This window comes from Centruroides vittatus, unplaced genomic scaffold, assembly GCF_030686945.1.
Source record: "Centruroides vittatus isolate TY-2023 unplaced genomic scaffold, ASM3068694v2 contig_1057, whole genome shotgun sequence".
Lineage (NCBI taxonomy): Eukaryota > Metazoa > Arthropoda > Arachnida > Scorpiones > Buthidae > Centruroides > Centruroides vittatus.
Genome location: NW_027120684.1, coordinates 304,400 through 442,034, shown reverse-complemented (window position 1 = coordinate 442,034; position 137,635 = coordinate 304,400). Strand labels below are relative to the sequence as shown.

Genomic DNA, 137,635 nt, shown 5'->3' with positions numbered 1-137,635 from the left:
TAATGTTTTACAGGCCTATTTTTCTTTGCTTTTTCTACTAATTTTTATGTCCCAGTACAGTAAACTTATGCCACAAGATTAGGACTTTGTCATACTGAACTATGTTTATGCCTAACTTGCATCAGCATTACTAATATAGAACAGTATGCTACATGCATTATTTTGCCATTTTTACCCAAGCTCAGAAAATTTACAGTCCCGACGATGGTCTGATCCCAAACTTGCCAGATTAGTGAGATTCAATACACACAAAATAATGGATACTTTCAATAATCAAATAATTTCTGTTTATTTTCAAATTACAAATGCTGCATAAATTAAATTTATTTGTAAAGATATTTTAAACAATATAATTACTTTAAAAAATTATATAATATAATATATTGCTTCAGTTCAGAATAAAATAAATTTGAGTAATTTATAAATATTCATAAATCTACAATATTCTTGTATTAATTGCAAATTTAGTATATATGTATTGCATTATAAATAAAATCAACTAATTTAAAAAAAAAAACCATTTTTAACTTAAATCATTTAGGCTTATTTACTTATTAAGAAAATTGAATGTTTTACAAAATTTTTTCAATTTTCAAATTTAATTAATAAAATTACATCTTAACTTTTATTATAAATTTATATTATTCCAAATAAAAAGTGCATTTCAAAATTTTTATAGTGTGTTGCATATGTATATTTTACTACAAGAAATTTATATAATAAGAAAGAAAAATTATATAAAGAAAAGTTACAAGATTAACTAGAATTTTATTTATTTTTTGAAAGCATTTAAAATTATTTTATAGGATGATTAAAATGTTTAAAAAAAAAAAGACTGATATAAGCAAAGAAAGGAAACATTTTAAAGCTATGTTTATTTTGCTGGATTATTCAGATGTCTTTTAAAATAGAAAATACTTTGTATTATTGAGAATATTTTTGCTTTGATTACAGAATTACAAAAAATACTTTAAAAATATTTCATAATAAAAATTTTGATAACTTTGAATCTGCAGATAAAATAAACCTGTTTTCTTCTATTCACAAAGAGAAGGCGCTCTGAGCAGCACTCTGGCTCAGAAAGATGACCATGTTTTTGTAATCATATTAAAGTTGTCCAAACAAAAGTTCATATTATTATCACTAAGCTACATTTATAATTAAAAAATATTAATTTTAAGCCATTCTTTAACTTCTTAAAAATATATCCATAGAATGATAATGGACCTTAAAATCAAGATCTGAATCATGACAATTTTCTTTTGAATTACAAAATAATAGCCATAATGATTCAAATTTTCTTTTGAAGTCTGATTTTTAATTTTGTTTTTCTGAGTTTTAATTAAAATTGCACTTGTGCCATTGTTTGCATTAAGTTTGATTAAAACTATGCTTTATTAACAAATATTTATTTAGAATTCAATTAAAAATAATTTTTATATACTAGATTATCATAATTAAAGTACTCTTATTTAACACTGTCTAGAAATCTATCTAGCAGTCTAAATACAACAAAATTTGGTATGACATTTCAGGACATGTAGAAGGCAATTCCTTAAAATGAAAAAATTAGTAAAAATATTCAACAGTTTCATTTGCGTAAGCAAAGGAAACTGTATAAAAATGGTCACAACTGTCATTCTTATCAGCTTTGATGTACTGTACATCACCTTACCAGAATGTCCATTTCTTGTGAAACTATTCTATACAAACGATGGCAATGCTGCAGTTGCACTTTGGGGATTTTTGCACTCACAATTACTCTCAACTGCAACAGTAACACTGTCTTGAGCCATCCATTTTCATTCAAGAGGGAGCACCACTATATATAAAATGCTGTTTACAGTTCTACAATACCATCTCATCAAAACATGATTAGTCATGCATTTCCTACTGCCTAGCCATCTCATTCTCTGGATGTTAATCCATGTGATTTTGGCTGTAGGCACGCTTAAAAAGTGTGTTTTATCAAGGACTAGCTGACCCGGCCACGCGTTGTTGTGGCTCAAAATGTATCTATTATAAATGTGTAACACTTCCCCTGGGGGGAATTTCAAAAAATCCCTTTTTAGTGTATATTCTGTTGACGTCACCTATTAAAACGCAATTAAAAACACAAAAAACCGCATGTAAAATAGTATAAATAGAAGCCGAGTTCTTCACTGTAAGCCTTAATCCTGTCCCTTTCTCCGCTGGGGAATATTGAAAAATCCCTTTTTAGTGTATATTCTGTTGACGTCACCTATTAAAACGCAATTAAAAACGCAAAAAACCGCATGTAAAATAGTATAAATAGAAGCCGAGTTCTTCACGGTAAGCCTTAATCCCATCCATCTCCCCCCCCGTAGGGAGAATTTCGACATGTATATTATATAAAAACACGTGCATATTCGAATGCAACGTTGTGTCAAAATTTCAAAGGAATCGGTAGGAACAAACAAACGTTGTATTTTATTTATATAGATAGGTAGAAAATGATCTGCTTAGGTCCATTCTCACAGAAAAGCATAATGCCTCACAGAAAAGCAAACTTAGGTCGTCTGAAGTTAGCGCCATCTGTTGGACATAAAAGCCTTAATCCATATATAAATATATTTTTGAAAGGGGAGAAATGGTGATCTTCACATATGCCACAAACCTTCGCGGGAATGTATTAAACAACTTCCCAAAGTTTCATGGCAATCGGATAAATGGTGTGGTAATGCATGAAGGACAAACACACACACACACACACACACACACACACACATTCGTTTTTATATATATAGATATGTTGCAAATTTGACAACCTTAAAAGACAATATCAACTGCATGTTAGATGCATCTCGAAGGATCAGTTACAGTCAGCTGTTGAAAAGCATGTTCATCACCATCAGATTGAGAACCATATTGAACTTTAAAGTTAATTTGACCAAAAATAGTCATTGACCTCCTTTTTGGATGAGAGGATGGTCCTTGAAAAGTTTCATTGCTTCTACTCAAACAGCGTCAAAGTGTATAAAGAACAAATTAACAAACTAATTAACTTTTTCTTCACATATTAGATTGAATATGTAATACGTAAAGTAATACAGACATAGATATTTTAAATAGAAGCTATCTATTAACAACATTTTACTGTAAATGAAAATTTAAAAATAATATTCTGATAGAAGAGAAATGTATTTAATCTTGCAATATCTTAATACACAGATAATTCCTTAAATTTATGAATACATGTTACTATATCTATGAAAAAATTTAACTAACTAATTACAAATTTAAGAAATGATAATTTATTAAAAATAAGATTTGTTACGCAATAAGCTTCTTGAATTAAAATTTTATGATTAGGCCTTGCTAAAAGATAAGAACAAATGTCTTATATATTATTATTTAATAAATATTTATTTTATATACTATAAAATTTATTATTTAATTAAGGATAAAGTTTAGTATTCATTTCCTTCCTGTGATAAATTCATCTGTTCTAATTTCATCACCTTTATTAGGAAGACTCAAGGTTACAAAAGTATTTATAGTTTCATGTTTTTGAATCATTATTCTAATAGATGTAGATTATTTTAATTAAATAAAAAAAAATTTAATTATTTGGTAATGGCATCAAAATGGCTAATAGCAAGTGGTTTAGATGTGGTTTTACTACAAATTATAATTGAAATGTTTGATATTTAAGTGATCATGGGCAAATGGGACTTGTTCGTGTAGCATGGGAATTATATGGACTAGTACTGGCACCTATGAATATAAAGATAGGGAGTGCACCAGTCCTACCAGTGCTTCTGAAAATTTTTTGATTTTCTGATGTCCCCTTTTACTCCTGCACATGATTAATGAGTTTATAAGTTAGAAATAATTATTTGATAAGAAGACACAGTTGTCATAGAAATTATTCTGTAATCTTAAAAATAATTATTTCTATGAATGAAATTAATGTAATATAAAAAATTAATTGTAGTTCAAATGTTTGGTTATAAGTTGCTACAATAAACTATCATACCTATCTGAAAATCTATAACTCGTTAAATAGGATTTTTAAACCTAAATATAAATGTTTAAGTTTTTAGTGAGTGATCTAAAATTTATGTTTCTTCTTATAAACAAGAAGTTTAATGGAATTATTATAAAGATAAGCATTTTCATTTAGATAAATTCTACTTTATTAAAATAACTTGACTAAATATAAATACAGGTACTCCTCACTTTATGACCGAGTTCCATTCCGATGACTACGTCGTTAAGCGAATTGGTCAATAAGCGAGGAGCTTGCACCGAGAATATAGGATCGTTGTAAAATTATACAAATTATGCAACAAACTTCAAATTTATTCATAAAAAGACTATTATAGTACGCTATTAGCCTATTATAGTACTATAAGACTGATTATAGTACGCTTAGTGTGCATGTCACCATTCGCCACTGACCGACACTCAAGCTGAGAAAGGGGATTCCCCGAATTGCAGATTGAAATTCGATTGGTCGTAAGTGCGAGTGGTCGTTAAGCAGATAGGTCGTAAAGTGAGGAGTACCTGTAAAATATTTATTCACAAAAAGGGAGGGTTTTCCTGTTAAAGGAGTGTTGCATTTAATAGGGAAAATTACAAAAAAGGTTGAAGAGTTTACATATATAAATAATAATCATTATAACATTAATTACAAGTATATTTTTGTTGGATAATAACAATCAAAGCCTAGCCATCCTACTGTTATTAATACAGATAAAACCACAGTTATTTAGTAATAATGAACAATGAACTATTAAGTTAGGTTTTTCTGTAATTTTGATAAAGTGATTATATAGTTTATATAAAACTTTTTTATTATCTTTGTTGATACTCATTCTAAGTTCAAGGAGTGGTTTACATTGAATTGTTCATTTGATATCAAGTGAGTCGCACACATTTGTTAAGCCTTGACAATCCTGTATCAGATGGTAGAGTGAGAGTTTTTCAGAATTGCACCAAATACCATGATTATTTGCAAAATTAATGTAACTGTTGTTGATGTAAATAGACTATTTATTAAGGTGTATTTGTGCTATTAATCTTTTCATATTTAAATTAATTGATTTAGATATATATGGTTGTGAAGATGGAATATGGAGCAGATTGGTGTACCAGGGATGATATTTACTCTGATTTAAATTTGTTTGATCCTTGTTAATAGACAGATATTGCAGATTCAATTAATAGAGTATAGCCATATTTCCAGTCTTGCAAATTATCTTTGGCAGGCCAGATACACCGAATGAGTTTAAAATTTTTTGAAACTTAGTTTGCCATAGTTGGTTTGAACTTATGTTTTTGCTTTTTTTGATAATTTCCTGATGTAGAACAATTAAATTATTATCACTTTTAAATTTTATACAGTAGTGGAATTTCATTATACATTTGAGAAAAAAAGGGAATGAGCATATACGATTGGTTTCATTATGAATAGCATAACCAGGAATAGATCTTTCTAGATGGAGAAGTTTACAAAGAAAGTAAATTTGAAAAGATTCCAGTTTATATAAGTAATCAAGACCCCAAATTGGACTGGCATAGTATATAATGGGATTAATTATTGAATTATATAACTTCATATGGATATTCAAGTTTGACGTTTTCAGAATAGAACATAGATACAAGAGATTTGCCAGCTTTCCTTTGTTATTAATAGTAGTTAGATGTGCTTTAAAGGTAATATTCCAATCAAATATGACTCCCAAAAAATGAACTTCTTTAACTATTTGTAGGGGAGTATTATTTAGATACAACTTTGATTCTGTTTGTGAAATTTTACAATTATTAGGAATATTATAATCTTTGTTTTAGTGGGATTTATTGTTAGATGCAGCAAATTGATATATGAGTTTAATTGATTAATTTTCCTCTGCAAAAAAATTTTAGTAGGTGCAAGTAAAACCAAATCGTCAGCAAAGTGAATATAGTGGAAAACTCTGTCAGCGATCTCAATCCCATCACTGGATTGGAGAAAAAGATGATCTAGATCAGATAAGTAAAAATTGAATAGATACTGTGAGAGGGGGTCGCCCTGAAGTATTCCACGTGATAAATTTAAAGATGGAGAAATGGAGTTTCCCTGTTTAATTTTTATACAATAGTTTGAAAATAATTTAAGTACTGTTGTTGAAAATTGGTCACCTGCACCCTTAATTCTTAATTTATGAACCAGTAGAGAAACATAGACAGAGTCAAAAGCCTTTTTGATATCTATAAATGCTGCATATACTTTCCTATGTTTTATTATTAATTGAAGTTGTATTATAGACAGTAGTACAAAAATTGCAAATTCGGTTCCTTTATTCTTGGTGTAAGCATATTGAAAATTTTGCATCTAGATCCATATCTTTGGTCCACTGACAAAATTTAGAGGTTAGCATTGATGTAAAGCATTTCCTTAATACTGAGAGCAAAGCAATGGATCTATAATTATCTGGAGAAAGATGATCGCCTTTTTTATATATCATTGTAATCGTAGCTGAATTCCAAGAGTCAGGGTATGTAATTTCTTTGTACATAGAATTAAATATTTTTAGTAGTTTTCTCTGAGCCTGATGAGGAAGCATCTTTAGAAAGCTAGTTGGGATGTTGTCGCTACCTGGCGTAAATTTGATTTTGGTTTTATTAATAGCATCGACTTGACTAAGTATTCTATCCAGACAATATATTTCCTTTTATTATTTAAAAAACATTCCCCAATATGCTGGCAATATGCTTATGAGATACATTATTTAAATAAGCAACATTATACATATTAATGTCATTTACAGACATTTTAAAGAAGATAATTCAAACTAATGAAAATCAATAGTTAATGAGGCAGTTATAAGGTTAAAATACTGCCAATCTCCATGGACCCCATACTGTGAAGAAAATAACTGTAATATAAATAGAAATAATATTAAAGTTTTATTTAAAGAAAAAGGACACGTATATAAAGAAAGTTTAAAGAACACACAACTTTTATCCATTGTCAAAATTGTATCACCTAAATAATGGGATGGAAATTGATGATATATGATATGATGTCATTAAGAACCATAAAAGGTGTCTCAAATGTGAAATCAGATAGTGAAACACAACAACTGAGACAATGAAGTCATGAGGTTCATTTTGTATACTTGTAAGTTTTAAATTTGTTTTAAATATATATATTTTCTTAAAATTGTTTTATAAATTTAAAATTTGCAGCCTGAAGAGGGATTGGAAAATACCAATCCAAAATGCATTGTTAAATGGGCAAATAAAGTGAATTGTTTTATTAATCTTGGTCTCTGTTTATTGCAGATAATTAAAAAAGACTTGACAAATATCACTAGTCTCACTATTGGAAGAAACTTTTACTCACAAATATTTTATATTTGAAAATTTTCTCTTATTTACTTTACAATTAACAGCTTAGTTATCAAATAACATTGTTTTGTTATTAGTCTATTATTAATTAAAGTATGTTAGAATGTGCATTAATATCCTTGAACATTTTTTAACAGAAAAGAATGAAAATAAATTATTAAAACATTAAGTTATATAATTAACACAAAAAATTTTATATCATTCATAAAAAAGTTTTGAAATTATTAAACAGTATCATGGACCATATCACTAGCATGTAACAAAATAATAAAGAAAATTAAACTGTAGATAAGCTAATTATTATAAACAAACATTTTTCTCCTAATGTATTTGATTTCTATATTATGAATAACAACACAAAAGATGATAATAGTTTTATATTGCCAATAGTAATTTTAGAATTCAATTAAAAATGTTCAACTTTATTATAATATGAATATTTGAATTAAAGAAGTATTAACAAACATCAGAAAACTGTAAAATGACTGTTTAATGTAGCATTTTAATTTGGTTTTAAAAGTTGTAATATAATTATATTTTTTAATTTTTTGTTAACTTTCACAACTATCAAATAGTATTAAAAATTAATAAATAAACAAAAAATTATATACTTACTATAATCATTCTGTTTAATAATGACTAAATAAAAAAGGCCATTTTCACTCAATAAGTCTGATATGTATGGTATAAATCTGTCAATAACTTCTCTTCCTTTTATTCCACCTGCCCAAGATGATGATAAACTTTCACCACCTACCTATGAAAAGTTAAACATTTTTATCTAGATCAATATTTCCAGATGATAAAATAAATTTTATAATAAACAAAAATATTCTAATAATAATAATAATTTTGCTAAGAGAAAAATCAAAAAGTTTAAAAATGTTATTTTTATTTAAAGATATAATTATGTACCAGTACATATACTTTTAAAAATTTATATCATCATCATATTGCAATATAATGAAAAAATAACTACAATTTAACATAATGCACTTTCACAGAATATAAAAATGATAAATACAAAGTAAATCAGTAAATAAATTAGTTCCTACAATTATTAAATAGGACAAAAGTATTATCTAAGATCAAAACATAAATGAATGACTATTGTAGGTAATCAGATATATTTTATTATAGTAATTAGAATATAATGATTAGTCTAAATTTCTCTCATAATGCTACAGCTTGTAAAATATTATTGAATTTTTTATCCAAGTTCAGTTATCCTAAGTAGAAATGGTCCACATTACCTCAGGTATTCATGGTTCTATATATATATATAGTGGAACTCTGATTATCCAAATTAATGAATAAATTAAAAACTAAAGTTAATTTTTAAAATTAACTCATATATATATATTATGATTTATATAAATAAAAATATTTTAAAAATACTTTTTTATATATCTAATTGACTTTGATGAAATATACCTAACTTTGGAGATGAACACTTCAACAAATTAACATGCAAATTATATTTGTGAAAATAATATAGAAAACAATTTTATGATATCAATGTTCTTAAAATTATTATTACCTCATGAGATGGAGTTACAACATAAGGAGGATTAAATAAAATTAAATCAATTTTTCTTTGAAGGCGATCATGCAAACCAACAACCTATAACATATTAAAAAAAAAACAACTTAAATGTAAACCTTATTGATATTAATTTTGGTTTTATTATTAAAAAGCACCTTAAGCTATGTTTATCACTAATTATTCTTACACATCAGATCCAATTACTTGTCATTTGTATGAAATTCTAAACTATTTCTGAATAAATAATTAAATACAAAATTCATTAATATATATAGCTATATTTAATAACTGATAATAAATTTAATGCTTTAATATTAAATAATAAATATTTCATAATTTCTAAATATTGATCAAACTTATGCTATTAATTACATAAAGCCAAAAGATATAAAATGAGTCTGAATAGTTCAAATATACTAAAGATACTCAATGATAACTAATTCTTCATATTTATTTGTAGTAAAATATCCAAAATGGATAGAAGCAAATTTTTAGATGTGTTTAAATTTCGTTAAACTAAACTAATCAAATTTAAAAATATACATTTAATAATGTTGAATTAGTGATATTAGTGACAGTGTAGATAGTGATACCTATTTATAATCTAAAGAATTTATTCTAGGTTTTGAAAATAATATAAATATTTAATGAATACATAGAATAAACATATAAATATTAATCCAAAAAAAAAAAAAATTTAAAGACAAAGAAAAGCAATATTAACAGAAAATTAAAATAATTTAATATATTATGAAAAATGTCTGTATAACTTATATATTAAATAACAAAAAGTCTTTGCAATAATTAAATAGTATTACAAAACAGAAACTGAACTCTTTAAAGTTCTTCAAATTAAAGTTTAAGTGAAAAACAACAAATATGAAGCAAATGTTATAAATGCTTAACAACATATTTCAAATAAAATTTTTATTCAATTTACAAGACAGAATCAAATAAAAATGTTAAGTAATCAATATTACTTAACAAAGGTTGGTTTGTTTGTACTTTTATTTGAATTATTCTTTCTCTCCACATGCCTAAGGGTTGATTTACACACAACAGTGACGTGACGGCACAGTGACCATTTGGTGCATAAACATTGATAAATATCATACATAGCCAATCAGAGTTTCATCTACAACACGTGATCTGTATTCTGTCAATCATACAAATGTCGTACATGAAACTCTGATTGGCTATGTGTGATATTTATCGATGCTTACTGCACTGTGCCGGCACGTCACTGTTGTGTGTAAATCGACCCTAAGGCTTTTATTTTGCTTAACTCTATTACACTTTAATATTCCAAATACTTTAGCAATTCATTAGAAGTAATAGCTTTCAAGAAGTACATAATACAAAGAATTTAAAGCTGTATATCATATCTTCAGATTTTAAAAAAATGTAATTTCTTTGATAATTAAACTGCAATCTTTTACATAACTGTTATTAATACAAAAATATATACCATACTTTCTGAAGTCTAAGATACCATCAATGCCAAGAAATACAAGTTTAAAATTCAATTTTAAGATTTTTTTTATAAGGGAAAACTTTTAATAATTTTAATAAGTTTTAAGTAATAAGTTAGAAAAGCAATACGAATGCCATAAAAGAGACTGAGTTTGGAAGTTTTATTTCATTACTTGTCTGCAAATACAACAGCTATTTATTTTAATGCATCAAATCATAATGTCATTTTAAACATTAAAAAAAATTTAAATTAAACACTTATTACCAGCAAAGATTATTTGAACTGATGTAGTGTTGAGTAATATAGCTGAAAACATCTATTATTATTGCATAATGCATCACATGGTCTACTTGTTATGACTGTTAATAGTTTTAGAATGTGAATGTAGAATGTCATTGATTCTAAGATGCACCTCTATATTGGGCAAGTAAAAAAGTGCATCTTAGAATTGCAAAAACACATTATAATAATATAATTATTTCTATAAATAGATGCTTTTTTAAATTAATTATTAAATAACTTACCAAATCAGTTCTAACAATTTGAATTTCAGTATTGTTTTGTTTTGAAGTTATTTTTGTAACTTCAGTGGCATATTTATTTTTGTCTGTAGCACTAAAGAAATAGATTAATTAATTAAAAGCTTGAAAAAATGAATTTAAAATAAAAAAAATTTTTTTAGCTCACATAAATAATGCTGAATTGTTTAAAGCTTTGGCAACAGCTGTAATTACAACTCCACTTCCACATCCCACCTCCAAACAAATTACTGGGCTTAAAAATGCAAAAGTTATTATTTTAAAGCAAGTGATAAAACAAGAAAAATATTTTTATCATCTTGTAGGATTGGTATTTTTTACTTAGGAATAATTTGTAAATTATCATATGTAATCCTATGGTAAAAAAAATCTTGAAAGGGTATATAATTTAAATCTGTGTAAGAAACTAATGCAACAAATTTACACAATTATTATATTAAAAATTTTGTTATTTTATATAGTATTTTTATCTCTCAACAAATTTTGAATATAAAGTATATTTTCAAATGATGTGGTTTTCTATCAGACTAATAAAAGTCAATTTATTTAGAAGTGATAAAAAAAATCATAAAATATTGTATAAAGAATACAAAAACAATAACAAGAGAATACAATACAGTTTTATTTAATTTTGGTTGATTCTATAGTTCTATCAATTCATGATCTAAACCTGAATGTACCGTTTTTAAAAACAACAATATTAAATCATTTAAATTACTTTTTTGAGTCATGCCATAAGTAATTTATGCACGCATAAATTACTTATGGTGTGATTCATATGCAAAGGTAATACTGGTCCATGCACAAAGATGTATATTTATCTTTGTAAACAAGAAAACATTATTTTCAACAAAATTAAAAAAAAAAAAAAAAACTATTTTTGAATTCTAATGCAGTATGTACAGTACAATGATACAAAGAGCAATAGTACTTAATTATTTATTGTTTTACACATTTCTAATTTACTTGACATATCATATATTTACAGCTAAAAAACTAGAATTTTTATGATTTAAGAATTATAATGTTTAAAGTAAATTAATATTCACATGGACACTATTACACAAGAAGAGTTTCAATATAGGCTAATTTTTTTAAGATTTCTATTTTCCCATGTTTAGAACAAATTCTATGTATACATATATATACATATATTTATAATCATTACCATAATAATCAATTTTAATTATCACGTAACGCTATAAATAATCGTAATGAATTAAATTACTTAGGAAAATTAATAGCATTTGTTCTTACTTTAATTTTTTAATTTTATCTAAATCGTGTTCGATGGCATCCAATAAAAGAAATGTATCTTCTGCCGGTTCGTAGACGTGATTAAACATCCATTTAGGAACGTTACTCCAATCGGGAGTTTCTAATTTTCCCATGTTTTTAAGCGGCAATTACACGTGTTTATAAATTTTACTTTATGCTAAACGGAAACACGTGGTTTAAAAATTAAAGCATTTCCAAAACTTGACACTAGATGGCACTAGTTCTCATATAAGAATAAATGGATATTTTCATATTTAAAACGTTATTTTCATAATTATTACTTTAATAATTTGACTTGATGTAATTTTATTAGTTAAAAATTTAGGCCATTTTGCAACATCAAATTACTTTTAATGCATTCTGTTCAATTTTAATATTAGATTGGGGGGGAAATCCATTCCTTTGTTGCTAGATGGTTGTAGTGATATATATCTCGTAAAGTATTGATCAAACAAGTTCAGGAAGTCCCGCCGGTGACCACGGTCACCCAACATATAATCCAAACGACGGACACTCTACTCAGTCCTATACAGCAGGCGGAAGCCTTCCCGTCCTTCTTCGGGCGTGCTCGTCCAAGGGGCCCTTTCGCCCCTCTTAGTGAATTACTGCCGGGGTCCCCTATGAGTAACGATTCCCCGTTCCACCTTCTCGAACTCCGCGGGCTTTGCGCCGGCTTCAAAACACTACACCGGGCCCAGATGGTGTGAACGCACAAGCCTTATGGACCCTCCCAAACGTGTGCCTCTCGGTCCTTCTTGATCTCCTGAACGACCTCTGAGCCTCAGAGTTCTGCCCTCCTGACTGGTCAACCTCCACTGTCGTCCCGATCATTAAACTAGGTCGCCCAGCGACAATACGCGCCTCGTACAGGTCTATCTCTCTTACATCCCACATCGCTAAACTATTCGAACGTCTGATTCTGTACCGCATCTTTCATCATCACCATTTTGATTTTCTCCCTTATGTGAGGCTCTGGATAGGTCCGAACCTCACTGAAATTCGCATTAAAATCATTTATTTTTAGAAAAAAAATTATCTTTTTTAAGAGAAAAAAATAGAAGTTAGAAATAGTTTTTTCTAATAAAAACGACGCGAACTTTTAAACAATAGAACAATGGCGAAACGCAGATCGTCTATCTCCGAATGGGAATCGAATTAAATTTCGATTTTGACCTCTCCCCCCCCCGAAAGGTTTCGAATTGTCACCAGGTGCAGGGCCGGATTTACATAAGGGCATTTGGGGCCTGTGCCCATGGCCCCCACAAAACTAAGAAAAAATTATGTTTAAACATTTTTTTTTTTTTTCTATTACCGCGACAGCCTAGTGTGGTCTAATCATGAGGGCAACAGGCAGAAAAAACCAAACCCGGGAAAAAACCTATGAAACATCGGAAAATTTCGGGAAAAAATTTCACATAGGTATTTTTCAGTTAAATTAAAATAATTAGTTTTACACGGCCGGATGGCCGAGCGGTCAAGGTGGCAGCCTACCGCTCTGGGGGACCCGGGATCGAATCCGAACGACGGGTCGAATAATCCCCAGGAATTTTTCGGGGGGTGGTCCGTTCGGATATGTCGGGCCCCGTCCCTCACCACCCAGTCGCCCCATTGTGGGCCTGGCCGAACCATAATGGGCCTTCTAAAAGAGGCCCTCTTAGTGCCCACAGGGCGGAAAGAGTTAAAAAAAAAAATTAGTTTTACACAATAAAATATGTGTATGTTTACAATAACCTTATTTTTAAATGAAATTTACAACTTCCTAGTTCAAATCTAATTGAAAGTACAGTATTTTGTGTAAATTTTCTAAATCATCAAATTTGCCTACTCTTAAAGGGGGACCCCCACCGAATTTGTGCCCAGGCCCCTGGATTGGTAAATCTGGCCCTGACCAGGTGACGAGGAGAGACCAATCGGAAAGTGGAATCGGAGGAAAACAGATAAAACCTGAGAATTCAAGGACGCGACGGCTTCTTCTCCCGAAAGTTCCAAGTGACGGATCTATTGTTGTGTGTGTGTCTGGCCCATCTCCGTCTCCCGATCTCGGATCGACATCTTTCCATCAACGGAAGTCGACCGCATCGTCCCGTAGTCGTCGAGACGTCGAGGGAACTGGCCATTCGCGACCCAGGGACACTCCTTCAAAATGGGACTATCTTGGAAAGGAGAGGAAGACCCAGTGGCCGCTGCCGACGTAGAACTTCCAAGATTGCGGAAATCTTGTAAGCTTCTTTCGTGTCAAATAAACGGTTTCTTATAACCGTAGAATTTGTCTGAGTGCCGATCGTCCACATACGACCCTTCGAGACGGCTCGACCCTCTTGACATAGTCTGCACCCTGTCGGCAACCTTACACTTACCGTGGAGTAGAAAAGACCCTAATTACGTTACATCACGATATATCCGTAGCCCGGGCAAGAAGGACCTGGGTGTATCTAGTCGCACTCGACTTAGAAGGGGCATATGACTCCGTGTGTCAAGAGGGGCTCCTGGCGAAGTTGGAGCATTTTGGTATGAGAAGGAGTCTCTTGTCCTGGCTTAATTCGTTTCTTTTACATCGTTCTTTTCGAGTCCGCTGACGTGGCGCGTTATATTCTCCCCACGCCTTTATTCAAGGTGTCCCGCAGGGAAGAGTTCTCGCTCTTGTCTTGTTTACATTCTACATGGCGGACCTCTGGACAGTACTCTCCCCAACATCGCCGTTCTCTACGCGGACGACTTATTCATTCTAACTTCTAGCACCAGGCCCTCTCAAACAGCTCGTAACGCTCAAATAGCCCTGAACTACCTAAAACAGCGATTCTCAACCTTCTTAGCTCCGCGACCCCCAAATAGTAAATATAAATAAAATTAATATTTCGTGACCCCCACCTAAAGGAATAATAACAGTAAGTCTTACTATTACTAATTGAATTTTGACAGTAATTATAAATGTAAACAAATGCAACCATCACATTAATTTCTTTTCTTTACATGTGTACTTATTGTAAGTAAAATGTTTATAAGTTTATAATAAATGATTTTTTCTCATAAAATGATTTCATTGTTGTTTCGCGACCTCAAGGTTGAGAAACGCTGCACTAGATGGTCAGCAAGAACGGATGCTATTAGTCATTATCAATGGATTCAATGAAATTAAATCAGCATTTCAAAAATTAGAAGAAGACGTGCCTCAAAAAAGATTAACCCAAATAGAAGCGAGAGGTTTATATGATAACATGAAAAGTTTTGAATTTTGCTTAATGACTGTGTTTTGGAACAAAATATTAGAAGAAAAACAGCACATGCATCTATTAACATTTTTAATTTTTTATTTACTGAAACAGACTCACATAGTGCAGATTCTTTTGAGATAATAAGCATGTACAAAACAGATACCTGTATTTACATTCATGAGATTTGTGACGAATGGCTTCAGTTTAATGCTATTTTAAAAGATAACCACATAGAAAATAATTTCCAAGAAACGTTATATTTTATTATAAATAATAATATAATATCAACCTTTTCCAATATGCAAATTCTTCTAAGAATATATCTTAGGATGCCGATAAGTAATGCTAGTGGTGAAAGGTCTTTCTCTACATTGAAGAGTTAAAAATTCTTTGAGAAATTCGATAAAAGAAGATAAATTATCTGCACTATCGAATCCGAGTTAGCACAAAAATTAGATTACGATTCTTTGATTAAAATTCTTTGATTGATATTTTGACAGAATAGAAAATCAGAAAGAATTGTATGATTTATTTTTTCTATTTTTTTATGCGTGAATTGTTATTTTTTGTATTAATATATTGATTATTTTATGCTTGCAATTGTTTTGAAATAAAAATACTTTAATTTTAAATATTACAATTTTATTTATATTTGTAGTAATACAAAATTTGTAAAGGGGCCCGTAAATATTATTTTGCCTAGGGCCCGCTAAGGTCTAAATTAGACCCTGCAACCCAGAACTCACCACGTGGAGGTGACTGCTTCAGAGTTTCACCAAGAGTTGAAAAGAATCCTACTCCACAAGTGACCAACATCACTTGTCGAGTTCTTCCTAACTCCCACGATAAAAATATTTATAATTACCTCTGAACTCGCCGTATTATTACTATTTAAACTAAGGGATGCAATACTACAACAACTAGTAATAAAGAAAGACGGAAATCTATAAATACGCCTGGTCGTAATAAAATGCATTTAGTTCAATCTCATACCGAACTTCATTAACCAAGAACAACAAAAAATAATAATAACCGCCCTGCATGGGATTTAATAAAGCGGGACACAGAAAGCCTTCTCCATCTCCGATGGGCCTCTTCACTCGAGCGGGCCTTGAAACACAGAGAGCCCTCTAAGTCTCACCGTCTTTTGTCTTCATCCCGGCGAGCCTTAAAGATGTGTGACACAGGAAACCTTCTCCGCCTTTCGTCGGCGTCTCTTGTTCTCGTCCGAGCGGGCCTTAAAGATGCAGGACACAAGGAATTAGTTTAGGTAAAAACTAACTCGAGTAAAAAGGCCGACGGGAGATTCCATCTCTTTACTGGAGCGGGCCTAAGAGAAAGGAGACACAGAGCCTTTTCTGCCTCCCCGAACATTACCGAAGTTCACGCGAAATCTCAAAGAAATGCGGAATTTTTAAACAATTTTAAGCTCAACAATAACCACCTATAATAGAAAAAGCCAACAATACATTCTAACAATTCTTTAGGTATTGTTAGAATATATTGTTTAGAACGCGTGACGTATTACGATCCCGTCATATTTTTACGTCACGTGTCACGTAAAAACGTTAATCGGTTTGAAATACAGTAGAGAGTCTTTAATCCGAATCAATTGGGGACTGGGGTTGTTCGGATTAGGGATTTGTTCGGATAACCGATTATGTACGAAAAAATATATTAACCTGTCCGATGTTCAAATTTTTCTCCGTTGCGTGTCGCTTCGTGTTGAATTTTCGTCGATTTTAAGCCTAACGAAAATTTTTATTATAATAATCGAGGCTATTGTATCGTTAAAAATTATTTCTTTATTTTGTACAAACAAAATAAATATATTGAAGAATATAAAAACATGAAAATTATACTTTAGAAGTAAATCTAGTATCCAAAACGTTCGATTCAGCACGACACAGTCCGACTGAAAATCGTTCGGATAACCGGGGTTCGGATTAACGATTCTCTACTGTATTTCAGAAAAGATCTTTTTATTAAAATAATATCCATTAGAAACAGGATTACTTTCAGTTTTCTAAGTTAAAATAAAGCGCATCGGAAGAAAAGCCGACAACGGCCATACCTTCCAACATAAACCCACGAACAAGAACAAGAACAAGAACAAGTTAAAATAATGTTTTTTTTTTCTAATGCTGTAAATAAAATTATAGAAATGCCGAACCATTCATTTATTCTAAAGTACAGTAATGTTATCTGTATTTTTGAAAATCCAAAGAGGAATTTGTAATGATCGTCGCCCTTTGCACTCCAGATAATTCTACCAGAATGTCTTAATTCACAAATTTTCGACAAAAGGTGCTTAAATCATTTAATTTGCTCTGTCCCAAAGAAGAGCGTAAATAATTTTTTATTCTTTTAAGTGCCGAAAAAGATCTTTCACAGCTGAAATTTGTAGCGGCGTTTTGCAATTTGTTCTGTAGTTTGTTTTGACTGTAAACATTTTTCTAAAGAAGCGTTTAATCCAACAATGCTTTCAATTGTAGTATCAACTTTTTGAATTGATATATTAGTTTTATCTATGATTTCTAATACTTAGCTCCAAAATTCTACCATAAGAGCAATTTCCAGTGAGTTCAACTCATTTAATAGCCCGAGCATCAACTTTTGTTGCAGGGTTTTGAATATCTTCGCAAATTTTATTCAAAGCATTTTTAAAATTTGCATAACGTGCAAAACTCAGCTTTCACTGAATAAGCTCTTGCTGATCAACGAGTGTCGCTTAACTTTTTTGGGAACTTTGTTTTTTAGTGTTAGCGTATTTTGGCATAAATTTGAGCTTCGTAATTCTGAGTAACATTTTGAATAAAATTAATTTGTTTCCATGCAATTTTATCCTTATAAGCATAAAATTAAGCTGTAAAACTGAACTTGCTCTATGAGAAACCCCTGTGAACTTTGGCCTCTCGACCCGGAAGTTTCGCCAGCACCTCATAATAACGAGAAAGGCTGATGTTTAAAATTTTAGCTTTCTAGACCCAGTTTTTTTTTTCCTTTCTTTCTTTACTAGCGTCTGAAGTTCCGGATGAAAAAAAGAAAACAGCTTTTTTGGTGATTTTTGCACTTTTCAATTGCTTATATTTTGGCAACCGCTTTATAGAAAATCTTGAAATTTTGCACATTATCTAAGAGAACAATTTTCCTTGGAGCAAAATATTCGTAATTCCTTCAGGTGCCTCGTCCAAGTGTCCGACTTGTCATAACCCCCTCACTCCGTTGCAGCGTGGATATCATTTATGGACAGTCCTTAATGCCTATAATCTCCATCAAATCCTCTTATAATTTAAAAACCTGTAACTAGTTAAATCGCCAAAAGGATTTGCCTGAACATTTTCTATTTCAACTATATATTTTAAAATATTTTATACAATAACTTATTTCATATGAAAATAAGTACTGTGTAGCTTAGTTCTATTTTTTTTAGCCTTTAAATGCAACTCCCTTAATCAAAATTTAAAGGATAATGCATATTTCAATAATATGTTTTTCTAAATGTTTTAAATGAAAAATATGATAACAGTATTAATCAATAATTACATGAAAAGAATTGTTCTTTGCAGGATTTTTCTTGTTTCACTGTGAAAGGTCAGTAGATTCATAGAAGAAATTGTAATCAAATGGATGTATGAACAGTTAAGAGTATATACTGGTGTAACCTTTAATTATTAAGTTACATATTGCAGTTTTGTTTTTCCGTTTGTAAATTATTATATATTAAGTTAAAGCTAAATGTTAAATATAAGATTTTTGCAATTGTTGTAGGTATCTGTATTTATGTAATAGTGGCTGAAGAGGGTCTAGTGAAGCTTGAAATGCATCCCACAAAAAAAAAAAAAATTAGTCTCCTTTTTTGATCTGATCTTAACTTCTTTGGCTCCATTACAGTTTGATAAGCCTTGTATAACACCACCAATTGGCATTTCAGATAATTATTTAATTTAATTTAATTTATTAGAGGCAAGAAGCTTAGAACTATATTCTAGTAAAATAATTTATTTATTTCTTTTTAAGATTTCTGCTTTTTTCCATCTTTTTAACTTGTTTACAAAATTCTCATGTACTTTCTTAGTACAGCATATAACACAGAGTGAACTTGGATAATATTCTAATTCTTCCAGTTCTTTTAACCTCTGTTGAATAGTTTCAAGACGGTACTGAAAAATCCTTGTAGAATTACATACCTGTTGAGCATTAAACCCCTTCTCAAATAAGAAATCCAAGATCTAAAAACAAATTAATAATTTTACAGTTAAATCATTTGAAACTTAAAATTTATACATAGAAGGGAGTGCAAAAGTAGATATAAAACTGAGAATGAGAAATACAAATATTTGGTGTTAATTATTGTTATTTTTATTATCTTTCATTAGTTTGTATTCCTTATTTGTGATTTAATTTGTACATAAAAATAAACATTGTTTCTTCCTACTTTCTCCCTGTGTGTTTTTTTCCTATAACAACTGTATATCTACTTTTGCACCCCCTGTATACAAAACAATATTTAACTTATTATAATACAGTAGTACCTCATACTTCAAATACTAAATTTGACAATTTGCTTTGGCATTTGAACGATGGATATTTCAAAGTTCAAACTACACTGAAGTGAAAAAATGCATTCAAAGTGTAAATGCGATCTGTTGCCTGACGTAGTCTCTAGCTCTCATGTTATGCTAATTTTTTTTACAATACTTTTTTGCTTTATTTTTGTTGTGTTCGGTTATATATTTGTTAGGCTCAAAGACTGAAAATGCTTATGGAGCAAAAAAATCAACCACAATCATTCTGGCTTTTCAGATCCAGCCACAACACAGATTTCAAGTTGTGGCATTTTCAAAAATGCTATTTGAAAGTTTAAATAGAACTGAAATAAAGAACTGACAAATAAATTCTTAATTCTAGCAGAAGATAGAAGCTGGAATAGGAGGATAAAGAAGAATTAATTGATACAGAAGCAAAATTTTTCAAAATCAAAAAATAAAATAAAATTCAAATTCTTAAATCAATCAACTTTATGTTGATTTTTCATTTTTGATATGTGAGGACTCAGATTTGATGTTTCATAACCCTGTTCCCCCTATCTTAGAAAAGGTTTATTCTCTCTCTGGATGGTGCATATTTAGTGTAGGTAGTAGGTGGTAGAGGAGAGGATAAAGATTATAATTATGTGAGGTGGAGGAAGACACTGAGGCAAGACTCCATTTATACAGAAGAACCATTTATTTTGGAAGATGGCTTACAAGTTCATTTTGCAGGATCTTCTGGACAAAGTTTAAATTGCCAGTTCAGTCTTTGCATGCATATACTTTTCATTTCAGATGGATTGATCTGTACGATCGGATCAGTCTTTGCATGAGACAGATTGCTTTTATCATGTATGTTAGTTGGAAAGTATACAAGTAGGATCAAATTGCATTTAATTTGTGAGTAAAATTGCTTGCAAAATGGCAAAATGGGAGAGAGTATGCCATTGAAAAAATTTTCTCTTAATACTTATTTTTTCATCTGTTTATCAGGTATTTTAATAATGATGTTTTTACTTGGGGAAAGAACAAATGTTGCTTTTGTAAGTTAAATATTTTCATTGTCGATGGTTACATATATTTCTTTGCTGTCAACTATAAGCTTGACTTTAACCATGGTTGCAATATTTAATATTTTTTTTTATTGAATCCAAATGATCCTACCCTCCACTTGGAATACTTTCATCACAATCCAATTGATTGTAGATGGCATTTGTATATACAAATAGAGATTAATCCGATCACTATAATTTGTGTACACGATTGGAATGATCAGAGTAATCTTGGATCAGTTATCACACAGGAATATCCTTCCAAATAGTCACACAAAGATCACGGCTGTGTCTGGGGCTACTTTGTCCAGCAATGTCCTTTAGATGGGAATGATGGTTGGATTGACAGAAACATGTTTGGTAGTATGGAGTTTCCTTTCAAACAGACAAGATTGGGGCAATCATTTTGAACAACAAAGAACTCTTGTTGAGAAGACACGGGTCTTGGGGAAAGAACAAATGTTGCTTTTGTAGAAAGAATTATACAAAAGAAACCTTTGGTAGAAAGAAATAGAATCTTTGGAGAAGAGCACAGAGCCTAGAGAAAACTTGAAAACTTCATACAGCAAGGTTGGATCTTAGTGTAGGAAAGCACCTTTTTGGGAATAAATCACAATGGATCTTTTGGAAAGAACCTCATGTCCTTGAGGCGCAAGTTTTTATCCATTCTGTCCTGCAATCCCCCATTCCAACCGATGTTGGTTCCTCATTCTTGCCCTCAGACTTGTGTGTTACTGTTGTTCCAGGCATAATTTGGCCAATTTAGGTCACAAGAGAAGTTGATTATTGATGCTAAACCTAACACTGATTCCGATCATAACTGGAGATGATTGGTCTTAGGACTTACATTTTTTATTTATTCTCATCACATTTACAGTAGAGCATCGATTATCCGACTTACTTGGGGACTGGAGTTGGTCGGATAACTGAAAAGTATAAAAAAATACATTATTAGTATAGTGTATTAGGCTTGGTTTAAATACTACCCTCCCTTTCATGGTCAAGCCAGTGCTGCCAGCTAAAACATGCAAGAATTTAACAAAAATAATATTAAAGTAGCCAAGACATAACCAAATATTGTAGTGCCACATCACTACTGGACATTTGAATTTGCCGACTAAAACGCGGTCGATTAATTGGGGGTCGGATAATCGATGCTCTACTGTATTTTATAAAGTATTCTTTTGTTCTATCCCACACTTAAGTCTTTTCTTTTTCTATAAAAAAAAATTTTTAAACACATTTAGCAAGGTATTCAGACCATGTCTGGAGCTTCAGCGAAAGAAGAGGAATACAAAGTAGAAAGGAGTGAAAATAGAAAATAAAATTTAAAAATAAATGGTGTTCCTATATGATAAGTTCTCTACAACAATTTTGTGCTTACTACTAATGATCTGACAGTAACAACCAAGGGGAGTGATCCAAAAAGTTTGAGAAGCACTGTCTTAGATTCAAGTAAATATGATATTTTTCTGAAAGGCTTAAGGCCAACATATACTTTCATACCTAATAAGATAAAATAGCAAACAACAAAAGATAAAAAAAAACAAAAAAAAAATAGCATATTTCATTTTAACTACAGACAAAATATTTAATTTATAAGGGATCCCTTCTTTATGCATTCCGAAATAAAAACCTGTGCAAGATTCTATCATAGTTAAATATGCCTATTCTTAACTGTCACTATAAATACTGTCAGATCAGATAAGCACCATTTACAATTATTATTTCCTCAGCTTTTCGAATGGAGTAATTGTAAATGCCAAATTTTGCAATTTCTATGGTACACAGTCAAAATAGGAAGATAAAAATTTTACCTTAGGGTATGCTTTTTATTAATTAATATAAAAATATGACACAAAATCTCACTAATTGACAGCATAGATGAACACCTAATCTTGAAATCAAAAATATTGACATCTTGTTTTTAGTAAACAAAATAAAATGTTAAATACAAGTACAGGATCATAAAGACCTTCATAAACAAGGCACTGCCTGGACTTTTTAGAGTCTGCATCAGATTTTTAAACTGTTCTGTATGAAAGGGGGAATTTACAATTACTCCAATCAACCTTATAAACAAAAGACATTAATCCAAGACAATCATTTTAGACCCATGGATGTGAGGTTCTGAAGTTTTGAGGATAAATTTCATATTTAATTTTGAGGTCATTTTTAAAAAGAAAAAAGATTATGTAGGGTAGATGTACCAGTTTTGGCCAGTGTAGTACCAGTTCTGGCCAGAAAACAAATTTAACTGAAAAATATAATTACAAATGAAACAAACTTATTGTTAACTGTGTGAACAGTTAACAAAGTTTGTTTCATTGGACTGATTTGAATATGTGGTGATTATATTTTTAAGTTAAATTTGTTTTCTGGCCAGAACTGGTAACACTGGCCAAAACTGGTACATCTACCCTAGCAGTTTTCTCTGAAATATGCATTCTGTTGACAAACTGACAAAAATTAAAATATAGTAACAAAACCTATAATCTGATTGAAAAGAAAGCTACAAAAACATTTATCAACAATCAATAAATAATCTCTTCGTAGTAAGCTTTTATGATTTTTTATTTTATGGGGATAAGAAGTTGCTAAACATAAATGCTTGAGTATATAAGTTACTGATGACATTTTAAATTAAAAATTGAAAGAATTCACTGAAATAATGAGTGCATTTAAATATTAAATTCAAAAATTGAAACCATTTTATTGAAGTTAAAAAACCAAAAGACCAAAAAACCAAAAGAAGTTAAAAAATCAAAGATTTATTCACTTAACGTACCTCTTTTACTTTTGACGGATGAACAGTTAGTAAACGTGGATTTTTCTCACTTAAAACACATATATATTCTTTACTGCAGTTCAATCTTTCTGCCAAATAGTCAATTATATTATCGTGTTTTCCTAACGCTTTAACTTTCTTCTTCCACCTCGCTAACGAATTATTAAAATTTTTTTCCGTCGAACGTAGTAACCAAGTCTTTATGGGAGCACCGATTAATTGAATCGTTTTCATTCTTTGAGCCATTATTTCCTCGTTATGTCTAAAAATCCACAGATCTTTACAAATAAGTTCAGAACTAACAGTAGCATTTTTTAACATGGTCATGATATTTTTAACTTTTGAAAAATCAACGTAGATAAGAAATGGATATTGTCCTATTAATTCATATAATTTTCCTACATTCACGTCCAGATTTTTGCACAGATATTGAACTCTTTCTGGTATATTTTCATTTAATGGTTTTCTACTAAAAACTTTTATCACAGTTTTCAGTTTTTCATAACTAATAGGCAGTAAATGTATAGAATTTTCATCAACACCTATTTGTTCAATAAGTCTTAATTTTAATTTGACAGTATTTAAAGAATTTAACAACAACCAAGGCGAGTTGCTTATACATTGCTTGCTTATACCTATGTTTTCTAAATGGAGCGATATATCTTTTACATTATTTATTCTGTTTTTAATAAGCCTCGGATTTTCTTTAAGTATTTCTAACGTTTCTTTTTCACTCCATCCAAACATATTTTGGAATTCCACCATACGAGACTTTGTGCTTTCATAACCTGTACACACGCTCCTCCAGCACGTGACACTAGAAATGGCACAACAGGATAATTTAACTGATGTATAATACAATTGATTAAATACTGCGTAGTTAACATTGTTTTTCACTAATATTTTCCCAGTAAAGACAAACTTCTAAATAAATATTTCATCTTAAAACATTTTAACATAAAAGTGTGATTTCAACCACAACTTCCTCCCGCGTGTATAAAGCTTTAGTTCCAGAAGTACCACTAGGGGCGCAAGTTGAAATGCAATTTTAAGATAAAAAGGTTAATCGAATTTATTTATATATTCATTTAATTTTATTTTATAATTATTTAATATTTAAAATTTAATTTAATTTAATTATTTGTAATTTAAAAAAAAATTGCTGAAATTTCAATTAAATAAATATACAGTACTTTTTGTGAGGAACGATTATTTTATTGGGTTTTTATAATTATCGTAGTGTTATTATTATATTGTTCACAATTAATTCATTTGTCATTTTAATAAACGTTATTTTAATTTATAATATTTATTTTTGAAACAATTCGGATGCAAATATTTAACTTTAATTGATAAAATTCAACAGAAATCTAAAGTGAAATGGATACTTTTATTTTATAGTCATTATGGGTTCGGCTATGATTTAAATGTGGTGGGTAATGTATTCAGAATAGATTACCTATGAAAAATTCTTGAAGATCCGACCTAAATATGAATTCGGGCATCCGACACGCAAATGAATCCCTTTGCACTTCGACTTCCGACAGGCTAAACTCCGACGCACCATTTCACTACGCTTTTGTTCTATTTCAACAGTGAAAAATGATATCAATTAATATTATGTTTTAGACTTCTTATTTGCTTTTTCCCCATTTTTCTCTTTTCGTTCTGTAAGCTTTTTTCAGACCCTTTTCGTTCTGTGGGAACTAAGAAGGCTTTTCAAAATCATACCCATTATGGGTAAGGTAGGCTCACAATGGGAGCAACTGGGTAGTGAGGGATGAGATTCGTCATATCCGGAATAGGATAGGATTGATAGAACAAGACAATGCAACACTTGGGCGATGTATAAACGGGGAAGTGCTTTCCGGAAGGACTTCTGTAGGAAACCATTGTGGGCCTGGCCGAACCCACAATAAAATTGCTAAAAGAAGCCCTCTTAGTGTCTACAGGACGAAAAGAGTTAATAAGTTTTTTATTTTATCTATTGAATATTCTTAGAAAAACATTTTCGATCAAAATATATAAAATGTCTCGTTTTTAGTTAAAACGCATTTTAACTAGTTGAAACTAGTTTTTACTGGATGTTTTTGTTAAAACCCGTTTTATCTAGTTAAAACTAGAATTTACTGCTGTACATGTTTTGATTTTAGATAAAACTAAAATCAAACATTAACTTTTTAACTTTTAACATTAGTTAAAACTAATTTTAACTACATAAATATGTTTGGGAGACATAAATAAAGTGATGATTGGGATTAAAACATTTGTATTATTTAATACGATATTTATTAAAAATATTGGTCACACACCTGTGTTATTAACATTAATTAACCCAGTGGTTTCCAACCTTTTTGTACCTGCGCCCCCCTTTAAACAAAAAAAATTGTTGTGCCCCCCTAATTTTTCTAACAATCTAATTTGATAAATACTCAACTGATATTATAATTTATTTAATGGGCTACAAAATAATATACAATATTATGTAAAAATATATATAAAAAAATAATTATTTATTATAAGAAATAATAATTTTAAATGTAATAAAAACAAATCTTACAAAAATACAAAAAAAAGAATATATAATTAATACAACATTATAAAAATTTAATGCGATGGTTGAGCAGCATGCCCCCCTTGCAACAGCTTGGCGCCCCCCCTAGGGGGCGCGCCCCACAGGTTGGAAACCACTGAATTAACCCTTTGTCCCCGAAGGCACCGATCGATCGGTACCCTGGCTTTTTAAGCCAAACTTCGAGGGTACCGATTCATCGTTACTTTGGTAAATATCGATTTTTGTAAAATTTATTAACAACAGATATAATCTCGTTCGATACGAAGTGAATAAAGTACAGTATAATAATTCATTATATTAGTTGATAGCAGTATAAAATTTTGATTTCAAACAAATGTTTGATATAATGTGCGATAATTTCACAACGAATAAACATATATGCATAAGTGTTATATCGAATTGTACAAAACAATATTCTACATCTTTCTGGCTCAGTGTCAGCAAACAACTATGTAACTAGACAATGTTAATTTTCACAAAATGTTACAAATTATCAAGTTTGTGTGTCAGTTCTGATATATATTATTTTTTCCTTATAATTTTTTTCTAATAAAATGCATTGAAAAATATCGTATTTAAAACTAAAGATATTAATAAATGTAACTGATTTTTTTCATATAGATATAATGATAATTTGATTTTTGGTGAACTTTTAAAATAATATCGCCTGACTGACCTATATTGCCTTAGAAGGGATCGCAAAATAAACGTAAACAAGATGTCGGGGGAAAAGGGTTAAGCGGAGTTCGGTTTATACTAAAGCGTAAGCTTTCTGTCAGGACCATGGAACTATAATAGATAATGGAGTGGCAACACTTTGTTGCTACTAACGGAGTACTCGAAGCCGGAAGTAGCTTCACTGTAGAATAAACCGCCATATTGTGAGGGGAAGAAAGTTTGTTTTGATTTTAAACTCGACGTTGGAAAAGAAAAGGTAAAGATAAAGAATAACATAAAAACAATGAAAAAAGAAACCATTTGATTAGGTTTATTTATCATTGGCAGTGCAGCCGCATTTCCTATAAAATGTTTCATCCGTATATCTCTTGCTTCTAGGTAAATCTTCGATCTCAATGTCTACAATGTCTCAAATCTCAATGAAGTTTTTTTTTCTATTCGACGCGGAACACGATTATAATAATATTTATCCGACATCCTAGTCAGGCCTCTACTAGGATTTTATGCTCTATTTTGTTTTCCATCCCTCAAGATCTTTTGATCTGATGTGGTTCAGCCAAAGTATATCATATTGAAAAATATCCTTGAAATTTTCCCTTTCGAGAATATTTTTCTAATGCGCTTTTTATTTTCCCTGCTTTTATGTATACATAACAATGAAAATATTGGAATTGTATCAAATTTTACTCTCCGAGTTCTTTTGCAAGTCTTGCGTGTGTGTTGGCGTTTATTTCGTTTAATATTTCAGGATGAGGTAACGATTAAGAAACAAAATGTAGCACGGTAGTAGTTTATATATAAGGGGATTGATGCTATTAAATTTTAGTTGTTAAAAGTCAAGAAAGTGGGAAGATGGAGGAGGGTCACTGTCATATCTCGAGAGGAATCGGACTTACGATTTTACTTGTTATTAGCATTTACAATTTTTTTTTAACTTATCTCTATCAAAAATATAAAAGTTGTTTTTAAACAAAATTTCTTAACAGTCAAGGGACTTTTGCAACTAGTTGCTGAATATTTTTATTTTTGCAATATCTTATTTTTTAGAGAGATAAGTTAATTTTTGTGGAATCGTAAAACTTCCAAGATTGAAAAATTTCAGGTATATGACGAGATTTAACATCAAAAAATCTCTTGTGATATATAAATGCTTTTGTCCGAAATTGCAGTGAAGCCAGGTAGTGAAACCTGGTTACAGGTAGTGTGTCGTGTCAGTTATATAAAAGAGGTAATAATAATAAATAATTTTATGCAGAAACAATTCATAAAGGAATTGTTGCAAACTGCTGGGCTACAGACTATAGAAAATTGGGCACAAGCTATTAAAAAGAGTATCACACATTATGCAAAAAGCTTCAAATTATGATTTAACGTCGAATCAGCGCTCCCACAAGATAGCATTGGTTGCAATAGTTTCTTTTATATTTGCAGCATAGGCTAGAAGTTATGAATTTTTCGTTGTCTGTTAATAATGGAATTTAAGGTCTCTTTGGTAATTAGGAAAAGGGAACCTAGACGGAAAGTGAGCACGCTTTAAGTGCCCCAATATTCGGGCAAATTAAAAGTTTAATTAAGGATAAAATATCAATTGAATAGTGTTAAATTAACCCATTTTATATTGTTTGTCATGGGAAAATTTATTTCAGTCTTAGAACAAATCGGTTTTCGAACAACTTTTAGGAACGAATTACGGTAAGTTCGAAAACCGAGGTTTGACTGTATTTATATATTATTAGCAGATATTACTTTTTTTTTTTTTTTTAATAATATCATTTCTTATATGTTTCTCTCTCTTTTTATTTGGTTGTTGCAATATTAATTTACTACAAATTTTTATATCATTTCTTGAACAGGAATACTATTATAAAAAGCAATATTACATCATTTTAATATATACCTTTAAAAAACAAAACTTTCCGGCTTGTGGCGTTAAGAGGACTTTTTAGCAAGCTCATCATAACTTCACCCAGGCCTATAATGAGACGTCTGGGTGGTGAAGAATGGGCTCGACATATACAAACTACCCCTGAAAAATTCCTTTGGTTTTTTGACCCGTCAGAATTCAATCCCTGGTCCGTAGAGCAGTAAGCTGCCATCTTAACCAATCGGCTATCGGCCATCGAGTGGAGTGTACTACATTTCGTATCTAAGTACCAAACTGAATAACTTTTAGCTCCGCTCTCCCCTATATCTGATATACATTGTAATCTAATTGTAACTAGTGCTATGTATAACACAATAGAGGCTTTCTTATTGTTCCATTTTAATTTGCATTTCCTTGATATTCAGATATTTATGAAGGGAATTTAAGGATATTTTTGCTTGTCGGATACCAGTTAATACGAGTCAGCGTTAAATAACAGTATTAACAAAACAGCACCGTTTTCAATCTCCCTCGTCATTATGATATTAGTGGCATTATTTACCTCCACAAATCATAAATGTTACGTTACATTAGTGTATTGTTTCAGGTTTATTTCCTCAATTACTACCGTTCTAGTTCCTTATTATTTAGTGGTTATGTATAATTATTCATAAATCATCATGATGTAAGATTCCTATTTCATTTTTGTTTATCGTTTTACATCATTTAAGTAAAAATGTATTATCTATAAATAAGAATTAAAACTGACTCTTTTCCTATACTGAACATTTTAAATTTATTTGTCTATATATTTTTTTAATTATAAAAATAATAAACTCGTCTATCAGTTGAGGTTTTCTGGTTCTATATTTCCGTTAGGCACATTAAATTAAAGATGCAATCCGATTCGGTGCTGATTGTAGATGGTTGACGATTCGGATGATTGAATTCGTTGTATCGACTGGAGATAAATATCGAATACATTTAGGTTAATTGAGATAGTCACGATTATAGACCTATTTCCTGTTAGGTCCGTTCATTTAGATAATGTCAAATTATATAACCCAAAGATAATAATCTATTCGCATTTCTAGTGCACACCACCTTATTAAATAACTATAATTTAAATTCAGAGTATTATTTTACGATTATTATTATTATTATTTTTTGTAAATTAAACAACAATTTCAGATAACCAGAAAATAATATTTTCAAGTTTCAGCATAAATTGTTTATCCAGAAAGTTAGTTAGCATAAAAGTAAGTCCTGTTTATAATTAAGAATTATTATATTATGATGTTTATATAAGAAAATTATATATTGCTTGTAATTATTTTACTAATTAGATAGTTAAAATATATGAACACACTTTAATCCAGATGCATTTCCGAAGGGTGGAAGTAAATTAGTGCAGACACAGTAAATTATGACGCTAATTCAATCTGAAGAAATCTTTTTATCTTATTAATAATTTTAACATGAATGTTATTATCCATTTTAATAGGCGATAGACAGCCGAAAACGTTAGAAAATTAAATATTTTTACCGGAATAGGCTGGAACTTTTTAATTTCATATTTAAATACTTAGTTCATTAGCGTTTTGTATTTAAATTCCAAACTTAATCATGTTATCTATAAATAGTTATTATTTCTCTTGATGATAAGTGAGTTATTATATAAGCTATGATGATTCACCAGAATAGGATTTGAAATTGTAAACAGTTTGTTCTTAAAACAAGCATAATTGACTAGAATTCATATTAGTACAGCTCTATTATTTATAATTTATATCTACATTAAGTATTATTATGTAAAATTTAATCAAATTTACATAATCTTTAATTATTCACAATGTACTTTAAAAGTATAAAGAAAATACGAAGTTTTCATAAGCCATAACTTACATAAATACAGTATTTGTATGAACAATTTAAATACCAAATATAATTATATGTTTATTAAATACACTGTGTACATTTCAAAAGTTTACTATTAAATTAAAGTGAAAGAATTTGTAATACAGTAATAGAAAATAGAGTAAAAAATTGTATGTAAATAAAAATTTATTATTATTATGTTTTATTTGTTGTTTACAGAAGTAAATTGAATTGTATATATATATATATGTTCTCTTCTGGCAAATAAATATTGAATTCTGAAGAAAAATAATGTACTTTTGAAAATGTCAACATTTTTTATTAAAATTAATAAAGTAATGATTTCCATTAAGTTATTCAAAAATTGAATCTAAATTATAATTTCTCTTAAAGCATTTAGTTATAATTGCAGTTAACAGATGGCTGTAGCGATTTATTGTACGAAATAATTGAATAAAGCACGGGTAACGAAGTTACTGTGCAATTTTCATTCGTTTATTATATTTTATTTTGAATACAGGACGATGGGAAAAAAATGAAAAGGAAAATATCATTTTAGAATGCCACAATTATTTTATTTTTGGAACCTTATTAGGATTTAATAATAATGCAATTGTTTGAAAATTACAATGACTTAAAGACAATAGAAAATGTAGAACAGTTTAGAAATATTATCATAAAATTAATACAGGCTGTGCTTACTTTCAAGCTATCGTACGAAAAATATGCGATGAATTATAACATGAAAATTTGTATCATGGATTCTATTTCTAGATTATATTATGTAATTTATTTTATTAAATTTTATAAACTACACTACATAAAATCTAATTAAATAAATTATTTTTATACATATAAAAATCTATACACAATTCTTCTACATTAATTTTCTTCGTTAAAAGTTTACTTTTTTAGGATCTAAGAAAACAATTATAATAGATTCTGTAAGTTATTATTCTATGGAATTTGAGTGTAGTTGTAATGGAGTAGCCTATAGAGAAATTTCTAAATGTATGGACTATTCTAATATTAATTTTAAAAATTTCCTACATTTAAGTCTTTTAAATATTGCCTGTTGAAAGTACTACATACATAAATTATCTAAATGGCTCTATATAAAATATATTATAGAATGATTTTTATGGAATATATAATTCGCGCAAAGAATGTAATTTTAAAAAGGAAAAAACTAAATAAGTAAAAAAATGACCTACAATTGAATAGGAAATTAAAAAAAATCAGCATTGCAGCAAATATTAAAATGTTATTTCATCGATTTTCTATTTTCTGACACAAATTCTACATATTATATATGATAATAATTTCTCTAGAAAATATGCAATACTAAAATATTCGTACAGATATAATAAATAATGGTACATAGCGAACACGCCTAAAGCATCTTCTTCATTCATAAAACCAGATGAGTAAATGGAAAACGTACCTAAAATTTTCATTGGTAAAAAATAATGCATATAATAATAATAATAATAATAATAATAAAAGTAAAGTTTTAAGCCGTATTTCTCCGAAAGTTAAAAAAGGAGAATACAGATCAGTAATTGTGCATCACTGGTTATTGTTTTTTTTAAAAAAAAAAAACATATCATCGCAAACATGATCACACGCTACAAGAACCGAACACGTAAGCAAACAATGACGGTTTGTGTTGCAGGGCTTCAACCTCGCACACAAGTATAGTTAACACAGTCGACGTCTGTCGCCTTGTTATAAAATTCGAACAGGATTTGTCTGTCACGCAGATCTCCATACTGAATCCGTTTTTGTATTTATTTCCGCCGAATCGAGTAAGAGCCAGGAAGTCAGTTGTTCTCGATACAACACATTTCCATTCTTCTGTTACGTCTGTGTGTCAATGGCCTGGCTTCCAGTATCGCTCGCCAGGTGGCATTTTCCGTGGAGAAAACACTTGGGGTATAAGACGTTTGGCACTCGAAAGGCGAAAGTGCAAAAAAAAAAAAGAGGATCCACCGGCCAGTGCAAATATTCAAAAGTAGTAAGGCCGTAAAGTAACGTTTGCGGCGGTAAAATAAAATGTTCCCGTGATGACATCATTTTGTTTTGTTCCTCAATTTGGAATTTAGGACGCGCCCGATTTGGGAGGAGGACGGAAAACGTGAGGGAATTATTAAAGAAATTCTTTGTCTTGCCTACTTTCCTTGGAAATTATGATGATACTTTCATTGTTACAACTCAAAATCTTAGAAACACATCCTGGAATAGGGCCAATTATTTACGAATTTTAAAAAAGGCGTAAAATAAATAAAAATAAAACTCGAGTCAAACCTTCCTATCATTTCTAATCCGCTATGCTTAGTTAGTGAGCTGAATACTAGCTATTATGTTTCAATTGTCGCTAAGATTTTTATTTAGAAAGGTCTCCTGATAAATGAATAGGACCATTCATTTACATTTACAGTTCCGGCAATTCAGAATTTTATGAATTCACACCTTATAATCTACATAAGAGTACTTTCAGGTCGTTTGCTACGAACTAAAATTGAGCTACAAAAATTTTACATTAACGATTATTAGAAAATACTGTAACTTTAGCATAATCTTTAAGTCATTATGTATAAAATATTATAACAATTTAGAGAAATTAATAATAATAATAATAAAAAGAACATAAATATAAAGTATTAGATGATCTACATTATAATTTAATTGTTGACACGAATCTGCCTATTTTTCTTGGTTGATATTTTAAAGAATATAAATTAATATATATAAAAAAGAAAACGTTGTTTAATTTTAATTATTCTTTTAATTCGATTTATTAATATTTTATATTTTTTTTCTGTCTAGTGAACTTGATGCCCAAATATGCTTCTATATGCTTGATAAGTCTAGTGAGATAAAAGGTTATATCTTAGATAAAATTCTTCCTCTATTATTCAGAATTTCCTTTCTGTTATATAGTGTATAAATAATTTCAGTTCAAAGAAAACATACAGAAAAAAATAATAATAATAAATATAAATTAAATCAACAGGTTTTTAGACGAGTAACCAAACCTAAGTCCACAAAGATCTGAGAATTGATGGATCTAGGCCAGTAATAATTTACTTCATCTTTATTTATTCGTATGTATATATTGCTTATTCCCAACTCCTAAATATATAATTGACCCTCAGCTGTTATCTTCGTGAAAGTTTTAGAAATAAACATAAAGAAACTAGTAATTTTGTTGGAAACAAGGAACGAAACAGCTTATTACGGAATTTTTCTGATGGAAATGTTACTCTAAACACTCGATTTTTATTGTGTATTATAACCAGTAAACTGCGAATATGCTTTATCGCAAGATAAAAATATAATAAACCAACTCCTAAATTAATAAATAACTCGTATTTTTGATTAATTATAAGTGAAACCTTCTATTGGTTAATGATACGTCACGAAAAAGTAGAAGGAACTACGAGCCAACGTGGATGTAATTAATCGGCAGGTGGAGATTTGATGTCTTGTCCCGGCCTTGCCTACTAGGCCATCTGAGAACGACAGATGGTTTCCGAACCTCCAAAACTGGTTATCCTCACTAACTAACATCTGTCATGTAAGACTGTTAAAAACCTATAGAAAGAATGTTACAGTAACGTCACCGAAACTTTGTCGTGGTAAATAGAAAAGAAAAAAACTCATCGGAAAATAAAAAAAGGGGAAGAGAAATTGTATTATTTGAACGAATCGGTACATTTAACCGACGTACAGAGTCCATTTTTGCCGGTGTTATTAACTAACCGTATCATTCTCTTATTGGATAATGCACAGAGGTAAGAAACTCTCCCATTGGTTGAAATGTAGGGATTGATAGACGTCCAGACCGCTTCTCAGTAGGTGTGCTGCACGCTGCTGGTTTAACCGTGTGTCGAGTTGTGTGGAATACGATTTTGTTAGTTATGTCTGTGACAAGAACCGATCATGTCCCATGAGTGCAGGTAAAGTTTCAGGTATTGCTTTAGCTATGACAAGAGTGGGGAACTGTAATGATCAGCCAGTGGGTAATCAAATTTGGACCATACCGACTCTATTCACCTATCCCGGAGAAACTCGCACCAGCGAAGTATATAAGATAGGAGTAAGTATATATATATATATATTTACGTTTACAACTTTCAAAAATTCTTCGACTTCTTTACTTTGTTTTTTTTTTTTTTTTTTTTTGAAGTCGTGTACGGTTGAAAGACCTCTCAAACAAGACTGAAAACACATTGTTTTAAAGTTTTTTCCCCTCTATTATTTCTTCTTTTTTACTTATCACGCTACTATTTAACGTCCTGTTAGAGAGTAAACTGGACAGGAACAGATACTGATGGAAAATAGCAGGAAGTGTCCCAAGTAAGGACAAATAAAATAAGAAAAAAATACCGAGAACCTAATCTAGTAAAATAAACACAGCTTCCTTTTAACTATTTGCTTATTTTCGCCGAGTATAGAATTTTACAAAAACGTGACCTAAGATGTTTTTCTTCTCGGAGAGGTTCTTTCCATCATTTCTTCTAAAAAACAGATTAAGAACTCCGTGAAAATTATACATCTTTCGTTAGACAAAATATCCCTCTGGTACAGCAAACACGCGAGGTTCGGGGAAACTTTTAACTCTCGACCTTGCTGTTTAACAAAGCGTTTAAGTTCCCCGAGTTTAATTCTTTCCCCTCTTAAAAGGGATTATTTTCATAGAACGATAACAACACACCAACTGTACAAAACAACGTTACGTGACTCAAAATAACAAAAATAATAACAGTAAAGGTTTTCCTTTAAGAAAAGACTTAATCAAAAAAAAAAAAAAATGAGAGGAAAATATGTGTAGAAATTTGATTATATTTTATACTTTTTTTTTTATCTCCGAAAGTCACTTCACGCATTATACGCAAGAGGGAATTTTTCTATAAACGACGCCCCTCACAAAATTCCTAGTGTTCTACGGGAGAAGCGGAGAACAATAGCTGTGTTGGTATCTTCTCGGCGTAGGTGGGTCTCTTCGACCTCGACCATTATGATGACTCACGTTTTAGTCGCGGTATTTACGACGAAATATGAATTTTTTTCCACATTTTTTGTTTTTTTTACCGTTCGATATAGTACCGAACGTGATACGACTACTCGATGACTGACAATCAAGGTTAAGTGCTAATTCGAGCGAAACTTTTTCCCGAAAAATCGATCGGAAATGTTCCGAAAACATTAATGTCGAGTGTTTGCCGTATAACTAATATACCTTAAATGGATTTATAATGTACTACAAGCTCGCGGTTGCATGTCTTTTAATTTCCTCGAATTGAGAATTTAAATATATAAAACTACTTAAAATATTATTACAGAATAACTCGAACTTTTTCTTTAATTATTAAAATGTTTAACCACAGCGAAACGAGGAGACGTGAATATTTATGAAAACGCCCTTTCTACTTAAAATCACTTGGTCTACCGTACTGTTAAATTGCCAATTTTCTACTTAACGAGGGACGTGTCAGGTGACTCGACGTCACTAGGCGTCACATCCGGTCTAACATAACATTAGAATGGGTGGCACAAGGGTAGAATATGCAATTTGCACCGTCAGTAGGTCGATGGCTAACATCTGTCATATTTACGAGACGGCTGTATATATATCGAAGCATACGTGGGTGTCTGTATATACAAAGAATATCGAGTTGCCGCTGCATACTTCCGAATTCTTTACGAATTCGATTAAATATAAACAAATTACTACATTTTTCTACCTATTCGGCCGGTCGAAATGGCAAAAAATTCGACACAATTGTGTGTAATTCGATAGGAATAAAGTAAGAACGAGATCAATTTTGGTTGGAAAATTAGAAAAAAAGTGAGAGGCGGAGAAGTTAAAAATTTAAAAATAAAAGGGAATGAGCGATCGAATGTGAAGAATCGAGGGGAGGGGGAAACAATAGAAATCGAATTACAGAGCAACGAAATAAAACAAAATGAAAAGAAGCAATTTAAAAAGAAGGATGCGAAATTTGAACTATTATTACGGCGACGTTTCGTAAATCGAAGAAAATTGAAAATAAAATAATACAAATAATCTTTTTTTCATTTAATTGAAAGTTTAAGAACAATTAATAATAAAGCGTCCAGGTGTAAAAACTTCATTCGTCATTAGTCACAGTTGGCAAAACGTCGAAGCGAAGGCGTGAGACGTGCATTCTTTCACACGATAACCCTCGGAAAACGGGTAAATTCCTCGGACTTTGTAGAAGCTGGATACGGACTTTGATTTATACGTATAATTTATTTTTTAATATAACATTTCCGACTGGAAAAAAAAAGAGTAGTTAACACCGATTCAGTCGGCGGAGTCGCCATTTGGGAGCTTGTACAAACCATCTGGGCATTAAGAGGAAAACACTTTATTTGTTATTGTAATAGCGAATTTAAAACCAATGGAATAAATCTGACCGATTTTAATAACGAATCTCAACTGGTTGGTATTATTTAATTGCATGTTATTATAGCTCATTATCCGATCGAAGCAGACCGGACGTCCTTTGACTTTATTGACCTTCAACTCTAGAAAGAATCTCTCCCTAATTAAGTCAGAAAAAATCTTTTTATGCATTTCTGTAAACCATCGGTTGCACGCATTAATACCATTAATTAACAATATCAAAATATAACGCTTTCTTAATCATTTAGCCGGAGAGAGGAGCTTTTGAAATCGGCCGGGATGAAAAATAAGAACATTAATGAGGGAGAGAGATATTTCCAATTTGTTGGCGATATTAATTGATGCGTGTTTTAATTAAAACGTTGTTTATACGAAGATTTTTTTGTTCTCCGGCTTTTGAATTAAGTGCGAATTAATTATCATTAACTCGATTAGATTTCGCAGGAAATTTAATTTGTGTATCCAAGGTCGTGAACCGCGCTTTTAGTCTCCATATCCATAAGTTAATGGTTTGAGTGAAATATAATGTCTGCGTGCAGCTACGGCATGCAAACCGTTCTTTGCATCAATTAATATTGCAAAACAAATTTCTTTTTCCCCTTCACGAGCTTCGTGCATTCCGGTATACACTCTATATATCACTGGTTTTAAAACTTTGCCCGTTTATTGGTGGTAAATGACTCGGATTTCGAGGAATTTTTCACCCAGACTCACCAGCAGCACTCCTGGAAATTAACATATGGAAATGTACTAAGAGATTATTATTGTTTTGAATTTTCTAGTGTCGCGTTTTTATCGATTCCGCGACATTAATTAGTAAAATTTGAATACGGAATTAATTTAAATTGGCAAAATAATTAATTCCTAATTAAAAATTTCTCGATAAACATATATACAAAGTTTATTTTAATTAAAGTAAGGATTTAACGAGGGGAGGGGGGAGGTAGGTTGGTAACTTTCGTCTCCCGTATCGAAATAATTAATTAAATATTATTTAATATTTTGAAGTAGACCTAATCATTAATTTTCGCCATCTTCTCCATCCATCAAAACAATACTTTTTGTATCGAGGTGAATTTAAACGATAAGAAACGAGGGAAAAAGTACCGAAGATCATCAATCACTACCGACGTCCCGGCACATCTTGTCAAAAATTGACAATTCGCATCATTCAAGAATGATCGAAAATGAATTCTTGGACCTTTTCCAAATTGATTATTCCCGGAATAATATAATAAATCAACCAAAATAATATCAATTAAGAAACATTCGACCGATCGCTGCGATAGTAAAAACAATTAAGAGCCATACCGGGCGACGAAACCTTTATTTTTCGTTCGACGGTATTAACAGTAGGCCTACTTTTGTTTCGATCCGGATATAATCAGCCGTTTAAACAAAATGGCGTCGCTGCGGGCTGAATTATGAATTTCGTTTGGCCTTTCTCGGCTCACTTCATCTTTATCCGTTTGCATTCAACCCTGTAGAACGTCTGTATAATTTAATGGAACATCAGACATGTTTGTCGATAAGATCAACCGTCGCCATCTTAACCGTGTAGGAAGAAAAGGAAGGCGAAAAAAAACTCTCAAATCGTCCTCCTCATCTCGATAATCTTGTTTTACGTCATGGAAACCGGAAAAGAAATGTTTGAAAAAAATTTTAATAGACGTTTTCTTTCGTATTCACTTTACTTTCTTTGTGTAAGCATTCTACCACGTCGCTGCCGAATATTTGTTAAAGTTTTACGATGGAATAATAAAAAGGAAGAAGGGGGAAAAATTAGATTTAGCAAAAGACGACGATCCTCTGTATTTTTGGCAACGGTGCCGTAACATCGACGACAAAATTGACTAGCAAATAAATTTACAAAATGCGAAATGCTTTTAAGAGAAAAATCAATAATAAGCAAACAAGATGCATATTTTGCATGTGAACCAGTCGTTAAGTCCAACAAATTGCTAAAGTCTGATATCACCTGTTTGTTTTCCCATAATTTTTCCAAGCAAATCGTTACTCTATTGCATTATTATTGTCCTTTTTATAGTCTCGATCTTAATGAAAGACTTTCTGCAATTTTTTTTTTTTTAATTTCTCTTTTGTTGTTTTTATTACTCATCGCGTATCCAACTTTTATTGGGTTTTTCTCTATGATTATTATTAACAATAACGAAATTTCTCTTTCACGGAAACGTCGACGAGTTCTTTAATATTTCCAACGCATCGTCGTAGTAATTATTGACAAATAATTCGAAACTTCAGAGATCAATCGCTGACGGGCCAAAGGTAAAGTACTAAAAATATGAACACCTGCCCTGTTGGCATCCTCGTAAAACTTTACCTTTATAACTAAGCCTCTTACGTTGTTAATGTGGTTTTAAAGCTAGACGTATCCGTGTGTAATAATTGTGTTGGAATTTTAGTTGACCTTTCGACTAGGTTTTTTTTTTTTTCTTTTCTTTTCTCTAAGAAGTACTATTTGTGATCCATACAGGTCTTCTCACCGTAAGGGGCAGATTGGCCGGCAGGTGTTCTATCCTGCTCCAAATGAATTCGGGGCCTCAAAATGGGTGGATCTAAGTCCCATTCGAAATTTGCCACTTAGATCTTTAATTATATTAATATGTGTTTTGATAGTTTTATGAATGACAGTAAGTTCGCCGGCCTGATTGATTACTTTCATTTTTCTAGCCATAAAAAAATATTTTAGTAAATTCTTTCATCAGTTAATTACACGAGTAAGTCCTCTTCTTTGGTTATTAAGCTGCAATCTAGCTAATAAGAAGGGAAGGAAAAGAAAAAAAGTTTATGCGGATTTATTTGTGTGGTTCTTAAGATATTACAAGCATTTTAAATTAAAAAATTGTCGTATTGTTGCCGAAAAGAATTACATTCGGTAGGAAATACACCGATTTACAAATACCTATTCAAAGGAAAACGGAGGGATGTTCGTAGAAAAACGTTGTTATCCGCATCCAGTTCAACAACCCAGAAATTCTCCTTTGCCAGTTTCAATTATTTCTTTTATTATTAGCATTTTTTTTTTTCTGCCGTAAAATTTATCCAAATCCGAAATTCATTTTAATGAAATCTGCGAATTCCCTTTATATTTAGATTATTCGAGTAAAGGTCTCGAAGCCGGATCCCGCTCACAATACGTCCATGAATATAATAATCTATTAACACAATAGCGAATTTGTATAAAAGATATATGAAGGATGTCGATAATTATCGTTAAATAAAAATACGTAAATACGATATTCTTATTCGTTTATTAAGTGCAACGTACGTAATTTAACTTTTACCTGTTTTTTATTTAAAAAATGTAGGCCTAGCCCATTATAACTCACGTTAAAACGATTGCCGGCGGACATACTAAGTTGCGTAACCTTAGACCATTCATTATTAATGAATGGAAAAAAAATAGATAAATAAAAATAAATTCAGATATAAAATTGTTAAAGAATTTAAGCCCGTTTTTTAAAATTTACATTGGCATTCTCATTCATTAAGAATTTACAAAGTTATTTAATGTGTTAATGAAAACGACCAGCGCAGATTTATCCGAAAATAAATAAAAGCGGCAAATTGACCGAAAATATTGATTAAAAAAATGTAATAAAGTAAGCCAAAGTTATCTTTAGGGCAGAAAGAAAGAAAGAAATACAATGGATTTATCTTTAGAGGATAGAAAAGTCTACAGATTTACACGGAACGAGTAAAAATAAAGCTGTAGATTTATCCATCGAACTATCAAAAGATTTATTTAAGGCCTTTTACGGGTGCAAAAATGAAAGTAGAATTAGGCGTTGATTTGAGTTTTTTACCTTTTAACGAAGGCTTCGATAATAATAAAGTATAAGGAACGGCCGAATGTTAATATAGAGAGAAGTTTTAACTATAAAAGACGTTTAGCAAAGGAGAGAAGAAGGGGGAATTTTCTCTCTCTAAACTACTTTACGACGAAATTACCCCCGGACAATGCAGAAAAAGAATTTTAAAGCCAACTTAATAGTCCTAGATTCCCGTCAAATAACTTAATAGTATGCAATTTTGTTTTCATTGGATAAGCGAAGAAGGATCGTAATTATTATTTATGAATAGTATTTTTATTTTAAAGTTAACGGAGACAATGATAGGAATTTTATTTGATTTCAGGTCGACAATCCCGCCTACTTCGACAGCGAATGTCAGAGTGCGGATCGAGATTCGGCCGTGGCCACGGTGGTGACCACACCGGCCAAACTAAAAAAACAACCGTGGCTGAGATTATGGAAATTGAGTTTCATAAAAAGCGAAAAAGTTCGTCAACGTCGGACGTTGGCTCTCATGGTCATCTTCGTCGTCATCCTCATCGTCTTGGTGGTGGCCGTCGGTCTGGCTATTTATTTATCCAGTGAGTATTCCCTACGTTTGCCCGCCGTTAAAAAAGAAAATGGCGTAACGAATTTTATCCCCGCAGTGAGAGACATGGGATGGAGTTGGCCCACGCAAGAAGAGAGATCGACAGAAATCGAAGGTAAGGGGTTCCGCTCGCTTGAACTCGAATTGCTCTTGTAAATAAGCTAAATCGCTTAATCAAACCGACGTCGAGTAGTCAAACTCGAACTTTTACCCGCTCGGTTAACGCAGATGTTCTATAATTATCGCCCTACAAAGTTATATTTCTATTACATTTACCATTTAATTATTGTCCTTAAGAATACCAAACGTTTCTTTATCAGATAATTTAGCTTACGTTGTTCGAAAGACTTTTTATTGCTTCCATCTAATGATAAATCAATTAAGAAGTCTTTACCAGAGTTTTAAAAAAATCATATTCCAGTTCTGTTTGTGTCACTCGTTATTATTTGACGATAATAATGGTAGAAAGTAATAAAATTTGAAAAAAGAACGTTAACAAAAATTGTATAATCAAATTAGCGTGTGCGTTATATAAAAAAAAACGTGTGCCAACCAGTAAGAGTAGCTCTACTACTGGATTTTTAATTAGAAGTTTTAACGATTTTCTATGAAGTAACGATACATTCGGCTACAATTAACAATAATAAAGTAGGTTGCCCGAGTCTGGAAGCCGGACAGGTTATAGATATTAATTATATCATGCAATTCTTTCATTAATCAATCATATTAATTGGTCATCACTTACGATTCGATGCGTAGTGAATTTAGTTCTTGCTCGTAAAGTTTGTACGCTTTTTTATCAGCTACGCGATTGATATTAATGATAAATGGTAGACTTATGGTTTATTATAGTCGCTTATTAATCATCTGCCCGTGCCAGAAATAGCTTTAAAAAAATAATAAATAAGGAATTGATGAATACGTACACAACACGAAACCCTCGTCTCCTCCGAGAGATACGATTTCTCATTAATTACAAACTCCTGTTTGGGTTTTATATTTCTAATTAAATTGAATTTGTTTACAATGGCTTCCGCTGATACAATCCGTTATTTCTAGGTGCTACGTTTACAAAGATTCTTTTCGATCAATGTCTCTTAATCCGTGCAGCAAACCGGGAATTATCTAAACTCTAAATGGGATTTAGCAATATCCTTTTTACTCGAAATCCTCTATTAAACCTGCTAAATTAAATCAGAAAATGTCTAATTTTCTATTCTTCACCCGGACGATTTCTAAATTTAAAAAAATCTGCAGTCTTTTACGCGGTGATATTGAACATTATTACGCTTAATTTAATTGTGTTGGGAAAATCCTTTTGTTGTAAATACGAACATTTTTCTGTTATTTGTGCTTATATATATAACGAGATAATATATACCTTCGAGGAAAATATAGCATTCCATTTAGAGGGTGTTTAATTTTTAAAGCTCTCGCAAACAATAAAAGAATGCCGACCGATTGTCCGAAACTGGTAAAAATGACGCTTAGAGGAGCTCTTAACAACACAATCACCGAAAATTAGCCACGCACATCCTCTAAAACGCCGCCCCTCTGCCATTGGCGTCATTACAGTTAGAACAATAGTCGAAAAGTAGAGATAAAAAGAAGAATGTTGCCTCCGCAAATTCGAAAGGCAGATAAAAGTTTTCTACCCGCATTCGTATCAGACGACAACACTTTATCTACCAACTATTAGTCTGCCAAAACGGAACAATGTCGTGACACGTGAGAAGCCAGTTCAAAGGTAGTTGACCCATCGAGCCAGAGTGAGAACCCGGGTCCGTGTCCTTACATACATTAGTTGGGTGGATTCGTGACCAGCCTTGCCGAGAGATAAGACACCGTCAGCTCGTTTGTTTAGTTTTGCGATAGGCGATTCTGGTTTTATTTGTGTCTGAAGACGGTAGACAATAAGCATAAAAACACCTTGCACACTGTAAAATATGAATTGTCATCTGTTTTCTAATCACTTTCTTTACATCCATATATACGTATCTTCGCAATTGTACCGAGAAGGTTACAAAGGCAGGCTTTCAATAAGAACAATATCACATACACCAGTTATTATAATGAATATAAGTTCGTGTGTTCTACTTTGTATTAATAATTGAGTAACTGTTGTATCACATCGCGCCAACCATCTGTAACGTCTCTAAACCGTATAATCGCCCCCATTATATAAATATAGGTCGTATCGGCGGGTTTATTTAAATAAATGATTTATATATTTAATTATTTTAATAAGTAAAAGTTTATAATTCTTTATTTTCAGAAAACTGGGCCGTTGCGGGAAAGTTCCGAATAACGAACAGGGTGTACACGCCGGATTTAGCCAATCCCACGAGTCCACAATACATACGTTTAGTGGCAGAAATTTTACAGTCGGTGAGTTGTACTGTGTGTCTGACCAAAAAAAAAAGTTTTTTTCTTTTTTTAGATCGGTAAGGATTTTTAACCAATCGACTGCCAATGTGTTTATAGAAAACTTTCTCGAAACCTTTCCGGTAAATTATCGATAACATCCGCTTGCCAGGTGGCATCGCGTTGCCATCTGTCCTAAATATCCCCCTCTCGATTTCCTGTGACGTTGCCAGGTGGTGAAAGAAAATGGAAATCAATGAGTATTTCCATGACGAATTCAATATGTAAAATCGTTGTTTCATGCTCTGTTACACGAAAAAATAAATAAAAGCCTTGGCAGACCTAAATAAAATATATTAAATTCGCATTATTACACGACAGGTTTCGAGACTCGTTAAACAACACCCTTGGGTATTTTTTTATAGCCGTCGTTAAGTACAAAAAGGCGATACTTTCCGGTGTTACAAGAAATTAAATCACCTGTTGAATTTCACGTGGAAGGGGTGGAAAAAAAAGAAAGTAACGTGCTTATTGAAGTTTTGTTATCTCGATATGGCTTAATATTGGATCATGTGAACAAACGCCTAAAGTATATGATTTCGTGACAGAATTACGTAGCTTCACGCGAAGATGTCTGTCACGCGAATCAATCGCCAGCAAGTTGACATTCACTCGTTCGTAGATAAATGGATATTTTATTCTTCGATTGTATTTATGTGTACGATCGCGCCTCTTTTGAAATGAAATGATGGGCAGTTTGGCTTAACGCGAAATCTTAGGAATGCAAGAACAGAACGGGAGATAAATTAAGTTTTAATAGATAATATAATGCAGTAAGATTGTAATATAGATAATTTTTCAGAGGGTTATCACGCTGCTTTTTTTTTATAATGGCTTCTTGGACGTCATATTAAACTCGACTTAAAAGTCGCTAAAATTAATCTCGGTAAAGTTTAACATTGAAAATACATTGTACCGATGCTTATCATTTATTAAATATTCGTCTAGATAAATAAAAGAGCTCAAACCAGTCTCCGTTTTTAACGTATGGTAGAGCAGATAGCAATTCGATCGTCCGTATCAATACAGAACCTGTTTGGTGACATTTACTTTACTGATCTGTCAATCGAAACTTGGGTCCCTTACCACAGTTCACTAACCGGGATACAAATAACACCCCTGTGACTGGAATGGGCTAGAGATCTCGGCGAAAAAAAAAAAAAAAATCTAGTTATAGATCCCATCAAATTCTATTCATTAATGGCATCTCTCCTTCGATTATACACTCGCCCTGTTCGTAAAACTGTTATTATAATTATAATACAAATGTAAATACATCTGTCCATAAAACTGTATATATTTGCATTATTATAATCAGATATTATAATCAACTTTGATGTATTGTTATGCATGAAGATACATTTATAAAGAATTAATTTGCTGCCATAAACTCTAAAAAAAATCGATTCCGTTCTTAAAAATACAATTTAAATGATATTAATGAATTGCTTCAACCGTAAACTTTTAAAAACCCCATTACAGAAATGCTTTTTAATCAATCATAACTTATACTTTGTTTTAAAGAAAACAATACGTTAGTGTTTTTCTTTTCTAGAATAAATAAGGGAGAGAAGGAAAAGTAATTCGCGCATTTTTACGAATTCTATTTTTATTGCCGACATAAAATTTTATAACCAGTAATGGAGGTTCGAGTCTTATTTGCACAGATAATTTGCCGTAAATATTTATTTATGAAAACTATGTAGGAGAGGTTATTGTAGGAAAACCGGTATCGGGATTGTCCGAAACTTCTTCCTCTCAGTTCCTTCCTTTCTGTTCTGAAAATTCAAAAGATAAGACGAAATCATCAGAAGTAAATCCTCTGTAACGTGCGGGAATGTGGTATACAATCTTAAAATATCACGATTTAGTCACGATAATTAACAAAGTGGTGTCGGTCGTTACACGTCACAGTTTCGACCCGACTCGACGGAAATTTCTTTTGTAACTTGTTAAAACGTACGGACAAACGAAGAGTAATAGAGATGTGTAAATTCCAAAAGTAGAGATATTTAAAAAATACTAAAACAAAAACAAAGTCAAACACGAAAGAAAACAATCGATATAAAATAAAGATCGACACGAAGACGAAAGCAACACAAACGTCGAGATAAAAAAGAAGACAATCAACACCAAAGATAGAAGAGAACACAATACAAAAGTAGATACAATAGGGTGGGGACAGAATTGATGAAGAAAAAAAAAAAATGTAGACCAAAATGAAGACGAAATCAACAAGAAGTAGAATCGATACGTAATAAAAACCATATCTTTATTTCTGCGTAGACAAGGCAAAAAGATACGAGGAACAAAAGCACATTTGTCATTTGGAATTTCACCCACGTTTTTGCCTTTGTGTGCATATTCCGCAATTGGTAGCTTTGCATTTATTAAATCCAAGCCTCGAACTGTACTTGAGGTACACACGTATTTTAGCATACTAAGAAAGAGAAGTCGACGCGAATCGTACGAATTTAAATAAATCAAAAGAGTTATATTTTATTTTTAGAATGTTTTTGTAGTAACGACAATTTTTAAAGTTGTTTTTTTTCTTTTTTTTCTGATATTAACTTACGTCTACGCCATTGCTTTTTACCTGTAAATCAGTTTATTCCCATCGCATCGTTCGTTATTCTAAAAGGATATCGAATTTTGTTTTATTACTAAATTTAAGTGCATTAGTTACCAACGTGATGCTTATTCTCGAAATCGAATAAAAAAAGTTTTGTTTTATTTTTATTACATTTCGAACTTCATGCTAAGTAAGAATAAAGAAATTATTTTATAAAGAGATAATATATATTTTTCTTAATTCGGATATATCCTAAAAAAGTAGAAACGAGGATTAAACTAGTGGTATATTCGGTCGGGTGGTTAGAGCAGAACATTTCTTAATGCAATACATTAACTTGAAAGTTGTTTTCTAAAAGAAATGCTTCTGATAAAGACCGGTCCAAATTGAATTACTCCATTGAAAATGGCCAAATTGATTCTTGATATATGAAATTTTTCCAATTAAAATTTCCGTCATTTTTTATCAATCCAAGAAAAATGCATTTTCCGATGTGTATTTCTTCTTTGACCCCTACCTAAATTTAAATATATCCGTTTCGCTTAAGAATTTCTAAAATTTATTTATTAAAATTGGAATTTCTTAACGTTTTATCTCGATATATTTTTTCTTTTTCGGGTAGACTGCGATTCTATCGCGTAATACTTTAAGTATATTCTTCTTTTGTGTGTTGCTAGCCATTAACAGTTTACGAGTGTTTTGCAAGCATTTCGTTGATCCCTATTCACATTTTTATTTTGAAGCTATTGTAAAATTCCCGATTGAAATTCTGCTTTCGTGGTTTTTCCAACTTAAATTCTTTCCATTTCTTTTTTACGGTTATATTTTTTCGAATTTCTTCGAGTGTGAAATTTTTTTGTAGAGTCTTTAATATTAAACCGAACTCCAACTAGGTTTGCCAGTGTTTTTTTATATATATATTACACCTTATTAAAATAATCAATGCATTATTAATAGCGATTTAATAGGCAGACGTAGAAGAATACTGTATTTAATTTTTGAAGAATGGATAACGACCACGGTAGAGGAACCTGTCTCTTATTAAATGTGGGAAACATTTACGGTAAATTCGTATTTTACAGTTTCTATAAATAGTAAACTGGCAAATCTTAAAAAACAACTGTTCGTTATATATACGTATATCTATATATTCCGATCGATAGGAATGTTGACAAACAGGATAATTCTTCGTAAATTTTTTTTTCTTTTATAAATCATTTCCTGTCGGAAATATTTATGCGAAAGCACTTGACAAAAAAATAACACGGTGTATGCGACTAAACACATCAAACTTTTTTATTTCTTTTGTGAAGAGGGATAAAAGAAAATGACATTATGCGGAGTATCACTCAATCTTTTCTAACAGCTAAGTCGACCGGAACACGCGAAAATATTCAAAGCCGAATAACAATAAAGAATATTCAATAAGACAGCAAATACTTTTTTTTAAAATTTGTAATTGTGCAACAATTTTACATCCGCATTTTGGCTTGCGTGTTTTCTATGAATCACAGCTGCAGATTTAAAAAAAAAAAAAAAAAATATAATCATATATAATTTGTATTATTTTAGTTGGATGACATGTTCCTGCAAAGTCCTTTAGTCAGAGATTACAATACTAGCGAAATCGTAAGATTTAGGTAATGGAATTTTTGTAAATCGATATATTTATTTATTTACTATAATAAACTGATAAGACCCATTGTTTTCAGCGAAGGAAGCGTCGTCGTCGATTGCCATATATTTCTGAATAGACCCATCGATAATATTGCTCAGAAAATAGGTTTAATTTTTGTACGAAATTTGGAAATGGGCCATGGCACGCTTCCTGCCGGAACTTTAAATGTAGATATACAAACTATACAATTTGTTGGTAAGTTATAAATTCGAAATATGAGAAAATTTATAATTGTTTTTTAGAAAAAAGCTACCTTTCTTCGTAGGAATAAGAGGTGTAATTCCAACTGTAACTCCGCCAACTCCTATTTCGGATGGTAAGTGATGCGGAATTCGCCCACCCCCGTTTATACGTCGTCAAAGTAGTTACCTGTATAATATATTTATAGCTGCGTGGTCCCAATGGAGTGAATGGTCGTCTTGTATGGATTTACAAGGAAGATGTGATCCAAAGAATGTTCAGAGTAGGTCTCGTGAATGTAGAACTATGAATGGTAGAGGGACTCGTTTAATGAATAACATTCCTTGCCAAGAATCCGGCAAAAGTCGAAAATTAGAAATTAAAGAATGTTTCTGCGAAATTGCCGATTCGACCACAGTCATTACAACGACGACAACGACCGAACGACAAAGCCAACCGACAACAAAGCCATTGCTACAAATTCGTGAGTTTTAAGATTACGTACGCTCGATTATAATGAATAAATGTCATCACCATTTAAAATAATTTTATTAATTCGGAAGGTCAACCGTGCAGCGTGTGTCCCGATGGCGAAGTTTGCCTTCTAGCCATTGGAGCATCCGAAGCTTATTGTGTTAAAACCAAAGATCCTACGGATCCACGTGGATGTGGCGGTTGGTGTTCGGGCATTCACGAATTGTGTCGTCAGCTAAACAAAACCGTGTTTCAATGTATTGACGACTCAGGTAACTCTTTTGAACTTAAACATTTTAGATTTATTTCCAGCTGTTAGAATTTTATCCCCCCAAAATGCCCTTAAATATGTAATAAATGAAATCTACCGCTGATAAATGAATAGGAATAGAATTAAAATTAAATAAAAATGTCTAAAATTCTGCCGAGCTTAATACTTCAACGAGACTAAATTCTCTAAATTAGGAACTGAATCGACAAGAAGTCACCTGAAGGCAGGCATTCAAGGTGAAAATCTTAAGATACGTTTCTAAAAAAATTTTTCTTTAATAAATGAAAATGCATGTTTTATTTAAATGTACGATTTAAATTCATAATTACACGAGAAATTATCAAAATTTTCAGAATGTTTAGAAGGTGAATGGAAGTGTGCCAATGGCTTGTGTGTTCCCAGCAAGAGGAGATGTGATGGACATTTCAATTGTTACGACATGACAGATGAATACGATTGCGGTCAGTATATTATTTCAAATAAATTACTGAAATTTTAAAATATTAATTATGCGTTATTCTTGTAGAATGTGGAGCAGATCAATTCCATTGTGGTAACAAGACCTCTTGCCTTCCTGTGTCCATGCGTTGCAATGGTTATATTGATTGTTGGGATGGCAGTGATGAAATCAACTGTACTGTGTGTAAGTTATAAAACTTCTGTTACATTTTAATCCAGAGAGATTTCTTGGTTTTGTTTCGTGATCGATATCATTTCTAATTAAGTTATCATTATAACATATTTAAATGTTAGTATTTTTAATGCATTCCTTATTAAAGTCTATACTGTATTTTGTTTCTTTATGCATGTCTCAAGTAATAAATAATTTCTAGTTAAGTTGAAAGCTTTAATGAAGTACTTTTCCCTAGCAAAAATTTCTTTTTGAAAGTAAAAGTTTAGAAGTGTGCACAGATTGCACACACTTTCTTGGAATTCTGTAGAAACTATTTTTGTGGGTAAATTTATAAAGGCATGGCATTTTACTTCAATATAGCATCCAAAGCAAATATTAAACTTGTATACCAGATATCTGAGATGATTTGATGTGAAAAGGCCACATATTTTGAGAACATCATTCTATCGATAATGTACTTTTTAATTTATTATACAGATTTAAATAAAAATTTCAAGAACATAACTAAATATTCTTATCTGTGAAAAATCTTTGCTAAATATTTTATTCAGTTATGATAAATGATCTTAAAATTGGTTCTTTATGTTGCTTCAAATCTAATTTTATAAAATGTATTTTTGTGCTTTCATGAATAATTTTCAATATATTTTCTATTATTCATCATATTTTTATTATTAAAATGTAATATCATTATTTACATTAACTACTAATACAATTTAGAAAAAAAATTTATTATTTAATTGAAAATAATCATGACTAATAACATCAACTAGAATTAATTTTAATTATTCGAAAAAATATTAATAGTTGATGTAGTATAACTGAGGATATCAATATTATTAGAGTATTATTTAAGCCAATACATTGAATGTAAACATAAAATTGTACCTAAACATGTAAATATGAATTAAAATACTTACTTATACACTCATTTTTATTTCAGCTTGTCCTGATGGTCAATATACGTGTAATGATGGCCAGTGTATACCAAATAAGTACTTCTGTGATCGCTTCGTTGATTGTGTCGATAAAAGTGATGAGCCAGAAGGGTGCGATGCCAGTTGCACCGCCAGACAACACCAGTGCGACAACGGACGGTGCATTAACACGGTGAATTATTGTGATGGTGTAGATGATTGTGGTGACGGAAGTGACGAAGAGAATTGTAAAAGTTCCGGTACTACAGTGGCGAGCGGTGTCTCCGACGAACACTCTTTATCCGCAAACAATAGGACAAAAAATAATGTATTGTTAAAGACATGAAGTAACGCATGAAATTTCTCCAATCAGTACAGTATTTTTCATACGATAATTGTTGAACAATTATTTCCAAAGAATGATTATTCTATTGAAAATGTTGAAGATTCCAAGACTTGCAGCTTATTTTAAACGGAAGAGTTTAAAATATGTGAAATCTCCATTATCCGAACAGATATAATTTGTCTGCTCCACTATTATAACTATTTTTAGAATATAAACATAATGATTGTGCTAAAATATCATTCAACAAGAAATATATTTAAATATGATAAGAACATTTTGGGAAAAATTAACTTTTGCAAAGAAAGAAAATGAAAATCATCTTATTTTTATAAAATAAATGGAATTAACAAGAATTTTATAAAGAAATGAAAAATTACCGAATTGCCGAAAGATTTTATAGCATTGTTAAAACATGTAAAATAAGTTTCTGGTAGTTTATTTCGTGTAGATAATTTTATATGTTGTATATTTGTCAATTTCCGTCCCACGATCACAAATTTGTTTTTAAATCATAACATTTAAATTTGACAAATACATAGGTATATATAACATTGTTGCACATGACATGCAATAAAAGAAATCATTAAATTTGTAACATAAAAACAGATTTATAAATCTCTATATAGAAACTGATAATTTACATCAGATTCATAAATTTATAACATTTAAAACAATCAAATTAGACCAAAACGTGAAGTATATGTCATTAAAATTAATATATTTAAGCATTTTCATTAGAAATATTAAGGTAAAAACTTTCTTTAGAAAAAAATATGCTTGAAAAATTTATGTAAATTTATAAAAATTAACTTTTCTATTGATTAGCAGCTTCTAAAATTTTCATGTTTTATATTATTCTTGTATTTATTCTGTTAAATAATAAAAAACTAATTATCGATATAATTTTTTCAAATGTTATACAATGCTTTATTAAATTTTCAAGTTAACAATTTTATTATTACCTAATTACAGATATATAACAATAAAGAATATTGTGATCTAAATTAGTTAATGTTAAAAACATTTTCTGGTATAACAACAATTATCACAGATTAGAATTAACAAGGTAAATAAATAAACAGCTTTGGCTTTTGTTTAACTAAACAAATTTCATATTTGGTCTAATATCAACTTTATCACATGTAATACTGACTCTAAATACTAATCAATTTTCATATAAATACATCCAAGCAAGAATAATGCATTAATATCAAACAAAAATATAAGTTATTAGTTATAAATACTGTATGCATTTTATTAAACATATAAATTTTAATATATTTCAAATATTTATTTTCTATAGAATAATATAACTTCTCAAAATATATTTTTCAAAATATATAATCTATAGAGCATATTTAACACGATATATATCATTCGTAAACAAAACTTGTGAAAAAAATAAGAAAATAAAGAAGAAAAATTGTTCCCTAACTACATAACTTCATAGTATAATTCTTATGCAGATTAAGAAAAAAATCAGTCTAAGCCAGTGTTTTTCAACCAAGGTGCCGCGGCGCCACGATTGGGGTGTTGCAAACCTTTAGGCATTTTCTTGGAAATTTACTTAAGTATAGTTCAAGATAACTCATTTTCAGTATTTCAACAAAATTCAATGGATTTAAATTTTAATTTTGAACATGTAGAAACACTATTTTTGCATTAAAATGCTACTTAAAACTGTCAATTTTTAAAATTTTTCTTCCTGAGGAGGGAGTCCCCGCCCTGGACCCCACCCCAGCATTGCACATAATATTCGTTTTTGCAAAAGATTCATCTGCTCCCCATTAAAAGCCCTCTTTTTCAGATTCTAGATCTGCCGCCGGTCAAGGGTGCCGCGATTTTTTATTTTTCAATCAGGGGTGCCACTCAATGAAAAAGGTTGAAAAACACTGGTCTAAGCTTATTGTACTATTGGAATATTTTTTTCCTCTTACTATTTAAAATTTAAAAGGATTACAAAATTTCTCTAAAAGCATGCAGAATAAATGCAATAGAAGAGTTATAACAGCAGGATAAATAAATAAATAAATAAATAATTCTGATAACAATTTTAAAAACATCTTAATCCATTTCGGCATCGCTGGAAAAAACACTTGCTTCTTTTTCGTAAGTTGATTCGTGTTTGGCAAGAATACGTAACAATGGTCTCAACTTAAGCCACCACACGTGATTGGGAATTCTATGTCTGAAATAAATAAATAATGATTATTATTAATCACATTTATTAGTTTCAATTAATAACTATTATTAAAATTTTTTTCTTTAATCTTGTTGTAAATATTTTTTATAATCATCAAATGTTTAAAAAACAATTATATGAGATCTGATAGAACGAAAGCATTTGGTTCTAAGTATATAAAATATTTAGTTTTTATTATGATAATGCAATTAACTTAAATTACTAAAATTATTCCCTGTTAAAATCAAATCAACGTAAAACAAGATGTGAAACTTTTATCTGACAACAAACATTTTTTAAACAACTCAATAACCAGAATGATATAGTTTTTTTAAATTTGTTAATTAATATTAGGAATTGCAAATTTTATATATGAAAATTAAGAATATTCAAAATATAGAAAAATATTTAAAGTAGATGTAAATCATTCATTATTAAATGTCCTTGATGGAAAAAAGCAATATTATCACCATATATTAAAAGTAGAATGATTATTATGATTTGTATCTGTAATATAGAATACTTCCTGTATTTTGGATGATTTTAGATTTTTATGACCTCATTTAAAATTCAAAGTTAATCAATTATTAAAATAATATTAAATATTAGAGAGATATATAGCATAGCAGCTATGTATTTTCAATATTGCATTTATTTAAGTGATCAAAGTCACTGAAATATGATAAATTTTGTGTTAGACAACTAATAGTCTTTTAAACTGAATTTTTAAAAGCTGATAATTGAAACTTAACATCTGATATTTGACTTTTTCTATCTTTGACAACTAGCAATACTAATTAAAGTTTATAATTTGATTATTCAACCATCCAATATAAGATAGATTTTACATAATAATATTTTTATTACATTAAAATCAATACATTCTTTAAATACTATTGTCTCAGTTGGATACAATGATAAATCATAACATAAATTAAATCTGAGTAATAGAAATAAACATTTAAAGAAATGTTTATAAATATTGTATTTGGTAAAATATCTGTTGATAATATTTGTACTGTTTTTATGTTTATTTAATCTATACTCTGAAGAATTATAAATATGCAAATAAATTTTGAGCTCCTTGCTAAATGCTTTAAATGCTATTGATAAATATGGTAATGGACTCTTGCACTGATGGTCATATGATACAGACATATGCACAGTAGCAGCACAGCTGTAACAAATTACACATTGATCTACCTGTACAGAAGTCTAAGGAGTTGTGTTCAAAATCTATAAAACTATATATCAAATCTTTGTAGTGATGATGATGTTATTCTCCATAACATTATTCAATTATACACTACTAGTTTCTGCAATTGCAGAATTAGTAGTGTACAGAAGTTAAGGTATTTAGAACCTCTCTTATCAAGCACTTTCCAATTTTATACTTATGATATGTGGATGATGCACTAATTGTTTGGGATAGATCCTATGAAGAATTATTGAAGTTTGTTTTTTTCCAATTCCTTAATTAAATTTATATGACTACATATCTAAATATATTTGTATATTCAATTTTTTCAAAAATTTATCTAATCAAATCTTCAATAAAAATATCTTTAGCAATTTTTAATTAAAATTTTGAAAATTAATGTGTTGTGCAACAGATTAATAATGAAGAGTATCAGCCTATAAACTTAATTTGATAAATTATTTAATAGATTATCAAACAAATAAAAAATTTATGTTATCTTTCTACCTTCAAACTGTATATTACATCTGACAGACAAGCTTTGTCTTACATCATTTTTTATATTTTTGATGTATAACATGTTTACTTAAAAGATTTAAAATATTTTAATATAATACAAATTGCAAATAAACTACAATATAATTCATTCATTAATAAAAACAACTTACTTGAAATCAGTTTCATTTTTAAGTATTTGGACTGGCGTGAAAACATAATTTCTTCTAACAAGTCCTAGTAAGACAGCTGTATCTGGACTATCACAGATAACACTTCCATCTGGCTGTCGATGCTTTTTTACTTGTTGAATTAGCCATGTTGCTGCTTTTGCTGACATTTTTGTTCCAAAATTTCTGTCAAAGGGAGATGGACTTCCACCCTATATAATTTTCAATTTGTTAAAATAAACAATAAAATTATTTGAAATTAAACTTATCATCATACATATATATTTTCCTAAATAAAATATAATAATTGTAGTACTGTTTGAAATATAAAATAGTGAATTGTTTAATAAAGAAATTTCCAATCAAACTAATTTTTCCATTCCCTACTTAATGTCATGTTTATAAAAAGTTTCATTTTCGGTAAGGAATAATTATTGTTGTTAAGTAATATTTCATTTACAGCAATAGCTTTCAATTGTTTGAAAAAGATTAATATAAAAATAAATAAAGTTTATGCTGATTTGTCTAGATTGTAAATATCCTATTAATGGATTATGTAAAATATCATGCCAATCCATAAAGTTTCTAAAAACTAATTTATGAAAATTATTAGATTTGATCTTATTATAAATTATCATTTATTAATTCTTATTTTCAGAAACTCATTATATTTCTTATTTTTCATTTCTTTGATTTTAATGCAAGAAAATTATTTCTTTTGTAAATTTTGATCTTTGCTTATCAGTTCTTAATTATTAAATACATAATATATTATTAGAGAATCCAGATGTATCTAGGAATACTTCAAAAATTTTTAACACATTAAAAGCATCAGATCTGTCAAAACTACCAGATAAATTAGTTAAACAGATCATTATTGCATCAATTTATGTTTTAATATTTGTTTTCAATTTCTAATTTTAAATTTAATATATAAGATCACATGCATCTTTTTAGAATTAAAATTGAAATTACTTATATCGTGAACAGATTTAAAATTAAAATAACGTAAAAGTTATATTTCCTAAAACATAGTTTCAATCTTCAGAATGAATATCAGCATTTCTGATTTTCTCCAGATTAAAATATAGAGAAAATTATTTATTGTCTTTGTAAAGTACGGTAGTACTTTTTGTAAAGTTTAATGGTGTGAGAAAATATTATTTCCAATGGATGCTTTTTCCTGAATGTCTTTAAAACTAGATTTTTGATTAGCAGCATATTCATGAAAAACTACAATTCCAAATGTATCATTTTAAGAATGTAATGACACTATTTTGTGGATGATAATGCAAAATTATCTACAGTACATGTAGAAGAATATTTTAAAAATGAACACATGTAATGAAAAAACAAGTAGCCAACTTCTGAATCTAAGCTCAAAGGAATATGTAAGATGATGTACAAAACTGCACAGATGTAAATTAAAATTTTTCAAAAACTAAATCTATACTTTTTGAAAAGAAAACATTAGTGCTAACTGTATTGATCAATTATTTTTATTGTGTAAATAAACTTAATTGATTTACCTTTACTGTAGCACCTGTATATCAGTTTGAAATTATTATATATTAATCAACTTTAATTCTTAAACATAAATGCTGTTCATATATGTTTTGCAATAGCAATTTATATATTTTTAAACAAACTGAATAGTTTTAGTTTGCTTGTATATTTTTATATAGAGTTTTATTTAATTCATGCATATATGATTTAAAATATTTCAAAATTTATGAAGTCTTCTAGTAATTTTTGATGACAGAATTAGGTTGACAAGGTTAGACAATATGCCTTAAACATGTTAAAATGAAAACAAAAAAATTTTTTATGTATAAATTTATCATCTTTTCTTGAGTCTAAAATGTTTCATAAATTTGAAATTAAATTTTAAGATTTTTTTCATATAGAGAAAAGTTTTCGTATACCCAATCTTATTAAGTTTAAGTGACAAGTCAAAAAAACTACAAATGCAATGAAAAAAATAATGTGTTTGGCAAATCTGTTTCCAAGCTCTTCTGCATATACAATAACTATTTGTTTTAATGTTGCATCATATCAACTTGAAGGCATCTTAAATGTTAAGAGTTTAAATTAAATGCTTATTCCAACAAAATTCATTTCAACTAAGATAATCATTAAGCAGATAGTGATAGGTGAAGATTTTCAGCTGACTTCAAATGTAACATTTCATCAATTTTAAGAAGTATCTCTGTTTTGGACAAACAAAAATAAGTAAAAAGTGCATCAAAATTGAAGGAATATAATGTTTAAAATAAAGTATAAACTGAACCTGTTGCATATGTCCAAGAACATTCATTCTAGAAGAGAAAGTGTCTTTTCCTTCTTCTGAATATAGACGATAAATAAATTCAGTAGAGTAATGTTCATTAGCACATTCATTTCTGTAAAAAATAACAAAGATAAAAAAAAAATCAGTATTTTTAAAATTGATTACAAAATATCATTCAAATTTCTATTCTACAATATAAATGACAATATAAATTTTATACTATAAAATATGATTTATTACTAACGTAAAGGGGTTGAACAAAATAATGTGAACACTTGTAATATTCCAATTTGTACATTTCAGTAAACGTATGTTGTTCATTTTTACAATAAAAATTTTTGACTGTTTAGTCTGAAGACTTAAAATCACTTTGTATAATTAATAATATGAATGAGTTATTTTCTAAAAAGATAGAGTCTAAACAAACAGAATGAGACATAGAAGTTATTTTAGATATAGTCTCTATAGAAAATATATTTTTCAAATTGATATTAATAGACATATCTTACTCTAGAGCTGGAAATCATTTATTTCATTAAAATATCTTGAAGATTACTATTTGGAAGTTGTTATCAATGTCTTGTTATTGACACACTCTTAAAATTTATTTATAATATTAAATATAATTTAATATATTTAGAATTTTTTATATCCAACTTTTAAATATATAATTATTCAGTATAAACAAATGACTGTCTTATAAATTAAAATAATAATTTAAAATAAAAATGTTATTTCAGTAATTTTTTACAACTATCTAGCTTTTAATAAAATAAAAGATGTACCTTAAAATTAGGCCTCTTTTTACACCTTCTTTCATCTTAGCTTTCATATGAAAAACATCTCCCATTAAATCTTGTATAGAAAACTGTTCTTCAAAAATATATGCAGCATCCGCTCCACCAGCTAATCCTGCAAGAGTTGCCAAATATCCAGAATAGCCACCCATAGTTTCAACAACAAAAACTCTACTTTTAGTGCCTTGTGCGGACTGACGTATTCGATCACAAATCTAAGAAGAAATATATACATACATACATACACACATACAAATATTTTTACTTAAAAATGATTATTTTTGAGTGGATAATTTTAAATTATATCTTACTTCAGTAATTTCATTAAGAGCAGTATCAGCTCCCAATGAAAATTCTGTGCCAGGAACATTATTGCTAATAGTTGCAGGAATAACAATTAAAGGTATGCGTAATTCTGGATATTTTTCTCTATTTTCAGCCATCTGCAGAACTGAATAAAATGCCTGTAAGTATTTATTTCATTAATGGAATTATATGTCTCATTTTGCAAAAATTATTAATTGTAATAATTTAGTATTGAATATGTTTAAACATACTGTTATATAATGAAATTTCATTCAAACAATAAACAATGTTAAATTAATTGTTAATTTAATAAACAAAATAGATGCCAACACACACACTCCTGGAAATTTTTTGACTTTTTGGATTCAGGGGTCACAAAACATTGAGATTTGCAAAAAACCCAAAGAGTCAAATTTGACACGATTACAATACTTTCCATGTTACATCCATAACAGCCAGAAAAGTATAAATATCTCTGTCATAAAGCACATAATATTTATTACTTTCTCAGCTGTTGTGTGTATAACATGGGAAACTATTAGAATCATGTAAAATTTGGCCCTCGGTTTTTTGCAAATCTCAATGTTTTGAGACCCGATGAACCCAAAACAGTAAAAGAATTCCATATGTGTGTGTTGGAATCTATTTCATTTAACATCTCATCAGGATGGAGTACAGATTAAGCAACCAAATTTGCCATGATAACTTGTATATAAGGGATACTGATGCTATTAAATTTTGAAGTATGGAATGCAACAGGATGAGGAGAAAGGAGGGTCATGTGTCATATCTCAAGTGAGGGTCAGACTTAATGAAAATTTTACTTGTATGAGTTTTAAGCTCTTTTGAAATGATGAAGACAAAATCTTAATCATTTCAAAAATATCCAGTTACTGAATTACTTTTTAATTTAATAACATACCAATGATGCCATTTTGGATGAATGATGCATAAATTAATAATAAGTTAAATATATCCAAAAACAATATAAAGAATTTAACATTAAAGCATATACTGATAAGATCATATCATACCAGTATAAGCTTTTTGAAATAAATTATCCCTAAATCCAAAATGGAAAATAAGAAATAAATTGCAATTTAACCAGCCAGTTTGTTAGTTTAACATGCACAAAAATTTTTATGGGATGTAAAAATGTACAGGGATCAAACTGTCAAAACAAAACAAATCTGAATATTTAGCATAAGTAGGGAGACAAGAGGTTTCAAAATATGCTCATAAGTTTTTCTTTCTCCAAAAATTCTACATGCAACTAAATAATTTTCTGAGGCTTGCCTTAAAATGAATCATAATTAATATCATCTTGAATTTGTCAAAATCATAATATTCCTGTTGGAGCTAAGTTTACTTTTGGTATCTACCTATACAATAATGAAGAAGAAAAAAAAAAGTGAAACAAATTACATTAATATAAACCAAGAAAAATAAAATACATTAAAGTGAATTTTAATGATACTCAAGACAATTTTATTTTTACACGAGTATCTGAAAAATATTAATTTGAAAAAAGTTTTTAATGTAGAATTAATATCTATCAAAGTGTCCTTTTTTACTAAATTATTCTAGTGACATGTTATAATTTTATAATACAAATTAAATTTTCTTTGCTCTGAAACAAAACATTAAGAAAATTTATATTTAACATCTTATGTTGATATTGTATTCAATTAAGTCACTATAAAAAGATAGTTTGTCTGCCTTCTTTTTGTATAGGTAAAATAAATATATCTGAATGCAGTTTTTAATGCTAAGAGCAAATGATTGTTCTAATTTAATTATTATAATTAATTTCTTTTAATGTATCAATATTAAAATAAAATTCTTTAAAGTCCCAAATTAACTATATTTAAAAATTTTTTTGCTGTATGCAGATTTCCTAGCTTTGCATTAAATAAATAAATGTACAATATAACATCTTAAAACAAATATTGAAAATGGCTAGACCAACAGTTATGAATATCAAATTAGAACAAATTAATCTTATCCAACAACTGATAAAAAATGTTTCCTAACATAATAAAAAGGGATATAAAAATACTGAAATATAGAAAACTTTAAATATCCTGACAAAAAGCAACAATAAAACTATGGTTTAGGATAGTTCCATCTTAATTGGCATTTTTTTTTTGCGGGTTGCTTTGCTTATATCTAAGATCACCAGCTGTGTGATTAATCCTTACTCACTTTCTCACAACAAGAGTTGGATCCCATTCTTTTAGAGGTGGACTGATAGGCTAACAGACATAAAATTTGATATAGGTCTATTTGAACACAGATTTCTCTTAGCTGAGCTCATTATGCTCATCTTTAAAAAAAATTCATCTACTACTTCAGAATTTATAATTATAATATATCTTTTGGTTTACAGATATTTTTAAAAATACAACTAAAAAGCTTCCTAAATCCTGGTACTTTCTAGAAAATCCAAAATCAAGAAATTTCAGAAAATCTAATTGACATGCAAAGTTGTCCAAGAAATATATCTATTGTCCTTCATATCTTGGATCCAGAAAGGCAAATGTTTATGCTAGAGCTTATCACTTGTACCCATAAACTGAGCAGAAAACATTACATGCTTAATTAATTGTGATAGGTGGTTGCAAATCAATTGCAATTGCAGCATTGACAAGTTCTCACCTGCAAACATTGCTCTGATGCATACTCTTTCTTCTTCATTCTGCTCTACTCTGCATTGGACTGTTACAAAATTGAGTGTCTTACACAAACAAAGACTTTTGTGATAAATTACCGAAATAAATATTACAAGTACAATTTTAACAATCAGTTCATCAAACTAAAAATATTTTTGGAAGCAATTCCGCCAAACTGGTTGATTCCCATCACTATTTATAACTATTGAAAATCATAATTTCAATAAATTCAGATTCATTTATCAGAAGCTATTTATTCCAAAGAAATTTAATGAAATATGTTGTATTTTGACTTCTAAAAGAAAGGCTGACAAAAATAATTTTTAGTATTTCTGATAGAATACTGTCATATTTCTATAACATTGTCTTTTGTCAAAGAAGCATTAAAATATTAAATACTTTAATGCTTCTTTGACTCTAATATAAACTTACCTCAAATCCACCAATTACCAGTAAGCCACGAATTTTATATTCTCTAATTTTTTCTACAACCTTGTCCATATGAGGTAGAGGAAGAGTTCTAAATAATTTAAAATTATAGTTTCATTACAAGAATGATTAAAAAATTATTCATTTGTAAACATTTCAAACTAGAAATTATGTTAATTATACAGAAGAGTGGCAAATCCTTTTAAGTTGGTGAACCATTGTTATGTATACTGTATGTAACTTAAAAAAAACTTATTTGAAATCTGAAGCTTTGGTGCACATAATTATTTTTAGAGAGATGAAGTACATATATTGTAATTATAATGTACTAAGAAAAGTTGACTGATCAAAGAATGATGATAAACCTAATTAAATACAAAATCAAAATTAATATAAACTAAAATTTTGATGTCATTTATATAACAGTAACAATGTCATTCAGATAATGTAAAACTATTTTATAACATTTTATATTGAAGAGTTATAATCATAAACTATTACAATAATTGTTATTTTATAATGAAAATTAATATTTCTCAAGTACAAGTGTTTCAAAATATAAACAAATAATTCCTAATTTAACAAAATTCTTAATATTAGTAGAAGAGAATATAATAAGTAATTTTTAAATAATATAGTTAAGTCAATTTTGAATATATTATGATTCACATACAATAAGGAAAATTGATAAACAGTTAATATAAAATAAAACAATTACCTTTTTGTACCAAGAAATGCTCCACCTTGTCCAACCCATCCATTTACATCTCCCCAATGTAAATGTCTTACCTGAAATAACAACACAATTTAGTGATAATAATAGAACATAATACTATATCGAGACCTTCCAATTCAACATAAAAGCAATCTTATTTTACACCTATTTTCATTAAGTTTGTTTTTATAAAAAAGTTACAATGTAATTATATACAATATACAAAATAATTCCTTACATTTCCTTCAATTAAGCCATCAATACCCTCTTGAATGCCTAAAACAGTATCACCAGTAAACATGCAATTTCTAACAAATGATCTAACAGCTGCATTCATACCGCAACATGGTGCACCAATATGCATCACAGCATATACATCACTCTATGAGAAAAGTAAATATGAAAATCAATTTCATATTAATTCTTATAATATAAATATATATATATATTATATTACAAATTTATAGTATAACATATAAAGTGTGACTAAAAAGAAACAAGAACAGTATTCATATTGTGTTCCACTTGTTTACATCTTACTTCTGCTACAGATTCCTTTTTGCTTTGTTGCAATTCTTTCTGTTTTAACTGAGCCGTGTATCTTGAAAGAGTGATGCTTTAGTGAAAGATGAGTAAGATTTGTAATTAATTTTCTTATGAAACTCAGTAATAATAGTGCAACAAAACATCAGAAGTTACAAAAAGTGTATGAAGAGGAAATCATGAGCCAGGTATGTGTACAAACAACACAAATAGTTCAGAGAGAAGCATGATGATGTTTACAATGACAAAAAAATAGAAATATCATTAATTTTAATGATAGAAAAAACTGGTGAAAAAAATCTACATGACTATATATCAAGATTGTAGGATCAGTATTTAACTAATCACTTAGCACAAGCATAATGATAAATAATAAAAACAATTTTGACAATAATTGAGCATGAAAAAGGTGTACTTGAACAGGAGATGCATTCTGGAGTTTTCAGTATGAGCCAGAAATGAAGAAATAGAGTATGTGATAGAAAACTTCTCTCATTACCCAATTCAAAAGAAAATAAGAATGTCTCAAAGACCAAAGTTGCACTTGTGGTTTTTGTTGATTGTCATGATGTCCATCATTAATTTGTTATACCAAATCAGTCTTTTATCCAGACACTTTACATTGAGATTTATGAAGACTTCATTAAAAAAAATTAAAAAGATAACCAAAATTGTGGCCAGATAAATGATTTCTGCATCATGAAGTGTTATTCCACCTGAGTAGTGAGGAAATTTTTACTAAAAAAAACAAGATTATCATATTGAAGCATACATTTTATTTGCTAGATCTGGTGCCGTATAATTCTGTTTTACAAAAGTAAAACCCGTCTCAAACAAAAATGATTTGAAGTAGCAGAAAGTATTCAGAAAAATATGAGAGAGCAATTAAAGATGATATCATCTCTTAAAGACTTTCACCATTATTTTATTTCATGGAAATTGTGAATAATGTAATGTATTGCATATACTCAGCCAGAGCATTTTTGAAAAAAGATAATCATTGAAATCTTTATATCTAAAAGAATAAATAATATAAAAAATAATTCTCATCTCTTTTTAGCTGCACCTTGGATGTTGTACAAAATAATAATAATAGTATTCTTCTTAAGATAGCATTTTTAAAGCAAACATCTTCAACAAAACACTAAACTAAACTAAACAAAAAAATTGTATTATTCTTTTTATAAATTAGTTCAAAATATAATTTACTAGTTCAAAAGCTAACACATGATGGATAGAATTCTATAATAATTAAATAATCTATATCATCTCTTACAGAACACCTGATAAAATAACTACTACTACAAATTTACTATGTTCATTCAAAAAGCAATACAATAATGGAAATGTTACTGTAAAATGTTGTCTAACTCCACATTTTTATAGGTTAAAATGTTGTACAATATGTTGTGTACATTACTTACAGTTACATATTGTACATGAACTAATTGATGTGTCATATGTTACAAATTTCAGCTTATATAAACAATATAAAAATTATTTGTCTTTTATTAAAAAGATTTTAAAATAATTTTCTAAACAGGATTAATAGAAAATAGCATTTTAGGAAAAGTTTAAACTTAAAATAATTTAGATTTTGCAAGAAAAAAAACTTGAATATTTAAAAATCATTCATTACAACTTGTGAAGTTATGTATACAAAAATATTGCAATTAAAATTATATTTCTAAATAATACATAAATGAAAAATTTAAATAATATTTTTATGTAAGATATAATTTCTGGATATTTCTATAGCATTTAAAGGAGTATGAATTACATTAATTTGTCCAAAATGCATTTTGTAGTCATTTTTAAATAGAAATATTTTAAAATTTATGTAGTGAATAGATATTTACTTTAGATTTTATCATAGTTTTGCATAAAATGGAATTTATATACACTTCTTAATATACACATCTTATTATACTATACAATTAAAATATTACTTTGTGTTGATGTTTATTACTTGTATTATTTTTTTTTCTATAATTATTTTAATAATTAATATAAAATAAGATGTATTTAAATGACATAACATAACATGTTATGTCATTTAAAAAATGTATTAATGTGTGATATGTGCAAGATTTTAAAACACATGACATAACGTGTTTTGGAATCTTGTTAGTACTGATAGCATTAGATGACTGAAAACAATATCCATAACTGATTCTATTGTACTGATATAAAATTAAAAGTAAAATCTGAAAGACTTCGATCCATTTTTAATAAGCTACTATTTTGAATTATTTACCCATTATAATAAATGAATGTTAACACTATAACCCAATATGTTCTGAAAATACAGTAAAGTTCTTATTAACCAAATTATTAGATTATATCTTCAGACATCAGCAGAACTTAATCAATGGGATACTTTTTCCAAAACAACAAAGCAATTATGCTACAAAACATTTTTGAAGTTATCCTTTTTTTCATTATATAAATTTTCTAAACTATACTTTATCTTTATGAATCTGTTTTAACTGAATTTTTTAAAATTAAAAAGTGAATAGTTAGTATCTTCTGTTTTACTGGTTATAGTAGTATCTACTGTGTACATGCCAACAATTAATATTTTCCATAATTAAGAAAATAAGTTTCATATTAGTCAGTTAAAAAAATTTTATTAATATAGTTTTGTTTCATAATGATAAAAATAATTCAATTTGTTGGATTGTCTTCTAATTGTGTTTAAATCATGATTCAAATCATGTTAATATGGTAGTGAAAAATTTATATATTTCAGTTTAAAAATTTGATACTTTTCAATAAGTTTGAATTTTATAATTTCATTAGGTCTGGAGATGTTATTACAAATAATAGCAAGTTTGCGCATGACATACGTTACGTTATAAAAAGGTCTGTTATAACTTTATGCATAATATACCAGCATAAGATTAAGAAAAGTTTTGCATTAAAACTTTACTTTTTAAAAGTGTGGAACCAATCATATTTGACCCATTATTGACATCAATGCATCGTTGTCGTTATGCATGTGCAAATAAGAATGTGCCAAGTGTTTGTTGGCCATATTGGTTTTGCTTCATAGTTGTTTGCAATCTTGCTTCTAGTTATCATCTGTTAATTATGATCAGTGTAAAAAAACTTGATTTAGATTTATCGTTAGAACAATTGAAACTTCTAAGAAGAGCCTTTCATTCATTGAATATTCATTGTTTTATGCTGAGACAGTTTAAGGTATTTATTATATATAAATAAAATAAATTTATGTAGAAATTTATATAGAAATTAATTTATCTTTAAATAAACCCTGTTAGGTTTAAATTCTGTTAACAACGACTGATGAAAAAGCATATCCTAGATCAGATTATAAAATTTAAAATGCTTATTATATTTTTATGATGTAATGGGCTTGGATGTGCAAATGCCATCTAAAGTTGTGTTTATAATTATAATGTATGGTAAATATAACATGACATATGTCGAGCACAAACTTGCTAACAACAAATGTTCTTTACCTTAATTAAAACTGTATTGTGTTTTATTTACTATACATATAAATAGTATCAGGAAAATGGAGTTGTCATAATTTAATGTTGACATGAAACAACTTTCAAATGTTTATAAAGTTTATTAAATATGTAAATTTCTTGATAAATTTTTTAAAAATTAAAATTAGGAAATAAATGAAAGCATGCAGGGATAAACAATGATTTTTAAGAAAGAAAAACTCACCTGCTATAAAGTCCAGATTAGAAGTAAAAGAATAAGAAAAAAATTATATAAATTTTAATGCATTTATATACATTTATAAAATTCAACTTCTAATACAAAAGTTCAAGATTAACTCTCCAAGGTTTTAATATCTGGTAAACACTCAAATATAATTGCCAGGATCCTTGACCCCCCTTTCAAAAAAATCTTGTGATCCTTGAAAAAGCATTCTCCATCATTTGAGAAATCTGATCTTATATATGGTATATAAACTATTAAACTTCTATTTACCTTTACTTGAAGGTAATCAATGAATAACAGAATAATGTTAGTTTAATAATAATTTTAATTTTAAAGATGTAACCAGAAAACTTATTCCATTAATTCCTAGAAAAACATATAAAAAATAAATTTGAATGCCCATGCAAATTTAAAGTAATATGTAAAGCCAATCTTTAATTTAGCAGTATCATTTCTTTGCCTCTGAAACTGTCATTAAATCAAGTGTTATTTTAAATTGAAAAACCTTAAACAATTAGAAATATACAGAAATGAGACTCACATACATGTTTTGTTTGAAAGATTGAGTCACGTGATTTTATTACAAAATGTTGTATTGAAGAATTATATATTTAATAATTCAAATATTAAAAGCTTTTCTATTTAATATTTAAGGGAAAGAGCTGTTTGCAAGTATTTATTGCATTTTACAAGGAAGGTTTTATTTATGAAAACTCTATTGCAGTTTGCCTGTATTTTCAATATATTTTGATGTACATTGGTACATAATTTTATCTTGATCAAATAAAAATTTAAATTCTACAAAGTTTAAAAGAACTGAAAACTGTGAAAAATTCACAAGAAAGAGAAATTAGGACGAACTTCATACAGAACATTGGATAAATTATTTTAAGTATTTAAGAAAATTCCACATTTCAATTTTAAATTTCTAGTTCAACTCTCACTTTCAATTTCAATTTTTTACAAATTTCAAATTGTAAAAAATTTATGTTGAATGTAACTATATTGTACTATGAATGTGGTTTCTGCTGCTAGGAATTAAGTCAGTAATTTTCAACTGGAATACCATTGCACACTAGTGTACTGCAATGACACTAGGGATGCTGTGAAATATAGTATTGAGCAGCACTCTTAACACTTCTTACATGTATTACTAAAAGTACAAAAAGCACAATAATTACACTAATAAAGAAGGGTGATGTAAGAAAAAATTGTTAAGTTGGGGGTGCCACTATTAGAAAAAGGTTGAACCTCTTGAAAATGTTCAATATTAAAAGTACTACCGACTTCTAAACAATAATCAAAACTTATTTATTAAATTTTTGTATGCAATAATTGAATAAGTATAATAAAAAAAAAACAATATCTAAAAGAAATTAACTTGATACTCTTAGCCAAGCTAATCTGATAGTCAATTTGGCAGAGTAGTTATCCAGGGTAATGGATCTATTCTTTTTAGGAGGAGGATGAGGAGGAAGAAAGTACTTATATACATCCTGGAGAGTTAAATAGGATATCATAAAAAATAAAAATAGTATAATTTAAGTAATTTAGAATAAAATTTACAAAGTGAAAGTTAAAATTAAATTTTAAATATATATATATATTAGGGTGTCCCAGTCTGTGTCAAGAATGGTGTACTGTGTCAAGAAATTGGTGGATATTTATCACATATGGAGAGTCTCCATACTTGATAAATATCCACCAATTTCTTGACACAGTTAGGTATAGATTTTTTAGGTATTCTAGCTTTTTCCCAAAATATGATACACTTGCGTATTACAAGATTTACGCTTTCACTCACAGTTAGTTTAACTTCGCAAATGTTAAAAACAAAACTGCAAGTACTTACCAATTTGACGATAATTTTGCCCCCGTGATTTGGTGGTTTATCTCTCTGACTAAGAAAATATGTTTTTTAGTGCTTCATAATTCCACTGACATCTTCGAAAAAAAACTATACATGTTAATAGCCTAGCAAACTGTGTTAGAATGGCAAACAAAGTGAATACGTGCCACTTCTCTAGCACTATATGTATGGAAATGATTCGATGCAAGTCAACACGGGTTCTAGTGATCAAAATGAGCTGAAATTTATTGTGGGAGTATTTAAGGGTAAAATAAACAAAACTAGGCCCTATCTGTTAGAAAAAAAAATATTCGAAAAATAATGGACACACTAATATATATATATATTAAATTAATATAGAATTATTAAAAGAAAATTATAAAATTATTTGGTAATTTAAAATAGCTTTAAAATTTTAAGTACAAGTAATTTATAATGTTTAATGCATTATTTAATTTAATAGTATTATTATTATTATTTAAATTTAGTAAAGACTTATAAATAATTCATGTTGAGTTGAATTAATTAAATTATATTTTATATTCAATAATTTCTATCTTATGCTATTTAAAATCATCTTATTTATGCAATAAAACTGAAATAATGTTCATGATGCAACTTCTTTTCTCAAAAAAGTTTTTATAAGAATCATCTGCTAGTTATCTTCTTTAAACAATAAAACCTTAATACAATGTATTTCTGCAGGTAGCTTATTATTTACATTTAATATTAAAATTATATTAAGTTTTCAAAAAAGTTTACTTGAAAGAAGTAAGAGAGGAATTTGGCATGATTATAAGTCAGATTTAATGCCACTGTGAATCAATCTGACATATAGTGACAATGCAAGTCTGATATGCCACGTGTTCCAACTATCAACTGTAGTGTAAGCTCATTATTGGTTTTTAAACTAAGTATAGTGATAATACTTTTACCTTGATACTGAATTATCTGTGTCCACTTATTAAAAAGTTTATGTTTACAAACTTTTTAATAAGTGGAGATTGGTCTGTATGTAAAAGAAGTTGTCATAAACAAAAAGGAGAAAAAAGGGGAGTAGAGAAAGGAAGAAAGAATCTCAGAAGGAACAATTGTCCTTGTTGGCCACTTCCTATGGACACCCTTGAGCTGATGTCAAATATGTAAAACTGACTTATTCATTCACCTAAGTAAAAAAAGTTCCTTAATAAAGTTCTCAGAAATGATAAAAGAAAAAACTTGGTTGAGATTCTTTGGTTAACATTAAATATGTCACAAAAAATTACTAGGAAAATAGTAATCCATAAATAATTTTAAAAAAGAATTAACTTTTTTTCTTCTCGATTGAAATTGTAAATAGTAAATTTCAAAATTCTTTTTGAACTTTATTGAAATTTAATGTTTCAGAAATGAGTAAAAATGTTAAATGTGTATAATAAAGCAAGAATAATAATATAAAAATAAAATGAATTTCTATCTAAAAAATTTTTTAAAATTAACATACAGAATAATAAAATCAACATTAGAAATATTCAACCAAAATATTTTAAAATGCATTATATAATTTATAAAAAAAAAGCACTAAATCATATGACTCTTACTTAATTATTTTAATATGACATTTATTCAATATAATTAATTCACTATGTAAATGCAGAAAAATAATTATCCTAATTTCTACAATTTTTATTACAAAATTGTTAATTATTGAATACTAACTATATCTTTTCCTAAACTTTCCAAAGAAGTTTTTGGAGGCTTTATTCTTGTCAGCATTCTATATGTCTCTAAATTCCGTTCAAAACTCCTATAAATAAAAAACAGTTAGTTTTTGAATACTAAATTTAAGTTTATTTATCATACTAATACAAAAATTACTATAATTTTGTGTAAATAACTTGAACCAATGACGACAAAAAATTGCTAGAATGAAAATAAAATCTTTATCTTTGCATAACCTGCCTTACTGTATATCTGAAAGTCTTTTGAACAGCTATTGAAAGCATAAACATACTAGTATGCTAATTTTCTATTTGCTATTAATATGCCTCAAAATCAAGTTTATGACAACAAGTCATTTATTAACATAATTATTCAAACAAGAAGCAATTTATACTACATACTAATATGCTGTTTAAAAGGTATTATCTCAAACATCAAATGGTATTTTTTTATTTCACTTCAAGGTAGATATAACTATAAAATAAGTGAAATGAAAAAATGAAATACTAAAAGGAAGCCTCCTAAACTTCATATGTGAGAGAGATGTCCATTAAATGAAAAAATTTTATTTGCTTTATTTAACAAACAATAATAAACATAATACATCAAAAGCTTTCTCACAAATACAAACTATTAGACACCCAGGAGCCATCCTACAAATACCACAGACACTCATATACATAATCCATCCCATGTATCGGGCTGTAAAAGTGAAATTTAGACATTTCAGTTTTTCTTGAAACAACTGGAAAAAATGTTATAAAACATTTGATGTGGGTATATAAATAGAGTAACCAGGAGATGTTTCATCACACATTTCATTGGAAATAGATTCATCAGCAATATCTGACAATATGAAACTTTCCAAAGAACACAGTTGTGTGCTGTTGCTCTATCACTTCAAAAATGGCCACAATGAAGGTTCACAATCTCATCTGCAAGGTATTTGGTGAGAACATAGTCAACAGGCAGACCTGTTACAATTGGTTCAAGAAATTCAAGAATGCAGATTTTTTACTTTAAGACGAATCCAACCCAAGCAGCCATTCCACTATTGATGATGTTCTCCTGCAACTGAATGATGATAATCCACAGTTGACCATCAGAGAATTAGCATAACAGCTTGAGTGTTCCATACTTAATAATTGATAAAGTCCAATATCACCATGACAACAAAGTGCACAGCAAAGATAACCTTAGAGAAGCTGGCCAGACTGGGCTGGGAGATTCTACCTCATCCATCTTACAGCCTAGACTTGGCACCAACTGACTACTATCTATTTTGTACCCTGCAGAACCATACTGCCAATACAATGGTACCTCTTGTACTTCAAATTTAATTCATTCCAGGAGTGTTCAAACTCCAAATCATTTAAAGTCTAAAGTGATTTTTCTCATTAGAAATAATAGAAAGTGTATTAATCCATTCTTAGACCCTAAACAATACCCATTTCAGTAAACTTAAGTAAAATAGCAAATACACATAATTTAAGGTAAAAATAATACAAATAAATACTCTAAACATAAATTAAAATATGAAACAATAAATAGAAAATATAAATAATGTATAATAAAATGAAAATTGCATTTACTGGTCACACATCACTGACTTCAACATCTTAAACATAGTTGCAAAATCCACCATACATGTACCACTTTCACATTTCCCAATAAGTTCCTTTTTTATCTTAGCCTTTTTCAAGCCTTCCTTTATTAGTTAGACTTCTTTTGATAACCTAAAACCGTGTCGTATTCTATTTCTATTGTTTCTCAAACACAATGCAGTGCAACTTAACGATCACTTAGCTTCATCTTTATTCTAGTTGATATGCGTGTACATCTCGCATTTCAGGCATAATAGCCCCTCCTCAGTCAACTAAAATTTGTTAAAAATAAGGATTTTTACATACAATACTTTAAAACTGGCTATACTTTAAAAAGATTCAAACTAATTAATTATCTCACAGGTATACCTGAATAGTTAGACTTTATTGCTTCCACATACTTCTTGAATGCAATGATTAATAAGTAAAGGGTTGGACAGAAAGTTTTTGCATATTTTTAGCAGTTGTTATTTCTTAATTAACATAAGTGTGTGATTTAATTATAACAGTTGTGAATTTTAACACGTTATTGCTAATCTAAGATTATATTCTTTGTTCAGAAGCTTACTTTATGCTTCAAGTGCATTTTCCATTCAATGCTCAGTTTGAACTTTAAAGCATTGTTTGAATTCCAAAGCAGATTTTTGATGAATTAGGTGTTTGAACTCTGAAACATTTGAAGTATCAGTTACCACTGTATATAGTTCAATGACAATAACCTTGTGAGAACGATGCTTGAGACTTTCTTCAGAGAAAACCCCAGTAGTTATATGTTAGTCAAATTGAAAGTTTGCAGCAAAAGTGGAAAGATGCAATTGATATCAATGATGATTACCTATAAGATTAACTGTAATCGTTGTTGAGTTAATTGTCAATAAAGTTTATAAAGTTTTTTCAAAAGTCTAAATTTTACCTTTACAACCGGCACATCATTTCAAATTGCCTTGTAAACATAGATAACTCACAGGTTACCATCCAAAATTATAATACTATTTATTTTATTATTAGTAGTATTAATTGTAACTGAATAATAATAATTGCAATAAATTATTCTAAAACAATAATAATCATAAACAAAATTACCTTCCTCGAAGTTTAACAGCATTTTGCCAATTTTTATCTTTCATACATTTTCCAACATTCTTTGTCTATAAAAATTTTTAATAAAAATTAATTTTGTTAATTATACATTTATATAATAATAATAATAATTATTATTATTATTTTTTCATTATTTGTTAAAGAATAAATTTTTACGATAGTTCCAATATGGAAATTCAATATTGGGACTATCATAGAAATGTTTTATTTTATTAGTTAAATCTATTTCTAAAACAAGTCATTGGAGCTATACAGTTACAACAGCTGAATGTGGTAAATGTGTTTTTTGAGACACATCATTTAGTCTTTGGCCATTTTAAATTCAATTTATTTTGTCTATTATCATCTCAAAATTAATCATCTTCCATTTATTTGTCATTTTTATGATTCCAAACAAAATTTGACTATATTTAATGTGTTTAAACAGAAAATATGACATGAATTATCTATTCATTAAGCAAGAATTTCCACATCAATGATATCAGGACATTGAACTTTTAATATGATATTGATAAAGATAAATGTTGACCAATTACATTATAATGAAGTATCATTTTCAGAAATAACACGAAAGCTAAATATGACATTTATCAAACTTTCATTTTGATGCAGATTTTATCATATAATATAGAATTTGTAGAATGTAACTTCCCAATCATCATCTCAAGAATTACAATAATAATAATGATAATACATAAATTAGCATCTATTACAATTTTAAAATAATTTATAATAGATACCTTTAAATAAATATAAGACCATTCCAAATTTTTCTGAATACTTTGACAGAAACTTCAATTGTTAATACAACATAATAAACATTTGAATATAAAATCAGATATAATTTGAGATTATTTGTAATTTTATATTGTTATATAATGCTTACCATTTGTACACATTTCATAAGTGGAAGACGAACAGCTTGATTTCCAGCTAGTGAAATAACACAAGCTTCTGATTCAGGAGTAGCATCAAAAAGAGCTATCACTGCTTCAGCACCCATCCTGCAACCCTAACAATTGAATTGCATAAGAATTATAAATTGTAAAGAATTACTTATATACTAATTTTTTCTTTTTCATTTACAAGAATTCTGTCAAATGCAGAAGGACTTCCACCACGTTGAACGTGTCCAAGAACAGTGATTCTTGCATCCTGTTTTAAATTATCTTCAACAACCTTAATAAAATAAAAACATATAAAAAGAGCTCATCAATATAATGTAAACTACAATACACATCAAAATAAATATTTTAATACCTTTTTTACATCTTCTGCTGTTATTGGATTTCCTTGCCTATCTATGGCTCCTTCAGCAACAATAATAATATTCAAACGTTGTCCAATATCTCTGCCCTGTTACAATTTTATTTATTTAATGTATGTAATTTTTAAATATTTTTTATTTTTTAATAAAATTCATTTGTAAACAAATCACTAATTTGTTAATTTAGATGATGATGATGATTATACCTTATATGCAAAAATGATAGGTTAAAATAAGGATATTCTCAGAAAAATGTGTTATAATATTACAATCAAATCTCAGTACAGCAATTATTGATATAATGATAAACCCATCTATAATAATAATAAGAAATATAATATCCTATGCAATTTACATTAGTTTAATGTAAAACTTCTGATTGAACAATATTCTGTACTGTGATATATCTCAATTTAGCAATACATTTTTTTACTGTAGTTGTAAAATAGACATATTTTCATTTCTCTATATTGATAATAATGCAGTAAATTAAATTTTAACTTTGATCAGTGAGCATCAGTACAGACAGGAGCAAAGTTGCCAGATTTAGCATGTTTTTGGTATTTTAATGCCTAAATTCATTTAACATAATAAGTTAAAAAGAGATGTCTTAGAGTTGCAAATTACACATATTAATATAATTAAACAAAGCACTTTCCTTAAAAATAAGAAATTTAGACTTAGTTTAGTTTTACTTAATCATTTTTGACTAGGATTGATTCAGTTTCTGACTGATTTTCAATTTTAAAATTTAATATATACTATAGAAATAATATTCAGTAAAATCACTCAAATCTTGTACTAGAGGAGACTACTAATACTGCATGTTTTTTTGCTCTAACATCACATAAATTTTTTTAGAAATAACCCTATTTGCAGTTTAGTCATGTTAAATAACAAACAGATAAATTTTTAAAACACTCATTATAATAATAAATCTCTTTACAACAATATTTTTTCTTGTTCTGCAAAATATCATTATAGAGGGATTTGACTGTATATGAAAATATTAACCTAAGTCATACTGTATTTTCCATTTTTCAAATAAAGTTACCTAAGAGTTTGATCACAAAATATAATCTGCAAGTAAACCTAATACTTACCAAAAACCAATCATATTTATTTAGAAAGAGAATAAAAAATTTAGTTTATATTAAAATATTTTTCCTAAAATTTGGTAATTATTTCAACATGATATAAATTAAGCAATTACTGAGGAAAATAAACCTATAGAAAATTGTTTTATTGTTACCATTGTTCAAAATTTAAAGTAGATATAAATTTCTGAAAAGAAACCATAAAACTTTCTTTCAAAGACTATTGTTATTGTTTTTTATAAAAAAAAGACTGTAAACATATACTGGTATTGCTATCAAGCAAATACCTTAAAGCACAAAAATTAATTTCATTTAACAAATAAAGGCAAACTTGCCTATCTATGGCTCCTTCAGCCATTCATCAGAAATATCTATTTTAACTATATATAAACAAAAACATTAAAGTTAGTATGACTCAATCTGATAAGTTGAGCATAAAAAACTCATCTAGCAGAAATATATCTTACACAGTTTATGAAAGATAATCAAAAAATTTATTTTAAACATTAAAAATTTAAACATCAAATAGTTATTTTAAATATTTCATTTTGTTATTGAGATTTTAGTATATTTTTTTACATATTTCAATATATTATTGCATTATCAATACACAAAAATTTTACCTGCTTCAGTTTACGGCATAATATTTCAGGCCATTCAGATTCAGGTGGCCATTCAGGAATAAATACAAAATCTGCTTCAGAGGCCAAAGCTCCCACTAAGGCTAAATATCTGTAAAGTAACAATTATAATTAAAATGTTTAATTTAAACACCATGTAGTCTTTATATTATAAAAAGATTAAATTTCTGGGATTCCTTTTTTTAGTATAAATCTGTTTGTTAGTACTGTATTATTTATATAGAAAGTATATGTTTAAATATTGGCATAAAATCTTGGCCCTACCAAACTCTGTACTTGCCAAGAAATGCTGTCAAACTTCAACCCTTGTCCATAAAGTTCTGAAACTGATTTAATATTTAAACTTAAGTCAATGTTGTGCAGTTCAGGATGCTACATTGAAGTACTGGAAATTTTACAAGTCATCTTGTCACTGATGTTAATTTGCTCAACTTCTGCTAGATGGCAGGGTGTGGCAGAAAAAACTCTCTTGACATGTCAGTGGTGCTTTTTGCCATGATAAGAATGGATATCCAAATTGAACAGTAAGTTCTGCATGAAGCTAAGCAAGACAATCACAGAGACATTGCAGCTTCTACATGATGGTTATGGCAATGAAGCTTTATCTTGGGTGCAAATATTTGAGTTGCACAGAAAATTTATATCAGGTAGAGTGTTGGTGACCAATCAAACACTCACATCCAGGATAAAGCTTCATTGCCATAAGCATCATATAAAAGATTCGTTCTCTCTCTGACTGTCTTACCTAGCTTCAAACAGAACTTGATATAAACTTACTGCTCAATTTGAACATCATTCTTATTACCAATGATGCAAGTAACTTGTAAAATGTTCAGTTACTTGAATGTCACATCTTGAACCACACAATATTTACCTAAATCAAGATATTAAATCAATCTTGGAACTTTATGGACAAGGGTAGAAAATATTCTGATATACAAATTTTCCAATTGCTGGGTCAAGCTCTTTCAAAATTTTGATGTATTCAGCTAATCATATCTTTATCTACAACAATAAATAACAGATAAGCAATTTAAAACTGGAATACAACAAGCAAATTTACAGTTAAAAGGTATTTATGCAACAAATAGATCTGGATAGCATTCATCAAAATGTCACTCCATGAATGATTATTAACCCTTTATTTATTATCAGAAAGTTTTTTTATATATAATTAATTCCTTATATTCCTACTAGGATAAGAAGAGTTCTCATTCAAAGTGTGTTAAATTTTTATATTACTAAACTAAACTGTCAAAATATCATTCTGCACAATAACAAATGCATCTTCTATAAAGATAAAATTAATAATCTTATATTTCATATATTATATAAATTAATATAATTTATACAATACTTAGTTGAACTACATAAAATAAATTCCATAAACTGCTGAATTAGGCAACTGTCTTGATTAAAGAAACTAGTTTGTTTTGATTTCTAAAAAAAATCAGCCTATTTGATCATTAACTTTCCGTTAGCAATTGCTAATTACATAAAAAGTCCATGAATGTAATGTAACCATTAAATCTAATTTTGTAAATGTATTTTTAATATTTGTGTTACTACCATTTTTTGTATTAAATTAATTAATTATAATAATTGTATGAGCTGTAACTCAAAACTATAAAGTTTATTATTATTATTATATATCTTCTCTGTGTTAAAACCATGCCCTTTTGCTAATATTATGTACTAATAAATATTGTTTGCCAACAGATGAGGGGCACTAGCCCAAAATGCATATTGGCATTTAGAACAATTAGTTTAAACACTGTAAAGTACATAAGAAAATTAAGTGGATGTGAAAAAGTCCAATGTCTAGTATCAAGACTTCATGGTGTCTCAAAATATATTATTAGATATATGTATTTATGCGTATATGTAAATTATTATTATTCTGATATAAACTGTCCACACTAAAATAATACTATAATAATAAAGATGAAATTTATTTTAAGAAAAAAAAAAAAAAAATATATATATATATATAATATTTCAATACAAAATTTATTACTTTTTTAAAATAAAAACTCACCCACAATGTCTTCCCATTACTTCCAATATAAAAGTTCTTTGATGACTGCAATAAAATTAAACAATATTAATTTAAATAATAAAAATTCTTCTGAAAGCAAAAACCTAAATAAAATTTATTAACCTGTGTTACATAAAATAATTCTGAAATAAAAAATTTATATTTTTCTGATACATTTATTTTAATTTGAATATTATTTAGCCAAGTTAAAATAAATTATATTAACTAGGACCTACAGAACAGGATTTTAAAAGTTTATAGAGTAAACCTGGAGTGGAAAACAAAGATTCAGTGAAAGGGGTTATGAGGCAATGACAAAAATTAGTGAATGTACAGCATTTCAAAACTCTGATGAATATTCCAATTTATCTAAAAGATATTGCAATTAACAGCAAAATTTATCATCATCATGTTTATGTAAAACAAGTTTTTCACTTTTAGCTGTTGTAAAAATTCTTGATCTTGACTGACAACTGAAAAAAAAACCATAAATGGTAATACCCTCAACATCACATTCTGTAATAAAATGAATTAATTTGATGGATGGTTTACTATTTTTACATTGTTATGCATTATTTTTTGCCTATTCATATATGTTGCAAAAAACCTTTTCACAAGTCAGCAATGTTATCATGAAAGATTGGAAACCATTATTTTATTTATTGTAAAATAAAAACTTTTAAATCTAAATATATATATCTCAACTCCCTAATTTCATAAAATCCTACAGATTACATATTCTTTGTGAATGACCATTTATGTATTATAATTCTTGATAATGTTAAATATTATTATTATTATTATTTGTATTTTGAAATCTTTTTCATTGACTGATTTTTTCTTTAAGAAATACATTAGCTACGAGCAATGCTTAACACATACTGCCACTGACATTTGACATTAAATGTTAAAACCCTGTTTTTAGATTATGGTTTGAATTTGCTTGCTTTGAGAATGGATATTAGAATTTCTCATATTTTAATGAAAAGTACTGTAGTATAATTAATAGTTATTATACCTTACACCTTTATGCTATTAATAATAATAAAATAATAAAAATAAAAATAGTAATAATGATGAATTTTGATTTATTAATAGTTTCAAAGGATAGAATCAAACACTTCAAAATTATCAGAGTTACCGATATTCCATTTCCAGAATCTTGATTATTTCTATGTATTAAAATATATGAAATAAAAATATTATAAAACATTATGATAAAGGTTGACTCCACTGCAAGAATTGTTACTTCCTGCTGGTGTATGAAGGGATAGAAAGAAAGAAAGAAAGACACTTTTAGAGTTTGTCCATAGGAAATTTTGTAATTCTTCTAAATTTATAATTGTTGTATTGGCAGTAAATTTTATTAAATATATAATTTTTATAAGTGTTTTTTGCCACCACCAGTGGATAATTTGTAATGTTTTGCATGCCGAGGCAGGAAAGTAGCCTCCAGAAAAAATGCTATCTGTTTTAACACGTTAACTGCCACCTGTAATATGATATTTTGCGTATTTACCGGCCACAATGAGAAAATTTGATATTTAATATAATATAAAACAGATATAAATAATATATATAATATTTATAATATATTATAATATATAATATTAATATATATATATAATATTTAATATAATATAAAACAGATATAAAACAGTTTTTTATTTAAAAAACACTACGACCGCCGGCCGTCGGACCACTTCGTGAGACCATATGACGACCAGAAGTCTGAGCCAACTTTATAGATGTACACGAGAGGCCGCCACAAGGATGTAAAATAACGTCTTACGAAGCCAGGATAATTTGACCTTAAGTGAAACTACATTGGTTATAGCGACGACAGGCGGTTGAATGGCTCTGTACGGCCCTAATTAGTACGACCGCCGGCGCGTCTGATGGCGATTAACGTGTTAAATATTTAAAAATAGTCAATATATATCCTCTAAAAATAATAAAATTTTACAATAAAAATATATTAAAAAGTTATCACTAATGATAAAATTTCAAAAATTAATTTATTGACTTAATTTTAAAAAAAATTGGATAAAGTTATTATTTAAATAAGTTTAGGAAATTTGTTATTTTATAACAATTTATAAAAAAATCTGCAATTATTTTATTCTACATGAAAAATAATTTTTATTATATTTATAAAAATTGTAGTGAATCTATTATTTAGTTTAACACAGATGATAAAACAGTCATGTGGTCTGCAGTGCTTGCATGTGCAACAGGTGTACAGACATAGGGTTTGAAACAAAGGAGCTCTTAAATTAGAACTGACAAAAATTGCCAAATATACTACAATATTATTTTTGTTTACAAATACAATCTTGTATATTTCTTGTGCACATAAAAATTATAGACACCCACAATTACCGTAATTATTATTTCCAAAATACAGCCCAATTATTTACGACAATTGTGGGTGTCTATTTGCTATGAATCAGATTTTGGTTGATGTTTATATTTGCATAAAAATTATTTATAAACAATTGTTTTATTATATTTGTGGCCCCTATATCTTTTTTTTTGGTAAATAATAATAATAATAATAATAATAATAATATACTCTCCCATGGTCACCACCTGGTCGTGGTGGGAGAGCCCAGTAATTTTACTGATCCATAGGGCAATGCAGGCTGGAGCACAAGCTCCTGGTAGGGACACCCATGCCAGTAAGGTCTATGGGGAGAAATGAAGCTAAGAGTGACCACACACCCACATTCTGTGGAGATACGTATCATGGTAGTAACCAGATCTAAATGTGATACCGGCTCGGACGTCGCCCGGGTTAACAAGGTCCGCGTTCGTGAGTTAGGCAGAGGCTCACGTTCGAAAAATAGGCCACAGTCTCCCTTGGTTACCGGTGGCGAAAGCAGCACCGGCCCAAGCATGGCTACTGCAATGCCCTCAACAGATGTGAGGAACCAACCCAGCCTTGGTGTTTCTGTGGCAATGCATCCGCAGACCACAAAGGCTGGAAAACCACGCCAACGGATGAAATGGACGGTAGAAATGAACGAGTTTATCATCCGTACTTACTACACGATCACAAAACTCAAAACAAACATGACAGCATACAGACAACAACTATACCATAGATTCACACAACAGTATCCTCACCTCACTGTCACCGAACAAAGGGTTGTTGATCAAAAAAGAACAATTATACACAACAACCTTATTCCACAAACAACACTTGAACTTATCAAACAACAGGTTGCTGATCAAATACATCAACAGACAGAAACATCTAACATTAATGAAGATCATGTAACCTGTCAGGATAATCCAGCAACAAGCATTGATAATAACACACATACAACAATAACCACTAATGATACTACAGACACTTCCTCATCCATCACTGATAACATAGACATGGATTTAGTTAATACGCTCTCACTTATATTTCAGGAAACACTCACTAAATATACAGGTACAGATCCCACACAACGACCACGAATACCAAAAATCAACATGTCAAAAGAAGTAGGAAAAACACTAAATTATGTAAACACTCACTTACTACCACATTACATTCATTCAATTTCTACACTCGCAGACATTCATACATTAGTTTATGCTGGGGCAGTCACAGTAGTGACACACCATGGTCTGAAAGTACAATCACAGACAGATACACAGAAAACACAATTCTATCACAAGCCTGCCTGGCAGAGAAGAATAGAAACACAAATAAATGACATTAGACAGCAATTAGGCAGGCTGACACAATACACTAAAAACAACATAACACCCAAATTAAGGAAACAGCTCAAAAACATTTTCAAGAAAATAAAAACACACACAAAACACGAACATCACAACATACACATTACAGAATACATTGATACACTAAAACAAAAACTTGCTGCCAAAGCACGTAGACTCAAACGATACAAAACATGTACACTACGAAAACAACAAAATAAATTATTTACAAACAATGAAAAACTCTTTTACAGACAAATTAATAACAATGCAAACACTGATACACAGCACAGTGGCACACCAACAGAAGAAGAACTCACAACATATTGGTCTTCTCTTTGGTCCAGTGCTGTCACGCACAATGCTGATGCAGGCTGGATTGAGGAGGAGAACAGAAACTTGCACAACATACCAACTATGCCCTGTGCTGAAATAAACATACATGATTTCCAATACACTGTTAACAGATCACACAACTGGAAGACACCTGGTGTAGACAACATTCACAATTTCTGGTACAAAAAGTTTACATCACTGCACCAGGAACTAGCCAAACACCTAACACACATCATCATCAATCCACTAGACATGCCAAATTTTCTTACTCAGGGCATCACCTACATGAAACCTAAAAACAACAATACCACAGACCCCACACAATACAGACCAATTACATGTCTTCCAACACTCTACAAATTATTGACATCCTGTATTGCAAACAAAATATACAAACATGTTGAAGAACACGACATTCTTACAGAACAACAAAAAGGTTGTCGTAGAAACCACAAGGGATGCAAAGAACAGTTACTCATAGATTCACTCATTCTACGGCAAGCACACAAACAACACAGAAACATACACATGGCATATATAGACTACAGAAAAGCATTCGACAGTGTTCCACACAGTTGGCTGCTACATATTCTACACATGTACAAAATACATCCATCACTCATTGCATTCTTTCAAAACACTATGCAGCACTGGAGAACAACACTACATCTCAGGGTTCATAACACTTCCATACAAACAAACCAAATTTTTATTAGGCGAGGAATTTTTCAAGGAGATTCATTGAGTCCTCTCTGGTTCTGCCTAGCCCTGAATCCATTATCCAACATGTTAAACAACACGCAATATGGTTACAATATCAGACACGAAAAAACAACACAGTTTACACTGTCACATCTCATGTATATGGATGACATAAAACTTTATGCATCCACACAAAAACAACTTCATCAACTCCTACAAATCACACATTCATACACCAAGGACATACAAATGGAATTTGGCCTAGATAAATGCAAAACACTTCACATAGAAAAAGGAATCCTGAAGAAAGAAGATTTTGCACTTGGAAATGGAGACATTATTGAATCCATGGAAGAGGGCGAGATCTACAAGTATTTAGGATTCCAACAGGCCAAACTAACAGAACATGCACAAATAAAGCAAAAATTAATTAAAGAATACCAAAGTAGGTTAAATGCTATTCTCAGAACACAGTTAAATTCAAAACATACAGTTAAAGCAATAAACACATATGTCATCCCAGTACTCACATATTCTTTTGGAGTTATACATTGGACTCACACAGATCTTGAGCAACTCCAAAGGAAAACAAGAACAACACTTACTAAGCATAAACAACATCATCCTAAATCCGCCACAGAAAGATTAACCCTTCCACGTAAAGATGGCGGACGTGGCCTGATTGACATAGTTAACCTTCACTACAAACAAATTCAGTCACTGCGAGAGTTTTTCTACAAAAAACAAGAAACATCACAATTACACAAAGCAGTAACTCTAGCAGACTCGAATAACACACCATTAAACTTACATTCACATCATATGGACACAATGCAACATATAAAAAGCGTAGACACCATTAAGCAATCGTGGGCTCGAAAGGCACTCCATGGCAGGCATCCTTATGATCTGGCCCAGGATTTTGTTGACAAAACTGCGTCAAACAGCTGGTTAGCTCAGGGATGCCTCTTTGGGGAGACGAAAGGATTCATGATTGCCATACAGGATCAGGTCATAAATACTAAAAACTACAGAAAACACATACTCAAAGATGCAACACTCACAAATGACACATGCAGAAAATGTCACATCATGCCAGAAACTATACAACACATCACCTCTGGTTGCAAGCTCTTGGCACAGACAGATTATTTACACAGACATAACCAAGTAGCAAATATAATACACCAAGAGCTTGCAAAGAAACACAAATTAGTAGACATCCACGAACCATACTACAAATACATTCCACAGACAGTATTGGAAAACAACACGCACAAAATGTACTACGACAGAGCCATAATCACAGATAAAACAATTTACCACAACAGACCAGACATCACACTCATTGACAAACACAATAAAATCACATACATTATAGACATATCCATTCCAAACACTCACAATATACAAAACGCATGCACTGAAAAAATTAGCAAGTACACAGAACTCGCCCAGGAAATAAGGCATCTGTGGAGGATGGATAGGGTGCTTATTGTACCTGTTGTTCTCTCCTCTACAGGTGTCATACCACACACCCTACACAAAAGCCTGGGCACATTACAATTGAATAGAAACACATACATCACACTACAGGAGGCTGCTATATTGAATACATGTCACATTGTGAGAAAATTCTTGAATACAGACACACACACTGATACACTTCTTTAATTTCTGTTTTGGTTACTATGCCTTGACTTTGGTCCGGCATAGTACACAGCCACCGGTGTTAACCGAGTATATCTCACTTAACCCAACATAATAATAATAATAATAAATAAATTATTATTAATTTTATATCATATTATTATTATTATTCCACCTCCCAAAAAAAGATTAAGAGACCCAAAAACAGTTTTGCATCGGTTAGATAAAAAGTTAATTATATTAGTGATGATTTATGTTATATTAAAATTAATTTATCAATACATGAAAATTATTATTATATTTTAAATATTTAAAAATCTACCTTAATGCAGTTGTTACAATGGCATCAGTAGCTTCAATTATTCTATGAAGAGCAGAATCAGTACCAATTGTCATATCAGTTCCACAAAAATCATTATCAATAGAGCCAACCAATCCTACTATATTTAAATGACTGCATTTATCACGTTCTTCGACTGTAATTTTACCTTGAAAATATTAACATATTAATTAATATCAAACAGAAAAAGATTATATTATGATTTTATCTTACAAAGCCTATTAAGAAATAAGATTAAAAATTATAAAACTGAAACTATCATTATATTATATATTAAAAACAAAATTTAAAAGCAATGGGATCGGTTGCAGTAATTCTTAAAAAATATAATTTTAAAAATAAAATATCTTTAGAAAAATTAGTAAGTAATATAATACTCATTCTATCTGATTTCAAGAGATTTTTAAGGCAAAACAAATGAAATAACAATCAAATATTAAGTATTTATTTTTACGTTTTTATCCATATGCATTTCACCTTTCATTGGCCTCATCAGTGGATACAGTGGCAAATAGACAGATTAACAATGGATATCAACTACTTCAAGGTGTTTTTTATGTAAAGAACAGATACCAACCACATTTCACTGTAAAATGATGGTTGTATCCACTGATGAAGCCAGTGAAAGGCAAAATGCATATGTATAAAAATGTAAAAATAAATGCTTAGTATTTGATTGTTATTTTGTTTATTTTGCCTTAAAACTCTCTTGAAATTGGATAGAACAAGTATTATATTACTTGCTAATTTTTCTAAGGATATTTTTTTTTTAGAATTATATTTTGTAAACACATAAACAGGCACAACTGTCATTATCATATGTATTTACAACTTTGTGCTGTTAAAGCTAAACATACTGACTACAACATATGCAGATGGCTGGAGTTGGCCATTACAATAGATGACAGTGGTAAGTAAGTACAGTACATGTTTGTGAATGTAAGATCTTACATTATTAACAACTGAATCCACAGCAACAAGAATAATCAGTTCTGACCCAATTTGCAAAAACATGATTTAAAATAAAAACTCCAGCAAAAAATGATTAAGTATTTAATAAAGCTGTTTTCAAAGAATTAGTATAATTAGTTCATCTAATGTGATAGATGTTCAAAATACTGTCTACTCACCTGAAGACACCTTGTAATGCAGCTTTGAATATCTGCTTGTACATGCCATAATTTCTGGGGAGTGATTTGGATATACCTGCCATAGCACAGACCTGTAAAGGTATGCTAACAACAGTTGTACCAGTTTACATGCTTGTCTTGCCTGCTTGTTATTGAGTAAACAAAAATTGCTTTAAAATAAATGTTATTTAGTACTTGATTGCTTGCTGTTCTCTCAATTAATTGTATATTCTTTGGAACTTAGCATAAAGTTGCTATTGAAACAAATCATACAGAAACACTCCTTTTGATAGAAAAAGTAGATTTTTATTTTCTATAATTTCCAATGGATATCAATTTCAGAGTTTATTCCCATCTTCAGTTCTTAGTTTCTTATGTATTGGTAAAACTAAAAATAATTATAGTGACATCTGGAATAACTAATTATTAAAACCATGGGGTAGAACAAGTAAAATTGTAAAAATAGAAATATTTTGGTTTAAATGTATAAGAAAATTGACTTATTTAATAAAGGTAGTAAAAATATAAAACCTTTAAAACCAATAGAAACTGGTTAAAAAAACAAGATGTAAAAGTGTTCAACCTTGTTTTTAACCAATTTTGATTGGTTTAAAGGTTTTATGTTTTAATACCTTAAATTAGTCAATTTTTTATACGTTTTAATCAAAGTATTTTTATTTTTATAGTTTTACTTGTTCTACCCAAGGTTTTAATAATTAGTTATTCCTATTGTCACTATAATTACTTTTAGTTTTACCAATACACATAAGAAAATAAGAACTGAAGATGGGAATAAACCCCAAAATTGATATCCATTGGAAATTATAGAAAATAAAAATCTACTTTTTCTATCAAAAGGAGTGTTTCTGTATTTGCTCTCAATAGCAACTTTATGCTAAGTTCCAAAAAAACATATAACAGATGTTATTTAGATTTTTGTGTACTTTCTGCCAGCAGAAAGTACATGAAAATCTAAACAACATTGAACTTTGGCAAGAAATTCCCATAGGATCTAATAACCTGGGGACCTCTGACACTCAAACTTTCAGACCTGTTTAGTTCCCTTACACCTTGTTTGACCATGTTTAGTCTGATCCTCCTATCCTTAGTCATTCCCAAGTTATGGGACTAGTTTATTTTATTTATAACACCTTGTATGCATTTAAAAATAATAAATTTTAAGATATAGTTAAAATAATTTTAAGCTTAATGTTTCTCTCTTATTTTTATGTATTTTTATGTTTATTACTATGTCTTTAGCATTAATGAAACCTCTTGCTATTAATTTTTAAACAAATAGTATTCACAATATAAATTCTAGAGTTTATAATTTGTTAAAACATTTTTTAAAAACAAAATTTGATAATCATATTATTAAATTTATAATATCCAATTTAATTCATATTAAATGTTGATTATTAATTTATTAATTTCGCTATTGTGATTCTGTTTTTGTTAAGTAAACTGTCCTTCTTTAATGCATGTTTGTAACAAATTTAACACATTAACATTAACTGATAAAGCTACTTAACTTAATACAGGATGAAAAGCAATAAGGACCTTGACATCTAATAAGTCAAATTGTCACTTGTTCATTTATGAAATGACATAATATTTAAACATAAAAATCATTTGAAACATTTTTGACTAATCTAAATCCAGATTTCATTTAAAAACTATATATATATGTATATATATATATATAGTTATTTTGTTTGTTGAAATGACATAAAATCTTTACATGATTAAGTTTATGTGTAAAATAAATAGATTTGAAAATATCTTCTACCTTTTTCAATTAATTCATCCAAAAGTGAAGACCATTCCTGACGAAATAAATTAGCACCTGTCAAACTCCCATCTCCTCCAATAACAACTAAATTATTAATTCCATTTTTGATTAAATTAGTTGCAGCCTTTAATCTTCCTTCTCTTTGAAAAAATTCTTTACATCTAGCACTTCCAATGACAGTGCCACCCTGAATGTAAAAAATTTTATTTAATTAATTAAAATTTCAAATACTATACTATACTTAATAATAATAAATAATTAATAATTTATCATAACAAAATAATGTTTTATGCGCTCTTTTTATGTGCGATTTTTATTTGTGCGATTTTTTTAATGCGAATTTTTAATTTATGCGGTTATTTTTGTGCGATTTTTTTATTTGTGCGGTGTAGTTGGCGACTAGTCTCGTGCGATTCGTCATGTCTCACGTTGACTTATTATAGCTAAATAAACTTATTATAGCATAAATGCACTTATTATAGTAATATTATTGCATGAATATGCGAAAAAATGAAATAATTTAGTTTTTAAGTCAACAAAACACCACCTGGACAAAAATATGTAAAACAGACGATAGACCAGACGATGCAGTCAAGTGCTGACATCTGTTGTCAATAAATTCTATTTCGTACGGTTTTGAGTTATTTTCTATGTGAGACTTTTTTTATGCGGTCCCTGTTGACCGCATAAAAAAAATATTTTTTTAATTGTGTTGCGAAAACTATTTTTTACAGCCATTCGTGAAGTTTCGTGCGATTTTTTTTAATGCGTCTTTTTTAATGCGGTCCCTATCCCCCGCATAAAAACAGGTTTGACTGTAATTAAATAATTTATCATAACAAAATAATAGATTTTAAAATTCTGAAACAAAATTAATTTGCCTTTCTTATTTCATGAAACAAATTTTTAAAGTCCAATAACTTCCAGAGAAATGCAAATTTTGAAATATGTGATTAATTAGTATAATAAGAATAAACCCTAATCTTTAATTTTTTGGAATGATCACAAGTAATCATTAATGTTTTAATAACTGAAGATAAAGGACAAATCCAAATTACAAAGCTGTAGATCAACATCTCATTTTATACTTACAAATGAATCTGAAGAGAGAAATGAATGCTTATTTTTGAACTTCTGAAACAAACATGATATCAATGGAACTGATACATCAAAACATCTTTTCCAAGCATTAAAAATATTAAATCCTATTTTATATCATTTTTATTGTACTATAGAAGAACACTGAAAATATTTCAATTCACATACTGTCAGAAAGAGACAAGAAAGCAATGTACAGTCATACCTTTGGTTTTGAATGCCTCACTTTCCAAACAATTTTTTACAAACAAAATTTTGAACTTATATTTGCCCCAGGTTGCCGTACAATAACTCAGTTGCCAAACAAACTACTTGGCAAGAGCTGGCCACAGATGGTCACTTCCCTATACTTTCTATGTTAAAGAAAGTTGAAGACTCAACCAATCAATGACAGGATTCCCGGATTCAGAAGTTAGTGGCACTGTGATCGCCTCAACATGAATAATCAATTATGTTGCTATTTAAATTATATTTCAATGCGCATGAGGGAAAGATACTATTTCTGTTTTTCGGTACACACCGCAGTTGAATATAAATCATATTAATTAATAAAAACTGCATTAATTGACATTCAGGTGATATAAATGTCATCCAAGAATTTGTTTAAATATGCTTAAGTTAAATTAAATAACAAAAATTTATTAATATAATATTATATATTACAATATTAATATTTAACATTTATTAATATTGTATATAATATTATATTGCATTTGTAGGCATTTTTATGCATGAAATATAGCTAAAAAGGTAAAATAAAAAGGCTTTGATTTGGGAGTTGAAAATGAATTAATCCATCTTATATTGTCCCTTATGGGAAATTTTGTTTCGGTTTTAGAAGAAATCAGTTTTCGAACAACTTTTAGGAATGAATTAAGTTTGAAACCCGAAGCTTAACTGTATTATTTGCAATATATCGTAAACCATTATTTCTACAATTGCTACAAAAAATAAAAACAGTCATTTCTTGGTATTTCTCATTCATAGTTTGAAATATAATTTACTTTATACTTTGTTTCTTTATGTTTCAAAATCTTTCCTGTATTCAATGATTTAGAATTTGACAATTGCTTCAAACACGAAAAACTGAAAGTTTAAAGTTTTGTCATTACAGAAACAATGACACTAAATTCAATAAATAGATATCCGCTGCTGAATCTGGGTTACTTTATGTGTTTAGAATGTTTAGAACTCAAACTTATGGAAAATTATGCTTATTGGCTTTAAAAATATTTTATGTTAAAATGATAGTTTAACTAATTATTATAATAACTTAATTATATGACAGTTACATTCCAGTACATTTTGTACAATTTAAATTCATGTATAATGTAAATAATCATCAAAAAATGTAATAATAACTCTGAGAGTAAATCTTACACTCTAGACAAGTTACTCTTACTGGAACATACCATTACAAAACAAAAAACCAGAAACTAAATAAAAAATTTATGCACTATCTCTAGACTTTAGTAAAACAAAAGGGAAAACTAGATATCATGCTGGCTTGTCATAGCATCTTTCTGTAAATACGATTGTGATCGTAAAATAGATTAGAAGTCTCTCAATAAAATACATGATAGTAATAAATAAATTTTTAAAATGATCTTGTGTTATAATTACTGAGATGAAGTCATTTTGATTTCCCTCAGTTATGCATTAAAGTTTTCTTTTTCATTTCTGGCAAATTTTTTAATTTACATGAAATTAGTTAAATAATTATTTAAGAGAGAAAACAGATTAGAAGAAAAAAATTGAAATACAAGTAACTGCTTTACTAAAAACTATTCAACAGTACAAAGTATTAAAATAGCAAGTTGACAAAATATATTTATTTTTGTTACATTATATTATATTTGTAATATTTTCAAGTGAAGTATTTTGACATAACTTACATAACAAAGTTGGCACATATTGCAGATACATTCATCAAAAGTAAGGTTATCAAAATAAAGGTCTTTTTAAGCATTTGCTACTTTTTACTCTATGAACTACTCAAAATTACAAATGTTATTTTTTGATTTTTGTATATTCTTAAATACCAAAATACCTTTAAATTATAAGAAACATAAAAAGTTTTTTAATTCTTGTAATTCTTCAAAAATATATAACTTCTTTATACCAACTATAAATTGTAAACACCAACAAATCAAATCAGGTCACTTAAAAAAAACTTACTTTTAATATAATACTATTCAATTTTATGAATTCTGATTTTAAATAAGACAGTTCTATTTGGTTTTAAAAATGTTCCTTTGCCTTATTATTTTAGTTACTGAAAACTGAACTAATTTTATATTTCTTAAATATGAAAGCTATAAATTTCAAATTTTTTTAAATTTTATGTAATAAGATTGTATTTTTTTATTTTTATTTTTTTGGTATTTATGAATGATTCATTTACTTTATAGTTGAAATTTCATATTTAACACCAGTGTATGGTAACCTCAACAGAAGTAAAACAAATGTTTTAATCTATATTAATATTTCAGAATGATTCTATTAAAATAGAATTAATCATTATGAAATATTTTAAAAACTTTACAAGAATAATTATTTACCAATAAACTTTTGCAGAATTTTCTATGTTAAGTATACTCTATAATACTATTTTAACAATTAATATTCTGTACAGTGAGTCTTGAGTGGACTTTTATATATCAATTAATTTCTGCCTACATTCCATTTTCTGGGTTTATATGTAACACTATCCTATCGGCAAAAAAATTTAATAAACTAAATATAATACTTAAAATGGATGTAATTTATAAAAAAATATGTATTATATTCACTTAATTACTGAGACAATGATATAATGCAAAATAGATGCACTATATCATTACTGCAACAGGTAGACACAGCACTTGCCTGTGTGGAATCTAAAGTGTTATCCTGTGAAAAGTTTATAAGTATTTAATTTTCCACATCTAACAACTTGGTTTTTTCATTTCTGAATGGTACTTTCTTAATTCTAATAAGCGCCTTCCAGTAGCCAAGTGGATAAAAGTGCTGAACACTGGTGGTTGGTCGTGGGTTTGGACATGGCTAATAGGCTGGCCACAGAGTTTTCCAGGTGGCCAGCCTATTAGCCACCTGGAAAACTCCATTATAAGTCTTCCCGGAATGTATCCCCTCAGCAGACTGCTCAAGTGTTGCATTGCCGCAACTAGGGTTTCTCAAACTGGTTCTTGGGATCCCGGCTGTTTTTTTTAACCTGGGAAATCCCGCAAATTTCTTAAAGGTTCACTTTTTCTTTTTTTGTGTTAAAGTTGAGGAAATTTTGCAAATAAAAAATATAATTAACTCATAAACTGTCAGAATACATCTGTATTTATTAATTTTAAGCCTGCTTATTAGTTTTTTAAATTTTTGCTTGTTATGACATCTCACAGATTGTCAATAATCAATATTATTTGTGACAGGACTGAAAATTCATTACTTGTCAGAACCTGTAATATCTTGAATAATTGCACAGATGCTGTTTTAATTTTAACTATGCCCAGTAGATTCAATAACTGCATTATGCCAGCTTGTGCAAATTGGGCAAAGATGGAAACAAGTATGAAGTCTGCAAGTATGAAGTTTTTCTTCATAAACCTGATTATTAAAGCCAAATGAACTGCCGAATTATTGGGCTATAAGCTTAATCCTGCTATTAAAGCAGCTGAGGTAGACAAATCAAAGAATATTAGAGGACAAAAGAAATACTGTAATGCATCTTGAAAATGAATTAGAAATCTTCCAGGCTACAGGTGAAAAAATACATAACATCTCTTCTCTTGAATGCATTAAGACAATTCCACCCACATTCATTGAATTGGAAAGGGCATTTTCAGTAGCAGGACTTTTCATTACTTAAATACATACACACCACCAATGCTGTAAGATATCAAGCTAGATAAAAGCTTTATTATTATTTTAATTACGAAATAATTTGGTACTAGAGTAAGGCATTAGGTGCCATCTCTTATTAACATTAATAATTATAAATTATTTTCAATAATTTAGAAATATTGGAAGAAAAAATCAGCCCGAAGTGGGATTGAACCCACAACTCCTGCTTGCTGTGCAGACGCAGTGCCAGTTACGTTACCCGGACCTCTAGTCCGATCTCCTCTTCCAACATGTATAAGCTTACGTTATAACCACTGATGGTTATTACAACACCGGCTGGGAACATATCAAGCGCCCATGTCCTATAAACGTCACCTATGGCACTCAACCAGCCCTGGCAAGGCATATATATATAAGTAAACAATAACATTAATACCCAATACATTCTTCCAATATTTCTAAATTATTTAAAATTATTTAATTAAATTTATAACCTGTGCCTAACGCCTCACTCTAGTACCAAATTATTTCGTAATTAAAATAATAGTTCCTTAATTAAAATAATAGTTCCTTAATAACCTTTATCTAGCCCGATATCTTACAGCATTGATGTCGTGTAGGTTAGAATGTATCGAGTGTTAATGTTATTGTTTATTTATTATTAAAATAGTAACCAGATTGAGTGATCTGAGTATTGACCATCTTTGGTTTTCAAAATCTTATAAAAATTTACAATAATATTTTGTATTATGTTTTATTTAAAAAACAAAAATTACTTTCTAAGTTAGAAGTTTGATCTAAGTTCACTTTTTCTTTAAACTTTCAACTTAATTCAAAGGCATTTTTTTTTTTTTGTAAGCAGTTTCAAACAAACATTAATAAATTTTTTCTTTTTGTGAACTTTTCTACATAACTCAAAGGTAATTTTAATATATATATATTTTACACAGCATTATTATTATTACTGTATGATTTTGGAGTTTGCAGAATGTATTAAATTACTTTTAAAAATAAAAAATAATTATATCAATCAATTTTAAGATATTTTTTATATTTTAAAAATAATTATATCCTGGAACAAGCTAAAGACAAGGAAATGAGAAACCCTAGCCACAACCAAATAAACCAAACTAATTCTAATAATTTTTCTATAAATGTGATATTTACAAGGGCATATTACCCATGTAGTTTATACCATCTGTTGCAAAAATATAAATGCTTTATCTATATAAATAAAAATGTACTGTATATATTCGTTTGTTCCTAATAGCTAATCTCCGAAAGTTCCTCACCAATTGCTTTGAAATTTCGACACAACATTGCATTCGAATACGCACATGTTTTTATATAATATAGATGTCAAAATTCCCCCTGTGGGGGAGAGAGACAAAATTAAGGCTTACCGTGAAAAACTGGGCTTCTATTATACTATTTGAGATGCAATTTTTTGTGTTTTTGATTGCATTTTAATAGGGTACGTCAATAGAATGTACACTAAGAAGGGATTTTACGAAATTCCTCCACCCACAGGGGAAGTGTTATACATTTATTATAGATACATTTTGAGCCACAGCAACGTGTGGCAGGTACTGCTAGTTATCACATAAAAGTAATTATTCTTGCATTTTTATAAGTTATTTTTGTTTAAACAAGTCATACAAAGTCTTTCAGATGTTAAGGTTAGCAGCTTCAATCACATGCAGGATCATCACAACATATTCAACACATCATTTTTCAAATATTAATAGTAATATTTGAAAAATAGACCAATATTAATTAGTAGTCATTGACTATCCTCTCTTCCAGGAGGAGCTCAATGGCTACCTTGGGTCAAATTACTTCCAACCTCTTTCACAAGTACCATCATTCTATCGGACCAGTGGTATGGTGGCATTCAAATAGGAAAATTACATAATATGAGATTACTTGCAAGCACAATATGTTTTAAGTAGTTTTTGAAGATACCAAGTTTAAATATTTGGTCCATTTTTTGAAAATTTTGATTCTTTGGCAGATTACCATTTGATATTTGGCTGTAAATGGTACAGTTTCTTAGAAAGTTAACATTAGAAAAAATTATGATTTCTAAAAAAATTTAAGATATATTTTCAATTGATGTCTACTTGACCAATGAAACTGTGCCATTTTATACCATTCGAATATCATGATAAATATGACAATGGTAGACTGAAATAACCAGGTCTTTATATGGTTTTCATTTTAATGTTCATATAGTATAGTATTTGATTTATATAACTACAAAGCTGTAAGGGTTTATCATACCAAGTGACCAATCTAACACATTTTAAAAATTCTTTATTCCTTCACTGTACTCCTCTCATAAGATAGCCTTTGTAGTTATATAAATCAAATACTATAATATAATATAAGGATTGAAAATATGAAATAATCTAATAATCTTAATGTTGTTACTTTTTGCCTGGGTAACACTGGGTTTATCTGCAAGTTACCTAATATATTTAAGAATAGGAAAACAAAAATCTAAATGAAATATTTCCCATTATTATGTATAGTAAAATCCAACTGATTAAGTAATAATATTTATTATACAGAAATTAAGATACAGAACAAATTTTAAAACTATTTAATTGTTCTTTACATCTAACAATAATATTTATCTGTACAGAAATATTCCAATAGGAAGATAAAAGTGAAATTTTAACTATATTTATTCTACTCCATTTACACTGAAGAACTTTTTTTTTTGTTTTAATTCTGCATTTTTTTAAAGAAAAAATTAATTCCTTTATTTTTTCTTATTGATAAATGATTCAATAATAAAAATATGAAATAAAATGGTTCAATAAACAAGTTTATATGTCCTTATTTGCTTTATTTGTGTAATTTCTTAATATCGAAACGTCTTTTACTAAAGAAATTCCTTGGCATTAAAAATAAAAATAAATACTGTCAAATATAGATTTTGCTTTTTTCATTTTATTATTCTATTATCTACTAAAATAGTGTTCTAAAATTAAAGTATAATAATCATATAAAACATATTTTAATTTAAATGGTGGAGTAATTGATTAATTTTAATCTATTTAGATTAAAATACATTACTAATTATTTAATCAATAAACATATTATTTTTTAAAAGTTTTACTAACTTTTATTTTTAAAATAAATTACATAATGGCAAAATAATAACATAATAAAGTTACAGACATAATGACAAAATAAAGTTTTAAATATTGTAAAATATTTTTCATTTTATTTACTTATTAAAACTAAGAAAAATAACAAAATATGAAAATTTTAATTCAAAAGAAACTATTAAATCAATAATACAAAATTCTCTTTTGGAGTAATATATAATTTTTTTTTAACTCAATGTTGTGAAGTGTAATAAATTAATATAAAATATTTTCACGTATAAAATTTAATACAGTCATGCTTCAACTATATTTATTTTATATAGTTATAATAAAAATAAAATAAATTTTATTTCTTGTATGCAATAAATAAAATAAGATAATTGTTTTCTGAATACTAACCTTATGAATAATACCAGACACAGAAACCCAATTTGCTTCTACAATATAATCTTCACCATCAACCATTCCTTGATATCCTTCTTTAATAAAAAATACTTTTCCACCCATAAACAAACTCATTCGAATCACTGCTCTGACAGTTGCATTCATACCTAGGAAATAAAAATTTAATACAAAATAATGCTTTTAAACACTTAAAATAAAACCAAGTCAATATATCAGAAAAACTGTAAACAGTTTATATAAGTATTTGCTAATTTTACATGTAACTTTTTATACAATATTAATTATATATTTCTCATTTTAATTTAAATCTTTAATTTCAATAATGAAAGTATATCATTAACTATGCAATATGATAATTTTGCAATATTCTTATTCTATAAATTAAATAGTTATTTTGAGTTTTTTTAGATATGAATAAAACAAGAAAATAAATAAAATTATATTTTACAAATTAGTTAAATAGAATCAATAAAGTAATGAAAACAAAAAAAAAAGATAAAAATTTAATAAAAATTTTTAAAGAAACAAGAAAAAGTTATAATGGTAATTATTTCAACATTTACAAAAATACCCACACCTGGGTCAAGAACCTTTTGTGAGTGTTGTGCCAAAAAATGATCTAATTAATAGCTCAGTGCCAATTTCATTTTGCAAAAAAGACTAATTTTCTAAGATTCAAGAAAAAGTATTATATTAGATGCAGAACTTGTCTTGGAAGATATAAAACACAATTGAAAAGTAATTTTTAAGTATAAGTCCATGTTATATTTTGTAAATGTGTGGGATTTTATAAAGATTAAGCTTTTACCTATGGATGATGTGTTTAATAAATTTCTAGTGAATGTAAACATAATAAACAGAATTTCAGAATGTAAAGTGGAGGGGATACATAATGAAAATAACAAAAAGAATAAAATAGATAGAAGTTTATTATAAACTGTCAGCAAACTAATTATGAATCTAGTATTTAAGTGTTATTTTTTCACTGTTCAGTTCTGTCTTCTTCTGTGCTGTGGCCCCATTGCTATTAATAATTTCTTCTTGTGCTGTGCTTGATAAGCATGCTATAGGTTGTCAACCCCTGATTCACACTATACATCATATACAATAATGATCCTTGAATGCTTCATTATAATAAGTGGAAAGAAAAATAGCTTATAAAATATTATTATTTGATTTAAATACTATGATGGACAATACTTATAATAAAAGTGTTCAATTAAAAACTAAATATTAAATTTATTACATCATATATAAACTTTGAATTAGAATATGGTTTTGATATTAATTCAGTAACCAGACAAAATAAAATAAGAGTCTATAATATAGTCAAATTACAAAATTCACTATATAATAATTTTAATTAAAACTAAAATTGAAGACAAAGTTCATTGAAATAGTGATCTTTTTATTCACTTTCATGGCCCAGAATACATCTTTTGACAACCTGACCTTTCTTTTTAAGTAATTTGGTCATCAAGTATTTACAAATTCCCTTAAAATGTGAAAAAATACACATCTGAATAAAAAGATTAAAACATTTTTCAAAATTGGAATGGAAACAAAATAATCATCAATCTTTTCATCCATATAGCACTGGGATCACACTATCGCTTTAACTTTTATTCATTAAAAAATTCGTTGTTAATATTGTGGCAATATGCCATATTAATGTATATATTATATATACGTTTAGTTTTAAGTTTTCTTTCTTCTTCCTTTTGTTTTCTCAAATTTTCTATTAACATTCTTGTGGGTGGGGTAATCCTTTCCACAAACTGCTTTAACAATGGGAATTGAAGTCCCTGAGGCTACTAGAACGATAAGAAGGTTCATTCTTGGGTCAGACTCTCGGCAAAGGTAGACATGCAAAAGTTACACTCCTGCTCGTCGTCTAGAAGGACAAAGGGAGACAAAGGTGGCCTACAGAAAGAGAAAGGACCCCACTAACGTAAAGAGAGAGAAACATCTTCCATTGTATAAGGAGAATCTTTGAAGAGATCTGAAAAAGACCAGCGAGAAACAATTTAGAATGGTTCCCCACCAGAAGAGCATCAGTACCAAACAGAGAACCTGAGTATTCCTTATAACAGTGATTCTCAAACTTTTTCGATCCACCACCCCTTTGTTCCATAAAGTTATACCCAACGCCCCCTAACCCATTTTCTCTTGTGTGAGAAAGGATTGGAAATATTCTTAGGAAAACTTTTCTATGAATCTCACATGTTGTGCCCTTACCGTACATTGTTCTCGACATCTGGAAACCATTAAACGCAATGTTTCCTCTTATTCGTTTAACAGAGGAAAGGGAACGGCTGTCAGTGACCCCAACTTTTGCCTTTGGTCACTATTCAGTACCTTGCTTCCAGCGCCCCCTTAGATTTACTCAATGCCCACAAGGGAGCATTATTGCCCACTTTGAGAAACGCTGCCTTATAACCTCCTCTATCATACAAAACTTCTTGCTATTCTTCCTTTCCTTTTTAGTTTATAATTTGGTGTAAGTTAGTCATAAGATTACAAGTCCATCTTTTCTTATTTGTTGCGAGCGTGTTGTTTTGTTCTGTATTCGCTCAATTCCTCACCACCATTTAGGATATTGTATAACATTAAGAGTTGGAATCCAAAAGAATCTTGTATATTGCTAATCATGTGAAAAAAAAATAATAATAATAATTGTTGTTATTTTTTTTTTTGTGTACTATCTCTCGTGGACTATTGTGCACCCGCGTGACTATCACAATATGTTTATTTCAGGCTGTCTCCTAGTGTTGAATTCTTATAATATATTTTCAAATTATAAAATTTACTGGATGACAATTTTATACTAGTAAAAACTAAAAGGAAATTTTTAAATATTTGACAATCAAGTAGTTCGAAAAGAAAGATCAGATTATCAAAAAATTTGTTTTGGAACATAAGTGAATAAAAAGATGACTGTTTTGATGGATAGTGTCTTCAATTTTAGTTTTAACTATAATACAGATTAATTTATTTGTGAATAATCAAGAAAGAAATGAGAATGAACATAAAATATAGGTTTAAAAAAATCCTATCTCATCTAAAATCAATAAGTGATATCTCAAACAAAATCAATTCCCTGGAAAGTATTATTACAAAAAGTTATCAGCTAAGATCTGTCATTTTAGATAACTTTTCCTAATAAAATTAGTTTAGTTAATACTAATAATGTCACTTCAATACCTTTAAATGAAGTGTGACTAATTATACTTTAACATTTCCGTTTTTTTTTACAGCCTCCTTCAAGGAAGAAAAATACATTCTAAATATAGAACGCCATCAGTATAGAACTTATTGATTTGAAAATTAATGCATTAGAACATAATTTCATTAATTCAAATTCTTTTAATTATAATATTCTAAAGATATGAACCATCCAATAAACATATTTGTTACAATAATTAGTTGCAGGTAAAAAGAAATAGTGGTGAATATGATCATCTGGTATGCAGATTTATTTTATGACTATATTTTTGTCAAAAAAAATTTTTGACAACCATATTTTTCAATAATTAATGTTTTTATTAATTATTGATATATATATTATATATATATAATATATATATATATAAAGCTATTATAGAAATTATATATATATATAATTTCTATAATAGCCTATGATAATTTTATTAATAAAAAATAGCAATCATTTGAATGTATTGTAAGTTTTTACTTTTTAGATATATTTATTCTCTAGATGATGATACAGATTTTTATAAACTCCTCTTCATTAACAACATAATTAATTCATTAAATAATATATTAAATAATATTACTTATTAAATTATACATAAGATTATATTAAAATGACATTTCTAAAAAATTACTTATATAATTCAGATTAATCATTTAAATACATATTAAATCCATTATATTAAATAATTCTTAAAAAATTCTGTAGTCCTGATATGCAGAAGTATAGGAACTCTATTTGTAATTCAATAATCCAAAACATAGAATTTAATTATATTTTGGTTAATTACATACATATAATGGATTTTATTTCCTTTAGTGTTGAGATCATCAAGTATATATTAAATAATTCTTGAAAATTTCATAATATTGCATCTACAGTGTATAGGAATTCCATTACTGATAGAATTCCTATAAATCAATGATCCTACAATAAAGGAAATTAAATCCATTAATTTAATTATTTATTAAATTAATGGATTTATTAAATTAATTTTATTATTAGATGACTTTCATATCAAATTTATTATCTTAAAATTATTTTTAATTAAAATTACAGTATACATTATAAGAGTAAAGCTTGATACACTGAATGGTTTAGGAAACAAGTTAGTATTGATAAGTTAGTTTGATTAAACTAACTTATTAGTACTAGACTAAATATATTCATGACAATAAGGTAAATACAGTATAATCTAATGAATTGATTTTAAAGTTTCAAAATGATTCCTTACTATGCTTTAATAGTTTGGATCTTTAAACATATTACCTAGACCAGGGGTGGCAAACCTATGGCACATGTACCCAAAGTGGCATGTAAGGAGAAATCATTTGGCACAATGTATCATACAATTTTGATTTATCGTCTATCTTTTTCAATCATCCTTTCAGTTTATCACCTGATTATCCTTTTTTCAGCCAGCTTTTTTACATTTATTCTAATTAAAGCATATTTAATTTCTTTAAATGTCATTATTCAAAGTCTAAAAAGTCTTTGGTATGCATAAACATATTTAAAGCTAAGTATGCTTACTATATGGCACGTAGGTTCAAAAAGATTTGCCATCACTGATCTAGACCATGAGTTCTCAAACCATCAAGGGGTCAATAAATTACTAGAGATTATTCAGAAGTTAGTGGATGAAATCATTTTTTAATTTAATATAATAAAAATTAAAACACTGATAATTAATATATCTTTATCTTTTAGTAAAGCAAAATATACAATTTTAAACTTTGATTCATGATTACCGTATTTTACGGACTATAAGACGCTATGGACTATAAGATACACCTGAATTTTGGAGGCAATTTTTCAAAGAAAAAAATGCGTCTTATAGTCCGTAAAATACGGTAATAAAAATTTATCATCAATTCTAGTTTAATTTTTTTCTATTTTATCTTATTTTTAATTTATTCTTATTTTGTATCAGCATAAAAACGAGTTGGTGAATCAAATCTAATTTTGGAAACAGATTAACAAGTAAAAATGGTTAAGAACCTCTAATTTAGACTATCTATATCTGTCCAGTGTAGATGATCTGGGTACAAATTAAATATATAACCTATTTAGAAATAGAAAGAAGGTATTATCAAAGTCTAGCATATACCAAATGATCTGATTTCACAATCAAAAATTCCAATTCAATCTACTATATTGTATTGAATCATGTTATTAAAGATAAAAAAACTATCTGTTATGTAAATATAACTTAATAGAACTTTGTAATCAATTACTTTACTTAGAAACAAAAGAAGGAAGAAATAACAGAAATTATGATGATGTAAGTACATAATTTCAAAATAATTGAATATATGTAAAATACCCAAGTGGAAAGACGGGACAGAAAACTAATATATTTCATCAAAAACCCAGAAGATTGGTTAACAGGAAATAAAGATCATGCAAAGCACACTACACATTGACAGTCTACAGATATAACAGTACATCTTATTTTAAGAATGTACTGTACATTATTTTTTATTATCCAGTTTGAATATTTTGAAATAATGCATTATGAAATGATACTAGTAGCACAATCTGAAGCAATCATATTGCCTTCTCCTTTTTTTTTTTTTTTTTAGAAAAAAAAATGTCTAAAGATTATAGAATTCTAAGTGATTATTTTTTAAATTTCAAAAATATGATTAAGAAATTACTTAATAAAGGTAGAAAAAGAACCTAATAATGACAAAATCTTTTAATAGATTTTACTAGTTTTTTAATAATTTATTTTTATACATTTCTATATAATTTTTATAAAGAATAATCTAAAATAAAAAAGATCTTTCAGAAATTTGATTAATTTGGCATTCAAAATTTATACATATAACAGCCATGCTCAAATCTGTAATGATTACTAAATATCTCAAGCTGGTTTATCTTTAATTCAAATTATTTAATATTTGAGTCCAACTGAAAGCTTCATAAAAGCAAGCTTTAGATATTTGGTAATTCAAAACTTATTTGATATGATAACCATTTATTATATCAATAATAACTGTCAAAGTCAGCAGAAAAAGTTTACTGTAAACTTTATTTAGTTTGTTTTTATAGTGGTTTGACAACAAAATAATTATCTGAAATTTGAGTTAAACATTAACAATATCATCTAACAGATAAAAAAAAAAAAAAAGTTAATCAAGTTTTGATGAAAGAAATAACTAAGCCATTTTAATATTTACTTTTGTTGGTTCTTTGTTTTCTTGCTTGATATGAGAATGCTTTTATTTGCATCTTTAAATTATGATAAATTTTCAAAAGTTTTAAACAAACAAAAATATAATAAATCTAATAGAAAAAAACAGCTATTCAGTAGCATAACTAGGGTAGCATACTGATCAGGGCTGTTGACTTTGCCTCCCCCATAAAAAACACTAACATCCATACATACAGAAATTACCCACAAAATTTTTTGTATTTCTCAATGTTTCAAGGTTCCTTGAGTCCAAAAATGTAAAAATCTTGATCAGTTTTTGACCGATTGATGTTGCTGTTATATATAACAGAGGAAAAGTATCCCTCTGTTAGGTATAACAGCTGGGAAAGTAAAAAGACATATAGCAATAGGGATTGGATTAGAATTGGATTAACAGGCAGGGGGCATTTTGGAACAGAAATGACATTCTGGCATTTTTTTTCAGAGATGGTATGAGTTCTGGAACTTATACAGTATTTTATTTGAAGATTCCTGTACTTATTTATTTTTGGTAATTTCTAATATACTTCTTTTCTTGCAACATACTTCTGTGTGTTCTAGAAACTTGTTGCTAGGCTGTAGGAAACAAAAATTGCTTTTACAAATGTACAAAAAGAAATCCTTCAATACTCCTAAATAAGTCCTTTTATTACAAATTCAAAAGCCAGTAGAGAAAAATTAATGTGCAAAATACTATATCAAGCCCTTGCTAATTTTGCAGAGGATTGATATAGTATTACATAATTTGAAGTGTATAAACAAATAAAAGCACTGAAGTACTTTTTCAGCCATTAACAAAGGCTGACACTTTACAAGTGATAAAAGTGATCCAAAAAAATTGCTCTTTCAATATTTGAACTAATAACATCATTGTTGATTTCCTAGTTAGAATGAATAAAGATGCACATCTGTAATAAGTTTTCTAAATTTTAATAACAATTTAATACATTGCTATGTTGATTAAAGTTATGTACTCGTATCATATTAGCATTATTAATTTATCCAAAATAAAATTCTGTAGAGATGCATTTCCTTCTTTGGAGATTAAAAAAAAAAGGGTATTATAAAAATCCTTAGGTTTTTAGTTTTTTCTAAGAAAATCCCTAAATTCCTTTTCAAGTAGAAACACCTTACACCAAGCTTCAACCTGACAATCTCTAAGAAATAGTAAGCACTCTGATACTTTCTTTTAATAAAATATCACCACTGTTAATGGGAAAAGGTAATGCAACACATGGGAAGTCTGCCAAGGAAGAATGCCTCTCAGAAGGACTTTCTATATCAAACTGGCCCCTATTCAATTGTTACACACATGAAGAAAACCTGGAAAATTCCATCCAGCCAGCCCACTGGTCAAGCATAGACCCATGACCAACTACCAGTATTCAGTGGTTTATCCACTCAGCCATTGGTGGCATAGCTCTAGGTAAAAATGGTACCTGTGAAAAAAACTGGGTCACCATTACCAATTAATTAAACACAACTAAGCACTTAAATAAATATATGATGGACAATAAGGCCATCTACAAAGGCCACACAGCCCTTACAATTGTTAGAAATTGATGGCCAGATGGCCAGATGGCCAAGCAGTCAAGGTGGCAGGCTACCTCTCTGGGGACCCAGGTTTGAATCCAGACAAGTCGATAAATCCTCAGGAATTTTTTGGGGGTGCTCCATCACATATTTCGAGCCCCACCCCTCACCACCCAGCTGCCCCATTGTGGGCCTGGCCTAACCCAGAATGGGCTTGTTAAAAGAGGCCCTCTTAGTGCCCACAGGGCAGAAAAAGTTAAAAAAAAAAAAAATTTGTTAGAAATTTCCAACAATAAGTAATGTTCTTGTGGAAAAATAAAATTTTTAAGGACAATTTTTATTAGTCTCACTACTATCCCAATAAAAAAATTTTCCTGCCTTAGCTATTCTATTGCAACAATTTTTAATTTTAAAAATATATTTTCTATTGTAGAAGAAATGAATAAAATTGAACTTAAATGGAAATAATAAAATTATTACTTTCAATTTAAAAAATTTAGTTAAATTTAACTAACTGTACCATTGTTTTTTACGTTTTTTATTATTGTTAATAAATTTAATAAAATATGATGTATATGTTACTGGCAAAACCTGATTTTACGCCAAACTAGTTTAGAATTATTATTCAAGTATATTAATGGTTAAATATATTAATAGTTAAAATAAAATTAAAAGGCAATCAATTAGATGAACCATATTTATTCATAGTCTACTTAATTATACAGTAAAAAACGGGGTTGATGTTACCCTAGATATCGAAGGTAGTGGCTCGTCTCCGATTTCAGCAATCAGAAGACAGGGAACAGTGGGGACACACGTTCTAACCTAACCTAACCTATTCTAATAAATTACCATAATTATTAGCAACCAAATTATTAGAATAGGTTAGGTTAGGTTAGAACGTGCGTCTCCACTGTTTCCTGTCTTCTGATCTCTGGAATTGGAGATGAGCCGCTACCTTCGATACCTAGGGTAAAATTAACCAAAAACGGCATTGATTAGAAGTGACACAACACTTGTACAAAACTATAAAATAAAAATAAGCTAATCAGTACTTATCAATTTGTATTATTTTATTATGCCATGCACTTTTAAATGTAATTAACTTTCGAAAATATTTTTAAAAATTCAAACGAAATAATAAAAATAACTTTTAAAATCAAACTAAAATTAAAAATGAAATTATTTGTGTTTTATGATGAACTGAAATTAACCATTAATATACTTGAATAATAATTCTAAACTAGTTTAGCCTGACATGCTTACGCCAAACTAGTTTGGCCTAGGCAAAACTAATTTGGCATAAAATCGGGTTTGCTGGTAACATATATAATGTTATGCATAGTACTTATTAAAAAAAAATACATAATCATTAAATAATCTTAAGAATATTTTAAAGATTTAGATAATGATGATAAAAATGTAGATCATTCTATATTAAACAATCTAAAAAAATAAATCTTTTATTTTTTTATTAAGTAAAGTTTTCTAATTTTTATATAATACAATTCAGTCTACGCTGCTAAATAAGCAACTATCTGTTAGAGATAAATTAAATTAAACAGGAAAACCATAGGAAAAAAATATTCCAATAAAATTGCCTTCCATATCTTCTCATTTCTGTACTTAATTTACTTCTTCCAACATGCAAATATTGGATCAGTTGAGAATTAAATTGAACTCTATAATTATGAATAGAAAAAAAAGTATATGTACGGCCTATATTTTTTCATGTACAAAGTATACATAATACCAAATGTGAAAGCAACGGCTGAAGTTCTGTAGATCAAAATTCTATATGTTTCCATTAAAAACTTTAGAATTAAAAACAAAAATTTTTTAACAGTTACATTGTAATTGAACAGTTGTTTCAACACAGTTCCATTGTAATTCCAAATATTTCAAGTTATCACAAATGAAATATTATTACAATTCAAATATTTATTCCACATACAACAACGTTGATAATTTTCAAATTAAATATATAGATATTATGTAATTCGGACTAACAGCACATAATATCCATAACTTTAGAGAGGTTACGGCCCAACGAATTCATCATCATTTGATTATTAATTTGAGTTTTTTACTACATTGTTAATATGTTTCTTGTTTGTTTTGAAATGTATTATTAATCATTCTTTATTTAATATACAGTATATATGTATAGTGACACCTTGGTTTTCATCAATAATCTGTCTGAAAACAATCAGCGAAATCTGAAACCAACGAAAACTGAGGCAATTATTTCCATATGAATCAGTGTAAATCCAATTAATTCATTATAGACACTCCAAAATACATACCAAAAATACATTGTGTAGAGAATAAATATTGTGTTTAATACTAAACACTACTTAATATAAAATGAATATAAAAGACTAATGTAAAGAATAAATGATCATTTAACATAACATTCAAAGGGCTGCAGGCTCTGTTTGTTTGTTTGTTTAGTTATGGCAATGCAACACTTGGGCGATCTGCCTAGGGAAATGTCTTCCGGGAGGTCTTTTTAAGGGTAACTGGCCCCTATTCAGGCATTACAGATGTGGAGAAAACCCGGAAAACTCAACGTGGCCAGTGTCCAGGCAAGGGACGAACCCATGACCAAACTCCCAGTGTTCAGGGAACAGAACAGCTTGGCCACTAGTGGACCCTGCTGGCTCTGGAAATTTTCTTTGGTCCCACAATGAGGCTAAAAGAAAAACGAAAGCAATGGAATTGTGTGGCTAGACGCACGGGGTAATGCTCACACAATGAGAAAAAAACGCCACATTGAAGAAAATGCATGGGTCACCCTGTTTTCCCAAAATTAGCAGGAGGTCACGTGGGCACGCCTACGAAATTCGAGGCAACCAACGAAAAACAGAGACAAATTTTTCATGAAAAAATCAACAAAAACCGTGGTATTACAATAGACTCCCCTATAACACGGTAGATATGTTCCATGTTATACGAATCCGTGTTGTATGAGTCACTTAAATACATGAGCCAATCACAGCCCGGCACGTGTGCAGTTTAGGAGCTACGGCTGTTTGAAAGGTTTTCTTCCATAAAATTAATCGATTCGATTCTAGACTAATTTGACTCAACATTTCCAAATCACGTATAATTTTTGGGAATAATTCATATAAACTACGCTATAAACAAAAAATTAGGATTACTTACCGAGTATACACCGTTCGACAACGCCATTGCTTACACTTATTTTCGTCATGGAGCGGCTTGTCAAATGGCAGGCGTTGTGTTTCCTGATCAGCGAATTTTTCACAGAAAAATAACTTAACTTTGGAGACATCATTAATAAAAATATAATTTTTATGGCCGCTGAATAATAAATGTTTTAGTAGGTCCAGTGCTCGTTTAAACTCAACAGTTTGTACAATATCTGCTATTGGTCCAGATTCGACCAATCCTGTCACGACACGAGTTGGTGATGACGTTTTACTGTGTTATACGAGTCTCCTTTAGTATGTTATACGAACACGATCGCAATTTTTTCGCCGTGTTATACGAATCTGTGTTATATGAACCCGTGTTATAGGGGGGTCTACTGTACTGTATATGTATATTATACATGTGTAGTATGTATGTATATAATATATAAAGATTTTAATCATTCAAAAATATTTTAATAAAATATAAGACAGTATTAAATTATGAAATTGTGCCAAAAAAAAGGAATTTAAATACCTTGAGAGTCTCCACCACTTGTAAACACACCAATAGTTCTTGACTTTTGACCTGGACGTATAATACATCCTTCTAAACTCATAGGAACATCCAAAGAAGATTCTCTTTCCGACGAGAAAAATCTTCCGTAACTAGAGAAAGTAGACATGATTCTATTATCCGACGAAATAGCCTTAAATTATCTAAATTACAGAAATTATTGTCATTGCTTTAAAGTAACCGGTCGTCTGCAACGATGACCTTGGTTTAACCTCAAGTCATCGAACAGCACCATCTGTTGATGTAATATTACAAAACTCGTATTTTATTTTTTATTAATTTACAGAAAACAAAAATTTTGTTTTTTTTTTTTTAAATAATACACGATATGTAAAATACCCTTTACAGGATATATTTATCGTCTTTTGAGTTAAATGTATTGAAGTGGTAGTATTGTTTCATTCAATAGCTATGTGTCAGTTTATCCGTATCAGCTATTCAAAGATGTTTATTGTGTAAAATAAAAAATTAAAACTGTTGATAATTAAACAATTTGAAAGGATAAAAACACGAATTAACGCTTGAGGAAGTTTAAAATTAATTTTTTAATTGTTATATTCACGCTTGGTTTTGTTTTGTATAGTACGAGTAATTCTAATTTATATTCAATTCTTTTATTTTCAAAATTTCAAATGAATTGCTGACCGTATATTCCATTACGACCAGAAAAAACAAACTAAAACATTAAGTATAATTGAATTTAGATTAAGAGAAATGAAATTTTATAAATAAATAAAACGATAATTAAATAATCGTTCCAATATAGACACCGAAAGAAACTGGCGACAGTTTAGCCTATTACGTCTAGTGTATATTCCGGCATACATTGGTAAACTTATTTTAATATATAAGCTAATATAAAAATAAAAATGTAGTATTTATACTTAATTTTTTATGTATTTATACGTTTCCAACAGGTGATGCACAAACTCAACATCAATAACGCAAATAGAGGAGAGCAAGATAAGAGTTGTGTAGACACAAGTCTAAACGTAAGAGATGATGATACTAGTGTACTGAACAGTATATCAAGCTACACTTGATGTACTGTACAGTACAGCGTTCTATCTAGTACAGTGTTTTTCAATCTTTTTCTAATAGTTCCCAACTTGGTAATTTTTTCGTGCGACCAGCGCCGTAACTAGCCTTTTATGCGCCCGGTGCGAGCATCTGTAACTACGCCCCAAAACTTGGTCCAGATCATTTCTGCGCCCCCAGGGTCTACGCCCTGTGCCTGGGCACCGTCCTAGTTACGGCACTGCGTGACACCCTTTTTTTACTTTATACACTGTACTTTGTACACTTTATAGTACGTATCAGTTTCAGTTCAAATTTTACACTGTATTCCATAAAATGATTCGAAATTTATTAAATAATTTATAATTTTAATTACATGTAAATATACAATAACTTTTAATAGTACACGTAAAAAACGTTATATGTATGTTTCGTGGCACCCTTGAAGTGACGAACATCTTAGCCTAATAATGAAATTTACTGGATGATTCTTTTCAAAATGAATGCGATATTCTGAGATCTAAGATTGTACCTAAAAGAAGCTGAACAATAAGCGCTGCAGTTAACATTTCTAATAAACAATGCAAAATGTACCTTGTAGTGCGGGTTTTTCCGATGCTTTTCATTTGATGTTTGAATTAAACTGTCTTTCAGCCATTTGTTACTAATTGTACTGTACGTTACAATTTATCAACAGAAAGAGTTCACTTGAGCGATGTTACTAGAATAAAAATTTTAAATGTGAAATTTGAAAATGTTTTTGCATCATTATATCGAATTCTTTAAGCTTTTACTAATTTTAAACAGGACGAACATTAGACGATTTTGTGGTTAGCAATCAGGTTTGTTGCTTGACAATGTTTGTGGAATGAGCGAACACTAAGCAACGTTTTTCTCAAGCAACTAGTCACGCTATACAGCAGGGATGGGCAACCTGCGGCCCCCGGGCCTCATGCGGCCCGCATTCATATATTTTGCGGCCCGCGACGCATAAAATGTGAATAAATATATCAATTTCCCAGCTTAAGGAAGTATGCAGCAAAAATTCAAACGTTATTTTTACAACTTATGTATGTGAATAGTTTTTCCCGCAATGAATTTAGTAAAAATTAAAACAAGAAACCGGCTAACAGACACATGGAAACTAATTTAAAAACTAGCAGTGACGAATATTTAACCAAATATTTCCAATATATTACGTTTACATCAGTTCCAGAAGCTAAATTAAGTATACCAATGCTAATTTATAATTATATATGAATAAATAATTCTGATTTACCAACATTTTTTTTTCTCTTTCTCTTGTACGAGGCCCAAACTTTCGGAAAACCAATGTGGGCCAACCAGTCAACCAGTGGCGCATCAGTTCAAAAGTCTTAAAACGCGGCCCTTACATAGAAAAAGGTTGTCTATCCCTGCTATACAGCACGTGACAAACAAAAATGGTTGCCTCTATCAAGCGACGCTGTAGATATTGCTATAGGCAATCGATGACAAAGGAAGAAATGAAAGGAATAAGATAACAGGTGTCGCTACACGCTACTCATAAATCGGCGCTAGTATCATTCGAGACGTTCGCTGATTGGTTGTTGTTGGCAACAAGTTGCGCGTTTCCCAAACTTTCGGAAAACCAATGTGGGCCAACCAGTCAACCAGTGGCGTGCCGTCATTGGAAGCGATGGAAGTGCTGCTTCCACTTTCAATGACCTTTCCTTGTATTTTATAAAATATAAATTTTCATATTTTAACGTACTGTACTTTGAATTATTAATATTATTATTAACTTTAATTATTAATATTTTATTATAACTGCATTATGTATCTTTTACAAATTTCTATACTACAGGTGAAAAAAAAAAAAAAAACGATAAGATTGCTATTGTATATTCGAATAATTCAGTGGCGGAAGGAATGTCGAAACCGGGTCAGTTTCCAATCAGCCAGATTATATAGGCATTGGCACATGCGGTTTACAGAGCACCAACCTCACCCGGTTTAGCTGGTAGAAGCAACATACGCATAAAGCGTCCAATTTTATATCCCGGACCGGTTCTGAGCTGTTAGCCGCCTGCCTGCTAGATATTCGGCCGCCCTCGCCCGATTATGAAAATCATGAGTAGACTAGATCAACGGCGAGCAACCCCCGGCCCGCGGGCCAGCTACGGCTCGCGAAAAGTTTTTATCCGGCCCGCGAGAGCTTTAATAGATTATTAAATTGAAAAAATAACTAATTAATAGTTATTATAGTTATTTTTCCAATTCTTTGTAATTTTCGAAAACGATAAGAGAAATAAATGTAGTAATTAGCTTTTTATTTGTTTATTTCATATTTGCAGACTAAAAAAATTACAAGTTACAAGAAGGCGTCAATTGACTACTATTGCCCGCGGAAAAAAACGTAAAATTTATTCTGGCTCCAGGGCTGGATTTACATAAGGACATTTGGGACCGGTGCCCAGGGCCCCCACAAAACTATGTTTAAACATAATTTTTTTTTTCTATTACTGCGACAGCCTAGTGTGGCCTAATCATGAGGGCCACAGGCAAAGAAAACCAAACCCAGGAAAAAAACCTATGAAACATCAGAAAATTTCGGGAAAAAATTTTACATAGGTATTTTTCAATTAAATTAAAATAATTAGTTTTACACCGTAAAATATATGTATGTTTACAATAACCTTATGTTTAAATGAAATTTACAACTTCCTAGTTGAAATCTAGTTGAAAGTATAGTATTTTGTGTAAATTTTCTAAATCATCAAATTTGCCTACTCATAAAGGGGGGCCCCACCGAATTTGTGCCCAGGGCCCCTGGATTGGTAAATCCGGCCCTGTCTGGCCCATGTTATAAAAAAGGTTGCCCACTCTAGACTAGATTTATAACTTAACCCAACCGATAGGAATTTACTGGCATGTTTATATGATAGTTCTGTATAGTTGACAGTTTTTAAAAAATTCATTAAAATATTTGATATATTTATTCCGCGTTTATTCTGCTCTCCCATCTTATATTACTTACGGATTTCAATGCTAAACCGGTGATATTACAATTATAGCATGTCCCATCTGTAAGGGAATGCAGAAAGAACGTGTACAATTTTTGTATAATGTTTTTTTTTTTTAACTCTTTCCGCCCTGTGGGCACTAAGAGGGCCTTTTTTAGTAGGCCCATTATGGGTTCGGCCAGGCCCACAATGGGGCGACCGGGTGGTGAGGGACGGGGCCCGACATATCCGAACGGACCACCCCCCGAAAAATTCCTGGGGATTATTCGACCCATTCGGATTCGATCCCGGGTCCCCCAGAGCGGTAAGCTGCCACCTTGACTGCTCGGCCATCCGGCCTCTTGTATAATGTTAAAAAATTAACTGTTACTTTGGCAGCGTCATTCACAACCAAATTTAATGAATGAGATGTACTGTACAATGGTACAAAAAAAAAAGCTCTAGAATTTATTTTCCTTAAATTTACGATTTATATATCCGTTGTCATAAAAATTTGTCTTTCCACTGTTTTCCCAAGACTACAGATATTCAAGTACAAAGTAACTGGTTTCGACTTATTTCTACTTAAGAAGTAATTAAATAATTAAGAGATTAGGGAATGGGGACATAAATAAAGCCCTGTTGAAAGAGCCAGAATTTTACTTAAACAAAAGCTTAATGGAACCAATCACTCGCCAGTACAGTGGAGAACTGATTTCCGTGTACCCTGGTATTAAAACGAATTAGAAAATAAATGACTATTAAGTTTAACATAGTTAGATTTTTAAAGCTATGGTGAGAAACGTTTAAAATTTACAACAGCCCTGTGGCGTCTTTTGAGATATACTAGTGATGCGACAAAAGAGGCATTTGACATTGACCGGTATCGGCACCCTCGGGATTTGGCACGCACACACCTACCTGGACCGTCTGATTCCATCCATTAGCTACTCGTATCGAGCTATTTGACCAAGTGGATTGTTTTAAAATTTAAAAAGTAAATAATATTTTGTTATTTTTATGTACGTTTCTTTATAAAGCTATATTTTAATTATAATTTTCTTTAAAAGTATACTAATACAATTGAACAATATATTGTACCAGGTATGTATATCCATCGCACATTTTATTTCACCGAGTAAGTTTTTATAATTTATTTTTAATTTTAGCCTCTTACATCGTGGCTAGCGATTCAGAATGTAATTGTGATATTAAAAATACATTTAGAGAAGTCTACAGTTTTTACTGGCTTATCGAACAAATGAATACAAATGGACCCTAGAACAATGATTCCCCAGGCCGCGGCCCCCTGGGGGTCCATAAGAAGTTTGCCGGGGGCCGCCAAATTATGCAAAATTTCCTTCAGAATACAATAAAAAGAAAATTTATGTATAACCGAATATCGTATTGAAAAGTGAAATAAGAAAGATAAATTTGGCTATTTAGTTTTTTTTTATTTATTTTGTATTTCTTCCTACATACAACTTTGTTAGTACAAAAGAAATAAATGCAAATATGCTACTTACACCGCAGTATTTACTTCTTTTATTCCAAAGCAATTCTAAGAAACCAGTGGCGTGCCGTCATTGGAAGCGCCCCATCCACCATCCTATGACCTTCCTTTGTATTTTCTAAAATATAAATTTTCATATTTTAACGTACTTTGAATTAATTAAAATTAATATTTTATTATAACTGCATTATGTATCTTATTAAAAAATTCTATTGATATACTATAGGTGAAAAAAACGATAAGATTGCTATTGTATATTCGAATGTCAATGGCGGAATGGAAGCGCTTCCGAGACAGCTTTTACCGTGAGAATAACTGAATGGTGTAAAGCAGCCAGAGGGCATTGGCGCATGCGCTTTACAGAGCATCAACCTCAGCCAGTTTAGCTGGTGGAAAGTATACACACGTGTAACGCTTCCAACGATTGGCCACTGGGTAGGAAGCTATCTGACCAAGTGAATTGTTTAAGATTTAAAAAGTAAAGAGTATTCAATGTTATTTTTATGCACATTTTATTGCAAAGTTATGTTTAATTACGGTATAATTAAAAGAAAATTAAAATTATATTGACAGATTTTCAGACATAAAATCTTTAGAATTTTTATCACTTTTAGATGTTTTTCATAATGTTAAAATTATTAACAATTTTTCCAAGCGTATTTTAATTCTTTAAATTAAGTAAATTTTATGGGAAATTTTTTGATTTATCTAAATTACATAGTGAATCGCAATATTTATTTTCGTGTCCGGACTATATTGACAAGTAACTCTTAGACATAAAACATATTATAATTAATGTCGATCCGAACCAGTGGCGTAGCGTAGTGGGGGAGGCAGGGGCGGCCCGCCTTGGGCGGCACTTTAAGGGGCGGCAAAATTTCACAAAAAATAATAATAATACCTAAATAAAGGGGTGGCGAAATTTTCCTCCGCCCCGGGCGGCTGACAACCACGCTACGCCACTGTTAAGCATATTTGTAATTTTGATTGTCGGAACGAAGTGACGACTAATACCTGACTTCGTGCATTCCTTGTCAACATAATAACTCTAGAATGAGTTGTCCGATCTTGATGAAATTTTCTACGACGACTCATCATCACTCAAGGATGAACTGATTAAAATTTCAACTCTCAAAAATGATCCATACTGAAGAAAAACACCTAGCTCCAGTTCTACAAAAACGGATCATTTTTGAAAGTTGAAATTTTAATCAGTTCATCCTTGAGTGATGGTGAGTCGTCGTAGAAAATTTCATCAAGATCGGACAACTCATTCTAGGTTATAATGTTGACAAGGAATGCATGAAGTCAAGTGTTAGTCGCTTCCTGCACGCATGTGTAGAAGCGTCATCTAGTGGTCGGAAAATATGACAAGCATTAAAACAGTATTTTTGAAAGGTAAATGTTATCGCTAACTAGGTACGCAACAAATATAAAAAATCTTTATAGAATAATAAGTTAAAAAAAAGTTTTCTTTTTTAACTTATTATTCTATAACATAGAGCATCAGTGATCAACATTGATGGCTTTACGATCCATTCTCTCCTTCGTCTTCCTATCGTTAGTACGAAATTTCGATCTCTAAATGAAGAAGCTGCACAGAGATTCCAGGTTGAGATGAAGTCGCTCAAATTCATCATCATCGATGAAATGTCAATGATTGGTGCAAGAATGCTTTACATGATCGAAAGAAGATTGAAGGAGATAAACTCCGAGAAAGATGAGCCGTTTGGTGGATTCTTTGTCTATTTGTTTGGTGATTATCGTCAGCTTCCTCCTGTTAAAGATACTCCTCTCTTCTCGAGTGTTTTTATGATGTAATGTCCCAACAGGGCAGGGACCTTGTTGGGACATTACATTACATTTGCATTTGATTCTTTTGAGAAGTTCATTGAACTTAGTAATTCTCATAGACAAAATAGCGCAGATAGTTCCTTCACAGATGTCTTACAACATCCAGCTTCGGGTAATTTCTCTGATACAGAGCTGAACATTCTGCGACAAGAAATCGAGCCTCTTTATCCAGAGATGAACTTGATCAGTTCCAAACGGCAGTAGAGCTATATCCTACAAACGAGCAAGTTAAACAAAGCAATGAAGACTACTTACAGTCAACTGGATGCCCTCTTGCTTATATAGCATCTGAAAACACTCCAGATATTGCCCCGCCTTCGTCCAAAGATGACTCAGCTCTCGGTCTCTCCAAGTATTTGAATCTCTCAGTTAATGCTAGAATCATGCTGAGAGTCAACTTATGGGTGCAAGGATGTCTCGTCAATGGTTCACTAGGAACTATACGCTACATTATATATGCTCCTAATGCTCACCCTCCAGCTCTTCCTCTGTTTATTTTAGTGGAATTCGATAGCTATCGGGGACCTTTCATCTATGGTAATCTGTTTCCAATAATCCCCATAACACGCTCTTCGAACGATGGCAGTATATTGCGATCTCGTAGACAGTTTCCCCTTACCTTAGCATACTCGATGACTATACATAAATCACAGGGATTAACTCTTCCAAAAATCAAAATAGATATATGGAAAAAAGACTCAACTATCGGTCTTACCTATGTTACATTGAGTCGAGTGAAAAAAATAACTGACAGTATTTTTAAAGAGTTACAATAAAAATTGCTACGAGTCAATCTGTAAATCCAAGGCCCATAGCGATAGTCAGAATTTCATGAGACATTGGCATAGCAATTAATTAATGGCTTATTCTGACCTTATATTTGTACCTTTAAATGATCCAATAGAAATCAAATATATTGTTGAGAACGAATGATTCTGTTTTTTCCCCCTCATAATCTAGAAAATAAAGGTGCGAGCAGCTTCGTTCCGACTACACGCTGATACAACGTTACTTAACTAGTTAAATTATGTCTTATCATATCAAAAGACGTCATGGCACCGCTGTCGAAAATGATGGCATTGGAGGGGTTTCCAACCGGGAACATGAAAGCAAAGGAACATACGATCGTCACGGGTAATAAAAAATACAGAGGATGAATAGAGATGGCCACTGCCTGTAAATACTGTTATTCTATTTTAAGAAAATTTCCTCCAGAGAAATATTATATGAACTTTCAATATATTAACAAATATAATATAATTTGATAATAATAATTGTCATTGTACTTCTTCGTGCAGATATATAGAGTAGCACCTTCCTTTATAGCCAGACATTTGCCAACAATATCGAATCGTCATTGATTCACGTGACTGGCATCCGTCTTGGCACTTACGAAACCTTCATTTCACTTTGTAAGCATGTTAGGTATTGAGAATATCACACTGTTGGCATAATATATATGGCTGCCGTAATCAGCGAACCAACGATAAATTATTTGGCGGAATAACAACAAGAGAAAAAGAAACATTTAATTTCACGTAATAGGAAGAAAACATTGGATAATTTATGCTTATTCAGAAATTTGTGAGGCAACGTTACGTGTAATTGAGTTTTCATTTAGTGCTATGTGATTTCGTTAAATTAATTCTTACCATAAAAATAATTGATTTAGTGTAAAAATTAATGGCGCGCACTATTGCTAATACGGCTCTTAATTATCCGACATACCCACTTTTTAAAAAACTTTTTCCGCCTTGTCGACACTGTTTTAGCAAGCCCACTATGGGTTCGGTCAGACCCACAATGGGACGGCTGGGTGGTGAGGGACGGTGCCCGACATATCAGGACGGACCATCCCCGAAAAATTCCTGGGGATTTTTCGATCCGTCCGGATTCGTTCTCGGGTCCCCCAGAGTGGTAGGTTGACACCTTGACTGCTCGGCCATCCGGCATACCCACTAATGTAATTGCCTACGCGTTTTCGTTAGTTATGTCATTATCCCGTTTCGACATTTACTCTGATTTTATTTTGTGCACAGGTTTATTCGTATACGGCAACGCCACACATAAACGATCTTCCGAGGGAAATGCCTCCCGGGAGGTCTTTCATTGGCCCCTATTTAGGTGTTACAAACGTAAAAAACCCGGATAATTCCACGAGGCCAGCCCGTTGGCGAAGTACGAACCCACGACTAACTACTAGTGTTGCGTTAAAGCCTGTCTAAAGGCAATGGATAAGTCCATACATTCGGTAATCTTGTATTCTCGCTAATCTAGTGTATTTGTAATTAAATTTTGCATAACCATTTCGAATTCTTTCGTAGTATATGATGTATGTATGTCAGATTTTATTTAACATAAAATTGATGTCAATCATTCTCTTCTTCATTTAAAAATTCATAAATTTAATAAAAATACTTTTCTAAAACTTTATATCAATAGTACGATATACACGAAATAGTAACAATTAATTACTGAATCTTTTGAAATTTTTCTGCGCAAACATAAAATTTAACACAAAACTTACTGCATAAATTAAGTAGTCTTATACGTTACTCATAAAGTGACCGTAAGCAAAATTTCCTTATGAGCGACTTTAGAAGAATGGTTTGAAAGAATACGGCATTGCAACACGTGGGCAATCTGTCAAGGGAAAACTTCCGAGAGGACTTTCTATTGTAAATTGGTGTCTACTTGACCAATGAAATTGTGCTATTTCGTACCGTCCGACTATCACGATAAACGCGACAATGGTAGGCTGAAATAACCACTCTTTATATGGTTTTCAGTTTAATGTTCTTATAGTATAGTATTTGATTTATATAACTACGAAGGTTATCTTACGTAAGAGTTTATCACTCCAAGTAACTAAAGATAATCTTTGTAGTTATATAAATCAAATGCTATAATGTAATATTATAGATCAGGGGTGGGCAAGCAAGAGTTCAGTGGGAGCCGAAATGTAGGTTTTGCAAGATGCATGGGAGCCGCAGTTCTGTACTGTCGTGGCGGAGAGTATGGTAAGGCGCGCGATTTTAATCTTGTTGATATGTTTCGGAGTGTTAATCCCAGTTCCCCTGGTTACACTTGGGAAAGACAAAATGTAAAGGAAAGACTAGATAGAATTTATACTAATTTAGAAAATTATAATATCGAGAGTATTATTAATTATAATCTAGGGGATCAAGTTAAGCTATCTGATCATAAGATGGTAGAGGTTGAAATAGCAATAGGAATACAAGAGAGAATTAAGAAAAATATCAGAATTACGAAAGATATTTTAGAGAATGCGAAATTTAAGAGTAATGTGAAAAAATTGCTCGAAGACGAAAGTGAGAACATTACAGGTGAAAGATGGGAAATAGTAAAAGGAAAAATTGGAGGGTTAATTAGCAAAACATGGAGGGAAATCAAAAAAGATAGTTTTAATGAGATTAAGAAACTGAAAAAAGAATTAACCAAAGCCATTATTATGAAAAAAGGAGAAAAGGAAATTGAAATGATAGAGACAAAAATTAGTAAGGAAATTGAAAGAAGATGTAAAGAGAGTTATATCAGATATAAAATGAAAAGATTAAGGATTGGAAGACAAATAGATACTAGTATTTATGAGAGGAGAGACAAGAAAAGAGAGCAGATAAGAATTACTAAATTAGTAAAGGGTGATGAGATAATAAATGATAGAGATAGAATAATAAATGAATTCTATAATTACTACACCTGCCTAATGAGAGGCCCAGATTATGATGATAGTAAATGGGATGAGATCTCGAGGTGTATTAAACCAGTAAAAGAAGAAAAACATAATATTATTGATAAAGAGATTACGAGGGAAGAGATTAAAGAAGCGATAATGAAATTAAAAGTTAGGAAAGCCCCAGGTATGGATGGCTTGACTTCGGAGCTGTATATCTATTTTATTGAAGATTTTATTGAACTATTCTATAGACTATATAATTGTAAGGACTTTAGTGAAAGCTTTAATGTGGGTAAGATGGTTTTAATTAAGAAAAAGGGTGGGGATTGTGCTGTAGAAGATTATAGGCCTATAACATTGTTAAACTACGATTTTAAGATTTATGGCTTTATTGTTGCTAAAAGGTTGGGAGATATTTTTAGAACTGAGATAGTGAGTACTCAAAGCGCAGGTGTTACAGGAAGGGCAATTCAGAGAAATATCCTATTCTTGAAATTAGTGTCAGAAATATGTGTAGACAAACAAATACCGTTGTCCATATTTTCGATTGATATATGTAAAGCATTTGACACTGTCAATAGAGTAATTTTGTGGAAATTATTAAGCAAATACGGGCTAAATAGTAATGAAATTAAAGTAATGAAACAACTATATGATACACCAAAAACATTCATTACTGTTAACAATGAAATGTCAAGGGCTGTTGAATGTAGGGCGGGGGTGCGACAGGGCTGCCCCTGCTCGATGATTCTGTTTGTGATATACATGAATCTTTTTCTAAGAGTTATTCAAAATGATGACCTTATTGGAAGTATTTTTATACCAGGTCTACGTGAGAAAGTTAAGTTTTTAAGCCATGCTGACGATGTTAGTTTTTTTGCTACAAACAACTACTCTTTAGAGAGAATAAATGGGATACTAAATGTTTTTAATATATTGACCGGTATGAAAATCAATTTGAGTAAAAGTAAATTATTAAAACTCTATGGTAATGTAGATAGTGTCAACCTGAATTATGAAAGGGTAGAAAGTATGAAGATTCTCGGTATATGGATTGGGAAAAATGCAGATAGTAAAAACGTTGAATTGATGTATGGTAAAATCGAAAGTGCGTTAAGTGAATGGGGAAATAAATGGCTATATCTGCCTGAAAGAGTAGCAGTTGTAAATAGATTGGTAATTCCCAGAATTATATACTTATTATATGCTACTTATCTGAAAACGGAAGACACTAAGAAGCTGGAAAAACCGATTTTTAACTTCATTTGGAAAAATACTTTCGAACCCGTTAGTAGGAAGATAATGAAAAGTTATATTGTAAACGGTGGTTGGAATGTTAAAGATTTAAAGACGTTCGAATGCTCTTTAAGAATGTCAATGTTTATAAATAGCTTAAGGCAAAAAGACCACCCTTTGTTTCATGTATTGATATATATTCTAGGCCCAATGACAAAAAGAATAACGAAAATGGAAGGACAACATCCCTTCATTGTTAATAATAATAAGAGGTATCGAAAATGGAGGGGGAGATAAAAAATATTCTAGATGAAAATGATAAAATAGATGAAAATAATTGTAAAATAGGACCAAATATAATATATAAATATCTGTTCAAACAATGCATTAGCGAAAGTGTGAAAGATAAGTATGTAAACTGGATTGCTATATGGAAAAATATTAATATACTACCATCTGAATGGAGAGAGACTTCGTGGAGAATTCTACTGAATGTAGTAATGACGGGAGATTATCTACGGAGATACCATAGGCGTCGTAATGCTCGATGCTCTATTTGTGGAAGGGATGAAACAATTATCCATGTTTTTTATGAATGTAACCCTGCGAGATCGGTGTGGTCATGGGTAAATCGTATCTGTAAGGTAAAACTAGAGTGGACCAATATTAAGTATCAAATTAATTATAAAATAAGAAACCAAAGTTCTTATCTGATAAATTGGATAGTTGGGCTGACGAAAAGACATTTATGGAAAGCCAGATATCTGGCAATTTTCGATAAAAGAAAAATTAGCTCTAGGATAATAATTAAAAAAATAAGAGAAGAAGCGAAGCTAAAACTTAAGTATGATAATGAGTGGAAGAAATATTACAAGGGGACGGAAGATTATATATGGAGACGTGATGGTGAGGAGTTCATCTTTAATGATGAATGACAAAATGTCTCATGACTATCTGCTTTTCTTAGGGTTAACCCTAGCACTCCACGATGGAGTTTGTTAGCTTGGGTTATGTAAATGTTAATAATGCAATACTAATGTACAGACCTTTTACCTTATAACGGTAAATGTAAATAGTTATTATGAATAAGAATGTATAGACCTAATCGATGTATATGTGTTTCTTATGCTGTCGGATATGCTATGTATGAAAATAGATGATTGTTATCATCTAAATGATGTATATATTTAAACTTTAATAAAACTTTACTAAAGATTACCGTGGAGGGGAGCACTGCAATGAGCCTATAGGCAATTTTTGAAATCCTGCTTTATGCGGGATGGTTTATAAATCAAAAAGCAGTTCTATTAACGTAGAAGCAGAATTTAACGAGTCACGCTATGGGCGCGTTTCTTTACGCAGCGCTCGAGAAGCGCTTTACAGCGAACTCTCCTTTATTCGTTTCTAAATGCAGCGCTGCAATGTAGCGAACCGCTTCTAAACGTTTGCTGCAAGAGGTCGCTGCAGCAAAGATAAAACAGCTACACGTGTAACGCAAAATCAAAATGGACGCTTGTGTGTATAACAGTGGCGTAGCGTAGTGGGGAAGGCACTTTTTCACAATAAATAATAATAATATCTTGTAAAAATTTGAACCATTTCATTTCATATTTTTGTCACACCTACGATTCGGACCGATTGAAACGAGCACGGAATTTTTCATTATTTATTCTGTGACGAAACTGGGGAATCCCCTTTCTTTAAATGAATATATAATAATGACATCTTGCTCATTGTAGCGACTGACAACACCGTCTGTACTGACTTGTAGGGATTCTCCGTATTTTATTTAAGGGGGCGGCGAAATTTTCCTCCACCTCGGGCGGCTGACACCCACGCTACGCCACTGATCCGAACAAAGACGTACTAAACAATTATATGATTTAATATCATTAATTTTTACGGTACCATCTACCAGTGGGTCTGTTGAGCGCAGTTTTTCGAACACGGAGCGAATTCATACATTGGCCAGGAGCAAGGACGACGCCAGCCAATGGGTAAGGGAGGGCAAGATGATGTAAATTGATAGAGGATATGAATTGTATGTAGGTAAAATAGAAACGATTCATGAAGTTTTAATCATTTACTATGTACCGGAAAAGAAATATCTCAAATAAAACATTTTCTTTAACTTACAAGAAGCCTAAGAAGATTATTTTAATTAAAACTTAGCATTTAAATAACTTTTTCGAATTTCTAGGGGAGGGCAACTGCCCCTCCCCCTGGCGACGCCCTTGGTCGGGCCAGGAGTACTCGGTTGGAAGAAAAATTGTCGTTGCTAGCGTCGCTTTCGATAGAAAAAGAGCTTTTAGATACGTTGATGGAGTCGACGACCAGCGACTTTTATGATAAAGTAATTAACGACTTTGCGGAAAAAATCGCCGAATAGAATTAGTTTATAAAAAATTAAAAAAACAAGTTTTTCTATCATTGTTTGTATCATATCAATTTGTATTATTTGTATTTTAGAACTAAAATACATAAATTGTTTATTTTTGTCATTTCCAGTATTTGTTTAAAAGTTTTATGGAAATGTCATGTACCGGACAGGTCTGACCCGTCACGAAAGACGCGAAAAAACGGTTAATTTACAGAAAAATTTATTAGTTTAAAAAAAACACCGGTAAAAGTCGTTTGCAGTCGGACACCCATTGTTTATATCAAACTGCAGGCAGAAACCATAAATCGCGGAAGGAAGTCGTCTTATGATCGGTGGAAGATCGAATTCTTCTTCGATTTTGACTTTTCTCGCTCTCCAGGTAAGAGTCTCGTTACGCTTAGTAACCAGGGACCAACCACTCGGGAAGCGTGATTGAGGGAGAACGACCAATCAAAATGGATGAAAGAAAGAACGGAGATTGATATAATCTCCGACAATCGAGGACACCTGGCACTCGGTTAATTAACGTTTCGAATAACCAAAACGCCGTGTGTCAACGCGCAAAAAAAAAAAAAAAAAAAACAATTTCTCGTCTATTGTGCCAGCCTATAACCCGTGCCACTTCGGACTTAGACCGTGTCCCCGACTCCAACGGACGAAGTCTCCCCGTGCCTTACAGACTTGTCGACGCCACTGTCCCGGGGCCACCTTCGATCGACCATCGAAGAACCACATCGACGCCCAGGACGTCCGAACGACTGATTGTCCTAAAGCAAACTATTTTGTACATAGTGTATGTTTATTTTATGTTAAAATAAACGGTTTTTATCAGATACTTGTCGTCTTTGTCTCTACAGCCACCACCCATGTACGAATGGACCCTAGACCATTACTGACGCGCAATTAACTAAGAAAATTTCAAAATTAACAATTGTAAGAATATAATTAGAAAGTGTATTTTTCTTTACTGCCATGTTTAAATTCTTTTTTGCATATTTCTAGAAATGCAATGTCCCTAAATTGCGATAAAATCTTTTCCACTGGCAGTAAAATTCAACGTGTCAAAATGTCATCGCGATTCTTTCAGTGAGTTTAAAACTCATAACAAATAAACCAAAACTGTAATGTTAATGACATCGTCTTTAGTTTCGATATTATTAGAAAATTGACGTTTAAATAATGCTATTGTTCGTAAACAAAATGGAACAACGTTCAGTCAAGTTAGAGCTATCGTTTAAAATGCATATACAGGTATACCTCGCCTTACGTCGGTAATCGGTTCCAGGAGAGGCGACGTAAGTCGAATTTACTTGTGTAGTTACGACGTAAGTCGAAACTACGATGGAAAACGCCAATAATGAGTACTTAGAGACCGCTAAATAAGACGACAACACAAACACAGATGTTTTCATGTTTCGTTCTCTAGGATTTATGATTATATTAACATTTACTATAAATGTACATATTTTAATATGATTTTATGTGCTTTTAACGCTTTTCTAGTGATATTACGACTTCAATAGTTGTGGCGGACGGATGTAAAGTCGAATAAAATGGCTTAAACTTGATTTTTGTTTTTCCATATACTTTCTTGACAAACGACGTATAATCGAGAACGACGTAACTCGAGCTATACCTGTAATTATTTATATCGTCAAAATTTACTTTATAGCTAGGAGAAGAGCAATGAGTTTATATTAATAGTTAATTGGGATGATAATTATCCTACCACGTCTTGATGTCATTTCAAAGAACTTTAATGGTTATTATATAGATCGCCAAATATTGATCGGCATTCAAGATACAAATTCAAATAGAGCATCTAATATGATATCAATTATAGCATTGATTGAACGTATTGAAAATGATGAGAACCAATGACAAATTATGCTTATTGCATGTATATTTGGTGGTTTTAGGAAAAATTGAGACTGCAAATCAATACGTCTGTCACACACGCTTTTTCAAGTAACAGCATCTTTATAGATGTTCTTAATGACTTTATCCACTCTTGCGATTACTGTTAGACATACAACTCGCGGGGAATAGGCACAAAAATATAGGTAATAGTATCTGATGATTGTATATTTTTATTACAAACAACTATTGAAAAGATAATTTCCTTTTTTTTTATTGAAAATTAAATTTAGGACCAATGCAGCTTTTAGATTAACTAATGATGCTAAATGCACTTTCTCACAAACTGGACATATGTTGGCCACAGAAGTGAAGATTAAAAATTTATTTCAACATGAACATATCCGTTGTGGATAGAGGGGACTAGAATTTCTTCTTGACTCATTTCTTGAATCCAGATGGTTTACTTCTACTCGTGTTTCCTGTCGATTTATTTGAAAAGCAATTATAGTTCTATTTTTCTAATATTTAAATATATTATTCTTGAAGGACGATGACACAAGTGCAAAAAAGCAATAATAAAAAAAAATTCAGGATATTAAAACTACTCTCTATTAAATATGCTGAGATCTCTTCTTTTTCCCATTGTCATAGTGGAAAACACTCTTAATCAAGTCATTGATATTATATTAATCTATAGAATACCACCACTCAAAAACTGGGTATACTTGAATTAAAGCCACTAAAACACCAATATCCAACAGAGTAAATCCCCCATTGTTTCAGCAGCTGGAGGATTAACAGCGAGCCCCGGGGCCGTCGATCTTGCAGACCGTCCGAGTGAAAACATCCAACAGAATATTCGAACCTTACTGGACTCTCTTCTTCTTGAGAATTGTAGCGAAAACGATATATTTCAATATAAACGTAATTTAATGAAATATTGAACGTTTTCAATAGAAAACGTTCAATATTTCATTAAATAGAAAAAAGTGAATGGTAAGCCTGTCTCAGTGTATATTTCATGCCCACGTACGATCATCACGACCCCTCGACTGTCCGACAATCGCACACAGTCCGCAAACCTTACATGTAAAAATTTTTTTTTGAAGTTCTGAAACAGCTTGTTTTATCACTGATTAATTTTTCTTTTTAATATCTTCTTAGTTATACTGTACTTCTCTAGAAAATTTGCAAACAGTTTTGGATTTTATTACTTTTTATATTTCACATTGCATATTGTGTAAGGTGGCATCTAAGTTGGTAATATTGGAAGAATGGTATTTTTCTCTTCAAAACTTTGTCCAAAACGCAATAGTAAATCTAGCAGTGGAGATAAATGCTTTAAGTGTTGATCTATTGTGTGAGGCTCTGGATAGGTCCGAACCTCACTGAAATTCACGTTAAAATCATTTATTTTTAGGAAAAAATTATTTTTTTTAGAGGAAAAAAAAAAAAAAAATAGAAGTTAGAAATAGTTTTTCTTAAGGAAAACGACGCGAACTGTTAAACAATAGAACAATGGGGAAACGTAGATCGTCTATCTCCGAGTGGGAATCGAATTAAACTTCGATTTTGACCTCTCCCGCGCCCCCGAAAGGTTTCGAATTGTCACCAGGTGACGAGAAGAGACCAATCGGAAAGCGGAATCGGAGGAAAACAGATAAAACCTGAGAATTCAAGAGACGCGAGGGCTTCTTCTCCCGAAAGTTCCAAGTGACGGATCTATTGTTGTGTGTGTGTCTGGTGCCCATCTTCGTCTCCGTCTCCCGACCTCGGATCGACATCTTTCCATCAACGGAAGTCGACCGCATCGTCCTGGAGTCGTCGAGGGAACTGGCCATTCGCGACCTAGGGACACTCCTTCAAAATGAGACTATATTCGAAAGGAGAGGAAGACCCAGAGGCTGCTGCTGACCTAGAACTTCCAAGATCGCGGAAATCTTGTAAGCTTCTTTCGTGTCAAATAAACGGTTTCTTGTAACCGTAGAGTCTGTCTCAGTGCCGATCGCCCACATACGACCCTTCGCGACCGCTCGACCCTCTTGACATAGTCGGCACCCTGTCGGCAACCTCACAATTGTCATGGAAAATAAACTTGACATCGTAAAACTAAGTGCATTAGGTAAAAACTCTGCATTTGAAACCACCACTGGTAAGCAGTAGCAAGCCGGTAAATGGCAGTAATGTATTCCATTAAGTACATTGAAGGATCAAACACTAACAATATGTGGTTATTCAGGGTTAATGTTACCATTGGTGCCAAGATGGCGGCTTGTCTCCGATTCCAGCTAGGAAACAGTGGGACGCACGTTCTAACCTAACCTAACCTATTGTAATAAATTACCATAATTATTAGCAACCAAATTATCAGGTTAGGTTAGGTTAGAACGTGCATCCCACTGTTTCCTTGCTGGAATCAGAAACGAGCCGCCATCTTGGCACCAAGGGTAACATTAACCTTATTCAGTGTACTTTCTAGGTTAGTTTTTGACTTACAGGTAAACTTTGGGAACCTAACCTGTTTGTAAGCAAGGTAGTGCTTATATTAAACTCTGCCAACAAAATCATTTGTGAAAATTAAACAGAAAATAGACAATAAAAAATGTTTTATGCATTGTAAAATATCCAGTTACATACTGTATCAAAACTATCCACATAAAACAAGCTTTCCTACCTTAATAACATTTTATAATTTTTTTTTTTAGTTCTCTGCAAACAAATTCTTTATAACAGATAAAATGTATAAGTCAAATAATAGCATTATCAATGTGTTATGTCTGGAGATGAGGATCCCCCATAATATAAAAATAGGAGGAGAAAAGACTTAACATTCATAAATAATGCCATATAATTAATTAGATTGAAAACAGACAAAATTCCTATAATAGAAATGGGATGAATCTAACTCTTATTACACACACAATTAAAAAACATTACTATGCCAATAAAAGTCAATGCACTAACTAATCAAACTTTATGAGGTAAATGTTTTAATGAAAATGAACTAAGTTGTTTAGTCAGTATATCTTAAGTGATTTCATGTCGTGTTAATGATAAAATTACTTATTATGATCAAGATCCAAAGTTTGGTTTCGACAAACTCTGATCTTGATTTTTTAGATTGCAGTCTACTGTATAAAGTACTATTAATAAAAATGTATATTTGATCTTGGCATTAGAAAAAAAAATGTGATATCTGTGTTGTCTTGGAGTCATCCAATAACAATATGGTTAGTCAAGAATTAATCTTTTAATGTGTTATTACATCTAATATTATCTTTTTAAATGCAAAAGAAACAAAATCTATTAGTTAGGACATTGTTCTAACTTTATAGCTAAATTTGGGCATGATTCAACTGTATTTTATATGGGTTTTTTGATAACTTTTAATCTATATTGCATAAATGCCACTAGCAATATTGGAACATTTGGTATATATAGAGGAAATTTATATGAATAGAAGTTGCACTTTGAGATATGAGCTACAATCCCAAAAAACTAGACATATTACTCTTTTAAAAGAAAGCATTATAAAATTATACACTTGATAATTTGCTATTTTAATGTTATCACTATTAAAATCTGTTATTTTTTAATTAGAGATTTTTCATATACATAATAGATTTGTTTACACTAATTCAGGGGTCACCAAACTATGGCCTGCGAGGTCAGTTCATCTAGCCCTCCGCCACACTGCACCACAAATGAGCTAAAATATAATTATTTATATAGAAATATCATAATTGTAGATGAACTTACTATGTAGAGAAAATTAAAATAAGTAACTGTCGTCCATAACTGAGAAATGTGAAATCTACAGAGCGAGTTTGGCTGGCAGATGTTTAAATTATAAGGATGCGACGGTGTTACCGTCATCCTGGAAATACATAGTAAGACGTAACACACGTGATAATGAGTCTGCCGTCACTCAGTAGGCTTCTGGGTTAATGCAAAACGAATGGTCCCTTAAGATTGACGGCCAGTCACAGTATTTTATTTGTATTTTAATTTCATTTTCATTTTCCGTGTTATTTTAATTTTTGTTATTTATTATTTTGTACTATGCTTGTTCTATTGGTTTAATTTAAACGTATGTTCTATTTTGGTTTAATTTTGAATGTGTTCGATTTTGTATCGGAATCGAACAACGGTAACCTGAAGATGGCCCATAAATTGGGCCGAAAACGTTAGTTTTAGGTAATAAATTGTTTGTTCTCAGCGATAAGGTGTATTGTATGTTTCTACTGTATTCATTAAGAAGCTGAGTCTGAGCAGAAGATTAAAAAATAAAATAAGTAAGTAAAAATGCCAAAATTGGTCCAATCTGATTTTTGCATTGACAGTAATATAATTTTTAGGAAAATCAGTGAAATGAAAACTTTGGCAATGTTTTGCAACTTTGGATATCAATGTGCTTTTTGTCTACGTACCTGCAACTAAGTTTCTAAGAAAAGCAATTATGAACTTGCTGCAGCAATCATGTTTGTGTATTGGTATTAAATATGTCAGTTTTCTTTATTTTTGTCTATTCAGTGTATATCTATACTAATATATAAAGAGGTAACTAAGTTTGGTTGTAACAGGTAATCTCCGAAACTACTCATCCGATTTCAAAAATTCTTTCACCAATATTTAGAATGGACCTTCAGGGTGGACATAGGCTATATATTATTCCGTTAAACATTCATATAAATTAAAAGATAACATCTAGGATTAAGGCTTTTATGTCCAACAGATGGCGCTAACTCCGACGACCTAAGTTTGCTTTTCTGTAAGGCATTATGTTTTTCTGTGAGGTTGAACTAAAGCAGATCATTTTCTATCTATATAAATAAAAATGTACTGTTCGTTTGTTCCTACCGATTCCTTTGAAATTTTGGCACAACGTTGCATTCGAATACGCACGTGTTTTAAATAATATACATGTCGAAGTTCCCTCCACTGGGGCGAGATGGACAGGATTAAGACTTACCGTGAAGAACTCTGCTTCTATTATACTATTTTAGATGCGGTTTTTTGCGTTTTTGATTGCGTTTTAATAGGGTACGCCAAGAAAATGTACACTAAGAAGGGATTTTTTGAAATTTTCCCCACGGGGAAAGTGTTATACATTTATAATAGATACATTTTTAGCCACAACAACGCGTGGCCGGGTCTGCTAGTATTAAGCAAAATGGTTATGAATTTTGTTCAATAATCATGCTCATCATTCTCTCAGTTATCTGGCTTGCTGTGAAAAGAGTTTGGTGATCCCTGGCACTAATTAAATCTGATTAAAAAAGAAAAATATTTATATTATCATCAAAGTGACTAAAGAAAATTCAAGACAGTTTAGTTAAAAATAATCACACATGATATTTGCCTTTATATTGTTATCCTAGAAAACAAGAAAACAAATAAATTAAGATAAGCATGTGTGACACACACACCTCCATTGCCATAAAAATTAGCATATCAAGGAATAGTTGCCGGAATCTAACGAAACTGTACAGTACACAGTGAGTAACAGTGATGCAAGTGATTACTAAGGTCCGGATTTTTGGGCGCAACAACCACTTGATTTTTGAAAGAGGCAGAGTATAAAAAGACAAACAAAGTTGGTTTTAGTGAAGTAGGCCCACTCATTGCCAAATTGTTTAGCACCCAAATTGCAAACATGCCCCAAAACAGTGACTAGCACCCAAACTACACATTTTGCACTCAACTTTCCCTTTTTTACATTTTAAAAGAATATGTTGACAATTATCTCTTTTTTTGGTGGTTTTTATTCATTCACTTGAGGGGGAAAAACAAAATTCATTAAACCAGACCACATATGCTGAGGAAAAAATTACGATAATTAGCTTACTCTCTTCTTTCGTTGAGAGAAAAGGGGGTAGAAGTTTATATTTTGGACCATTTTTTCGGTCCCCACCTATTGAAAGAGTATTCATGATCGAAAATTTCGTAATGTATTTGAGTATTCACGGTAAATGATGCACATCTGGCTAAAAGCCAGTCTTCCCCTGAAAGTTACTTGGGAATATCCCGCCAGCTTAGACAAACAGCTGTTTTCAAGGACATTAAGCATAGTACACCGAACTGCGGCGCGTGTCACGTGATCCGTCGCGATTTTTTGTTATGTGACAGATAATTCGTTTCTAAATAATACCTAACAAAAGAAATAAAGTTTTATGCTAAAATCTTTTAGATATGTATTTCATAAATTGGTGTATTAAAATGTTTTTTTATTTTTGTGGGTGTTTTTCCTGTAAAACACAAAAAAACAATGTTAGGTTAATGATATTAGTCTCAACATATAATATAAATGATAAGAAGAAACTGGTATAAAAATTATTAGAAAATAACGAAATACATTCGAGTATTTACAGTAACTAGTTCTGACGTGTGTAGAAAACTTACACCCCCTCAAGCGTTGTTTTGGAACATCCCGCGAAAAGTTTACAATCAGCTGTTCTCAAGGTCATCCAGCTGTGTATCTGCCTGTGCTAGGTGTCTCCTTGCCAGTTTTGTGTTATATGAAAAATAATAAGTTTCTAAATAATAGATAATAAAATAAATAAAGTTTTATACTAAAACTTTATAGGAATTCATTTTATAAAATGGCGTAATATAAATTATTCTGATTTTTCGTGGGTTTTTTGTAAAGCTTTTATGTCAGCATATAAAGCTAGAAACTAATAATTATAAAATAAGTATTATTGTGATATAAGAAATTGTTTGTACTGTACTTGTGTAAAAATTCTTTTTTGTACTAAACGAACTGCACCCTTGTATAGCCTTATGGTGTCAAATTTCATTGTTTACAATATACTATTTCTCTCTTCATGACAAAGTCCAGGGGGTAGTGTGGCTCAAGCAATGTAGGACAGATAAAAATCTTTCTCTGATAATAAGATAATGAAAAATATTCATATACAGAATTTTCATAAAAACTCTGCGTTCTTCTATCAAAAACATGATGTTTTGCAGGAAAAGCATGTTTACAGATGCAAATGTCGTTTCAAGTGTTGTATCTCGCTTCAAATTCGCGCTATATTCAGTCTGTTTTTTTCGTTTACTAGCAAAGTCATATTACAGTTTACCGTAGTTTTGTATTTTGTTATTCACGAATTTAAAATTATAATAAAATTTTAAATTTCCGAACAAAACAGAAAACAATTTATTTATTTATATAAATTCGCTAAAATATCGTGCATTTATTAGTTACACATATCTTTGGTTTGAAAAGAAAACAAACTGCTAGCTACAGCAAGTGAGAAGTTATTGCCATTATTCACACTACTTCTCTAATTACTCTCCTAGGAGGGGAGTGGATGAGTCATCTGAGGGTCAAAGTCAACAAAAGTTTTTTTAGTGATAATGTATAAGAAACATTATTTTTATATTATTTCGGCAATTTTTACAATAATCGACTATACTACGCAATTTTACATGCAATTGTTTACATATTTTCTCATATTATGTAACAGCGAGGGGAAATGTTTACTTTCACAAATAATTTATATCTTCACATTTCTAAAATAATGTTTACTCACCTAAATACTCTCCAAGAACAATAAATTAGCTAATTAGAGCTAAAAAACGATAGAAACAAGCAATTTTATAACGATTGTTTACATATTTCAAAGACTGTAGCCTGTGTGATGTTTAGGGCGACAAGTACAAGGTCCAGCAAGCACGATAGTAGAAATAAATAACTATATTTTATTCACGTGACAAAGTAATTTATTTTCGCTCTAAACAGGTTCTTTGGATCCCAACAACTACAAGTAACTACTATACACACACACGTTACAATCTATACTAACGAACAAAAGATCAACGAGCGCGACAACTATACGCGGGCCGAAACTTACAAACTAATACTTATGCTAATTATAACTAAGGAAAGAAGAGAAGATGAAAAATAGAAGAAAAAGAAAAAAGGTAGAAATACCCGGAACTTTCCTGTTTTTTTCAAAGACTTGGGTGGGATACTAGTTTGATGTTTTTCTTGAGGTGAATGTTGCTCCTCGTGTTATCCGTCGGCACTCTTTTCAATTTTTCTCGCTAGCTTCCTTGGGGTGAACGTAGCCTTCAATCGTCTCAAATTCGATCGGGTGGCTACCCTAATTCCGCCCTTATTCTTCAGAATTCGAGTATAAGTTTCTTTATCGAAACCTAGTTGTCTCCGATTGTCGTGCTAGCTATCTCGTGCTTTCCTTCTCTCCGTCCGTCCTCGTTGAGAGTTCTGACCAAAAGTGTCTCTTCCCTTTGTTCGTCAGCCCCAGGGCCTTGCCTCACCCTTTGTTTACGTACACCTTTCTTGGAATTGGTAATCCCACCCAAGGGATAATGAACCAGAAAGACAAAGCAAGAAAGTTCTAGAAGATGAGACAAAGAATAGAAAAAGGAAAGATACTAAACTAAACTTAAATCTATATTTACAACAAAAATATATAGCGTACAGCTACACCTGAGAGGGATGGTACTTAGTGGAAATTTGAGCTCCACTGTTTTCACAGGTGGATGATTCGTCGATCTAATATCAACATAGACAGAAAGTAACCGACTACAGTGTAAAAGAAGTTGACTATCGATTTTATCAGCCAATAATCTGCCTCCTCACCCTCTAATTGCTTTACAATGGAAGAGGACGGTATTTCGCGAAATATTTATGGTTCGGAGGTGGTGACAAAACATTTATTGGTTGAGTCAGTCAAAAGACACATACAAACAAGCAAATCAAAGCTCAGATCGCTACAGACTTGATTACAGTTTGTACAATACTCCTCCTTCCCATGTTATATCTATAGAACAACCTTCTTTTGTTTATTGGATAAAACAAACTGTCGGTCACATGCTTGTTGAGCTGTAATTGATACATTATAGCTAATTGACTATCCTTCGACAAATAAGCTTCGATTCGGGTTTGTGGGGTGGGAATTTTCAAGCAAAAAGCCGTGCCTTCTCGAAGATACTTTGTCAGCTATAAACATATGCAACCAATCATAAATCATTACTCTCATTTATTTTTACCCGAGTTTATTAAATTTATATGTATATTCATACTATTTTACGTTTATAAACGTTTTTTCAGAATCATCCAGCCACAAGTCTTTCTAAAAAACAAAGTAATTCCGGTTTATTGTGGTACTTCCGTAATACATAAAAAAATAATACATGTATAGTAGTTCATATAATAAGGTAATAATCGCTTATTATAGTGCTCTGTTATTATAATAGTATAAATAACATAAACAAATTCAAATACACACCATCGATGCACAAATGTGTGTTGACCTACTTTTACAACTTCAACCGCCCCCCTCAAACTAGTGGCGTTGTAAACTATAAGCTATATTGTATGTCTACGTCAGTTTAGTAAGCTGCGTGATTTTTTTTGAGAAAATATACCTGTCTACGTAACATATAACAGATTGATCGAATGTTTATACGAAAAACTTTTTTGATTTTTTCAAGTCTTGAATTTTATAAATTTTTGAAAACATATATATATTATACTCAACAATCATAAACGGTGATATGTTATTCATATTTCTGTAAAATTATTTACGTATAAAGGCATTTAGAAAGAACTTCCAAACACCTGCATGTAATTCTTAGATGAGCAACTTGTAATAAACATTTGCTAAATGGAAATGTGTATTGTACAGTAAGTACAAAAGTTTCCGATAGCAGGTGTAGCGCTGCCTGTGCCAATATCTTTGGTCTTAGTCCGAAAACTCCAGGTCTGCTTAGACTGACGGAAAGACATTTCCTGGACCTTCTTCCGGCGACTGACAAAAAAAAAAAAAAAAAACTCCCGCTAGACGCTGTGCCGTATGTAAAACTAAGCATGACGGTGCAGGGAAAAGAATAGAAAAAGAAACCCGGTATTACTGTCAAATTTGTGATGTGCCATTGTGTCCAGCACCCTGTTTTAAAATATACCATACAATGGAAAAATTTTAAACAAACTTTACTCTTTTTTATACCATAAATTTTCTTACGTCTTAGATCACAGTATTTTTTGAAAACTTTCATTATTATCACTGTAAATAATTTTGTAGATATTGTAAATAATAATAAGATATATACTTTTATTCGTAATTATATGACTTTTATTCACTTTTTTATATTATTTAGTTGTGCAAATGTATCACTTTATATCGCATTATTGTTTTTTATATTTGGTATATAATCACAGCAAATATATAAATAATATTGTATTTTATAATTATGTTTTATTCTTTTTATTATTTGTAATGATTTAAAATATGTCTTTGTCAATAAATTTATTTTCATTTTATAAGCAAATTTTCTGGATTAAACAACTAAGCCTTAGGATTGTTTTAAGAATGTAAACAGATTCACTGAAAATCTGCAACACGTGTTTTCTTTTATAAGAAAAGAACAATCTAGAAAATTCTGTATTGAGGTCACCTTACCCTGACTTGAGAGCACAACAGTTACAATTTCCTTTGTTCGGTGTTGGCAACATTACAAAATGGCAAAATTGCCACATCTAAACTGAACATTTTATCAAATGAGTTTAAAGATGAAGGTGTATGCCCAGACAGAAAAGTTTTTTGTTGTTCCATTTGCAATTATGTGATTTTGGTTGATGTGAAACACCAAGAAACAAAAATCAGGCAACACGCAAGTTTGGAAAAGCATAGAGAAGGCAAACAAAAAGGAGGAATTTCAAGCATATATTTATTGGAGCATCTGGACGTTGTTGGAGACAATCCTGTAGTGTTTATACTGGAAGAAACAACAGATTCCACAAAATGGTACATGCTGAACATTCTTGTTGCACCACTGACCAGGTGCTATGTACAACCAATGTTGTTCAAAATGTACCAACTTGAAAATACGAACTCAACAAACTATAATATCTGGTCATCCATTGGGAGTCTTGGATGAACAGTGTGGTATTCTACTGCGAGAACTTTGAGAAAATTAATGTGCTTATCAACGAACTTCCTCTTAATGATTCTGTGGCCGTCAACAGTGTCGAGAAACTGGTCGCTGATCCAGTAGTGACCACAGAGCTCTACTCTGTTCATTCGTACAAGTTATTTATTGGTGGATAAAATCAACGAGCTGGAAAGATGTGGAACCAAAATGTGGGATCAGTGGTATGTTGTAAGTCAGGTGCTTGATGTACTGGATGGTTTTGCCCTGGACAAACTCAAATCTAGTTTATCATAAAAATCCCAATTTGAAAAATATTCTGGATTGCACTGAACTAGAATTCTGAGTAAAACTGAAACATGTCCCTTTAGTCTTGGTTGACATAAAAAAATCTTTTTTCTTATATAAAGACATTCTATCCTCCAAATGAGAAAACCACTTTTAAGAACATTAAAATGGTTACTGTTGTAAATTACAATGCTCATCTTCATGTCTAAATTGCAATAAACAATTATGTAGTTTGCAAATATAGTACATCTTGTTGGTTTTTGTCTTAATAATACAGCATTTAAAAGCACCCAAACTGGCACCCAAAATGGAGAAAAAAAGCACCCAAATGAGCACCCAATCCATTCTAAAACCACCAAAAATCCAGACCTTAGTGATTACAAAATGAAAGCAAAAGAATCATTTATTGGAGGAAAATCTAGAAATGAAGGGAGATTCTAGAACCCTGTTGGGGGCCACCTCCAGCATGAATACATGATGTGATACAGAAAGGCATGGAACATACAGGTGCTGTATGGTGTCTTGCAGCATCTCAATCCACAGTTGCTAAAAACAGTCCTGTAGTTCAGCCAAACTCCTAGGCTATCTAACTTGGCATCCCAGGTGATCCCAGACATGTTTGATCAGTGACAAATCAGGCGACCAGGCAGGCCAGGGAAGTGTGGCAATGTTATAGAGGCAGTCCTGTGAAACTCTTGCTGTTTATGATCGAGCATTGTTCTATTAAAAAATGGGTCTTGGGAGCACTGCCACGAGAGGCAACACATGTGGCTGCAGGATGTTAGTGCCTCTCGTGCAGGAGCACTGCACGAGAGGCACTAACATTTGAGGCATTTACCATGGGCTTTCAGATATAAACATGGCTATTGTCGGTACCCAAACTGAACCTGAATTTGTCACTGTAGACGACCTGGTTCCATTCCATTGTGATCCAATCCTGTCGAGAATGACTCCAAATGAAGGCAATTGTAGGTGGTTGTCAATGGCAGCACATGTAATGGCTGCAGTGAAACAAAATGTCCTCGAAATGGCACGAGCAGACACAAGGGCCTGTAATGATGGTGCAACCTGTCTGGATTGCAAGCAATATGATTGGTTGTGTAATTGTCGGAGGACCAGGCATCCTCTGCAACTAGTGGTCTTCCGAGTGTTCTGAGCATGGCCACCATGTGTGGCTCTCACTCATCCACTGGTTCCAATACCACTTCACAGTGTACTCAGAATGACATAGGCTGTGGATTATTTGGCAAGATGACCACCCAGCTTCCCTCAACCCAATGAATGATCCTTTCCCTCTCAAACTCAGTTAGTTGTTCATATGGTCTGATTGCAACATAAAAGCATCTTTAGTGATACAGCATCCCTCTGCAACAAGTAAACTACAGACAGGATGCCTTTGCATGCTTTTTTTATAGGCCAAGGGGGATGCAGTTTAATGCTCTTTGCTGGCATTACGTAAGGAACCATCAAGCTATAACTCCAATCATTTTTGTATCTGCTTGAGACTTATCTACATGTCAAGTTTCACAGCAATATGACAACTCTTTGGTGGGTGCACTAATTTTTTTGGCAATGAGTGTATATTTTATTCTAATTACAATACAAACATCCACAAGATTATAAAGTTACAAAGAAAAAAGCAAGAGTGATATAAATGATTAATTCTTGTGTGTGTAATCTTATTGATAGGACTATTATTGATTGGAACAAGACAGATTTAGTAAATGATAAAAAAATTATTTGTTTAAAAAACAAATCCAACAATAATAATAATAATAATAAATTTTTAAATTTTGTATTTTATTTAGAATTAATTCATTTTAGAATTGATGTTTTACTAAATAGCATTCTAATCATCAATCTTTACATGGAGGACTTCAACAAAGCAGTTAGAAAAAATATATATTTCTTTCTGGATTATACATACAAATGAGTCCAAATCCTTCTATCCTTTCACACGCTTTGTAGAGGCAATAACAAATCTAAAGTAAAACAGACCTTTTATTTGAGGCTACATGTCCACTGTCAAATGTAAATAAGTTAAAAAGTCCTTTAGCGGTGGCTAACACAATTATAAAATTAATAATTACATTAAAAATTTGCCAGGATGAATTCACATTTAGAAAAAATATATATTTCTTTAATGTAATTATTAATTTTATAATTGTGTTAGCCACTGCAAGAGGACTTTT

General features: G+C 30.3%; 4 protein-coding genes across 6 annotated transcripts in view; 1 reads left to right on the top strand and 3 right to left on the bottom strand.

Moving 5' to 3' along the window:
* HemK2 (HemK methyltransferase 2) overlaps window positions 1-12,352 on the bottom strand; it is a 13,288-nt gene extending 936 nt beyond the window's left edge. Inside the window, exons 1-5 of one of the 2 annotated variants that reach the window (XM_067266596.1) lie at window positions 12,176-12,352; window positions 11,067-11,153; window positions 10,904-10,994; window positions 8,900-8,983; window positions 7,975-8,116 (exon numbers count right to left, since the gene is read on the bottom strand). In XM_067266596.1, coding sequence (XP_067122697.1) covers window positions 7,975-8,116; window positions 8,900-8,983; window positions 10,904-10,994; window positions 11,067-11,153; window positions 12,176-12,309 — 538 coding nt within the window. In that variant the 5' untranslated portion in view covers window positions 12,310-12,352. The remainder of the gene's footprint in view (window positions 1-7,974; window positions 8,117-8,899; window positions 8,984-10,903; window positions 10,995-11,066; window positions 11,154-12,175) is intronic. The other variant, XM_067266603.1, reaches the window with a different exon arrangement.
* Window positions 12,353-19,394: 7,042 nt separating this feature from the next.
* mTTF (mitochondrial transcription termination factor) lies at window positions 19,395-24,762 on the bottom strand. Its single transcript, XM_067266592.1, has 2 exons — window positions 23,781-24,762; window positions 19,395-19,640 (listed from the first exon to the last, which is right to left on the bottom strand). The coding sequence occupies exons 1-2, from the start codon at window positions 24,543-24,545 to the stop codon at window positions 19,410-19,412; spliced, it is 996 nt and encodes a 331-aa protein (XP_067122693.1). The 5' UTR covers window positions 24,546-24,762; the 3' UTR covers window positions 19,395-19,409.
* Window positions 24,763-34,367: 9,605 nt separating this feature from the next.
* Window positions 34,368-52,149, top strand: LOC136972342 (uncharacterized). Of its 2 annotated transcripts, XM_067266901.1 has the most exons (13): window positions 34,368-34,877; window positions 41,370-41,607; window positions 41,674-41,730; window positions 43,891-44,003; window positions 48,184-48,251; window positions 48,324-48,484; window positions 48,555-48,605; window positions 48,678-48,953; window positions 49,033-49,215; window positions 49,409-49,450; window positions 49,568-49,675; window positions 49,741-49,857; window positions 50,792-52,149. In XM_067266901.1, exons 1-13 carry the CDS (start codon window positions 34,728-34,730, stop codon window positions 51,109-51,111), a joined length of 1,884 nt encoding a protein of 627 aa, XP_067123002.1. In that variant the 5' UTR covers window positions 34,368-34,727; the 3' UTR covers window positions 51,112-52,149. The 2 variants fall into 2 exon arrangements, with proteins under 2 accessions (XP_067123002.1, XP_067123011.1); XM_067266910.1 differs by lacking the exon at window positions 49,409-49,450.
* Window positions 52,150-52,841: 692 nt separating this feature from the next.
* On the bottom strand, window positions 52,842-107,942 carry LOC136972295 (ATP-dependent 6-phosphofructokinase-like). The gene is made up of 19 exons (XM_067266857.1): window positions 107,674-107,942; window positions 96,029-96,180; window positions 87,576-87,765; window positions 84,639-84,804; window positions 77,909-77,953; window positions 75,853-75,961; window positions 74,126-74,221; window positions 73,952-74,044; window positions 73,752-73,877; window positions 72,848-72,912; window positions 70,158-70,245; window positions 62,604-62,747; window positions 62,369-62,439; window positions 61,654-61,741; window positions 58,555-58,707; window positions 58,232-58,458; window positions 57,447-57,558; window positions 55,160-55,368; window positions 52,842-53,299 (listed from the first exon to the last, which is right to left on the bottom strand). The coding sequence occupies exons 1-19, from the start codon at window positions 107,819-107,821 to the stop codon at window positions 53,176-53,178; spliced, it is 2,406 nt and encodes an 801-aa protein (XP_067122958.1). The 5' UTR covers window positions 107,822-107,942; the 3' UTR covers window positions 52,842-53,175.
* Between the last annotated feature and the right edge of the window lie 29,693 nt (window positions 107,943-137,635).

Coding starts and splice junctions, on each gene's coding strand:
- LOC136972342 (XM_067266901.1), top strand. CDS start 34,728: ATGAGTGCAGGTAAAGTTTCAGGTATTGCTTTAGCTATGACAAGAGTG. Junction 41,608..41,673: donor TCTGGCTATTTATTTATCCA/GTGAGTATTCCC, acceptor TTATCCCCGCAG/TGAGAGACATGGGATGGAGT. Junction 49,676..49,740: donor GACAGATGAATACGATTGCG/GTCAGTATATTA, acceptor TTATTCTTGTAG/AATGTGGAGCAGATCAATTC.
- mTTF (XM_067266592.1), bottom strand. CDS start 24,545: ATGGTGGAATTCCAAAATATGTTTGGATGGAGTGAAAAAGAAACGTTA. Junction 19,641..23,780: donor ATCCGTCAAAAGTAAAAGAG/GTACGTTAAGTG, acceptor ATTTGTTTTTAG/ATCTTGGATTTCTTATTTGA.
- LOC136972295 (XM_067266857.1), bottom strand. CDS start 107,821: ATGTCTACTTTCTCTAGTTACGGAAGATTTTTCTCGTCGGAAAGAGAA. Junction 75,962..77,908: donor GTAATGGGAAGACATTGTGG/GTGAGTTTTTAT, acceptor GTTACTTTACAG/ATATTTAGCCTTAGTGGGAG. Junction 73,878..73,951: donor CTGCATTTGACAGAATTCTT/GTAAATGAAAAA, acceptor TTCAATTGTTAG/GGTTGCAGGATGGGTGCTGA.